The 121896-nt window shown below is 36.2% G+C and overlaps 7 protein-coding genes across 8 annotated transcripts; all 7 read left to right on the forward strand.

Annotated features, from left to right (window-relative positions):
• Positions 1 to 5070: 5070 nt before the first annotated feature.
• Positions 5071 to 22685, forward strand: LOC136817893 (inter-alpha-trypsin inhibitor heavy chain H3-like). Of its 2 annotated transcripts, none has more exons than XM_067074225.1 (10): positions 5071 to 5268; positions 9103 to 9423; positions 9678 to 9920; positions 10440 to 10642; positions 12208 to 12378; positions 12835 to 12977; positions 13511 to 13687; positions 15000 to 15110; positions 20990 to 21179; positions 22485 to 22685. In XM_067074225.1, the coding sequence occupies exons 1-8, from the start codon at positions 5265 to 5267 to the stop codon at positions 15046 to 15048; spliced, it is 1311 nt and encodes a 436-aa protein (XP_066930326.1). In that variant the 5' UTR covers positions 5071 to 5264; the 3' UTR covers positions 15049 to 15110; positions 20990 to 21179; positions 22485 to 22685. The 2 variants fall into 2 exon arrangements, with proteins under 2 accessions (XP_066930326.1, XP_066930327.1); XM_067074226.1 differs by lacking the exon at positions 5071 to 5268 and adding an exon at positions 8119 to 8138 and having other exon boundaries at positions 22485 to 22595.
• Positions 22686 to 25936: 3251 nt separating this feature from the next.
• On the forward strand, positions 25937 to 30487 carry LOC136817895 (uncharacterized). Its single transcript, XM_067074227.1, has 2 exons — positions 25937 to 27116; positions 30345 to 30487. The coding sequence occupies exons 1-2, from the start codon at positions 25976 to 25978 to the stop codon at positions 30401 to 30403; spliced, it is 1200 nt and encodes a 399-aa protein (XP_066930328.1). The 5' UTR covers positions 25937 to 25975; the 3' UTR covers positions 30404 to 30487.
• A 16892-nt stretch (positions 30488 to 47379) lies between these two features.
• On the forward strand, positions 47380 to 51224 carry LOC136817818 (kelch domain-containing protein 10-like). The gene is made up of 2 exons (XM_067074139.1): positions 47380 to 48389; positions 50625 to 51224. Exons 1-2 carry the CDS (start codon positions 47427 to 47429, stop codon positions 50895 to 50897), a joined length of 1236 nt encoding a protein of 411 aa, XP_066930240.1. The 5' UTR covers positions 47380 to 47426; the 3' UTR covers positions 50898 to 51224.
• Positions 51225 to 57591: 6367 nt separating this feature from the next.
• Positions 57592 to 61257, forward strand: LOC136817875 (uncharacterized). The gene is made up of 6 exons (XM_067074208.1): positions 57592 to 57950; positions 58090 to 58195; positions 59260 to 59348; positions 59747 to 59916; positions 60508 to 60628; positions 61035 to 61257. Exons 1-6 carry the CDS (start codon positions 57685 to 57687, stop codon positions 61255 to 61257), a joined length of 975 nt encoding a protein of 324 aa, XP_066930309.1. The 5' UTR covers positions 57592 to 57684.
• Positions 61258 to 62938: 1681 nt separating this feature from the next.
• LOC136817951 (stimulated by retinoic acid gene 6 protein-like) lies at positions 62939 to 76128 on the forward strand. Its single transcript, XM_067074300.1, has 9 exons — positions 62939 to 62995; positions 63634 to 63781; positions 64130 to 64293; positions 64432 to 64480; positions 64807 to 64924; positions 65076 to 65174; positions 68103 to 68266; positions 74778 to 74909; positions 75175 to 76128. Exons 2-9 carry the CDS (start codon positions 63637 to 63639, stop codon positions 75564 to 75566), a joined length of 1263 nt encoding a protein of 420 aa, XP_066930401.1. The 5' UTR covers positions 62939 to 62995; positions 63634 to 63636; the 3' UTR covers positions 75567 to 76128.
• Positions 76129 to 79995: 3867 nt separating this feature from the next.
• Positions 79996 to 95212, forward strand: LOC136817952 (stimulated by retinoic acid gene 6 protein-like). The gene is made up of 17 exons (XM_067074301.1): positions 79996 to 80423; positions 81473 to 81569; positions 83269 to 83357; positions 84812 to 84981; positions 85689 to 85809; positions 86729 to 86930; positions 87105 to 87220; positions 88200 to 88273; positions 88976 to 89037; positions 90558 to 90705; positions 91021 to 91184; positions 91408 to 91456; positions 91643 to 91760; positions 92281 to 92379; positions 92792 to 92955; positions 93626 to 93757; positions 94392 to 95212. Exons 1-17 carry the CDS (start codon positions 80149 to 80151, stop codon positions 94736 to 94738), a joined length of 2427 nt encoding a protein of 808 aa, XP_066930402.1. The 5' UTR covers positions 79996 to 80148; the 3' UTR covers positions 94739 to 95212.
• A 3045-nt stretch (positions 95213 to 98257) lies between these two features.
• LOC136817876 (stimulated by retinoic acid gene 6 protein-like) lies at positions 98258 to 119418 on the forward strand. The gene is made up of 17 exons (XM_067074209.1): positions 98258 to 98674; positions 99546 to 99648; positions 100065 to 100153; positions 100639 to 100808; positions 101267 to 101387; positions 101899 to 102118; positions 103032 to 103147; positions 103677 to 103759; positions 104296 to 104357; positions 104952 to 105099; positions 105584 to 105747; positions 106022 to 106070; positions 106515 to 106632; positions 112802 to 112900; positions 117513 to 117676; positions 118477 to 118605; positions 119015 to 119418. Exons 1-17 carry the CDS (start codon positions 98409 to 98411, stop codon positions 119416 to 119418), a joined length of 2505 nt encoding a protein of 834 aa, XP_066930310.1. The 5' UTR covers positions 98258 to 98408.
• Positions 119419 to 121896: the final 2478 nt, after the last annotated feature.

A 121896-nucleotide genomic window follows, 5' to 3' on the forward strand; every position in this document is an offset into this window, starting at 1 on the left:
ATAAAACACTCAATTTATGTGCCATAATAGGGTATTTACTTTTTCTGAAGTTAAGAAAAACTACCAGAGAGTTTGTTTTGCGATAGTTGTTTCAATTTGACTTCATCTATTAAGACAATGTGAAGCGTGACGCTGCAGATCAAATCTGTGTTTTAACTGAACTCGCCAACCTTTAAAAGGTGCAGTCTGTTTATCGCAACAACTAATGCTAAATTCAAAATCCAATGAGTGTGTTCCATCTTGCTTCATAATAAAATTGTTTCTTTGAACTTTTGCTGTTCATTTTTGAAAATGAAAATAGGCACAGTTCACTCGCCATCCTTGAAAGATAATCTGAAGATATTTTTTATGAAAGGAGGAGTATAAAACTATAAAAAAGTTTCCTCGTTTGTAGTTTAAAAGAGCCTGGTATCTCGGGGTCTTTTGTCTTCATCATAAAGTATGAAAATGTTATCAGAAGGTACTGAAAAATTTCCCTCGCAAATCTGACCCGTACGCGAGTTAGGTACAGTTGCAAGGAAAATCTATTTGAGTTAGCAAGCTATCGCAAAGTTCCCTACTGAAATAATCGTTCCGCCTTTCATTTCTCACGATTTTTCTGAACATGAACTTCATGTTCTGAAAAACCAAATCAGACATGATCTGCAACCTCCTCTAAGCCAAACGAAGCCAAACGGTGAAATATATCTACTTTGCGAGCGTATTTTACAAGATCTTGTATTTAAAAAAAAACTTCGCCTTCACAGCTCGAATTTGTTCGCGCTGTGATACTCACGGTATCCCCCCCCCGCCGGGTGTAAGTGCTTCTGGTTACGAGATTGTTGATTCTTTCGGGTAAAAGTTCATGGGACTAGGTTTACCTGATGGCGGGTATGGGCCGCCCAACTTTTGGTGGTCGGGAAAAAATGGGTGCAAAAACAGAGCCTTAGTGGGACTTAAATGGAGCTTAAATGGAAAAAAACCCGAAATTTTTGTGAGTTTATGAATTTTGTGATCCTGCCTTATTGGGACTACTTTTTTTTGAGGGTCACGATATGGAATGTCGTTTTTACAACTCCTAGGGGAGCTGGAGTTAGATTATGTGAATTTTACGACGCTTACTTGGGACGAGGGGTAAATCACTCGAAAGATTATCGTACACCTCTACAAAAAAGTCAAAAAAAAGTAAAAAAAAAAATCCAAAAGTCAAAGAAAAAGTCAAATAAAAGTAAAACAAGAAGCCTGTTGGCTTGAAGGCCCAGCGAAAAGTAACGTGTTGATAAAGAGCGTGCAAAACAGCAAATGACCCTGTTAACATGGATCAAAGTGAAGACAGGGAAAATTTTTCCAAAATCACCGCTGTACTTCTCATTAGTTAGACGCTTGAAATTTTATTGAATGGTCTCCTACCAACCGGCGCAGGTTCACCCGGTTGAATACTCTCAGGTATCGTGAGATTGGGTAACTTGCATCAGTGGAGGCTAAAATAACATGCATAACATGCATAGCCCTCAAATGAAAGACCTGGCTGGTCACTAAAATACAACTATGCAGCTCCGCTCGCAGCTCTACTCTACCATTTTTGTTTTGATTTAATTTTGTATTTTATAATGACCAGCCAGGTCTTTCATTTGAGGGCTATGCATGTTAGCCTCCACTGATGCAAGTTACCCAATCTCAGGGGGGTGGAATAAACCTTTTTTCAAAGAGGCCACCCTGTTGAATAATTATGTAGTCCAGCAGAAAAACAATGATAAAACCATTTATAATTATTACAATATGCACGATACAGTAATTATGCATGGCTCTATCATTGTTTTTATGGCTGGACTACATAATTATTCAACAGGACGTCCTCTTTGAAAAAAGGTCTATAAAAATGTCCTAGGTGGAAAATTTCCATAACTTATGTGCGCCCATAGAAAAATATTTTAAAAAACCCGCAAATATATAGTGAGTGGGCGCTTTTTAACCAATTAGGTGCACTCACATATTCAGGCAGTTACATCAATATGCCTTCTTACCTGTCTTTAAAAATATAAATAAAAGTAATCACGGAAAAGGACGCGAAAAAAAAAGACATAAGTGTGAGAACAGAGTAATCAAACTCGTTAGAAAAAGTACCATTAGAAGTCATAAAAAATCAACCTGAATAAATGCAATCGAAATTCCAGAGAACTTCATAATTCCCCAAACAACATTACATTACTATGTCAAACTCCCATCACATAAATTTTACAATTACGTCAGAGTAGACTACGCTCGCCACCGAAGAGGTTTATTTGGAAAGGGTAATTATATTTTATTGTTCGCTTCTTTTTTAAAGATTTGCCAAGTTGGAAAAGTATGAATTTCTTTGTACATATTTTACCTACCCCAAATATTTGGGACGCTGAGTTTTAAACGAATGGTCAAGTTGAAACGAACGATAAATGTATCAAGGTCTGTTTTATTTACCCCCTGGTGACTTAACAAAAGAGACTTAACTCGATGTTACAATCCAATTATTGAAAGTTTGTCTCGGCCTTTTTATAATGAGCGAGACATACGTTCTCTGATTACGCAATTTTCATATCAACATTTTCGAGGCATTTTGATGTAACTGTCAGGGAGATATATCCCTGCAGGCATGTTAGTTGGACCAGACAGTAAACCAGAAAAATAATCTTTAAAAAACTAGACGATAAAATAGTTTACGGTCTGTATATCAAGGCTAATAAAATTCATGAGATTTAATGTGAGTTAACAGTTAATGTGAGTGATAGATCCAGAAATGACCATTTTCACTGTTCATGCATTGTAACCATGAAAAATGTTTCAATCTAGTTCAAATTTACCCATGAGCTGCATTTTAGCGTCAATTAACAGATTCCAGAATCAGTGTATACTTTAAATAATTATGTGAGTCGAGTTTGAAAAATCAAGCCACCGATCGTTTAATGCGACAGATCCAGAAATGACCATTTTATTTAATATATGTGTAGAATCATGAAAAAAGTCCCAATCTTGTTCAAATTTACACATGAGCTGCATTTTAGTCTCCATTAACATGATTCCATAATCAGCTTATTTGAAATAATTCTGTGTCGAGTTTGACAAATCAAGCCACCAATCGTCAAACGAGACAGATCCAGAAATAACCATTTTCATGCGTAGCATCATGGAAAAAGTTCCAATATTGTTCCAATTTACACATGGGCTCCATTTTAGTGTACCAAATTCCAGAATCAGTTTACTTGAAATAATTATGTGTTGAGTTTGAAAATCATACGACGTCCCACCACTGCTGACCACCGTTGTTTCTCTTGTTGTTATAAACAGCCTGAACAGCGACATATCCAGAAGTGACTGTTTTCTTATGTAGCATCAAGAAAAAAGTTCCAATCTTATTCAGTTTTACACATCAGCTGCATTTCAGTTTATTTATTTCTATATCAGAAGCCATTATTTCCTAAAAATTTATATCTATAAAGTCTTTTTGAAAACAAGAAACTAAAAATGAAAGTGATTTATGGTAGAATTTTCACTCATAAAACTTTATGAAAACTTGAGCAAAGACTATAAGGTATGGCAGAATGTTGAAAAAAGGTTTATAAAGAAAAATAATTACAAAATTTCTTTGGTTTGAAAGTCTCTTGACCACTAAAGCAAAGAAAATGTTCAAGAAAGTATGAATCAACCTCCTCGCTTCGACTGCCATCTTGTTTTGTTTTGAAAATTGTTTTGAAGGAGCGCGGAATCAGAAAATATATCTTTTATAGCCAGTATCCGACTTTAGCAAGCTTTTCCCTCTCCAGACGGCAAAATTAAAAAGTGTATTACTGGTTTTAAGCGCCGTTTCTACCAAAACGGACAGACAGATACACGGACGGAAAAGTGCTAATGAAAGGCCCTATTGCTAGCGCTGGGCCAAAAAAAGTATTGAAAAAGTCAAATAAAAGTAAAAAAAAAAGTCTTGAAAAAGTCAAAAAGTTTCTTGAATGGGCGGATGGGTGAAGCAAAATTTAAATGGGCGGTTGGCGTTTGTTTGAGGACAGATTTGGGCGGAAATGTTGGGTGCCCGAAGGCGGTTAGCGTTTTTGTCGGAAAAAAGTCAAGATGAAAGTTTGAAAAAAGTCAAAAAAAAGTCAAAAAGTCAAATGAAAATTCAAAATCAAAAATCAAAAACTCAAAAAGTATCGTAACCTTTTTCAAGTGATTTACTACCCCTCGACTTGGGATATTGAAGATCCAAAGAAGGGACCCCTTAAAGGCGGCACAAACCCCTAGGGCCCTTGGCCCTATTCACCATATCTCTATGCTATACACGTTTGTTTTTATTAGAACACCTAAAATTTGGCTGAGCAGCCAGGATGGGCTTATTTTCTTAGCAATTTTCAGCCTAAAATGTTCTTAAATGCGTTTTTTCAGACTCCTCTAAATCGACAATATCATGCAAAATACAAAAAATAAAGAGCACTTAATAAAATTGGTAAAATTTGGACATTATTTGACTCTTGATTTTAGAAAATCCATCCCTAAGTTCAGTTAGAACTGCTCGAAAAGAGGAAAAACTGTAGTTTCTTGTCATTTTTTTCCAAACTGAGGCTGGGCATGTTCTTACGATGTTCTTAATTTTTCGACGAATTTCAGCCTCAATGTTCTTATAAACTAGGTTCTAATAAAAAAAATCGTGTGTGTGTATGTATGTGTGTGGTGGTGGTATGCGCAGAATGGATGATCGATCTGTTACAAGATTAATCTGAACATATCAGATTTATGGTCGTGTTAAACATAAATATTAAATCACCATGGAGCGAGAAACAAAAAAATTACGTCACTCAAAATGGGAAATTCCCTTCCTTTTTTTTTGCTGAGCTCAGGGAAATTCCATGCATATTTCTCCGAATAGAAATAATGATTTATATGATAGCCTTTGAGAAGACCACTTCTCTCTACTACGGAGTCTGCAAATCTCACAGAAAATGTCCGTTCTGTAAAGCTTTCTCAAGCAGTCTTTTTTTTAAATCTCTGAGTTTCAAATTACAGACTTTAAACTTCGGATTTGATGAAAAAAGTAAGATCTATAGTCTATGGTAATATGGGAGATGTGTAAACAAAAAAAATTTGAGTGGGAAGTGAGATTTTGCTTACTTTTCAGTATTTTTAAGTTGAGTTTTTGCAAGTTTACCAAGTTAAATCATAAAAAGCTTTCCAGAGAAAGGCGTGATCATACCTCACATAACTTCTAACAGAAAGATAGCACAACAAACTTCAAAGGCAAATCAACCAAGAACTTCCAAAAAATGGGTAAGTTTCCCAGCAGACAGCCAGAGAGTTTGCAGTTTTACAGAATTTCAATATTTGATTGACAAATTATTTTTTCTCTTTTACTTTACTGTAGCCCAAGAAAGTTTTCCAACTGGTGATTTGCCACAAGAGTTTTAATAACTTCTTTCGATCAAGGCCAAGCCCAATTTGATTGTTTGGTTTATTAGAAGCTTTTAAAAATGGGTTGGTCGGTCGGTGCGGTCAGTTTGGTCAGTAGCTACAACTGGAACCTTTTTTCATTTTCCCACCAAAAACCTCAATTCTTGAAATTCCTTGATCAATACACCGTTTAACAGTGTCGACTGCGCACGCGCACGCGTACAATGAACAATTTTCCATTGTTTTGATTTTGGCAACCACGAGAAGAAACTTCACTCTCCCCCCGTAAAAAATGGTAGGTAAACATCCAGTTCTCATAAGAAAACCCCAGCAGATAAATGGTAGGTAAAGAACTCCTTTTAATTGTAACTTCTTTTCCTCTAAATGAATTTTTGTGAAATTTTCAGGAGAGATATACTGTACATAAAATTGTCATTAACCCTTTAAGTGCCGATGTCGTATATATACGACATGGGCTATATAGGAGGGCGAAGCCCTCCTGTAATGCCCAGTTTGAGTTAGAAATCGTTATTTTTGGTCGAACTCGTAGGAATTAGATTGTCCTTTATGGTCAAGCAAAAAAAAATTCAAAAGTGAGTCTTTCCAGCGAAATTTTAAGCAAAAAAGTCAAAAAAATGCAAAAAATTGACAAAAATTCACTTTTTTGAGATTCTGACCGTTTTTTGACTATTTTTGGTCAACCAGTGATCCAAGAACCTCCAAATTTGGCCCTGTTTTACTTTATTCTGTCTTCTAGTGAATTGATTTGAAATTTTACCACTGGGCACCTTTTCATCAGTTCAGTCAGGTCCGCGCAGCGGGCCTGACTGCTTTAATTCCCTAACCTACCCCCCCTTGGCCGCCGCCCACCACGCCCTTCCTAAATCGGGCGGCGCCGAAGGCGCCCAAAAGAAAGAAGAGACTCTAAGCTATCCAACGAGCTATATACGAGCTTCTAATTCCTTCTAGATCAGGAGATATAAGCCCTTAAAGTTTGAACTAGCGATTTTTTTAAAAAAAACTTAGAAAAAAGGACCCTGGCACTCAAAGGGTTAATATCATGTTCAAACATCTTAAAAATTCTCTTTAAATGAAAGAAAAAAAATGGCAATGTTTACATTTCTCCAACCTTTCACAGTTCTAAAGTGAACATTTTTACCTACCGCCTCTACGGTGGAGATGGCGAGACTGTTAAAAAGTGTATTGCGCAATCCTGGAATCCAACCGCAAACGTTAAGAAATAGCCTAAAGCCCAGACCCACAAAGGTATGCTTGGAGAGATTAAAGCGTTTGTGATGTCCGATGTGTGCTTAGGGAATGAAGCCATGACTCTCTGCTTTTTTTAGGTGCTTAATATATTTGTTTTTAGTACTGTATGGACTACACCGGAACATTTTCTGTGTGCAAAGTGGATGTTGTTTATAGAAGAAAAGGATAGGTAAAGAAAATTGATTTTTCTGACTCAAAATGAAACACATCTCGAATTACAGTCGGTCGGAGGATACGAACCAAACTATCCATTGGGCCTGGCCTGCTAATGATTAATTGAGTCTCATAATCGATATGTAATCAAGACTATTTTAAAATCTTGAGTATCGATTGATCATTGGTTGGATTCGACTTTGCACCGAGTAGGCTTTTTGATTGAAACATGAAAAAAATCCGTAGTGGAACACATGCAAGTGTCTAGTACGAAGAAGAACAAATTAGTTGCAAAAGGATGGAGCGTTTGTCGTCACTTGCGCGGCAAGTTACACACTCGTTATTTGTTAATATCATCGGACGATAGGCAGTTAGATGGCGGGCCTTCTCTAATTCTCCAATCGACATCCGGTCATTTTGAATGAAAAAAAAAGGTAAAAAGGGTGCGTATTAGTGAAAGTTATCGTGACATGTTATGACAGAAAGTATGATTGATAAACTTGGTGGAGCTATCAAAATAAATTTGTTGTCAAAGAGATTTAGCAGTACTGTAAGTGAAAATACAGGCCAGATATCAACAATCCCATGTTTTGACCATAATCGTCCCAAGTCAGAGCAGTTGATGGTATATAGCCAGTAAAACAAGATAAATTATCAAAATTCTATAGTTGTTTTGGCAAACGCGACAGTCTTTTGAATAACTATTTACTCCACAGCAGTTACCTAGAGACAAGATAATTCATCATGTTTTTATTGGCTGAGGGAAAGTAATGTATGTGGAGTAATTAGTTATTCAAAAGACTATCACATTCTCCCAAACTACTATAGGTAAAAGTTATCAATCGTATTGAGTGGGAGAGTTTGGTTATTTAACAGGACAGCTTTTGCCTATAGTGCAGTTTAAATGTGCCAAAAGTCATTAAAATTGTGCACAAAGGCGTACAAGCACGAGACTTTGCACAAATTTGTAGTTCAGGGGTTAAAATGGATTTAAATATGAGACCCAAAAAATTGGCACCTGTTTGTGTATTTTACAGACCAGAACAGGTTCCCAGGCTAAAATGAATTTTTTTTCTCCAAAGTATGTCATGTTACATACCGTTGGAAAGCATTTTTCATTCTCGTTTAGAAAAACATATACAACCTATATTTGAAAATGAACCCAATAAAAGTTATTGTGGAAGGCTTTTTGAAAAATGACGTAACTGCTGACGTCAGCAAAAATTCAAGGACCACCCAAAAAAGTTTATTTCTATTAAATTAAATTTTTACACAATTAGACTGTACTACTAAGATTCAAATAATTTATCCCATTTTTGCTGGCTGAGGTAAGTAATGCATGTTGTAGTAATTTGTTAATCAAAGGACTGTCATATTCTTCTAGACCTATAGGCTTATTTAAAAATTTAACGTGCATGTAACAATAAACCGACTAGACTCTCCTACTCAATAATATATGATCAATAATTCTTCAATAGACCTTTTTTTGAGGCAGCCATGTTGAATAATTATGTACTCCAGCATAAAAACAATGATACAGCCATGCATAATTACTGTATCGTGCATATTTTAAAAATGAATGAACGTCACCCTTATGGAAAGATATAAAGGTGAGGGAAGATGAATTTCCTCAAATTCTGCAAAATTTATGCAAAATTAGCATATTTTCTACCATAAAAAAATTGGCCACGAGACAAAAAAGAAAATGTCAGTTTTTTATGGATTCGTGACATTGACATATTTGTGACTTCTAATCTATTGGTTGGTATCAAATCACAACTCATTTTAAATTATTCTTAGTTTTGAGGCTTTTACTTATAAAAGTGGTTCTGTTTTTTTTTTGGGGACCGCTTCATTTTTTATCTGATCAATTTTTGCGAGATTGTTTTTCACAAACTTTCAAAAAGTTTACGGCCTGGATATAATATTGGGGGTTTGTAGGGGTTTGAAATACCCTTTCCTGTAAAAGTACACTCCCCCTCCCTCCAAATATAGGCTTAGTGTTATTGCTGAATCAAGAAAATATTATATCCTTGAAGAATTTGTAGTTTTTCAAAATCATAATTTTGATGCAGACAACTCATTTCAAAATGTTTAAAAACACTTTTTTGCTAAAATTGTCATCTTCAAGGCTTCTTTAGCTAGTTTCAAATAAATCTATCAAGCATATTCACGCATCTGTATTTCAAAAAAAGTTTATTTGAATATAATGGGTTAACATTCAGATTTAAAACCTAACCCTCTCATTCTTGCAAAGGAAAATAATATCATTCTCAACTTTTCATTAACCAGATCCATCGAATGCACATAGCGCTGTGGTGATGTCAGAAAACAATGCTCATGCTCCACCACACGATCAATCCAATGCTGCGGCTGCACCAGTTGTCCAAGAATTAACCTTATCTTGTGAATCTGAATATAAGGATTATAAATACAACGAGAAAGTTGATATCTGGTCACTGATCTCTTTGAAAGCTCCAGCTGAACCAGAAGATGAAAATGAAGAGAAAAGACCACCTGTTGATTTAGTTGCTGTTATTGATAAATCTGGATCTATGACTGGACAAAAATTAAATCCTGTCAAAAAGACTTTGGAATTTGTCTTGACACAATGTAAGTAATCATTGCTTTTAAACAGAATACAAAAAATGTTCTAGTTATAGGAAAACACTATGATAAAAAACTTTTCATATTAATCCTTTTTACTCTTTTTGCATCATGCTTTCACATCAATTTGGTATGTTATGAAAAAAGACCTTTTACTTTACTTAACATATTTATTCTGGTTGAAATGCCCGTCTGTAACTAAACACAACCAGGTCATGTTATGTTTTATGTTTTAAGCCTCATTCATCATATCATTTTAGTAAAAGATAAAGATCGATTATCAGTTGTAACGTATGATACCCAAGTTTATTTGGATTTTCCATTACGTAAAATGGACAAAGATGGAAAGGAATTTGCTGCAAAAAAAGTTGAAGCTATACGTGATGGGTCAACAACGAATCTTTCTGGGGGTTTGTTAAAAGGTTTATGTCAAATGATCGAGCGTAAAGAGAAAAATGAAGTAGCATCTGTACTTTTGTTTACCGATGGGTTGGCAAATGCAGGTAGGAATAACAGCTCCTTTGTTTTTATCTATTTTAGAGTATTTACAATGATTGTGCTTCAGGAGCTCAATTCAAGGTTGTGGGTTTTAATCCCATCAATATTTTATATCTTAATCTGGAAACGGAAAAGGGATATCGATGAAATAGGACCAGCAATTTTTTTTAATTTTAACAATAGTTCGAATAATTTAATACTCATCTTCAGTTCTAAATACAATTAAAAGCATTCAAAAAGAACAATATTAATAGGGATAAGGGATATGTTCGATCAATCCCATTTCTTTTGAAAGCAATACTTTCAGCCAATAGCTTTGAAATATAATAATCCACATTTTTGGCTGATTTTTTCAGATTCTCCAAGAAAATTAGCATGAACTATATTCCAGCTCCAAGGCGAATCCGAAAATTTTTTTCTTGATTATCCAACAAAATCAGTTTAAACTTGCTTTGAACTCTGAGGCAAGATTTTCTGACCTTTTTGTATTTAAAATATGTTATCTTCTTATGTTGTTATCATAGGTATCACAAATGCTGAAGGGATCGTAGCTGCAATGAAAGATCCTACACGATTCAGTGGTGTTGCTCCACAACCTCAATTACAATTTCAACAAAATATTCTACCACAACAACCAGCACCACATCAAGGCTGGTTAAGGAATGTTTTTGGTGGAAGAGGCAACCAGAATGCGGCGCCACAACCGCAAATGCAAGTGCAACAAATGGTTAGTTTTTCTACCAATATCAGTCTCGAGACCGTCAAATTAGCCATTTTTTGTACTACCTCGTAAAGTGTCTAAAATAAAAGCTTTTTTATAATTTATATGATCTGCCCGTGGCAAACGGTAGTCCTTGACCCAATAAGCCTAAAAATGGTATATTATCAGGGGCACTGACCTTTATATAACCCTGGACCAAGCAATATCTGCCATCTTTGATCGGAGTTTTTTTAGAATTGGTACCCAAGGAGAAGCCATTGCAATGCTAAAAATTAACGTCTAACGCCGCTACATCATCAAAAGAATTTGAGGAAAAGTAGACCTAGCGCTCTCGATGCATTTACACCGCTATCGAGTAGTGCCGACATTAGGGTACCAATTTCAAAAAACTCCGATCAAAGATTTTGCTTGGCTGGGATTGAGAAGCTTTGTCCAGGGTATATAAAGGTCAGTGATCAGGGGTAGTCAAAGCAAATTTTTCAGAAAATGAGTAAGAATACAAATCAAACCTTGCCCTGACGCGAAAGTTCGAAGTGCTAATAAACAAATGTGTTTAGGACCATTCGGCTATAGTGTATAAAGGTGTACAAAGGCATTGGCCAGCCTGATTAGAAATCTAATTGATTGCTCATTGCTTGATTCTAAGCAACTAACGAGAGGAGTCAAGAGTTTAGTGGATTGAATCAGGAGACTGATTTGTGCCCTCCTTTACTTTATGTGGCATCCGATATGAAGGTCATAATATTTGAGAAAAAAGGGAAATTCCCACGAAATCTTACAAACGATTTGGAAGCGCTCTAATTTAGGTTGGAAGGGTAGAGTTTTAACTTAAGATCTGAGGATACAGAAGATCAAAAATGGTCCAAAAGGGCTCAGAATATAGCCTAGAAGTCTATAAACCCCTCCCGATTTTAATTTGCTAAGAACGTAGTCTAGTACGCTAGACGACTAATTCAGACATAGTAAAAATAAAGCGAAAAGTAATGGAAGAGAACAAATTTAGTCGTCTAGAAAACTTTTTGTAAGCTACAAAAGTTGCATATTAATATTGGTTTGTTAATGGAGAAAAAATCTAGAAGGCTTGTTCAGAAAAAATGGTTTGTTATGATTTTGTAAATCGATTTGATTGGTTTAGAAAAACAATCAAGACGCACATCATTGGTTGAAAGTTTTATTCCGTATTGCTTTTTTCACATATATGGGTATATACGTAAAAAATACTTAACATTTAACATTTCACGTGCATCATGGTGGGGTTTACGCGAGTAGCTTTGGCAAAACCTGAAAATCCTCTGTCGTTATATCCAGACGATCCTATAATCTAAAGTGAATGCGTACAAAAGAAAGGGAAAGAAGCCGCACGGGAAATAAAAAGTCGGGCGGGAGTTTTCTCCGTGCGGGTGGGTTGAAATTTTGAGGGGGCTCAACGTCTTAATTATAATGCAGCACTTCTGCGACATTCATGTAATACTTTGTCACAACCTCCGCACTGTATTTTTTTCCGTGCGCTAATCTTGACGGGCGATAACATCGTCTAGTTTTATCAAACATTCCACTTTCTTTTTGAGCAGGAAGTAGATCCACCAGCATCACTTCCACCAGTCGAATCCTCCCCCGAGAAGAAGAGTACAGATGCCACCGTTTATACTTTCGGTTTCGGAGATGACCACGACCCAAACATGTTGACCAAAATCTCGGACGCTGGAAACGGAATGTACTATTATATCGAAAATGAGGATAAGGTATGTAATTTAAAGTTATTCCTTTCGTAATATAGAAGGAGTCTAAAGGAAGCAGGCGTCCTATGCTGACAATGCAAAATGAACAATAGAATTTTTACAAATTTTGTACTCGCACGGCGCGTATATACACCCCCTTCTCACAGACCCAGTGGGGGTAAAAATATGGGACCAAAACTTGATGGGGATTGATATTCCCATGTTTTTTATGGCTGGGGATTTGAATTCCATTGTTTTCGAGCTGGAAAATTCAGTGGCGATGAAAAAATAACACGATAATTTGCAGTGAAGATTTTCTTATCTGACTATTTTCAGTGGAGATGAAAATTAGAGTATAATTTTATACTGGGGACGATATTTTGGCCAATTTTTCCAGTGGGGCTGTGAGAAGGGGTGTGCATAATGATGGTTTCCTTTTCTGAAGATTTAATTTTCATTTATTTTTTCTTTCTTTCCCAGATTGCCGAATCTTTTGCGCATTGTCTTGGTGGTTTGATGAGTACAGTTGGTCAAGGAATTCAACTTCACGTCAATTTGGAGCAAGGTGTCACCATCAAGAATGTCCATACGGTCAAACCATTCCAAAAGATTAGTGACCAGAGGTAAAAAATGTTTTTCTATAAGAACATCCATATATTTTGATGTCTTTGGATGTCCTTCAGTGTTGCAACTTTCCCGTCTGTAGACGGAATCCGTGCAGTTGAGATACATGAAGTTCTTCGACTTGCCAGTGACATTGATTTGTGTCAAATGACCATCTAATTTTAACGCTAGTTGCAACTGTAAAAGTTTTTGAGTTTTAAGTCTAAAAATTTTGCTAGTTTCTTAATTTTGTGAATATTTTTGTGCAATATTTTAAAAAGATTGGGTGTTTGAGACAGTTTTAGAGTACTTTAATCTTTATATGAGACGTTTTGTTATATAATTACTCTTTTGTACTTAACTGTAGGCGTGTCATTTTTCTTTTCTTTTTTTTTTGGGAAAGAATTATCCTCAAAGAACGAACAGTCGCAATCAAAAGGCTGATGCTGAAGCAACAAAATTTTAAATTCGGTAAAAAATCCCTTAAGGTTACTCTTTATAACAATTTCTTGACTTTTACAACCATAAATTCATTATGTTTTATTTTTTCTAGTGTGAAAATTGACATCGGAAGAAAGACGAGATATCGTTCTCGAACTAACATTAGATGCAGTCCCTCAGCCTTACAGTTCAACTCCACAACTCATTTTGAAAGCACAAGTGGATTATTTCAACGTGTTGACCAACCAACTTGGATCGAAACAATCCGATCTTTCAGTACTCAGGCCAGGTAAGGAGATAACTTTCAAAGTTTTTAACAATCGGGCTTTTCCAGAAAAAATTGAATATGGGGGTGGAGGATACAACGATTTTCAGTGATTTACGGGTTTTACTCCCGGACAAGCATTAGTTGACCCCCCAGACAACCCAAATTACCCCCAGAGAGAGCAAGTTTACCCCCCGGACGAGGCAAATTTTGGTGATTTTACGCTACCCCCGGACAATATATCCTCCACGCCCCCATGAACGGACATTCTCTGGAAGAGCCCATTAAAGGTATTATTTTTACATAAGTTTTCCCGTTTCATGTCAGACACATATTTAATATCAGGACATTGTTTACCTATTGTTATATTGTGCTGATATAAACAAAAAGTGTTTTTCTTTTCCTCTTTCTGACCAATCTTGCTCTACATCCGTGTCAATTCGATATCAAAAAGCCTTTTAATTAAAGTTGATGAGTAAGCAAACGATATCACTTATTTAAAAACAAAACCTTTAACCTTCTCTTTATAACCAACAAAACTTTTTTTGAACTCTAAAACTTCAAAGTCACATAAAAGTCTCTCTTTTTTAGAGTACCGTTTGAAAAGTCTTCCTGAAAACCTTTACAAATTAAGTGGTCAGGGGTTATGACCTTAAGCATCCATAATGATGAAATAAGCTTTTCAGAACAAGTATACAGGTTCAGTCACTTTTCGGTCGGGGTTGTGGATGGCCAAAAGTGGACTTTTTTTATTCTAATAATGCTTAATAACTAACATGCACTATTTGGCAGTAAAAGGCATAAAATCGTGAAAATATTGTCTTCTAATAATGTCATTCGCGAAATTAAAGGTTTTGTTTTTAAGTAAGAGTGATATCGTTTGCTTACTCATCAATTTTAATTGCTTTGATTGATTTTAAGCTTTTTCGCATTGGATTGACACGGATGTGGAGCAAAATCGGTCAGAAAGAGGAAAATAAAAATATTTTTGCTTATATCAGCATAATATAACAATAGCAAGACACTGTCCTACGGGAACACTTATGAGAAATAAAACCTTTAAATCCCTGCGAAATCTATTCCCTGGGAAAATTTATCTCATAAAAGTGCACAACCACACCCAAACCCAACCTTACTAGGTTGCCTACAGCTCCAAATCCATTTATCCACTTGCCTGATCGAAAAATATATTTGTGTCTTTGGATACTGTGAGAATACTTCTATGCTGCGAGAAATGCACCGCCACTACACACGTTTAAAACCACATAGAATAGTTTATACGTAAAACATTGAAAACCTACCATATATACATTCTATTTTTTATGATATTCTTTAGAAACGACAGAAGAACACGACGAGGCGCATGCGCACAAAGAAGTTGGTAAACAAAAATATCGACACAAAATGACCAAAGCTATGGAAGAAGCTACTAGAGAAGCTGACTCGGGTAACTAAGAAATCTAGTATCTGTGAAATCATTTAAAGCGTCAATATTCATAAGGACAAGCATATCCGTATAAAAATAACCCAGTCTGGCAGATGAGATGGAGTTTTTATAAGATACTTTAATAATTTGTCATTTGAAGTAATAACAAGAAGCCTGTTGGCTTGAAGGCCCAGCGAAAAGTAACGTGTTGATAAAGAGCGTGCAAAACAGCAAATGTATGACCCTGTTGACATGGATCAAAGTGAAGACAGGGAAAATTTTTCCAAAATCACCGCTGTACTTCTCATTGGTTAGACGCTTGAAATTTTATTGAATGGTCTCCTACCAACCGGCGCAGGTTCACCCGGTTGAATACTCTCAGGTACCGTGAGATTGGGTAACTTGGAGGCTAACATAACATGCATAACATGCATAGCCCTCAAATGAAAGACCTGGCTGGTCACTAAAATACAACTATGCAGCTCCGCTCGTAGCTCTACTCTACCATTTTTGTTTTGATTTAATTTTGTATTTTAATGACCAGCCAGGTCTTTCATTTGAGGGCTATGCATGTTAGCCTCCACTGATGCAAGTTACCCAATCTCAGGGGGGGGTGGAATAGACCTTTTTTCAAAGAGGCCACGGGCCACCCTGTTGAATAATTATGTAGTCCAGCAGAAAAACAATGATAAAACCATTCATAATTATTACAATATGCATGATACAGTAATTATGCATGGCTCTATCATTGTTTTTATGGCTGGACTACATAATTATTCAACAGGACGTCCTCTTTGAAAAAAGGTCTATAAAAATGTCCTAGGTGGAAAATTTCCATAAATTATGTGCGCCCATAGAAAAATATTTTAAAAAACCCGCGAATATATAGTGAGTGGGCGCTTTTTAAACAATTAGTTGCACTCACATATTCAGGGAGATATATCCCTGCAGGCATGTTAGTTGGACCAGACAGTAAACCAGAAAAATAATCTTTAAAAAACTAGACGATAAAATAGTTTACGGTCTGCATATCAAGGCTAATAAAATTCATGAGATTTAATGTGAGTTAACAGTTAATGTGAGTGATGGATCCAGAAATGACCATTTTCACTGTTCATTCATTGTAACCATGAAAAATGTTTCAATCTAGTTCAAATTTACCCATGAGCTGCATTTTAGTGTCAATTAACAGATTCCAGAATCAGTTTATACTTTAAATAATTATGTGAGTCGAGTTTGAAAAATCAAGCCACCGATCGTTTAATGCGACAGATCCAGAAATGACCATTTTATTTAATATATGTGTAGAATCATGAAAAAAGTCCCAATCTTGTTCAAATTTACACATGAGCTGCATTTTAGTCTCCATTAACATGATTCCATAATCAGCTTATTTGAAATAATTCTGTGTCGTGTTTGACAAATCAAGCCACCAATCGTCAAACGAGAGACAGATCCAGAAATAACCATTTTCACGCGTAGCATCATGGAAAAAGTTCCAATATTGTTCCAATTTACACATGGGCTCCATTTTAGTGTCCATTACCAAATTCCAGAATCAGTTTACTTGAAATAATTATGTGTTGAGTTTGAAAATCATACCACGTCCCACCACTGCTGACTACCGTTGTTTCTTGTTAACAGCCTGAACAGCGACAGATCCAGAAGTGACTGTTTTCTTATGTAGCATCAAGAAAAAAGTTCCAATCTTATTCAATTTTACACATCAGCTGCATTTCAGTTTATTTATTTCTATATCAGAAGCCATTATTTCCTAAAAATTTATAAAGTCCTTTTGAAAACAAGAAACTAAAAATGAAAGTGATTTTAGGTAGAACTTTCACTCATAAAACTTTATGAAAACTTGAGCAAAGACTATAAGGTATGGCAGAATGTTGAAAAAAGGTTTATAAAGAAAAATAATTACAAAATTTCTTTGGTTTGAAAGTCTCTTGACCACTAAAGCAAAGAAAATGTTCAAGAAAGTATGAATCAACCTCCTCGCTTCGACTGCCATCTTGTTTTGTTTTGAAAATTGTTTTGAAGGAGCGCGGAATCAGAAAATATATCTTTTATAGCCAGTATCCGACTTTAGCAAGCTTTTCCCTCTCCAGACGGCAAAATTAAAAAGTGTGTTACTGGTTTTAGGCGCCGTTTCTACCAAAACGGACAGACAGATACACGGACGGAAAAGTGCTAATGAAAGGCCCTATTGCTAGCGCTGGGCCAAAAATGACGCTTTCTTAGAAATTAAGTAACAAAATTGCTTTATTGCACGTTAACGACCAGCCAAATCAAATAAGAGCGTGTAAAAACCCCATCTCGTCCCCGGTCTGGAAGCTTTTTTGTGTCTTTCTATCAATAAGATCTCGAACTTATGATAACTGACTTTCAGATCAGAGCTTTTATACGGACTATTCATAGATTTATAAAAAAAGTGCTTTTGCTGAAAAGTGTGCCGAGGTTAGGTAGGAAATCTTACCTGAGTCACGCGACATTAAAATAGAATTTCAGCGCTTGACCAATCAGCAGCTTCGCGGGTTTTCGAAAACAATAGCAGCAATAGTTTTTGCGATATTCACTTTTTGGACCTACCCCGGTGGAGGTCCTATAAATTAACCCGTGTTCGTTAGTTAGTTCGTTCGTTAGTACGTTAGTTACCAACTTTTCTCGAGATTGGCTCATTCAATTTTTCTGATTTTTTGCACAAAGGTGCATTACTATAAACCCTCGAATGTGACGGAGCCCGATTTTCGAAAAAAAAATATTTCCGGCCGGTAGAACCGGAAATGTCCCGAAAAAAGCGGTTTTTTGAGATTTTCTCGAGATTTTATCATTAATTTTTTGCGATTTTTTGCACATGGATGCACATTAGTACTGCCGAAAAGGTGTCGAAAACCGTTTGCCGAAAAAATTTTTTTTCCGGTCTGTAGAACCGGAAATGTGCCGGAAATCGTCGTTTTTTCACATTTCCGTCACATTTTTTCAACTTATTTAATTGTTTCTTTACAGAAAAATGTTCTTTATGATGATGCTCAAAACTTAGCATCGTTTGATTTCCAAAAAAATCATCCTTTGAATCCGGAACTCCTTAAAAATCGCCGGAACAGCCGAAAACCGGCGTAAAACGGTTTTCCTTCATTTTTTCAACTTATACTCGACAGATTTTCATGATTTTTTGCACAATGATGTAAAATGGCAATGCCCAAAATGTGACAGAGCCCAATTTTCGAAAAAGAAATTTTTCCGGCCGCTAGAACCGGAAATGTCCCGTAAAAAGCGGTTTTTTGAGATTTTCTCGAGATTTTCTCGTTAGTTTTTTGCGATTTTTTGCACATAGATGCACATTAGTACTGCCGAAAAGGTGTCGAAAACCGTTTGTCGAAAAAATTTTTTTTCCGGTCTGTAGAACCGGAAATGTGCCGGAAATCGTCGTTTTTTCACATTTCCGTCACATTTTTTCAACTTATTTAATTGTTTCTTTACAGAAAAATGTTCTTTATGATGATGCTCAAAACTTAGCATCGTTTGATTTCCAAAAAAATCATCCTTTGAATCCGGAACTCCTTAAAAATCGCCGGAACAGCCGAAAACCGGCGTAAAACGGTTTTCCTTCATTTTTACAACTTAGATTTTCATGATTTTTTGCACAATGATGTAAAATGGCAATGCCCAAAATGTGACTCCTCAATCTGTGATGAAATAATGAAAACTGAAAACTAAATGTTTTTTTTACTTCAGTTTTAATTTTCTCTGAATGATTGATTAAAGTGTCGATATTATTTTTCTTTCACCGTTAAACATCGATGCGTTTCTTAATTGCTTTCTCCGTTCCAATAGATATATAAATCGAAATTTAAAATTATACATTACTTCCATTAAATTCTAATTATTCGTTTTATAAATAGGTAGGTCCATTAAAGTATTACTTGTTTTTGCTTGGAAGAGCTTAAAGCACGCTTTCTAGCCCTGCGGGCTTTATAAATCTACTAGCCGGCACCCGGCGTCGCACGCCGGTTTAGCTGTTTGCTGAGCGCATTTAAATTCCTTTGAATGTTGGGAAGGTGGCTTAAACACGATGAAATCAAAATTAAAGAGAAGAATTCTCTTCAAAGTTTGACTCTATCCCTCCCGGGTGACGTATCTTTTAACCATATTTTGAAAAAGATTTTTGTGGCAAAAATGATCAGAAAGCAGAAATAGTGCGTCATTCCCAAATTACACCATACCGGCGACCAGCGACGTCCGAGACTGCTCTGCAATTAGATTTTTTTCTCGCTTCGCTCGCGTTATATTTGCCGTAGTTCTTGATGTTTAGGAAAACTTTTATGTCAAGATAAGCGAAGAGTGATATAATAGACATGACACGAGATTCGTCGAAAAAAGGCAGCGGGGGGGGGGGGGGGGGGTACTTAGGTAAGAGAAGGGTATGGGTATTTGCCGGCCTTAAGGTTGCCTTTTTTGAAACATGACAGTTTGAAAAATCGGAAAATCAAACTTTAGTCCCACTAAGAATCGGAAAAATAGGAAAATTTCAACTTTTTGCCCCCAGAACGATAGAAATTTGGTCAAATTAGTTCCAAAAAGTGAATTAAAATTCATACAATTTCCCTTGTTTCTTCTCCTCTTTATTCTGCTAAGGGTCCGAGGGACAGGGCCGAAAGTCAGCTCGCAACCATAGTCCCCCCCCGGAAGGCAGCTAGGACACGCAGACAAAAAAGCGTGATAGCGCAATTTTATGTTGCTTTTTATGAAATAACTTCATCATAACTTCGATGACTTTTCAAATTCAACAATGACTTAGATTTACAGCAAAATAATTGTCGACATAGATGTTTAAAGGTCGAACAAAGAACGAAGAAAGAAGTTTTTACTTTGAATTTATTTTTAATGTTGCTGTTGTTCTAACAAACTTGTCTTGTGATTCTTATGTTTTATTTTATATTTGTTCTTTTCTTTAACAGATACTATTTAAAAGATTTTCTTTTGTTTTGAAAAGAATTCGAATGTCTCAAATAAAATAAGGTCGTTAATTACATTCGAAAACATAAAACAAAAGAAAAAAAAGAAAAAAAAAGAAAAGAAGTCTAATCTATCAATCAAAACAAAGTCTTTATAAAACGGCGCGAATCTGATTCAACACATTTGTGGAGCAAGCAAAAGTCATCTTTTAAAAGAACAAAACATTGCTTGCGAAAACGAAAGTGACACACAAAAAACAAACCAACAAACACACATACAGGCTATTAATATATAGATGGGACTATTTGTCTATTTCATAGAATTCGTGTTTTGCGTACATGATTTTTTTCTATGTCACTGTAGAAATCAACTTTTTTATTGTTAAACACTCTTTTGCGAATTGAGATTGTAAGTTTTACAAAGGCAACAACAATGGAAAACGTTTCTTGAATTCCCATATCAATTGAATGATGACAAACAATCAATTTTGTCAACTTCAATATATTCATGATATGCACCGCTACAATGTCTTCAATCTGACACTACATCAAGGCCCCAACAGCTGATTGGTTGCAAGTGACCTATGTCAGAAGACATTGCAATGGTGCTGTCAGAAGACATTTTCATTGGGGCATACACTGACCTTTATATATCCCTGGACCAAGTTACTCAATGTCGGCCAAGCAAAATATTATGATCGGAGTTTTTTTGAAATTTGTACCCGCGGAGAGAGCGCTAGATCTAGTTTCGATTGTACACTAATGATGTAGCGCCGTTTGTCGTTAGGCAAAGTTTCAAACAATACAATAGCTTCTTTGCGGGTCTACCAACTTTCAAGAAAACTTGGATCAAAGATGGCGGATATAGCTTGGTCCAGGGATATCATGGGCAGTCTAAGTAGCACTTTATTATTTCACATATATCATCGATTCATACAGGTAATTTCCAAGGAGCAAAGATGCGATTGCAATCAGAGATGGCTTCTTTGAAAGCCAAATCCTCCAATTCATCAGTGGCAGCTGACGTGGATTACTATGCCAATATGTCCAACGATTTGGAAATGATGAGTGACCAGATGTCTAGTGCTTCTGCTTATAGATCTAAAGGAAGCAAGCTACAAAGCAACATGTACGTTGGTAATTTATGAAAAAAAATCTAAGCCCATTTTTTTAGACCAGTAAACAACAGTCCTGGTAAAAGAACCTTAAGGGCTTGAAAAATGGTGGGAATTCAATCTGGCGGATGAAGGTTATTTTTTTACCAAAAAACGCAGTTGAATAGGAAAAACCTGTTTTAAGGCCTGGAATAATTCACATTTTGTGGAATGAATACGATAATTAAAATTTGGCGGGAATTCAATTTGGCGGATGACGGGAAAAACTAAATTTGGCGGGAACTTAATTTCTTCTTTTATGGTCGATGGAATTTTACCCATTCTACTGTTTTTTAGGTTTGCCCTCTTCTTTCCTTTCCCTACAGTTATGCTAAATCAGTTTGAAGTCTCCCATGCTGGAATTCGACATTGAATAGGGGGGATTATGGCGATTGCCATGGAAAATTAGATCGATTCCATTACTTTTGGCCACTATTGTACTAATCTGGCACCCAGATGGTGAAATTTTCATCCGACACGCTAAAGCTCTGAAGGTCGGGAAAATTTTCAACATCTGGAAGGTTTACATTACGGAATTTTGCGAAACCGCGTCAAGAATTTTGCAGCGGGAGGTCTGGTAACCCAGCCCTCGTTTTCGGGGATTGTCGGGTCCAACCAAAATATTTATGACTTTACGTGCAAGGGCTTTTGAACCCGACTGAGGATGCGGCACATCAAAGGCCGACTATCATTCCTCTCCGATGGGAAATTGGCCCGCTCCCTTTAGAGCTTTAGCGTGGGCGGCCGCCAATCCGCCATCGGAATATCAGATAACTATTGTACTCTTAATCGTATCACGGAGAGGGTGAGAATCAAAGGCACTCTGCCATTTGCTAAAATAGGTGTTTTGTAGGCGTGTAGGCGTGCAAATCTACCCATTTTTCAATTAATACATTTTACTCCAGGATTCAATCCATCCCATATTGTATCCTCACCCGGGCTCACCATGAGGTAGTATGGCTGTTAGAGTAGATCCCATACCTCGCTATCTATATGTTCAACATACAGCTGACTAGAAATTAGAGAGAGCTCTAATTTGATCCTTAAGAGTCCAAAAGATTTATACGAATTAGAGAAGGATTCAAATTGAAGATCGAGTAACTTTTTCCAGCTGAGGGGACTAAAACTTTAGTTTGAATTAAAGAAAGATTCGTGTAAACCGTATTTCTCTATTACCTAACATTATACTTATTTAGAATAAATATTTTAGAAGTCGTTTGCGGTGAGTTGAGTTTTTACTAAATTCATTTTCTAACAATGTTTATTTTCCTATACTGTAGGATGCAGCAATATCAAGCTCAGAGAAGTTCCAACCTCGACTCAAATGCATTCGCCAAGAAAGGCCACGCGAAGAAACGAGCAGCAGCTAAAAGCTTCATGAAAAAGTAAAATATATAAGTAGACACTATTCATTACACTTATTATATTATAACCGATGGTATACTAGAAAAGATACAGTGTTTCCCGAAAAAAAAAAGAAATTCTTATATAAGTAAAATCTTCATGACTTGTATACTTAATATTTCAATCTCTAAAACTTATTCAATCATCTTGGGAATTGAATATCTATTGATTGAACAGAGAATTGTAATCTTATTTTATTAATTATTCTATGCTCACTGTGGATACTGAGTTTTGTTTGAGGATTTTACTTTATATAAAATTTGTCGGCTTTTTCTGGGACACACTGTAGTGATATCATTCCCAACATGGGGAAATAGACAATCCCTGGCCGAAATCCTTGTCAAGTTCTTGTAAGATCTGATAAGATCCTGCAAGTAAAGATCTTGTGATATATCAGATCTTGCAAGCTCTTACAAAAAGATTTTCTAAGATTATAAAAGAAAAAAAGATTTTACCAAGACAAGATGTTAGAAAGTGTAAGTGAAAGTTCTTCCAAGATCTTATCAAGAATTTTGACCAGGGATGTCATACTGAAAAATGATTTCATTGACCCTAATATAGATCCTGGAATATTTATAGTTATTTTATAGTTAATTTATAAAAATTTGTAAAATTGAATATTTCTGAATTTTGTATTTCTGCATGTCTTTTTTAGTTGGGTGGGCTTAATTTTATAACTAATACTAATGCACTTAGATATTTTTTTTCTACTGATCTTGAAATAAGTACTCATAAACGAAACAATGAGCAGTTAAAAATATGTTAAAATTGTAACGACCACCTTTATTGCGTTCAACAATGTCTGTAAAGGAGTCCTGATCTAAAACCCAACAGGTTAATCCCTCCTTGATAAGCGGAGTCTATTTTTTATAAGCTTTGTTCAGAGGATTGTGCGAGGGTCTATAAATCTTCATTTGTCCTTTTTTGTTTAACTTGACAAATAATGCTTCTTTAATATAACGTTTATTTATATCAGGCAGGATCTTCCAAACAAAAAACGACCAAAAAAATTGGTATCCCCTCTCTGTTTGTCCTTTTTTGATGAAGGATTATAAACTGTAACGTCTCAATCCATCGTTTGTAGGAAATGAACCCAGAGTGAAATAGCTGTGAGTCGAATAATTCCACGAAAGCTACTAGTGGGGAGGGGGAGGTTCAATAAGAGCCAGACTTCCTGCACTGATTTGAATTAATATTTTTATTCCGCATCCCCAGAGCCCCCTGGAGGATTGAGGGTGGCGGCATGCGTTGGTAGACTTTTTTAACTCTCCTCCACTATGACTCATTCCGATGGGGGGGCACTCGATTCAAATACAACTGTACATATGCGGCCAAAAATTAGGTTTTTGAAATTTTGCAAGTGTGAGTGACCCTTACCTTACGGTGCACTTTCTTGAAATTTCTTTACCATTTTTAAGGCAAAATATGGTCAAAACTTCCAAATTTACACCCTTTAAAGTGCACTTTTGTCATATTTGCTCATTTCGACCCTTACAAGGACTGGAAACCTTAGTAGTTTTAAAATCATGCTGAGGGTCAAATACCTATAAAAAACCATTGTATCATCAAATTTAAATATATTTTCAGTCTTGCTGAGGGTTGCATCAAAAATCCAGATTTTTTGTCTCTTAAATAGGCTACATTTCGAATATAAATGCCGAAAAATCCTAAAATATCTCAAATTTTAATCTTTCGATATTTTCGACCTCGACGTCGCAATATTTTCAATTTTCAAAAAATCGGGTGGTACCTAACCTATATCTATTGCAACAAGCAATTTTTTGATCACACGGTGTCGAGGAAAAAGTCGTGGTCGTCTGGTACAGGCAAGGTGGTACCACGACCCATAACGTTAATGTTCCGGTAAACAAACCTAGTAAAAATCTCCCCGCGGGAGTGCGTGCGTAAGGCAGAGCAGAAATTTTCCTAGCCTATACTAGACGTCACCCGTGTTTTTTCTACACAATTAACGTCATTCCACTTTGCGACATTTTCGAATATTTGAAGCCCAGGTTTTCTAGTCTGTACACAAACCCGATATCTAATTTCAAAACTCTTGCCGTAGTTACGCTACGATAATTGTGAGATACACTCTGGTAGTGGTACACAGAGTAAGGTTTTCGGGCTCAAAACATTCGATTTTTTGACGTCACTTCAAAGCTCCTGCAGTAGTGAAAAAATCGAATTTGCGTCAATACACTTGAAAGTCTTCTCTATTTTTTGAAAATCATCAAAGTGGAACTGTAAAGAAAAACGGAATGAAAAATCCCGGTTTTTGCTTTGGTGAGATGCTCGCTAAAGTTTTCACTCTATTATTTCGGGAAACTTTATGTAATCTATATAGTACAACCGATCATTGGTTCTTCTTTAGCAGATCTGAAAGCATTTTTTCGAAATTCTTCATAATCTTTCAACTCGTATTTTCGGAGTAAAGTAGGCTAATTTTAGAGTAATACTAGCCGTCACCCGGCGTCGCACCCGCCGAGTAGAGTGTTGTTGAACACATCAAAAGCCCTTTGGATGGTGGCGGAGGGTAAAAAGATCTGATTTGTATATTGTAAGCCCAAAGAACGAAATATTACCACTTTTCACTGATCAAAACTCGGAAAACCGCATATTTCATGTTTGGTGACGTCATTTTATACCGTGAGTATCACAGCGCGAATAAATTCTCTTTGAAAACTTGACCTCTGATACTCAGGGTAGTCATTTTAGCCCTAAGTGACGTCATCGAAAGGGTAATCAACTTTTTACTTCACTGAAATCAATTTGTCATTCATCCAAAACATTCTCAATTAAATTCCCGATCCAATGAGGGGTCAATCATTACTGAAATCCTTCTCAAACTCGAGATATTGTATTTTTAAGGTTTTGATGACGTCATGAACTGAAAACGCCTAAAAATTCAGCCAAATTTTAAAGTCAGACTCAAGCCATATAAACTCTCCCATCTTATTCTCCATAAAATTCTCGATCCAATGAGGGGTCACCGACCTCCCAACTCTTTTTCAAACTCGAGATATCGCATTTTGAAGTTTTTCCCAAATTTGTGACGTCATTGGGTCCCTTTACCCCTAATGTTGTCAACGGTCAATTCACGAATTTTGGAATTTTTGCGGTCAACGGGTAGCTTATGCCCCAAGGGTCCCAAAAAACTAAAAAACGTCAATTATTTCCACGGGAAAGTGGGTTTTTAAATTTGCGAAAGATTTGCACTGCAACGACTTCTTTAAAAAAAACGCTAATTTTATATCGCTTAAAATCAGACGAATTCATTATGCCGAGCGGACGCAGTCTAGAGTGAGTCTTCACAAAAGGCTGCGGAACGCCGGCTAAGCCCTCTTCTCACTTTCGTTTTCGGATCAAGATGGCGTCGCCAACGACCGAAAAAACTAAAGTGAGATATGATGTGACTAAATCTAATAAATCTAATGAGAACAACACAATCAGTGAGGAAAATCAATTAAATGATGCAGATTTAACAAAAACAAACGTTGAAGGAACTGATAGGAATGGTAGTTTAAAGGAAAGAGGAAGAGACAAGAAGAAAAAGAGGAAAAGAACACCCTCTCCCTCATCCTCCTCCAGCAGAAGTTCCAGTTCATCATCAAGCAGCTCAAGTAGCTCCGATTCCTCTGAGGAGAGACGGAAAAAGGAGAAAAAGAAGAAGAAGCAAAAGAAGAAAAAGCAAGTCAAAAAGAAACGAAAATCCAGAAAAAGAAGCAGAAGTTCCTCTACCTCATCATCTAATTCGAGTGACGACAAACCAGAATTATTCCAGATGGACGTCAATGAACATGACTGGAAACTTGATCCCAGACTTGTGAAGTATCTGGAGAAGCACATCAGGAATTACATACCTGATAAAGAGCTTGAGAAGGACATACTGGAAGAAACACCAGTCCCAAGCAACGTCTCACCTGAGTTAAAAATGGATTCATTATTCGATTGCTTACTCAGAGAAAAAGGGTCAATGGGAACTAAAACCCTGGCCGTGGACAAATCGATATCCCGGATATCGAATAAAGTCAGAGATATCTTGGCTCCGCTTGCCAAAATCTGGCAGAGCGTTGAGAGAGCAAGATCAGGAGACGAGAATGAAAAACTCGATCTCGAAGAGGTGGCCACTCATTTCCAACAGTCGATACTGCTGTTAGGACAGGCCCTCAATGCCAGCAATTTCTTCCGAAGGAAAAATGCTTTGATGGGACTTGGCATTCGTGAAAGCCATATCAGTGTGTGGCTCAGAGAGACCCTATTAGAGGAGTTACAAGAAAGTGATGGAAAACTTTTTGGAGAGGAGACAATAAAATCCCTCACAAAACAGGCAAAAGTGAACAACCAGTCACTCAAACAATTCCTCTTTTCAAGAAGAGTACAAACAGCTAATCGCACTCCCTTTTCATGGAGCTCCTCCCGATCAACAAGCCACGGAGAGGGGCACGAACAATACACCGATGAACAACAGGCTGGCTTGCACCACAGAATTCAAAACCGAAGAGGCAAAGGTAAGAAAAATTCTGTCAAACTTCACAGAACCTCTCTCCAGTCAAGCAAAACCTCTGCTGACAAACGGGGAGTCACAAAAATTTGGGAAAATACACCCAAGTATAAAAAACCTCATAGAGGATTTATCAAATCCCCAGTTGACACAGACTGGAAGGACAGGATTTTTTCAAAACAATTGGTCAAAACTGACTCAGGACAAATTCATCTTGGAAACAGTTTCAGGCTTAGTGATCCCAATAATAGGGAAGCCGATTCAAAAAACAAGACCACAACAAATAAATTCAAATTCCAAAATGAAAGCCTTGATAAGAGCAGAGATAAGAACCTTACTGGAGAAAGGGGCTGTGAAGAGAGTTCTAAACACAGAAGGTCAATTTTTGTCCACTCTATTTTTAAAAGAGAAAAAGGAACCAGGAAAATACAGGCCAGTTATAAATCTAAAGGAACTGAACTCATACATTCCATATCAAAAATTCAAAATGGAAACTTTGAAGGATGTGAAAAACATCCTCCAGAAGGGGGACTTCATGGTCAAAATCGACCTGAAGGACGCTTATTTTGCAATACCGTTGCATCCCCAATCAAAGAAGTATGTGAGATTCAGCTGGGAAGGAAGCCTATACGAATTCCAATGCCTGATGTTCGGATTGGGACCAGCTCCCAGGTTCTTCACAAAACTACTCAAAGTACCCATTTCACTGTTGAGAAGGTTACAAATAAGAGTCCTCATATACATAGACGACCTATTGATAGTAGCAGGGTCGAAAGGAGAAGCAATCTTCTCAAGGGACACAACAATCTTTCTTCTGGAGAATCTAGGGTTTACAATAAATCTACAGAAGTCTGTACTGGTACCAAACCAACAGATGGAGTATCTGGGAGTCTTAATAAACAGCTGCGATATGACCTTCAAAGTCCCACTAGAGAAAGTGCAAAAACTGAGGAAATTATGCATTCAAATGTTGAGTCTGAAAACTTTTCCCATAAGGAAACTAGCGAGCCTAATAGGGAATCTTATGGCAATCGCCCCAGCCTTCACCCTAGCACCACTCCAAATAAGGTTCCTTCAAAAATGCATGAACACGCAATTAGCGAGATGCGAACAGAGATACGAGTCTGCAATGAGCTTGGACAACAAAGCAACGGAGGAGCTAAAGTGGTGGGTAGAAAACCTTTCGACAGGAAATGGGAAAAACATAAACATCTTACCCCCAGATTTAATTATAAGCTCAGACGCGGCAAAGGGAAGAGAAGGAGGATGGGGGGCCCACTGTGGTCAGATCTCGTCAGGAGGACTATGGCAAAGTTGGGAAAAAGAGGAACATATAAATGTCCTAGAGATGAAAGCAGCTCTCATAGCTCTGAAAACCTTTGTGAAGGGAAATCATCTGAAGTCAATACATCTATTGATAGACAATCAGGTAGCTCTAGCTCACATTGTGAAAATGGGTCGACCAACAAATTTGACTCTAGTAAACATAGCCAAGGAAATATGGTCTTTCTTGACCCAGAAAGGGATCACTCTTACTGCAGAATACATCCCATCGAGCTTGAACAAGGAAGCCGACTTCGAGTCCAGGAACTCGACAGACTGGAGCGATTGGAAGCTAAAAAGGAGGGTTTTCATACAGATAGTGGAAACTTTGGGAACTCCAGAAATCGACCTATTTGCTTCCAGAACAGCCCACCAACTGGAAACCTATTTCAGTTGGAGACCAGACCCGGATTGTCAAGCAATAGATGCATTAACTCAGACCTGGGACCAAACTCTAGCATATGCATTTCCCCCATTTTCTCTGATAGGGAGGTGCCTGGAGAAAGCGCAAAGGTCTCGAGCTACAGTAATTTTGATAGCCCCAATCTGGACAACCCAACCCTGGTATCCAGTTTTACTGGGGATGTTAATCTCAAACCCAAGGAAGATAGAAATGGAAAGGGACACTCTAACCCACCCATTGGAGGAAACGCACCCTCTCATTCGAAACAAAACACTGCACTTGGCAGTGTGGGAGATATCAGGGAACATGAGTCTTCAGAGGGCATATCACAAACTGCTGCTACCCTTATCCAACAATCCAAAGCAAAGGGAACTAGGAGACATTACATGTCAGCCTGGAAAAACTTCAGTAGCTGGTGTCGTAAAAGGGAAATTGATCCCATTTCAAGTACTATAGAGACCGTAGTCAACTACTTGACAACCTTATTCGAAGAGGGTAAAGAATATAACACCATAAATGGGCATAGATCAGCCATATCCTTTTACCATAGAATTGTTGAAGGGCTACCAGTGGGGCAACATCCACTGGTCACTTCCTTACTAAAAGGAGTTTCAAGACAGAGACCCCCGATGCCTAAATATACGGAAATATGGGACATCGACACAGTGTTGAATTGTATGAGGGAATTACCAGAAAACGAACATTTACAACTAAAGGAACTTACTTTTAAAACTGTAACACTTTTGGGAATCCTGGCGCCAAATAGAGGCTCGGAACTTACGGACCTGGATATTGATCTCATGGGGAAATCAGAAACGACTTTCATTTTTCATTTAAGTACACCACCCAAGCATTTCAAACAAGGAAAGAAAAATGAACCAATAGAATTTAGGAAATTTGAGGGAAATAGGAAGCTTTGTCCATATCAAGCCCTTACCGAATACATCAAAGTTACAAAGGTGTTTAGGAAAAAACAGCAAACCTCTAAATTATTTTTGAGCTATGTCGAACCACACAAGCCCGTAGGAAAGGATACAACAGCTAGATGGGTAAAAGAGATGTTAAAAATGGCGGGCATTGACATCAACATTTTTCAGGCTCACTCCAAGAGGTCAGCCTCTTCTTCAAAGGCATACAAAAAAGGGGCAAATCTTAAAGACATTTTAAAAATGGGGAACTGGTCTAATGCATCAGTATGGCAAAAATTTTACAACAAAGAATTCAGTTCGGCAGAAAAGTACCAAAATATACTCCTACAGGACTGAAGTTGCTTTAAACGAGGACTTAGCCGGCGTTCCGCAGCCTTTTGTGAAGACTCACTCTAGACTGCGTCCGCTCGGCATAATGAATTCGTCTGATTTTAAGCGATATAAAATTTTAAATTTTCTAAGGCCGAAGGCCGAAAAGGAAATTTGAATTTTATGAGCTTAAAATCAGACGAATTCATTCCCATCCCTCCTCCCTACTTTGCTTTTAAACTGCTTACACTGTATTCTATCTTTTATGCAGAGAACCACAATCGAGGGAAAAGACGTGGTCGTGGCGGCAGACGAGGAAGGAGATCTTAAACTTTATATCTATATAGTTTATATTTTATTTAGCTATTAATATTAGCATTTCATTCAAGGAAAGATATATTAATATATACGTCACATGCGACGTCTACACAATTTCTATTTGTCACATCATATAGGACGCATCTACGATGCTTTTCTTAGCCTTCGTTCCACTCACTCTAGACTGCGTCCGCTCGGCATAATGAATTCGTCTGATTTTAAGCTCATAAAATTCAAATTTCCTTTTCGGCCTTCGGCCTTAGAAAATTTTAAAATTTTCACACTCTTCCCTTGACCACTTTCGCTTTCGTTTTCAACCACCCAACCAACCATCCAACCAAAAAATCGGTCACGTAACTCTCGAACCCCCATCTCAAAAATCCATAATGGCCCCCCCACAGCTCAATACGAATTAGACTTTTAGTATATAGACTAGCCGTCACCCGGCGTCGCACCCGCCGAGTAGAGTGTTGTTGAACACATCAAAAGCCCTTTGGATGGTGGGCGGGGGAGTATAAAAAGATCTGATATGTATATTGCAAGCCGAAAAAACGAAATATTACCACTTATCAATAATCGAAGCTTGAAAAATCGCATATTTTATGTTTGGTGACGTCATTTTGGCCCTAAGTGACGTCATCGAAAGGGTAATCAACTTTTTACTTCACTGAAATCAATTTGTCATTTAACCAAAATATTCTCTTGATGATTTCCGATCTAATGTGGGGTCAATCATTACTGAAATCCTTCTCAAACTCGTGATATTGTATTTTTAAGGTTTTGATGACGTCATCGGACCAAAAAAGCCTCAATTTAAATATATTTATTTTTGAAAGTTTCTATATACCAACTATTACCCCTCCCAACTTATTATCCATTAAATTTCCGATCGAATGAGGGGTCAACGACTTCCCAGCTCCTATCCAATCTCGAGATATCGCATTTTTCCTGTTTTGATGACGTCATCAACTGAAACGCCAAAAATTCAGCCAAATTTTAAAGTCACATTCAAGCCATATAAACCCTCCCATCTTATTCTCCATAAAATTCTCGATCCAATGAGGGGTCACCGACCTCCCAACTCCTTTTCAAACTCGAGATATTGCATTTTGAAGTTTTTCCCAAATCTGTGACGTCATTGGGTCTCTTTACCCCTAATGTTATCAACGGTCAATTCGCGAATTTTGAAACTTTTGCGGTCAACGGGTAGCTTATGCCCCAAGGGTCCCAAAAAACCAAAAAACGTCAATTATTTCCACGGGAAAGTGGGTTTTTAAATTTGCGAAAGATTTGCACTGCAACGACTTCTTCACAAAAACGCTAATTTCCACACTCTTCCCCTGACCACTTTCGCTTTCGTTTTCAACCACCCATCCAACCAAACAACCAACCAAAATCGGTCACGTAACTCTCGAACCCCCATCTCAAAAATCCATAATGGCTCCCCCACGGCTCATAGAAAATTAGACTTTTAGTATATAGACTAGCCGTCACCCGGCGTCGCACCAGCCGAGGAGTAGGTAAGCTGAACGCATCATAAGCCCTTTGGATGGTGGGGAGGGTAAAAAGATCTGATTTGTAAGCCCAAAGAACAAAAGATTTCCACTTAAGACCGATCAAAACTCGAAATATTGCAAATTTTCTTGTTTTTGACGTCATTTGGGCCCTTCATGACGTCATCGAAAGGGTAATAATTTTTTTACTTCACTGAGATCAATTTATCATTTACCCAAAAGATTCTCTTGATGATTTCCGATCCAGTGAGGGGTCGATCATTGCTTAGATCCTTCTCAAACTCAAGATATCAGATTTTCAGGTTTTGATGACGTCATCGGACCCAAAATGCCTCAGTTTGAATATATTTATTTTCGAAAGTCTCAATATACCCACTCTTACCCCTCCCAAATTATTCTTTATTAAATTTTCGATCCAATGAGGGGTCAACCATCTCATAACTCCTTTCCAATCTCGAGATATCGCATTTTTTCTGTTTTGATGACGTCATGAAATGAAAACGCCTAAAAATTCAGCCAAATTTTAAAGTCACACCCAAGCCTCATAACCCCTACCATCTTATTCTCCATAAAATTCTCGATCCAATGAGGGGTCACCGACCCTCCCAACTCCTTTTCAAACTCGAGATATCGCATTTTCCAAGTTTTCCCCAAATCTGTGACGTCATTGGGTCCCTTTACCCCTAATGTTGTCAACGGTCAATTCGCGAATTTTGAAATTTTTTGCGGTCAACGGTAGCTTATGCCCCAAGGGTCCCAAAAAACTAAAAAACGTCAATTATTTCCACGGGAAAGTGGGTTTTTAAATTTGCGAAAGATTTGCACTGCAACGACTTCTTACAAAAACGCTAATTTTCACACTCTTCCCCTGACCACTTTCGCTTTCGTTTTCAACCAACCACCCAAACCATCCAACCCAAAAATCGGTCACGTAACTCTCGAACCCCCATCTCAAAAATCCATAATGGCTCCCCCACGGCTCATAGAGAATTAGACTTTTAGTATATAGACTAGCCGTCACCCGGCGTCGCACCCGCCGAGTAGAGTGTTGTTGAACACATCAAAAGTCCTTTGGATGGTGGGGGAGTATAAAAAGATCTGATTTGTATATTGCAAGCCGAAAAAATGAAATATTACCACTTATCAATAATCGAAGCTTGAAAAATCGCATATTTTATGTTTGGTGATGTCATTTTGGCCCTAAGTGACGTCATCGAAAGGGTAATCAACTTTTTAATTCACTGAAATCAATTTGTCATTTAACCAAAATATTCTCTTGATGATTTCCGATCTAATGTGGGGTCAATCATTACTGAAATCCTTCTCAAACTCGAGATATTGTATTTTTAAGGTTTTGATGACGTCATCGGACCAAAAAAGCCTCAATTTGAATATATTTATTTTTGAAAGTTTCTATATGCCAACTATTACCCCTCCCAACTTATTATCCATTAAATTTCCGATCAAATGAGGGGTCAACGACTTCCCAGCAGCTCCTATCCAATCCAATCTCGAGATATCGCATTTTTCCTGTTTTGATGACGTCATCAACTGAAAACGCCTAAAAATTCAGCCAAATTTTAAAGTCACACTCATGCCATATAAACCTTCCCATCTTATTCTCCATAAAATTCTCGATTCAATGAGGGGTCACCGACCTCCCAACTCCTTTTCAAACTCGAGATATTGCATTTTGAAGTTTTTCCCAAATCTGTGACGTCATTGGGTCTCTTTACCCCTAATGTTATCAACGGTCAATTCGCGAATTTTGAAATTTTTGCGGTCAACGGGTAGCTTATGCCCCAAGGGTCCCAAAAAACCAAAAAACGTCAATTATTTCCACGGGAAAGTGGGTTTTTAAATTTGCGAAAGATTTGCACTGCAACGACTTCTTCACAAAAACGCTAATTTCCACACTCTTCCCCTGACCACTTTCGCTTTCGTTTTCAACCACCCATCCAACCAAACAACCAACCAAAATCGGTCACGTAACTCTCGAACCCCCATCTCAAAAATCCATAATGGCTTCCCCACGGCTCATAGAAAATTAGACTTTTAGTATATAGATCATTGAGTTTCAAGCCGAAGGCTAGAGGTCAATCTCTAACCTTTCTCAGGCAAGAAAAATTGAAGCCTTAAAAAATGCGCCGTATTTTTGATGACGGATTGAATCTAGCAATTCCTTTGTTTTCGAGTGATATATTTTTCGAAATTAGGCGGTAAATTTTAGTTTCAATCTGTCATTTGTGTAAAAACCAGGCGGGTCGCTCAAGGCCGCGCAACTTTGGTAGGATTTGTTGACTTCAAATCCTACCAAGGAGATTGACCTCTAGCCTTCGGCTTGAAACTCAATGATATAGATACCCTCTAGTAGGGTCGCTGTTATAAAAAGGGCCGTCGTAAAAAAGGGCCGGTAGCTGTGGCCATATATTACTATATTAGGAATTTCAATATGACTGAAAAATGATTTTCCTAATGTGACCACGGAAAAAGGAGCCAAATCAGCTACTTTCGATTTCATTTTGTGGTGAAAGAGTCATAAGTGAAATACAAAGAGGATTGTAGATATATTCATCAACCAGTTAACAGCAGCAATCTGAGAATTGGCAAAAGGCATGGAGGTAGGGTAAAGTTAGAAAAGATATACAGGGAAACTTTTGAAAAGATTTTTACAAGATCATTTTCAAACATCCATTCTTCATTTTGCATTTTTATTTATGGGATGACATATCAGTTAGTCCAGGCGTAGTTAATCGATATACATAATCGATAATCTTGAGTAATCGATAAATAATCGATAAGTAATCGATGGATTAGATATCGATTAACCGATAGAATCGATAGGTAATCAGACCTTCAAAAAATCTTGAGTATCGATCAGCGATCGATTATTTCCAAACTATCGATTACTTATCGATCGATCACATATCGGCTACATACAACCTATCGATTACTTATCAATCATGTATTGATTGTTAACAATCGACGATTACTTATCGTTCGTGCATTGATTACTTATCAATTATTTACTTATCTTCGCTCACGTATCGTTATCGATTATATATCGATCGTGACCCCGACAGCTGTGATCAATAGACCTTTTTTCAAAGAGGACGTCCCTGTTGAATAATTATGTAGTCCAGCCATAAAAACAATGATAGAGCCATGCATAATTACTGTATCATGCATATTGTAATAATTATGCAAGGTTTTATCATTGTTTTTCTGCTGGACTACATAATTATTCAACAGGGTGGCCTCTTTGAAAAAAGGTCTATAGTCGATCAATTTTTAATCGATACTTAATTTAATCGAAGTATAATCGATCTATAATCGATAAACAATCGATGACAAAATTGATCGTTAAATAATCGAGCTTTGAAAAAATCTTTAGTATCGATTACCTAACGATTCTATCGGTTAATCGATATCTAATCCATCGATTACTTATCGATTATTTATCGATTACTCAAGATTATCGATTATATCGATTAACTACGTCTGGGTTAGTGGCAGTGGAAGTACTTTGATAGACCTTTTTTCAAAGAGGACGTCCTGTTGGAAAAATTATGTAGTCCAGCCATAAAAACAATGATAGAGCCATGCATAATTACTGTATCATGCATATTGTAACAATTATGCATGGTTTTATCATTGTTTTTCTGCTGGACTACATAAATTATTCAACAGGCAGTTACATCAATATGCCTTCTTACCTGTCTTTAAAAATATAAATAAAAGTAATCACGGAAAAGGACGCAAAAAAAAGACATAAGTGTGAGAACAGAGTAATCAAACTCGTTAGAAAAAGTGTCATTAGAAGTCATAAAAAATCAACCTGAATAAATGCAATCGAAATTCCAGAGAACTTCATAATCCCCCAGACAACATTACATTACTATGTCAAACTCCCATCACATAAATTTTACAATTACGTCAGAGTAGACTACGCTCGCCACCGAAGAGGTTTATTTGGAAAGGGCAATTATATTTTATTATTCGCTTCTTTTTTAAAGATTCGCCGGGTTGGAAAAGTATGAATTTCTTTGTACATATTTTACCTTCCCCAAATATTTAGGAGGCTGAGTTTTAAACGAATTGTCAAGTTGAAACGAACGATAAATGTATCAAGGTCTGTTTTATTTACCCCCTGGTGACTTAACAAAAGGGACTTAACTCGATGTTACAATCCTATTATTGAAAGTTTGTCTCGGCCTTTTTATAATGAGCGAGACATACGTTCTCTGATTACGCAATTTTCATATTGACGTTTTCGAGGCATTTTGATGTAACTGACAGGGGGGCCTCTTTGAAAAAAGGTCTATTTGTAAAGCGTCTTTACGTCATAGAACAAAAGAAAATAGCAAAAGATAAAGGAATTACCCATAGCCACCATTTGGCAACCATGGTGATTGCGATTTTACGGAAACGGGAATCCTCATATCGAATAAAGCATCTTCTGAAAATTTCATTACGTATTTTATTCTTTCCCATCAGGTCCTCGGGCCCCATCATAAATGCGAAAATGAAAAATGAAGAAGCTTTCACTTTCTGATCGTCTTTTTAATCTGCCATGTTATAAAATTCCTTATAGAAAGACAAACTCTCCTACAAAGAGGCTTAAAAAAATGACGTAGAAAAAAGTAGCTATGCCATTTTATCTTAACAATTTTGTAAACTACCTCTCACAACTCCGGAGCACTGACTTAGTTATATGACTGTTCTCGCTCGTTTGGTTTCCGTAATAAACAGAAAGTTGTTATTGTGAAATTTTAACATGCTTAAAATTGAGGTACCGTGAGTGGTCCTAAATCCGACAGCCCTGCCTAAATCCGACCCCGCAAATAACTGATATGAAAAAAAATTCTATGTTTACAAACATTCCCTCTCCAAGTTAAGCAATAAACTATATTGCAAGAATTCTCGAAACAAAACATCTAACAAGATGACTAAAATGTCAAGACTTCCAAGATGTCAATTAATGTGATAAAAAAGTGTGAGTTGTAAAAATAATTACCTCTATTATTCTGAATTTGTTGCTTGTGTTTAAAACGTTAACAATTTAGTAATAAAAAAAATGTTTTGTATAAGAAGCAATTAATGTTTTGGTTCAATTGGTTCAGTGCATCAAATCTCTCAGTTTAGTTGAAACTTTGGTATCTTCATTGCGTCACAACGAAAGGTTTGTTTTTATTTTAGTTTGTATCTTTGAAAGACCCCATCGGATTTAGGCAGGGCTGTCGGATTTAGGACCACTCACGGTACTTCCACTAACTGCATATGCAGACATGATAGAGTTATTTGTGACAATCTCGTTCCCGTGTATCCTAAGCTTTACTTACGTCACTGATTGACGCCAGAGAATACCCTGGATACCCTGGTATTGGTATTATTGTTCTCCATTCAAACAATTCAATTAGACCATTAAATGTAAATATTGGCATGTGAAAGTTTCCCAGACAGACACACATAATTACAATAAGTTGCTCTCATGTCAACATCCCTATTCTAAAGTATGTCTCATATAATTTGCAGTGGGGACAAAAAAGGCTATAACTTTTGATCAAAATGTAAATTAGATGCCAGATTTGTGCTTGTTTAAAAGATAATCCGGAGTGGAATGTTATGTCAAAAAAGAAAATTAAATTTAAAATTCGAAAAACGAAGATGAAACTGAACAAGAAGAAACTCAACTTCTCGTAGAACAATGCTATTCATTCATTCATTTTTATATCAGAAATTTTTTAATCTTATAATGTTATAAATGCGAAAAGAAAATTCATGAAATTTTCATTCAGTCAAAAAATACAGCTTTTTAAAGGGATTCCTGCACAAAAAATGAAACTTTTTCAGGGCATAGCTATCCTGAAAAGGATTTGAAAAATTCAAGTCAAAGTTATTAATCAGTGATTCTATCCCAAGATATTGACATCCAAAGATCCAAATTCAAGACATCTGCATTCTGCACTCTCTAAAGAAGGGTGACAAAATTAGAAGAGGGATGTTGACATTAGACCAACTTACGATAATTATATGTATGTGTGTCTGTTATTTGTAACATATATTGCTTGAAACTCTGGATAAATTTCTCTAAAAGCAAGATTTTTCTGAGTGCTGCAAATGACATTTATATATAATGTCCTTTAAAATGGAATTTAAATATTACATGGGTAATTTACGGCCTGTTCATTATAATTTGATAACACAGTTGATAATAATGTGTTCGATACATCAAAATATTCTGTCTACTGGACATAGCATTTTGTTTTGTTCTTAAATTTTTATAAAAAGATTAGAAAAATGTTCAGATTCGGACCTAGCTGTCTTATTATATTTAACCAATTTGTCTGGTTTTGCTGTTTGCAGACTGTGTTTTTTTTGTTTTTTTTGGGGGGGGGGGGGGTAAATGACCTACAATACGTCCTTAAGGGTATATTTTTCAAGCTTCCCAAAGTGCACTATAAGGGTCGAAATCAGCAAAGATGAGAAAAATTGCACTCTAAGGGTGAATATAAAAAAAATATAAAAAATTTCACAAATAATTGATATCGCCGTGAGATATTCTCCATTCCTTCCTTCAGCCCATTTTATCAAATAAATTTCTTTGAAATTGAATTTGTAGTTTAATTACTGTAATTAATTCCATTTTTATTTTAGAACAAAAGTTAAAAACAATCGACTACTTGTATACAACTTCGTAAAAGATACAATGATGACTGAACCTACATATGTTCCTTCTACAGACATATTGGAGCTAGCAAAGAATCATCAAATTCAATTTATAAATGCATGTTGGGATGACGAAGGTATATATTTTTATCAAGCTTTTAATAACAAAATTGCAGATTATGCAATAGAAAATCAGAAAGTTGGTGGACCAAATTGGGGTGCAACGCGAATGACATGGATAAAACCAAGTTTTGGATGGATGTTATATCGATGTGGTTATGGTAAAAAACATGGTCAAAATCGAGTTTTAAAAATTAAGTTATCACACGAAACGTTTTCTAAACTCCTTGCTCAATGTTCCTTAACAGTACATTCTAAAGATCCAGGAGCAAAATCAAAAACGAAGGAGAAGCATAATAAATCGAAAGATGATGATAGAGATTCAAGTATACCTCAGGTTGCTTGTAAAGGTAGAGTTCAATGGGATCCCGAAAGAGATTTATTTTCAAGTGAAGGGAAATGTCCTCGAAAAATGTTAAACACACGTGCTATACAAATTGGTTTATTTGGTGGACTTTCACAGTATTATTGTGAAAATATTATCTCAATTGAAGATGTTTCTGAATTAGCTGCAGATGTTGGTATAGCGCATTCACAAAAGTCAGACCAAAAAGTAACAGAGAAAATGGACCAGTTGAAAGAACGACTTTCGATTGAGAGGCCATATTGGCCTGCCTTGAATACAGAAACTGTCTTGAAAAGTTTAGGACTCATACCAGGAGAGCATGCTGAACTTTTATCTCGAATTGGAAAAGGAGCAGTTAAAATTATTCCTAATAAACACTAGTATAAATAAATTAAAAATTAGTCTAGAATTTGAAGATATTTATAAAACGATAGATTGAATGATTAATTCTATGTAAAATTGAAACCTCATTGAAAGGAAGAGTTTTTACTTGCGTCGAAAGTTACAGTCTCTTCTAGAAGGTAGCTTGTTAGAGCCCAAAAAAATGTCATTAAATACCTTTTTCATCTTTAAGATGTTTTTTTTTTCAAACAATTTGTTCATTCTTACACTACACCTACTCTCAGGTGCCTAATAACCAGCGGCCCCGCTTGTTAATTTTTCTGTTGTTTTTTTTAGATATTTTCAGCTGCCAAAAAAAGAGTCCCTCATTTTGCTCTAAATTACCAGGTTTTAGTCTATAATTGCCTTATTTTGGATGTATTGTAAAGGTACAATTCCAGCCCCCTCCCACACAACTTTTTAGACCCCTGCTTAATAAAATTGAGACATTTCTCCCACTGTCTATTGTGACCGCTCATTTATTAGGCACTTAAGAGTAATAATACACTACACATAATATTATATGGTGATAGGTGTCGATTACTAACTTGCATGGCTGATTGACTTTTTCATAAATTACGTCACGAACATCACTTGCCTCTTATTCAAACAATTACCATGGTGATTATATCTCCTTGAGACATTAAATGATTTTTTTATAAATAGAAAGTAGTTTTAATAAAATCCGCTGGGAGTTAATCACCTTGGCAATAATTTCAAAACGAGGCAAGTGATGTTCGTGACGTAATTTATGAAAAGGTCTATTTGTTCTGATCAAAAGAAAAACTCGATTCTTTTCAATTCATTTACAATACACTAAATTTTGCTTATTAACACACTTCACGTTCTTATATTGAGTAGATCTAAAATTTTGAAACCTTCAAGTTTTCTTAACTTTCTTAAGCCTGAAAATCTTGTGTGTATGTATATTTGCACAATTTCCTCAGAAATCAGGTGCTGTAAAGTCTGCAAAGGCTTGATGAAATTTAACTGGTTCTTATTAGTTTCGCTATCAAAACCAGGGGTACTTATTATAGTCTCCCATAGGGGGGGGGTACTAGGTTTGCGAGATGACGGGTATGTCCGAGCAAAAGTTCGAAAATCGACCCTTACATACAGAGATTGACGTCTTTTGACGTTTTTGCCACCCTTGGAGAGACTATTTCTCCAAATTCCCAGCCAAAATGTTCAAATTTTAGTCCAAATTTCAAAATATTATGACCCTATGAGAGAGTTGTTTTTTTGTTTTTCGTAATTATGGAACCCTTACAGAGTCTTTTATTAGCATTCGTACCCCTCTGGGAGACTTTAGAGGGTGTGAAAAAGGGACACTTTTGGTTTGCATCACATACCCGGCACCCATTTTGCCAAAGTACCCCCCTTGGGGTATACTTTCATTAATTAAGACCTTTGCGGTTTTTGATATTTAGCTAATTGAGATTATATTCCTTTAATTATAGAAACACATATATAGGTAATTGAAATTGAAATTGTTATTTATTATCGAGGAATGGTATAGCTCAGTCATTAAACCTCAAAGTTTTGTAGCTTGTTTTTGATATCACTCTTATTTCAGCTTTTTTATGTAGATGCATGTACACCGTAAATTATTTGATTATAAAATTATTAGTTTTTTAATAGTTTTTGGAAACTTCTTAACGTTATGAAATAATTTTGAAGTGCTTTAAAAATTATCGATCTAATTTCAGTAAGTGTGTCTCGTTTTTATTTTCAATATTTTTGGAACCTACATTATTCTTAAAAAAATTGGTCCAAAAAAGGCCGATAAGGTACTTAATATTTCAATCTCAAAAACCTATTCAATCATCAGAGAATTGTAATATGTAATCGTATTTCAATTATTTTAAGCCTAGTTTAGATGGTGAATTTAACAGATTGTAATTTACATTAAAATGTGTTTTGGGGAGTTTTTTTGGGACACACTGTAGATTCCCTTTTAAGATCTATGGAAAGTCTTATTTTTTAATTTTGTTGAAACCTTTCGTCCTTCCGAAGATATCAAGCCTTAAAGATTACTCAAATCTAAGTTTTTTTTGCAAGGCCATTGAAGACGGGAGTCTCGGTACGAGTGACGTAGATTTGAGGATTAAAATTTTCTACAAAACATATCTAAGCTAAAAGTGTATGAAATTGCTATACACTTTTTTTTGTAAGCATAACGTTTATAAGCATACTTGGGGCTCAAACTCTGCAAAAATTAAGCATAATGCTAAGCATACATCCAAGCTGAAATGAAAAAAAAAACGTGTGCAGCTTTTCTAAAACGCGGACATTTCTGTTTGAGCTTTCTTAGACCAAAGGTTTTCGCCTGCGGTGCTAAATTACAAAAAGACTGTAATTTCTTGAGCCGAATCAATGAATCCCGGACAATTCCCCGACCGACAATTCCCCGACGGATCATTCCCCGATCGGATAATTCCCCGACAGACAACTCCCCGACCGGACAACTCCCCGAACGGACAATTCCCCGAACGGACGATTCCCCGAACGGACAATTCCCCGACCGGACAATTCCCCGACAGACTATTCCCCGAACGGACGATTCCCCGAACGGACAATTCCCCGATTAATGAAGAACTGACAGGAGAAATCTCACGTTTTTTAATTGAAAAGGCCAAAGAAATTAATGTGAATTGTTGGGGTTTCATTGCAGCGTTAAAATATATACTTCTGTTTGTTAAATAGCCCAACCTTAAACAATAAAGATAATCTTTTTCTTCCTCCCCACTCAAGGTTTATTTTCTTTTTTTACACAATGGACCTTTTCAAAAAATTGTGGCTTTTTACTTTGAATAATTGATCCCTTGACTTCTGGTTCTTTTTATTGACTTTCCAACCATTGTGGAAACGATGAGCAGGTTATCCTGGATTCCCGGGGGGGGGGGGGCAGCTGGGCAAAAGGACCGACGGGTATGTGCGGGTCCTAAGGGTACCTTCTCCAATATGTTTAAAATGCACTGTAAGGGTCGGAAAAACTAGAGATGCACTGTAAGGGTAGAAATTTCAGAAAATTCTTGAAAAATCTAGATATTTTGACCAAAAATGCTAGAATTTTGACCATTTTTTGCACGAAAGGGATCGAAAATTTGGGGGGAAATGCACTCTAAGGGTATGATTTTCACTGATTTTTGCTGCACTGTAAGGGTGCAATTTTAAAAGCCAATTTTTGGCCCGCAAACCCAGTGCCCCCCCCCCCCGGGCCTGGATTACTTTGGATCGAATTATATAGGAGAACAACGCCGTGGGAGACGACTTCGACCTAGGTTCGCCCATGCTATGTGGAACGTTCATGGCCGTGTGGAAAACAACCTTCCGCGAACGAATAACCATCTGGAGGTCCTGGAGGGTTGGCATAATCGATGCAACGCATTTCTTTCAATACGTCATGCTGATATTTGGAAATTTATTCAAGCACTCAAGCAAGATTCAGCTCTTCACGACCACACACGAGCTCAAGTGTTGATTGGCGCAAATCCACCCTGCCAACGCTTGGCATACAGACGTATAAATGAACGGTTACAAACTCTTGCTGAGAATTACAACAACAACGATAAGTTGAACTTTCTCCGTGGTATTGCTTATAACCTTGCTTTTTAAAGACGTGTATGTTTGTTTTATTCTTTTGTTTTTTAGTGATAACCGATAACTTTCACACTGATGTAAATAGTCTTTTGTTACATATTTTACGGGAGACAAAAAGTTTGTTAATTATTCATCTGCGTATTATTAAAAAAGAAAAGGAAAAAATTAACGGTAAACTAAACAAAAAAGAAACACGTAAACATGTTTTTTTTTTTTCATCAAATAAATATTTCCCTGCCGTTTTTGAATTAAAATTCTCTTTCCAGTATATTCGTGAAGCGACGCTCGCAAGTTCGTTATGGTGGCAATTTACACAAAAAAACTAATTACATTTTGAAAAAACATGAGATTTCTCCTGTCAGTTCTTCATTAATCGGGGAATCACCCGTTCGGGGAATCGTCCGTTCGGGGAATAGTCTGTCGGGGAATCGTCCGTTCGGGGAAATGTCCGGTCGGGGAATTGTCCGTTCGGGGAGTTGTCCGTTCGGGGAATTGTCCGTTCGGGGAGTTGTCCGTTCGGGGAATTGTCCGGTCGGGGAGTTGTCTGTCGGGGAATTGTCCGGTCGGGGAATGATCCGTCGGGGAATTGTCGGTCGGGGAATTGTCCGGATACCGAATCAATGTTCCAAATTTAAAATTTCCACGAACCCAAAGAAAATCAACAAAACGAAGTCGAAGCATATAAATAAGCAAATATTAAGGTTGAAAATGAGATTTTGCTAAGCAAACTGAGCCTCGCCCCGATTTTCCCGTATGCTTATAAAAAAAAGAGTGTATATATGAGGTTGAATCAAAATTTAAAAGGCGGATAAAGTAACCAAGTTGCTAAGGCTGGAATTAGCCAAATTTTTTCGTTTATATCTCGTAAAGTAGAAGGTTTTTATATCACCTAAGCATGGCCAACGATAGTCTTTGACATAAATATGACACCCCTGTCTCACAGCCCCGGTGGAACTTTTTTTCCTTAGAGGGGTTAAAAACTCTTATTGAAATCCCAATAGGGATAGAAATTCTATTGTTCCAAGGTTATAAAACCCAGTGGGGATGGTTTTAGAGTGCAATTTTTAAACTTTGAATTTCTAATGGGGATGAAATCAAAATCAATATCCTAGTGGGCCTGAAATTTCAGGCCAAATTTCGGCCAAATTTCCCATTAGGGCTGAGGTCACAGCGGGTCTGTGACACAGGGGTGTAATATGGTATAAAATATCATGGGTGGTTAAAGTAAAATTTTCAGAAAATGAGCTAGAATAGAGGAATAGAATGCTAAGCAACCCCAGCCCTAAACTGGAAACTGGAGTTGCTTATGAAAAAAAAAATGTAGGAGTATTTCGGACAAAAGTTCAACCTTTTTGTTTAGACACGCAATGTTACATCAGAACCTTTATTTATTTATTTTCATTTTTTTGGTATTGTGATCAAAGTTCATTCGGAACGTCCGAATTCAGAAGAAAAGAGGTAAGTCAAGTCAAAGTTAAGCCCACACCGCCGATGAGGTCGCCATTTAAAAAGAAATTCAAAATAACAAAAAAAAACATTTGAAGTTAAAAAATACAGTATAATTAAGAATGGGAAACAATTTGCAATCATTTTCCTTCAAATAAAAACTTTGGCCCATTCTATTCCTTCCAAAAACAGCTAAAATCTGTTTGACCGTTTTACAGTCCGCCTAAGGAGCCCCGGGAGGGCGCACACGTTCTGATAATGACCCGAATGACCATAAGTTCGACCCAAAGATTGACTTTCAAAATACAATATGCAGAAATAGGCTTCGAAATTTGACACCCTTACAGTGCAGAAACCGACATAAAGTACACCCTTTACAGTGCATCTTTCTCCTTATCAGACCTTTTTCAATGGAACACCTCCCCTTTCAAAAAGGTAATTTTTGAGACATACAGATGGGAGATATACACATATGCAAATGCTCAAACTTGAGAAACACCATATACTACCGGGCCACTTAATCGCGCTATCCAGTCTACAGTATCAAAAAGTCTCAAGCCTCCCCCGAACTAGGACACGCTCAGTTTTAACATCATATATTTTCAGTTCAGATAAGATTTAGACATTGACACGAATGTGGAGCAAAGCTGTTCAGAAACAAGGAATGAGAAAGCATTTTTTGTTTATATCAGCACAATATAACAATAGGCAAACACTATCCTGATAAGAAATATGTGAAGGAGGAAAGAAATAAAGGCCGGCGTAAAAGGGGCCAGCGTTAGATTAGGGCCGGCGTAAAAAGGGCCGATAAGGTAATTTAGGTTATTTGTCACAATAAAAAAGAATTTAAATTACTGTTTCCTTGTTAAATTACCAGATAATATGTTATTCTAAATTTTCTAGGAGACTTTGTGAATTCTAAGGTCGTTCTTTTAATGTTAGATCCTTTAATCAAGGTAAAATTTTTCTAAAAAATTTTCTAATTTTTCTGAATCATATATTATTGATTATCCATTTTTGTATGCTTTTCAAAAATATAACCCCTTCTCCCAGACCCACTGAGGCCCCTTCCCATTAGAAAAATTGGCAAAAATATCGTCCCCATTGGAAAGTTATCCTCCAACTTTTGTCCCCAATGATAATAATCAATTAAAGACATTAAAAAACCAATCCTCGCTGCAAAATAATATGCTTTATTTTCCATCCCCACTGAATTTGCCTGACATAAAATAAATGGAATTTAAATCCCCAGTCATAAAAGATATAAGAATATAAAATCCCCATCGAGTTTCAGTCCGTTATTTTTACTCCCACTGGCTGAAAAAATCTGTGAGAAGGGGCGTGTGAATATGTATTATGACCCTGTATCAAACAGAGCACAAGCAGTACAAACTTAGTCTGGTTTTCCAGACCGCATAAAAGAAACTTTTTCGTTGGCGGATGATCTGAAGCCTACCACAAATTTCGTGATAAAATACATGGCTATCAGACTAGTATCCTCATTCACATGCTCTCTAACACGTTGACTAACATACCCTACCTAGGATTGACGAGGAATTTCAAAACATCAGGTTAAGGACGGTAAATGGTCGAAAAATAAAAAAAACATGTAAACTAACACGTAAAATCATAATTTTAAAGAAAAGAAAAGAGAATGTGACGTCATATTGACATTTCTAAAATGGACATGTTGGTTATAAGAATATCAATTTATAGACCATTGCCTAGGCGGAAAAACGAAATTAACATATACGGAAGCTGATAACTTAGTTAGCGAAGGCATCTCATAATTTGAAAAGTTTAGCCTGTGGGTATCTGAGGGCTATAAGGCATGGTTCATAATTTTATGATAAAAAGTAATTTCAAAACGTCAAAAGGATTTTTAAAATGAAAACGTGAAAATGAAAAGGTTTTTTCATAAGTGCCTCGTTTCATATCAGACAAATGTCTCATATCAGAAAAGTGTCTCCCTATTGTTATATTGTGCTGAATAAACAAAAAATTGTTTTCCTTTCTTCTTTCTGACCAATCTTGCTCCAAAATCCGTGTCAATTCAATGCGAAAAAGCTTTTAAATTAAAATTGCTGAGTATAAGCAAACAATATCACTCTTATTTAAAAACAAAAGCTTTAACTTCATTGGCTACAGAGACAAGAAATGCTTATAAAAGAAAAATAAAAGAATATAAAAGGGGGTTGATTATAAGGAAATTTCGTCAGTTTTGAAGTGGTGACCAAATGTGGAGTTTCTTTCCGACCATACATTAAAGGTCTTCTCTTGTAAGACTTTTAATCGCTCTCTCTCTTAGCATAGTTTATATAGGAAACCGCATGGGTCCGTTTGTAAATTACGCTCCTAAAGAAGAAAAATTAAATCTGAGCTGAATCCGAAAAACTTGGTTTTTGAATGATCTGGTATGTAACACTCTCTATTGCGGTTAAAGGAATTTAAAGTTAAAGATTGTATTGAGTTTTTGTTTTTAAGAATGTTTTAAAAATGTTTTTTTTAAACATTTAACTGCAGCGTCGTTGTGTTGTCCAGCGTTATTAAAGCTAGGTCAACAGAAATATACAGACAGAAAGCCCACCCCGCGCAAGTTGATAGTCCGAGGCTAGATATTTGATAATTCTAACACACGGCAAGTATTAGGACGATTTTTTATTGTGTTGTATTTGTATATCTCTTAAAACTCCAGTCGCTCGATGATGTGTAAGTTTGTTGTTTGTCAATGTTCCCAGCTGGCACACAACGTTCTTTCAACGTTCATTTAACGTTATATGGACGTTGTGAACGTTAGATAAACGTCGAAAAAACGTTGTGTGCCAGCTGGGTTGTTTGTCAATGTTGTGAGTTGATGATGTTTTGCTTCCCTGGATAAACCATTGGACAGGGTAAGCGTTTTTACAGCAGGGACTACCATCTCGTAGGATCTATTTTAGAAAGATAATAAAGCACAATGGAAAGGACAACTGAGACTTTCTACAAACTGATCAAGTCTGAAGAGGAACAACCAGCCCCTTGTCCTCGAAGTGGACATTGTATGGCGAAAAACAAAAACCATGTTTACATATTTGGTGGATTTGATGAGCCTGGTAAAACTTTTCGTGATTTGTGGCGATACAATACAGCAACAAAAACATGGTGCAAAATGCCAGATCTGCTGGACGAAGCTCCACAAACCAGCGTTTCAAGCTCGATGGTATTGGTTAACAACAACTTATTCGTTTTTGGTGGAACATCTTTTCCTTTTTCCAAACAAAACTCAAATGAACTGTTTTTATATGACTTGACTAAACAACGTTGGTTAAATTTTAGTCAAGCTTTAACCACGAATAGTCGGCATCTCCAAAGTCAGAATCACAATATAGTCTTAAAGGCATGTGGATGTAAGGAAATTTTTGATTCAAAACCAATACCTAAATACGGTCAATCAATGGCAGTAACACCAGACCATCGTATTTTTATTTACTCAGGAACTCTTGGAACACAATACACAGACGAATTACATATTTTCGATTTGGAGACTTTTCGTTGGGTCGAATATAAATTTTGTTTGATTCATGGTCTTGATAGCCAAGGTCGATATAAATCTGAAGCTATCGTAAATGAAGACCGAATATATCTTTTTGGTGGATCTAATTCAGAACATTATTTAAGTTTCGATACAATAGATACGTTTAATTTAGTAACACATTCATGGGAGAATGTAACCACTATATCAACAGAACTCGATAAAGACAAACAGTATGTTTACCCAGAACCGAGGAAAGCTCACAGTTGTGTAAAGCATGGTGACAATATTTATCTAATGGGTGGAATGTGCTCAATAATGATCAATGGTGGTAAAACAACCAACAGACTCTTCAATGATGTTTGGATTTTGAGTTTGAAAATTAAAGCATGGTCAAAAATATCAGAGGTCAGTTAAAATCGTTTTTTAAGGGGGGTGTGTCAAACGTTTTATAATCCCAGCTGGCACACAACGTTGTTTCAACGTTCATCTAAAGTTATATGGACGTTGTGAGCGTTAGATAAACGTCGAAAAAACATTATGTGCCAGCTGGGATCATAAAGCTTTACTCTAGACTGGCGGCAGAGGTAGTGGATTTTGTAACTTCTTACACCCCTGTCGAAAATCTCTATTGGGATAGAAATTCTGTAGTTCCCAGCTTAAAAAATCCAACGGATTGGTTTTGGAGTGTAATTTATTACATTGGATCTCGAATGGGGATGAAAACAAAGTCATTTTCCCAGTGGGGCCGAAATTGTAGGGTATTTTTTCAGCGGTGACGAAAATTTGGCTAAATTCTACACCCTTTTTGGAACAAAATAATAACAATTTGGCCAGATCTAAGGGGTTCCCTACGAAAACCTGTATTAAGACCTTTTCTGAATTTCGGACGTTATTCGAAGTGGAATTTGACAAGCACTGAACATCATCGAATACTTCGAACAATAAATGTTTAAATGGTAATACACGGTTTTTTATAAAGAACATCCAAAAATTTTTGAACCCTTGGGATATGTTCTTAACCTTTTGTGTTCAAGCATAGGCGTAGCGAGATACACTGCAAAATTTATGGATGAGAGCGGTTTTTAAGACAACTGTAATTATTGTTATTGTTTTATCAAAAGATCATGAACTTGTTCCTAGCATTTTGGTCATCGAAACCTTATGTTTTATATAGTTTGTTCTTATAAAAAAGCGTTTAATACTACTGAAAGAGTCATTTTCTGACATCTTTTCACTTATGTAAGTTTTCTTTTAAGACCTTCCGCCTCTCAAAGTGTAAAAGCACAAATACGGAAGGAATAAGGTTCAAAGGTCATAGGAAATCTGTTTGTCAAAAAAAGTGTCAGGACTACAACTGAACAACTTTCTTTAGAAAAACAAATACAGTTGACGCTCTCTAATTCGACGTTCTACTATTTGATAGGCTCCCGTTTTCAATTTAATTTAAAGTCCCCATCAACAAGAAACTCTCATAAACGAAGCTCCCTTATTTGATTAGCTCCCTTATTCGATGAAAATCCAATTCCCCTTGATGACCGAATTAGAGAGCGTCAACTGTAGATAAAACCTAACGGAAATAATTTCATAGACTCCTGAGTCAGTAGCGTAGTGGGTCGATCATAGTTGGGGCAAACTGGGGAGGCAATTCTCAAAAGATTCTGGCGCCCTCTTTTAAAAATAAAATATCTTCGTAAAAATTACGCGAGCGAATCAAGCACGAAAACCTTTGGGAACTTTCTCCTTTTTTTGGCTGAAACTGTTAATTCTAAGATGTAATAAAGCAAAAGGGGCGCCGAAATCAGTAATCAGAGGTGTCTTTTTGCGTCTCTGTCTTTCAGTTCCCCCAAAACGTAAATCGGAAAATGAGGGGACTGTTGCCCCCGCAAATTTTTTTTCTGTACATGGACGGGAGTATTATCGACGGTCGGGAGTATCTCATCTTGACGGTCGGGAGTATCATCGACGGTCGGGAGTATCTCATATTGACGGTCGGGAGTATCATCGACGGGCGGGAGTATCTTAAACTTATCTTAAACCTTGAAATATCGACCCGACCCGACCGGGGTTCGAACCCACCAAATGAAAGAGTTTCTGATCAGAAACCTGATCAGAGCCACACTCGCACAGCAGAACACAAAATTTGGAAATACTTATAGAATGACAAAAAAGACGGGGGTAATGTTATTATAATATGGGTAAAATTGCCCCTTTTTTAACCTGACTGAAATTCGAGCCGTTACTAGCAACCCTGCGGGTCCCAAGGCGCCGAGTATGCACCCGGCACAGTGACAAGCCGTTACTAGCAACCCTGACCTAAGCAATTCCAAACAAGAAAACTAAACAACAAAGATGAGATACTCCCGACCGTCGATAATACGTCCATGTACGGAAAAAAATTTGCGTTGCCCCCACTGAGCCCCCTGCCTCTTACTGCCACTACTTACTGCTTCTGACCCCTTTGAGCTTAAGAAATATGTAATTTTGTATTTATTGACTTTTTCACTATGAAAAGACTCGTCCTCCCAAGACTAATCAATAGTTTCGAGACATCGGCTTAAGCAGGATAGGCTAGTTGTACAAAAGTTGAATGACGTCAACGAAATTTATCTTTTAACATTTTTCTATATTTTTTTGACACAGAACGCGTTTGGAAATGGACGATATTTCCATACTTCCGCGATAACAGCAGAAGGAAAAATTCTAACGTTTGGGGGAGTAAGCTATAACAGATATCAAAGACCCATGCGGCTACAAGATCAGTGTACTCGACATATTGTAGTACCATCACTGCGTCATATTACTTGGTCAACTGTAGTTGGAAGACTTCAACGAAATGGCAAATTCAACCAACAGACATTCAAAGACTTGAGATTTCCTAAAGACTTTTTGCCATTATGGACTGGGTTAAACTAACCGTCATTCTAACTTTCATGGGAACGAATAAAAACAATATGGTCATATTAGAAGCCGTTTTACCGAATTTAGATGTGGCAAGAACGTTTTTGACATCATAATTTAAGCTTGTAATCCAAAATTCTCAATAATTCTTCGCTATAATTTGAGAATTCAAAATATTTGTGCAATGTGCAAAATTATATACCCTTTATGTACAAAATTTAATATTAAAATCATAATTATAACGTTTATTAATTTATAATCTATTTATTAATTTATCAATGATTTTATTGAATGTTTTAACCGGGTAAATTTGGCGAAACAAATCTCACGAAATTTTTAAAATTTTGCGCAAAAGTATTTTTTTATTTGGGTCAAATTGGCTTTTTCAGAAATATTTCAAATAAATCAATATCAATTGTAACCGGGTAGCGGCTACGGTTGCGGGGCTGCCCATACGGGTCGTCACCAAAGGCGACATGTCGTTGTCTAGTTTGCTCTGTACGGGAAAAACACCAAAACACCGTCTAAGCAAAGTCGACATAATACCGTACGTCAAATATCAAACTTGCTTTCACCCGCCATTACTTGCCTTAATCGCCATTTCCCTCGCCACTTTAGCCGTAGCCGTAGAGAATTCCAGATACATAATCTCGCTAGTATCCACCGGAGTGACTGAGTATGAAAATAGTAAAATTTCACCGGGTTTGGTGGTTTGACTTTGAAATCACAAAATTTCACTTGGTTTAGAACCACAATTTATACTGTGGTAGAGGTAAAACTTTCACTAAAAATCATTCAGTAAAAAAATATTCGTCTGGTTTGATATTCTCCTTGAATCGCAAATGTTCTCAGATTTTTCTATTTTTCCCCCAAAATCTCCAAAAAAGGTACCCTACGCGGGACTAATTTCTCTATTATGATGATTTCGCGAACCTGTGTGGGACTGGTGGAGGTGAAAAAAGGTACCGTCACCAGCGGCACATCCCCATACCCCTTTTTCCACGCTGGGACCCCAGCCCCACTGGAAAATTTGGGAAAGATTTCGGCCCCGGTGGGAAAATACCCTAGAATTTCAGCCCCACTGGGAAATTGACCTTGACTTTATCCCCATTTGAAACTCAAAGCTTAAAAATTGCACTCCAAAGCCATTCCCACTGGATTATTTAACCTTGTAACGATAGAATTTCTATTCCCAATAGGAATTTTCATCCCCGATGAAGAAAGTTCCACCGGGGTTGTGAGACAGGAGTGTTTACCCCTTCCCATCCGACATACTTCAAAAAGAGTATAGCGTAATCTAGGATGATCTGTTTTTGAACGGACACAACTATAGTTTTTGTCGATGGAAAAATGTCTCCTTGTTAAATCGTTATACTTTTTGAATTTATTATACTGGAACTTCTTATCCGAAACAAAGTGTCAAACAACAAAGAATAGTCTATTTTCTATCTGTTGCCGGCCTCAAAAGGCCAGGATTTACTTAGACTTGTTTGGAGCCAAATTGGGGCTGATATTTACCTTATTACACAAATATTACTTGGCAAGTATTTAACGGCCTTGAAATTTGCACTATCTGAAATTACCACGAATTTTTCTACTTTTTCAGGGAAACAGCAGCTGGTTTTAATTAAGGGGATTTTTATTAAAACAAAATTTTTCAATTCGTGTTAATAAAATGACTACAATCATGGACAAAATATTTGAGACAAAGGGGAGTTCCCGGCGAAATTTTAAACAACACAAACGATTTTTAAGCGCTTTAAACTACAGTTGGAAAGTAGAGTTTTAACTCTGAGTTTTAACACGAGACTTAAAACTTAGGACCTTAGGATCTGAGGATTTAAAAGCTCAAATTTGCTCGAATAAGGCTTGGAATATAGCCTAGAAGCCAACAAACCCCTCTAAAATCGAAATATTCAATGAAAGAAAGTGGAAGTACTAAAATAGCAATTCTCGCCCGAACTATAAATTCTGAAAAACGTTAAAATACACTAAAGTCTCAATATATTTCGACCATGATTGTAGTAATATTCGTGTAATAAGGTAATTATTCTTTATTGTTCATATTGTACATTTCGAGGTACATTTCATGTTTCAACGACAGTTTCCAGCTCACCATCCCGATAAACTTTTTCGAAATTCTCAGAAATCTCTTCGTCGAGTTCATTCGAGTATTCTTCCTCTAAAACCGGAGTCATTGTTCGAAAAGAACCATAACTCCGCAATGGAGGCTGATATATATTGTCTTTTTGAAGAACACCATTCTCTTCACACTCCACCAGAGTGTCAAAATTAATCGAAATACCAAAACATCCAGATAAGATACAGTCCAATAATTCATTTTGTGAAAAAACCAACATGAGAGGAGTCACAATGGCTTTTAACAGTGAGATTCTGGAACAATATTTCACAGCCAAAACATTGTCAACGTCAATAACGTCAATGACTTCACGAGGAGCTGTAACAATTGCCAATAAAATGTATAACCATAGAACAGTTCTAAATTTCAATCCACCTTCAGGGTAAAAATGACCATCATCCATTCGGTATTCGTATAAAATCATAACCAAACTTATCAATGAGGGTACAAAGAATATGAAGAGCGCTATTCCTATCGAATCACTCTTGACAAAGAATCCAAAGGCAAATGATACGGTAACAAGAGTGGCCAATGTGGTGGCAATACGTTCAAGGCTACCACAACTTGTTACCAGGTATTTATAAGAAACTCTTGATGCGATCAACAGCAACAAACTAAAACCAGTGAGTGGTTAGGGGGTGTTCTAAGGCCTGGCTAGGCTTCAGAAGGCCCGGAAAGGAAGTTTGAGTCACTGCATTTGGCTTGGCAGGGTAAACGCGGTGAAAGCATAGCAAAAATGAGTGGTTAGGGGGTGTTCTAAGGCCTGGCTAGGCTTCAGAAGGCCCGGAAAGGAAGTTTGAGTCACCGTGTTTGGCTTGGCAGGGTAAACGCGGTGAAAGCATAGCAAAAATGAGTGGTTAGGGGGTGTTCTAAGGCCTGGCTAGGCTTCAGAAGGCCCGGAAAGGAAGTTTGAGTCACCGCGTTTGGCTTGGCAGGGTAAACGCGGTGAAAGCATAGCAAAAATGAGTGGTTAGGGGGTGTTCTAAGGCCTGGCTAGGCTTCAGAAGACCCGGAAAGGAAGTTTGAGTCACCGCGTTTGGCTTGGCAGGGTAAACGCGGTGAAAGCATAGCAAAAATGAGTGGTTAGGGGGTGTTCTAAGGCCTGGCTAGGCTTCAGAAGGCCCGGAAAGTAAGTTTGAGTCACCGCGTTTGGCTTGGCAGGGTAAACGCGGTGAAAGCATAGCAAAAATGAGTGGTTAAGGGGTGTTCTAAGGCCTGGCTAGGCTTCAGAAGGCCTGGAAAGGAAGTTTGAGTCAAGTTTTCAAATGTAGCGTCCAACGGTGCTGAATGAACCAAGACAACTTTGTCAAATTTTTCATTGAAACCAAAGACACAGAAACGGTGCTTTTGTGGTGCTTTGTGAAATCCTTTGAAAGTCTCGATGCAGTCGTTAGTGATTTTAATGCCTGAATCTACCATTTTTGATGATTTAGATTTTTCAGTGTTAAATTTTACTTTCTTCTTCAGTTTACCAAGTTGAAGATTGAATGTTTGCTTGATATAAATCAAATGCAAAACCCTTTTTATACTTTACTTGATCTTCAGACTAAGCTCTTTTTATTTTACCATACATGGTTAATAATAATTAGTTTTTAAAGGTAAAAAAAATCAATAATCATTATTGCTGACTTTAAAACTTAAAATAAGTGCCAATTTGCCTATCTAAGCAAAAATTTTGAATGGTGACATGTACTATAATGACATAAATTATGCAAAATGGACATGTTTATGCATAAATTACTTTTTACCCAAATAAGGATAGGTACGGTAATGTTCGAGCCAAAGATCAAAAATGGACCCTTTGAAAGAATTTCTAAATCTTGGATAATTGTTCTATAAAATTGTGTCGAATTTTTCGTCGAATTTTTCAATTTTAGTGAGTTTGGGATCCTTTGAGTACGACCCTGTAAATTTATGACTTTTGAGACATGAAAAGGACACCCTAATGACTTGCATATACCTGCCACCTGTTTTGCGTAAATACTCTTTCGTCGGGTGATTCATACAACTATGGTCGAAATATATTGAGATTTTAGTGTATTTCAACATTTGTCAGAATTTAGAGTTCGGTTCAGAATTGCTATTTCAGTATTTTCATTTTCATTATATATCGATTTCGATTTTGAGGGGCTGGGAGGCTTCTAGCTTATATTCCGAGTCTTAGAACCATTATTGGAACCATTTTGAGCTTTTGAATCCCGAGATCCTAATTTCCTAAGTTTTAAGTCTCGTGTCAAAACTCTATTTTCCTACTGTAGTTTAATGCACTTTAAAATCATTTGTGGTGTTTAAAATTTTGCAGGAAAATCACCTTTGTCTCGAATATTTTCCCAAGATTGTATGTCTAAACTGAACTCTGAGCAATTCAGTTGTATTTACATGCAATTCTCTTTTACTCATAATGTTATTTTTATGTCAGTTTGGCCATGGCAATAGCAAATATTTTTCCGCATCTTTTCAGCTCTTGTTTGCTATTTGTTCATTGTTTTGCAATTTGTTTTGTTTGTCTATAAAGCTGCCCTATAAGACCTATAACCGTTGCACAATGTTCTTACAAATGTCTAATACTTCTAAGACAACAAGTTACTAAGACAACCTAAACTTGTTTTCATGTAATATTTATATTTATCATAATGGAAACCTGATAATACATCGATTCAAGCTCTAAATTCAACACATACATATGTATACATAATGTAAAAAGCCTTAGGATTATGATAATAGATGAATTCATTTGATAGTCCTACTGAGATATATATTTTCTGAAAATTGATAGATCATCAGAGAAAGAGGGGAAGCTCAGTGTTCGATTGACGAAATATTAAATCAAAGATTTACTATACATTTATCTATCCCAGAGAAAAAGGAAAAAAAATCTTGATTGAAAACTTGATTTTGGTTTTTGAATATTGTGAGATGGTTTAACTTGCTCTTTTGCGGTTGCAGTTGAGTGTAGAACAGTAATTTTTTGTGCAAAGATTACAATCGGGGGAATTTCTGCTTGTTTTTGTTAAGCTTGGAAGCTTAGAAGCAGCCGACAGATTTACATTTTTTAGGAATATGTATTCTTATCTTCTACGAAACCAAGACCACATGTTATGACGTTTCTTATACAAATGGTGTGTCCTGATTTCTAGGAAACCTTTCTATCGCACTATTTACCTGACAGGGAGCTAGCGTTGATTTCTCCAATTTGCTTCATTTATATGACGGCACATTAACTCTTCAATGTTACGCAATATGCTTAGAAATAACATTCCTTATAAACCGCGATATGGAATTTCGCATATCTAAACAAATATTTGACTTAACAAAAATATATTATTTTTGAAAATATATCTAAAACCTATGTATTCAAGGCGAAAAGTCCTACATTCAAATTCAAAAATTTAAAACATGATATTTGTTTTAGTAAACTATGCTTATGGTATGTTTTTTTTCTCAAAAGATTACCTCATTGCTTCAAAAATGAACAATGAATAAGAACCTCCTAGAAGGGGGATGGTAGGGATGGAATTAACTGGGTTGATTTGAAAGAAGTGAGATTTTTTTTTTGGGGAACATGTATTAAACTCATCTGAATTAGGACTATTTGGAGTCCGGAGTTAGCGGAGTGAGCGCAAGCAAGCGGACTACATTCTGATCTGAGAATCCAAATCGCTCTATGGAGACCAAGCTGTAAACCAGAACATAAAATATTAAAAACTAGACTGTGAAATAGTTTACAGCTTGGATATCTAGGCTATACAATCAATTTCATTTAAGGGGTGTGTCTTCAATGAAGGTCATAATAGATTGAGAATTTTGGTTATTTTAACGTTTTTCAAGATTTAAAGTTCTGGCGAGAAAGTCGAATTTGGGCTATCTCTTTAATTTAATCAAATATTTCAATTTGGGAGGGGTCGGCAGACTTCCAGACTATATTCTGAGTCTTATTGGACTATTTTTGAGCTGATGGATCCTCAGATGCTAAGATTCTGTTTTAAGTCTCATGTTAAAACTCAGGGTTAAAACTCTACCTTCCAACCTACTTTAGAGCACTTACAAATCGATTGTGGTTCGAACACTTCCCAGTGAATTTCCCTTTTTTCTCAAATATTATGACCTTGATTGTTGATGTTGATCGAGAGACAAGAATATTTATAATATGACGATCGTAAGTAACTTGATAACTTTGTCACTGCAGGTCACCGTTAGGTCTTCTTGAGAACACGTCATTTATTAAAAATACTTTAATTACCTGATCATCTGCTAAAATAATGGTTTAAATGACAAACTAAATTTGTAAGTTTCCCCTTGTTAGAAATCGTTTTTAAAAGATCGAATAACAAAATAGTCTTTCCACACTGTATGTGGCTATAAATGTGTTAGCTGTCAGAATATTTTTGAAGCTACCGAGGGGTAGCTTTCACCAAACATAGCAGACTTTCTTGACCTTCAGATCTGTAACTAAACATTCATTTCTTTGAACATCGATTTCTTTTGAATTTAAATACTAACTGCCATTCTAGTTGGGATGGAATGTTGTCCTAGACAACTTCTTTTTTTTTAGGACGTCTCTTTGACATAACATTGTTTTTATTTTTCAGCTTTCTAGTTCTGGCAATGTTTGATATTATTTAAATTCTTGAAAGAGTAACAAGAGTTTCTATCCTAATCATTATGGTGGACAATGGACTCTCGCCGACGGAGATTCTTTCGTTGGCATCAAAGATGGTCGGTGATTATACAATGACTGAATCACCGCAAGAATTTCTCAATACATTGAGTTATTTAACATCTGAAGAACTGGCAAAGATCTACAATGTAGCCAATGAGACTATGGAGAGATTTGTTAACCACACTGTGCCATGTATCGAAGAAACCATTCAGGAGAATTTAAATATCATGAATGGAACTGCATTATGGGAACCTATTTGGAAGGATTGGTAAGAAAAACTTTATTACAAATGAAATGTAATATCAAATATATTATCATTGGATTTATAGACGAAAGATGCAGGGACAAGCTTCAAATAAAAGAAGCTCGAATTAGAGAGTTAACTCTGTTTTCTTTTCTTTTTGTAGCTTCTTTTGGGCACCAACACCATCGCCTGGTCCAGCTCCAGGAGAAGTTAATTGCGAATCGATGGGAATCACACCACTTATTCGTTTGACATTATTCGGATTATCGGTATATTTTTTTTCTTTGCACGGTAACAATAGTGAGGTTAAGTATACCAGGATAATCACGACGACGGACGAAAAATGTAATGGGCTAGTGGAAATACGAAATTTGATTGGTTGAAACTCACTAGCCTGTTAAATTTTCGTTCGTCGTCGTGATTTTACCGATTTACTTAACCTCACTAATATCAAAACTATAGAGGTTTTTCATGTTTTGTAAAGTTACGTAACTTCCGCCATTATGGAAGCAAATATTCGAATCTGTAGAGTTGATCCCTAACAGAAATCGAACGTTTGCTTTCATGATGGCGGAAGTTACGTTACTTAACAAAACGAAAACCCTCTTTAACCCTCAAATCCCGAAACACACGTATTTACTTTCAAAATAACACCCCCTTCTCAAGACTCAGTAGGACTTTTTCAGCCAATGGAGGTCAAAACAACGGACCCAAAATCGATGGGATTTATATTCTTATTTCATATTGGCTGGGGATTTGAATTCCATTTTTTTCATGTCAGAAATTTCAGTGGGGATAGAAAAAATAACATAATATTTTGTACTGAGGATTTGCTTATCTGTTTATTTTCAGCGGGACAATATTTTGGCCAATCTTTCCAGTGGGAAGGGGTCCCAGTGGGTCTGTGAGAAGGGGGTATAAAATAGGCCAGAATATGAAGTCCAAAACCTTTGGCCATAGCTTATGACCACTTGATTTTAAGGGGCTTAAACTGAATGCTTTTAGAAAGAATATAGAAAATAAACTTCTAATTCTTATATAGTTTTGAAAAAATTGGAATTACAAAGAAATAACAAAATAAATATCTACTTTTTTCAAAAAGTGACTGCGCAAACAAACAAAAGCTTATGAAATTATTCATTCTACTGTCCAGCAGTTATACAAATAATACACCTTTATTTTAACGCTCATGAGAAGATTCTGAGGAAATCATTACCTCTACCTTTCATAGCTTCAGGGCTCTAGGCTACTCATGCAGAACTAAGATTTGGTTTTCTAAAGATGAATTTTCTTTTATGGGTCAAATTGGGTCCATATGTTAATTTCTTATTAGATCTTACTTCTAACATTCATGACATTCTTTGTACAAAAACGACGAAGAGCGTGCCGCGATTGCTGTTGGGGATTCCCTGGTCCTGTTGTGTAAGTGGCATTACCGAGTTTATGTATGTGTGTCTTTCTGTGACGGAGTTGGCCAGATTCTGATTTGTCTTCATCCTGACTGACTGAGAACGACGGCAAATCACCGTCCTCAAGCAGTGCCTATAGACCAAGAGTGAAGCCTGGAGCTGTTTATTGTGTAGACTAGAGTAGATTTAACAATAATTTTCACCATTGTCTTAGCATCATACTGCAATTTTCTAAGAAATTAGGTGTCTGTAAAGCCATGGTAAAACCTTATAAAGATCTTAACTTGTTCTTAATATTTTAGTCATCGAAGCCTTATGTTCTTATATAGTTTGTTCTTATAAAAAATATCTCTGTAAGGATAACACGAAATATTCAGTAGATAAGCTAAAATAATTGTTCCATTGTTTTAGGCCATTGAATATGTTGGATTCGTTTGAAAATCGGAAAGGATATATGATGGCCTTTGGTTTGGCAGCTAATAGCATCGTCAGTGTTATTTTCGGTGAAAATGGCGAAATGATTGGACACGATCTCAGTAAGCAGATTGATGGACAACTCAAAAACTTCCCGTTCCTATCGAGTAAGTTATCTGAAGTTCAATCTACAGAGTAAACATTTTACTGATTACAGTGTATTTACCAAAGCTTCAAATGTTACCTTTTGTACCTTTCTGGTTCTTTACGTCGGCTTATATTGTCGTTTTTTGGACATGCGGTGGATAAAAGGCCGGTCTCCACTTGCACGCACTTTGATCGCACTTTTTCGAGCATAGCTCTCACGCTATTGGTCAAAAGAAAAATGAAGCAACTCTATTGGCGCGATCTGACGTAACTGTTAAAAAAAGTTGAAATGTGTTAATTTTTTTTTTCGAGCGCGCGCTCAATTTCTATGACATAATCTTTTTTCCAATCAAAAAGGATTTAAGCCAAAAAGCGTGTACAAGTGGAGAACGGCCTTAAAGCACATCGCAAAATGGGCTGAAGTAAAATCGGCCATAAAATATGGAGATATTGGGCAAGCCATCGATAGACAAGCGTAGATTTAAGCCTGGCGTAAAAAGGTCCAATAATGTATTTTTGTCAGTTAGTAACTCTGAGACCCGGTACTAGATTGCGCTCAATGAAAAATCCAATTCGTCGTTAGAATCTCTTCCATCGCTTTCTTTTTACAGTTTTTATGAAGATTTTTCTGTCAGTTTATGTGGCAATGATGGCCTATCCATTTTTCGTGGCTCAAAATATTCGAAACAAAATGATTGGATCCACGTTTGGAATTTTTATCTCCACGTATTGGTAAGAATCCCGTATTCCTGAATAAATTTCCGAAATTTTATGAAAGGAAGGAGGAGTTAAGAAAATCTATCATGCCAGAATCTTTAAGTAACAATTTAACATGTATTTTTTGCAGATACTAGTATAACTTCTAAGAGGATCCAAAAATTAAAAATGTAAAAAAAATCAATAATTAGCGCAATGCACCGGCTTTTAAGAAGCGGTAATATGTACATTTCAATACAAGATGCAGACTTTGGCAGTAAATATTAACCAAACTTAAAGTCTTATCTACCGATTTTTGAGTCTCCTGCAAAAGTTTCTGTGAATCTTCGAAAAGTCCGTTTAAAAATTCAACCATGATGCAAAAATATATCCCATTTAAAGTTTCTTAGTGTCAAGTTATCATCATAAACATATTTTACAGGCTTGCATTTGAGTTGTACAAATTTATTGCTTATGGTGGTTCGTGCTTTAAACAAATCAACGAACAAGAAGGCTATGGACGAAGTATTTTATATGTTTTATTTGATTTACCAAAACTGATCTGTCTTGCTGGTTTGGTGCTCAAATTCGCATATAATATCTTCGTCACTTTGGAGAAACGCTCAGAAAAGAAACGTCAAGGAAAGGTAGAGTTGGCATATTAAAAACTACACCACTGCCTCGCAGCTCCGGTGAAACTATCCCCATAGTGGGGAAGAAAATTTCTATAAAAAAATATTCCACCTTTAAAATCCAGTGAGGATAGCTTTGGATTGCATTTCTCAACTGATTTTTTATTGGGATGAAAACAAAGTTATTTCCCAGTGAACCAGAAACTGTAGAGTAATTCTTCCACCGGGGACAAAAAAGTGGGGCTGGGGTTTTTTATGTTTATGTTTATGTTTCTTTTCTTTACAATTGATGTTTATAATAGTACAATGTGTGCTCGAGGCTTACTCTCGGGTACCTAATAGCCGGGGGGATTGAAATAAGCGGGGGGGGGGGGTTGGAAACAACCTCAAAACTTAATAAGCGGGGGGGGGTTGGAATAAAAATGTCCTGGGTGGAAATTTTTTGAAAAGGAGGCTAATACAGCTGAATTAGGACAAAAGAGGGAACTTTCAAAAACATTTTCCCAAAAATTAATAAGCGGGGGGTTAGAATAAGAATGTCCTGGGTGGAAAATTTTCAAAAAATTAATTAGCAGGGGGGGGGACGGCAATTAGGTACCCCTCTTGGGTATTAATATTAACTAAAATCCCACCGGGTTCCACCAGGTCTGTGAAAAATTTGAAATGATAAGAAAATATTTTCTACTTTTTCAGCATGTAAATTGGGTTTTTGAGAACGATACAAATTGGAAAGAGGAATATATGTATATCCACATTAAAGAAGTTTTCAAAAAACATCGCACCGTCAAAGAAGCAAAGCGATTGAAAAGGTATGTAGTGTAGATACTAATGACAAACAAGATGCTGTTAGATTAGAGGACATCCGGCCGACAGGACGTGCAACCAGAGTTTAAAATTGGACATTTTAATGTCAAAAATAAATGTCTATACAAAGATTTGGACCCTGCAACAAAATTGGATCTAACAGACAGAAAATACTTATTTTCTCATAAAAATGGCACAAAATTACAAAATCTGACCCTGTTGGATGGATGGAATGATTTTTTTCTATCCTCTCAGATGTATTCAGAAGATTAAAAAAGAGACTAAGTTACTCAGGAACAGGAATAGGATTGTCCCCCACCCAAAATAAATGGAAAAAACTTTCTGTTATCTCGACATTCTCAGATCTGTTCGGATGTTGAAAAGGGGACCACCAAGTTGTTTGTGCTCGAGAACGAGTAACAGTAAAAATTTATCAATTTTCCTTTTTGTTGTTACAGACTAAGCAAAGTAGAAGAAGAGCCGCCATTCTTACAACGAATGAAAACAAAGATAAGAGGGATGCTGTATGAAGTCAAACCAGGTAACACTCAAAAGATGTTTATTAATGGAATTGTGTTGAAACTGTGTGAGAACAGCCGAGACTAATCCAAAACTCACTGGCTTACATCTCAAAGCTTTCTGGCCAACCCTCATATAATACCCTAATTAAATGGAGTAATTTTATAGTGGATTTGTTTATGAGTAGAATTGAGAATCTTCAATTTTTGCATGAATTAAAGGTCGCGAATCAGCCTCTTTTTCTGCTAAATTCTTTCACATTCCTAAGTGTGTATTTAGGTTTCGGCTTTAAGATTTTAAATTCATCGTGAGGACTAGATTTCTTGAGAAGGGCCAGAAAAGGCCATCGAAAGTACTCAAAACTCGTCATCTCAATTTTCCTCTTGGTTTTCAGTACAGCACACGATTTTGTGTGTCACTTTTCATCGCCGTCTTAGCCGTCTACGGGGTAAGTAATTTTCCATACCTATCTACCTTATCGGCACTAAACCACCCTTTATTGGCTTTTTTGGCATGTAACAGTTTAAATGTCAGCGTTAAGATGGACCAAAACTCTCCATCTTTAACTTCAAAGCAATGTAATGTTATATAAGAAAAACTTTGTCAGAGGACAAGCAGAATCTTAGCCAGTTACGTACTGATATGTTGATATGATTTGCTTACGACTAGAAAGATACTCTCCTGAAAACTGTTGCCTCGAATCAAACGGATATAATAGCTTCTTACTTCATTCACTCTGAAATCTTTCTCGAAAACGGGAATACATCCCCTTCTCACAGACTCGGTAGGATTAATTCAGCTATTTAAGGTAAAAATAATGGACTGGACTTCGATAGGATTTGGTTAGTTTTTTATGGCTAGGGATTTGAAATCCACTGTTTCAAGTTAGAAAATTCTGTGGAGATAAAAATATTTTACAGCGAGGATGTTTAATTATTTGATAGATTTCAGCGTCGACAAAAAACAGGATTACAATAATTTTCCACTAAGCACGATATTGGCTGACTTTTCTAGTGGGAGTGGTCTCATCGGGTCTTTGCAAGTGGTGTTGGGAAAGGCTCATTAACTTTGTTTGTCCATTCTTAGATTATGTGTTACTCAATCGGGCTCGGCATAGTCATCTTTGTAAAATTACTGGATCAACTTATCGATAACGTGGATGTGGTACAATGGTTATCTGATAACATCAAAGTTGCCAAACAAGACATCATTGATTATGGGAATGCTTTGGGAAGTGAGTGGGGTTTTTTATCTGAAATAGCCAAACCACGTAACCAAAATGCAAGCTTGTTGACTTTAAAGAGTGTGTTCAGTGAATACTCGTTTGAAACCATAATGTGTGATCATAAAATTGGGAGAAATACTTGTATAAAACAATGTTACAGGGAAAGTTAAAATTGAGTGAAAAGTAAGAGGGGTCAGCACAGGTTTATGCATACTCTCGGGTACCTAATAGCCGGGGGCTTTGAAATAAGCTGGGGGGGTTGCCTCCCCCTTGGCTATTAGGTACCCGAGAGTAGTTGGACAATCCAACCACATAACCAAACGCACATAATAAATGAAGTCAACTTTTTTTCCTTAGCCTCATACTGGTTGGCAATGACCACCTCTGTTATATTTTTTGCTCTCGTCATGATGAATCAAATGACTTGGTACAGACGTCACGTGATCAAATTGCGTTCCGGTGATAGATCTTTTTTACCAAGTGGTATTCGAAAGAAGACTTTGGCTCCAGCAGGACTTATGGTAAATTCACATTTTTATTATAACAAGGATAAAATCTAGTGTTATAGATAAAACTACCACACAACCCTCGGAACCCGAATGCCAAGGCTTTTACAGCATAATGAAATGTATTTTCTTGTATTTCGTTTGTTCTTTTAGACAGCAAGCTTCAAATATGCTGGTTTTCAAGTTGGTTATTGTATATGGGGTGAGTTTACTAATTTTCGACAGGCAGCATAATTATAACCACATAACAATAGACAAACTGAATATATTTTAGATCTCTAAAGCCAGTGTATAGATTTAAAAAACTTTTTGATGTTACTGATGGACGTGAGTGTTTTTTTCAGAGTCATAAAGAAGCAACCCAGACGGCACACAACGTCAAAACAACGTTCATTTGACATTCATAACGTCCAAATAACGTTAGTTGAACGTTAAAACAACGTTGTGGGCCAGCTGGGAAACTAAGGGACTGGTTTCGAGAAAAAGGGAAATCAAATCCCTCTATTCGTATATTTATTTTATCTGTAGGTTTTCTCTTATCCTTTTTTGTCTTCTACATCGGATGGATGGTGATCGTCACACAGTTCATTCTACCCATGAAACGCCATGAACTCTCCTTACTCTTAACATTACTCATCAAACAGTGGTAAGAATCAATTCTTTTATACCAAATAAAAACAGACAGACAGAATCTATGGGAATAATGACACAGCATCGATAACAATACTTTCTATTGGAAAACCTTTAATGATAAATAACATGAAATGCTTAAACTAAATAAAAAATTCGTTGTTTAGGCCCAATATCCTGATAGCAATCACCATGATCGTTGTACAGATCTTAATCGCAAGATGTTGTTTCGTCGCTTCATCTGATTCGCTGGCTATCGATAACAGGTAATGTAACATTTTACCTACTAGCTAGAAACCTCCCTCGAGGTACCCACAGATATCTGTAAAGCCCGAAGGGCTAGATTTGCGGCTTTTATCGAAAAGTGAAGCCTAGGTTTGGAAGGATTTCCTACCAAAGTCACGTGACTAAAATATGCAATTTCATCGGTTTGAGAGATGTGAAATAGCGTTTGCCGCCTACGTTTTTTTATCTCGCGCTCCGAAAACAATTAAAATGCTAGATCCTATCCATCGGCACGAAATTTAAAAAGTCAAATTTTTGCTTCACTTTTTTTTGCTGGAGAAAGCTTAAAGTTGCCTATCTAGCCCTTCGGGCTTAGATATCTGTGAGGTACCCTGAGTATCAGAGGTTAACTTTTCAAAGAATACATTAACCTCTGAAGACCAATAATAGAAATTTTATCGCGCATGTGTCAATCTAATTACTGTAGAAAGAATCAAAGATGAAGAGCAAATAATTACCATATTAATGTCTATCAGACTGTATCAGTATGTAGTTTACTATTTACGAATTCCCCAGAAACCTCCAAGTGTAATCGAAGTGAGTTTATTTCGAAAGAAATCTTTTACATGATCCCCAAATGTATAACAGTAATTACTAAACTATTAATTATGGAAATGTAACTTTGGTTGTGTTCACACTGCAGACCTTCCTTAATTAAATCCATTACCAACAAACAAAGAGATTTATGATAAATGAATACACTGGTTTATCACAGTTCTTTGTAGCTTCAAAAAATCTTTTGGTAACAGATAATTGATTTTGCTTAAGCCTTCTGATTGGTCGTTTTTAATTGATAATCTCATGTAAGTACTCCATTTTCTTGGAAGTTTTGAGATTAATCGTCCTCACGCATCAACAACACTGAGTCATGTGATTCAATTTTTACATTTGTTCTCTCTTTTTTTATCTTTTCTGTTTTGCTGAAATATACTTTACTAGCCGGTACCCGGCGTCGCACGCCGGTTAAGCTGTAGCTGAACGCACTAAAAGTCCTTTGGATGTTGAAGCTGGCTTAAAAAAACGATCAAATAAAATTGGATCGTGCACTGTCCCCCCGTGATACAATTTTTTCTTTAAGTCAAAAGTTATCAGAAAGAGCATCGTTTTACTGTACCAGTGTCGTTGAAACGACTCTGCAGGTAGCTTTTTTATAGACTGTTATTGATGTTTGTTTCTCATTCTTAATTATATTTTTCAACTTCGAGTAACTTTTTTGTTATTCAGATTTTAATTTTTTTCCCAAAATGGCGACCTCGTCAAGTGCTCCTAGTCTACTTCACTGGACTCAGCACCCGGGGGGGGGGGTACTTAGGCAAATGGAGGGTACGGTATGTGCCGCCCTTAAGGGTACCTTTTTTGGACTTCCAAAGTCCCGCTAAGGGTCGGAAAAATCAGAAAATCTAATTTCAGTCCCACTAAGGGTCGGAAAAATAGGAAAATTTCAACTTTTCCCCCCCTGAAAGATCGAAATTTGGTCAAAATTGGTCAAATTAGTCCCGCTAAGGGTCGTAAAATTCACAAAATCTTCCTTGGTTTTCTCTTTTTTAGTCCCGGTTAGGGTCCAAAGTTCGAAAGTCGGGCGGCACCCCCCGTCAGCTTGCAACCCTAGTACCCCCCCCCCCGGGGACTCAGCATCATTAAAAATTATCAAAAAGCTAAGTTCAGCCAGAAGTATACTGTAGTCTAAAATCTTTTGTTTTAAGGGAAGCCTCTAGCCTACCTTTAAGACAATAGAGCTTACGACTTTTAATTAAGGAAGATCGATTAAAAGTTACAATACTACGCGTTCGACTCTTTGTTAAATGCACGTTCTGTATTGTAGTCAACAAAGGATTCTCCTAACTACATTTTAATTAAGGAAGGTCTGCGGTGTGAACACGACCTTTTAGTTGAATCGAAATAATGGACAGACTTTATGTTATGATTCTCTATCACTGACTCTTTTTAAAAAGCATTGATGATATTTTTTTACTTGTGTTTTCAACGACGGGAATAAAAATATCAACTTTGAACTTCATCCAAGATCTTGGATGGTCGTCATGGTTACTTTTGTCTTCGTTGATAGCCTGATGAATAGAATCTCGATTCGTCGGCACAGCGTCAATATATGATTTTGACCTGTGCTTTTCACGGTACCCTCGAGGCACAAGTTCATATTTTTGGGCACATTTAACTGAAGATCTGAATGCAACCTGGACCGACAGTATTACTTTTCCCCATACAGACACTTAGATTGACGAGCGTGCTCTAATAGGACATTGATTTTGCAAGAGCATTTCAACAATCTTCCGATCAGAACAATCAGAAGATTGACGCCTTTAATGCTGACAAACATCGTTATATGAACGTTTAGAACAAGAGCCTTTAGGGACCAGGGGCTATTGCTCAGCACTTATTTTAACTAAAAAGTTATTTTTAAGATATCACGATTCATACTTTCAATGGCATCATTTCTGAACTAGGACCATTTCAAAGCATATTAGGGGTCAAAATATAACTTTTCTCCCGCATCCTCTTATAGTCTTAACCAATATTTTTCTAGCCTCTCCACATTCCAGATTTTGTCGCGGGCCTTGTATGGAATCGGTCCTATACGTTTTTTTTTTCTTTATAAAAACAAACAATATAAGAACATAAGCCTTCGATGGCCAAAACGTTAAGAACAAGTGTTAAGAACATTTTGAGGTTTTAGGGACTCTAAAACACCCGATTTCTTAGAAAAACGCACAAAAATACCCACAAAATGGCGAAAATAAGAACATGCTAAGAACGTCTTTAGGCTTAAATTTGAAAAAGTTAAAAACATCCGTAGGCTTCACAAGTTTTGGATGTTCTTGTAAAAAAACGTGTACCATGAAATTAGAATATTCTGGATAGTTATATAGTACTCTTTCATCTATTTTTTTCAGGCGGGCGTATCACATCTTCTCATATTTCATGCTCTTCTTCAATATCTTTCTTGGTTTGGTGTCTTGCTTACTTCGTATCATAATTGGATTGGTGTTGGGTGTGGTCTTCATGCAGAGGTTGAGTAAAAGTACTCTACCAAGATCTTACGAAAGAAGAGACCCAGGTGAGAGTGCATTTTGTTCTAGTTCTCGCAATTTCTAGCAAGTTTTCCTTTTAATAAATACTCATAAAGAGACTAAATTACTTTCACATAAACACCTGTGTATAGTCATTTGTTCTTCTGATCCTGCAAGTGTAAACTTTGCCAAAGTTTTTCCGGATTTGCCATAATGATGGATGTTTTGGTTTACTCTTTTTACGCGCGCAGCGCGTCTCCTTTGGTATAATGTGCGCGCGGTCGACTAAGTTCCTATATATCACTCAACCATTTTCAAAATTCAAGGTTCGTGTATGACTACATGACATCAATTTTCGTATCAATTTTTAAATCCTCAGATCACTCCGATCGCAAGTGAAGGATCCTCAGTGCTTTATATTTTAAATAATGAGATTGCTCCAAAACGAAACCCCATCGTTTATTGATTTGTAAAAATATTTTCGGCTGACAGAGGGAAGGAAGGCTCCTTATTTTGCTCTATAAAGCCTGATTTTAGCTTATTTTTGGCTTTTAAGAATTAAAATTAGCCAATTAGCCCTCCTGCTACTAAGAGTAAGATACAGTTTGTTTGTTGGTTCTTGGTTTTAACCATAGACATTACTGTGGTTTAATTGTGAAGACAAAGTTTCAAGGTAAAGAGTTTCATATTCAAGTTAAAATCTTCATACAGTATTACTCAACAACAACAGACAGGCCTGTCTGAGAAAAATCAAATCTAAAACAGTCGAAAAGATGACTTTCGGAGTAGGGAGTGTCAAAGGGAAAGGGAAAGGGGGAAAACGCAACAAAAATATTTTCAGTTGAACTTTTAATTTGGAGTTCTTCCATAAAATACACTAAAATCAAATCTGATGAACTAATAAATTTATAAAACTACTACTTGACATGATCCAAATATTTTCAGCTTTTGGTATTGTCCGTGTGAAGCCAAACAGTTTTTCATCACTGCATACAAAAAATTGAGATTCTTGAATGTTTGCCAATATGCGAGATTTCTGATATCATAACAAGCCGTATATGTATAAAAGTTGCGAAGCGATCCAGAGCCACTTCGATTCGCAAGTTGCAAGCAAAACATTTAGTTCCAAATAATAGGAAAATTTCATATTTTCAAAAAAACGGAATAACTAAAAATGTTTAAAAGGAAATAAACTTTCAAAAGAAGCAATTTCATATTTCATATCAACAGATTGCAAGGATGGAAAAATGTCTTGTATATTTGGAAAAAAGTTTTAATCTGACAGAATGCCCAAGGGAAAAAACTCCACTCTCAGAAGCCATTTTCCATTTCAAAAGCATTCTGAAAAGTTATAAAAACATTTTATAAGGCCACAATCACAAATAACTAGTGTTCGCACTGTCCAACTGACTGATAATATTTTTCTTAATTTTCCGAACACTGCAATGTAGTGTTTGTAGTTATTTATTCAAAATTTTCGTTGGATTTGATTTCTGCCCAACACATAGTTTGAAAATCCAGTTTTTCTGACGTTTTATCTGCCGACCAAACGATCATTTAATTTTTTAACCTAAAAACGACGCAAACCAGCGCAAAAACCAGTTATTAGTGATGGGTGGCCTATTTTCAGAAAAGATATCAAAAAGGAAAACAAAATTCATACTGTACCAGGAATTATTTCCTTATTTTCAATTAGTACGTAAAAAATCTCAATTGTAATCAACAAAAGTTTTTCACATTTTAAACCTGGAAGACAATATTATATATTATAGTTGACGACAAAGGTTTTCCATATTTTAGATGCATGTCAAAAAAAAAATTATAAGCTCAGGCGAAAATAAAAAAGTGTAGTGTTACCGGAAACCGGTCCAATGACAAAACTTTTTTTCTGACCCGGTCGCAAAAATATATACTTAAAAATGCACTTTTGTGGAGATTAAATTTTGCAGATATGACGGATTTGGGTGTTATCCCCAAAAATCTGCAAAATTAAATCCCATTGAAAATTTGAGTAGGCCTTATCAGCAAAATATTTCTAAACAAAACTCAAAAAATGTTAAATAAATACTTTTTAAATCAGTTAGGGAAACCATCCAGGATCCTGCCATTCTATAAGCCAGCAAAAACTAAATGACACTTGTAAACTTAAGTTTCTTACCATTTCCCATCGAAAACAACCAAAAACATTGCTACTTCCCAAAGCCGGAGACCAAAACAAATCATCTTCCAAGATTATGGCGCCCTTTTGGATCTATTGTTAAGACCATCTAAAATGGTGGAAAGAGTTGCGGAAAGACAGAGGCGCCCGCTGCTTCAAGGGTGGTAGCGTCAAAACGCCCAATATTGTCTTCCAACAGAAGGCGAGTTAGTTGCCGCGCGAGTTACGTCACGCACTCCACCTCAGCACACAACGAACGGTGTTTCAGTAATTATCAATAATTATAAGAATGTCTTATGTGCTTAACTTCAGTAAACTTCAAGTGCTTCAATGAAGATGAATAAGGTAAGAAGATAAAAAGTGCGCTGGATAATTTTCATTATAATAGTTTGGTCAATCATTCCTGAAAGTTTGAAAAAGTTTTTCCGACGCGAAAAAAAATTTCAGCCAATTAAAAGCACAGTGTGCTTATACTTACTTTGTTTGCTACATCGTCTAGGCTAAAAAAAAGTGAGAAAAGACACGAACGCCTTATTTTAATGAGTGTTGTTATGATTTTTTTGATTGCGGCCGCGTACAGGAACTCGCCAAATGTTCCTAACTGTAAATGTTTACTGGCATCAAAGAAGTGCTAATAATACGCATTTCAACGACCAATGTGATTTGACAGTACAGGCAAAAAATTGTAAGAATATTGTCACACAATAGTGCCATCCGCGAAATTAAGTCCCCGCGAAATGTTTCAATTTTGGGGATTGGCCCAACCGCAAAATTTAATTCCCGCAAAAGATTATCGCATTAATGTACTATAACTATGAACCATCATAAAGAAAAGCAAGTTGACCGTTCAAGCTGTCAAACGTCGTTTTCTTACAGTAGATATTCTCACCCAGTTGTTATTAAAAGTTTGTGCATTAGTATACTTGATACTACATATAGATTACTTCATACTGTTTGTGTACATAAAAGTTATCTTTAAAGTTCTATTTCAATAATCTTAAGTTATCAAAAATATCAAAAAAAAAATTTTCCAGCAAGCTGCATGTTCTCATGACAAAAGTTTTTCAAATTTTGAACGCATGCAAATTAAAAGTTCATGGTTCGCTACAAAAGTTTTCCATTATTTTAAACCCATTCCAAAGATAATTTCATATTTCACGACACGTTTTCCACATTTTAATCAAAACAGAAGATAATTTCAAAGTTTACGATGAAAACTTTTAATTTAAAAAGTTATGTAAGGTGATTTCCAATTGTTTACATCCATATTCAATGTATTTACGATTATTACGATTATTCAATTGTCTTTACGACTTTTTCAGAGGTTGACATAACATTTATTCATCAGGTCGCCTGGCTGTGGTTGTCAGCTTCAAAAGTTGGAAATAAGCTGCTACCGTATATAATTTCCCCCTCAAAGAGGTTTCAATTACCAGTTGAGTGTCATTGTTGTAGAAAAGAAGCACCAAGTAAAATTCAATCTATAATTAATTTTGCTCCAGGTTCAAATTTTTCCAAACAACAAAATGAATCAATCAAGGCAAGGAACTTCAGACTTTTTTAAAGCTGCAAGTGTTTCATTTCCAGGCACAACATGGTCAGATTTCTCCCAAAATATTCAGTCACTCGCCCTGTTACAATTCATTTACATGTACAGGCAAAATTCAAGTTAGTTTGTTGTCAAAATTGGCAAACTTGTCCTGTTTTTTCAAGAAAATGCATCTCTCATTCCAAACCAACAGAATTGAAACAAAACATCAAATCCAAGGAGGTATAATAAGAAAACTTTATCATCCACCAGTTCTTGTACCAATTAGACAAAAAACATGATCCAATTCGACTCTTGAAGCATGAAAATCGAAGAAAAATAACCGAGGAGCAGCATTTGTTGTCCATTTGTTGCCGCCATCTTTAATGTTTTGACGGCTAGAAACCAGTATGGTCTAATCATCAATACCCTTCCGAACCGGGCGACGTTCCACGATCTGCAAGGAGAATAGAGCACCGGAGGGATGTTTTCCGGCGACGTGTCTTCAAAAATAACGTTCTCCGTCTCAAAAAAAGCCACTCTACTGTTCTCTCGCTCGGAGCTCGATTAAATACGAGCCATGTAGACATACACGGAGTTTCAAATTCGAATACGTCAAATTTGATGTAATGGAGATAATTTTCTCTATCATTTCCTGGAATATCCTTCATGTTTTATCTCCTTAATATTCATTGTCGCGCGACTCGGAGATACTAAACGTTTTTCCCATCTCCTGCCTTATAGATGGTTGAAAGAATGGAAAGTTAAAGGTACGCACACACGATAGCAAAACTGCTTCGCTCATGTACATTCGCTTCGCAATAAGGGAAATGTAACTGAATGTAATGTCTTGTATTTAAAAACCATATGACGAGCGGTATTTATAGAAGTTCTCTCCCGATTCTCTCGTTTGCGACAAAGGTACGTGATTGACTTTTTAAGAATCTCAACAATCATTACGGCTTGACGATAATCAAGAAATTATTCACATTGTTTTACTGTTTCAAAAATGTTGTATTTTTTAACCATTATTACAACCAACGCATACGTTTCAATCATGGAACTCCTTTCCTCTGCTTTTCTTTTCCATGGATATCGAAACAAAAACATAGAAAAAGACTCAGTGCTTTCAATCTGATTAATCCAATGATGAAGGGTGGTTTCTTCTCTATCGAAATAATACTGTACACCATCTGCATTTTCAATTATCAGTCTAGAAACTTTCAAATACATCTCTGAAAAATCTGCAACACCCCTCACTGCGAAACAAAGCTTCTGGGATCGAAAAATGCTTCTCTATTTTGTCAAAAGATGCAAACACTAAAATCGAATATTTTCGTTCGAATCTATAACGTTCGAATTAGATTTTCGAATAAAAACATTCGAAACTACAAGGCGGAAGTAAAAGGGCGCTATCAGTAAAGCATAAAAAGCTGATAATACGCAGCGAGAGGTTCGAACTAGCCGTATTGTATAAGGGTTGCGAAGCGATCCAGACTCCACCTCAATTCGCAAGTTGCTAGCAAAATAAAAGACACTCTAAAAATCCCTCTAATTAATACAGCCGCTATAGAGACAGGGTCGTAAGAGCCTTAATATATATGAATCTCTTTTATCACCAGTAGAATGGTATATAAACAAAAATATGTACAGGTTAAAAAGAAGAAAATAAAAAAAACAAGACTACGTTAAATAGAATATATGAACAGTCAACATGCGAGAACAGGGATTTGAACAGGATAAAAGAAAGAAAGAAAGAGACGGAGGTCAGATCCCTGTTCTCGCTCTGATGACGTGTTCTTCTAACATTGCTTTGAAAGCAACCCGATTATCATAAACATGCCAGTTTTGAATATAATCATTGTACTTATCAAAGATATCTGAGGGCAGTTGATCAAAACATTGAATAATACGGTGTCTTTTGCCGAATAGTGTTTCTGTGAAGGATATGTCGTTAAGATCGATTATTCTTTGACATTTGTCGAGAAAGCTGAATTCTACGTTCGTATGAGTAGACAATAAAAAGCAGATATAACTCTTGGTAGATTCATTAAGCACTAACTGCCTGAGTAAGTTCAGACGACGTTCATCGATAATGCTGCATACATTGGGAATACTGTACAGTCGATGAGTGTCGTTTTTGCTTCTCTTCGATACATTGAATAGAGATTTTAAACAAGCCCTTGCCTGCGAATCAAGGTACTCCATCTCTGATTTTGTAAGTTCATTCAGATATTTTAGGGCTGTTTAAAAATTTCGGCTGGGGATAAAAAAACAGGTAAATAAAAGTTTTTTCAACTACGAAAAATGTCGTCGCCTTAATTCTTATAATTTTCTTCACTTTCCCCCGACATATTTACCCAGAAAAGGCACTCTAGTTTTGTCTAACAGATTTCCCGGAAAAAGAATATCCAATTAAAAAGCTGTTGTTTTCACCTTTCACTAGTGCTTCTCAAGACTCTACACACTAAATATTTGTGAGGTTAACTAGCAAATCGGCATCATCACAAAAACGGCCGAAAATGTAACAGGCTAGTGAGTTTCAACCAATAAAATAGCGTATTTCCACTAGCCTTAAATTTTTCGCCGATCGTCGTGATTATTCTGGATTACCTCAATATTAGTGAGGTTAAGTATACTGGGATTATCACGACGACGGACGAAAAATGTAATGGGCTAGTGGAAATACGAAATTTGATTGGTTGAAACTCACTAGCCTGTTAAATTTTCGTACGTCGTCGTGATTTTACCGATTTACTTAACCTCACTATTATTTGCAACGCAAACAGAGTGGAGGAACGTACTTAAGCGTTCTGGAGCGCGCGTAACCCCTTTTTCTAAACATTGATCTTTTACATTTCAATTTTTATAGGCTATTTGTCTTACGTTTCCTTCTTGCTGCTTGAACATCAACACTCGAACCCAGCTCTCCAATGTTTCGTGAGATTGTTACTCGAAGACATGAAAAAAGATCTCAAGGATGACTTCTTCAAAAACGAGCAAGGTAATTTGGATTACAGGAAAACAGGAGGGACTTCGCTCAAAAGTCTTCTTCTTCGTTAAAACTGTTTTTACGTTTTCATCAAACATTCATTGTAAGCTTGAGCGCATTTACTATCAATTACGTAGCGACCATTTTCAAGCTTTTGCTAAAATTATACTTCCCAAAGTCTGTAATCTCTACAATTGAACTTTATATTTCAAATGAAAAAAACGAAAACTAAGTAACTGCATGGCAAATATCACTCAAATCTTTCTTCTTTTTCTAGTTAACAATTCGCAAAACTTATCCATGCAACTCATCAAAATTGATAACACCGTCACAACAAAAGCTAAAGAAGCTCGTAACAAACATATAAGAGCTCGTAATCGCTGGCATTTATTCGTTACAATGACAATGAACCCTAGCATTATCAAATACCGAATCCGATTTTTAGATGTTAATATAGAGAGTTCAATTCTTTCTGACAAAATGAAAAATCTACTCTATGAAGACCCTGATGTAAAAGTCAAAGATGATAACGATGATACGAGTAGACCAAATAGCAGTTTAAGTTTACGGCAACGACAAGGAAAAGTTTCTCATGCATACAGTACTGAAGAAATTGGTGAAAATTATTACGTTTTTAAAGGTGAAGTCGAGAAACCCGTAATAGCTTGAAATTATAACGTAGGTTTGTTTATTGGAGGAGTTCAATTACAACTAAAATAGCAAGAAAATTGTCGTGTTATGGAAGTCACTATGGCATATTGCGAGGTTTTCAGTAGTGTTGAATGCACACTTTTGAAATTTAGTAAAAGCATATGAAAGTTGATGGTTAAAAATACTCAACCTCGAACCTGTCGAACCCATTCTTACACTAAAAATCGCAAAATTTTCCTAATTTTTCTCCTTTTTAGTCGGGCGGCACATACCTGTCAGCTCGCAACCTTGGTACCTCCCCCCTCCCCGGATTGAAGATCAGGGTTTCAATGCAATTATATTTACTTATTGAGAGATTTTCTCATACTGATTGAATGTTGGTCCAACTGGCAAACGACAATGGACGTTGTAATATTACATTCGATTTTGTGTTTATTTTGTATTAATGCTGGGTATTTTATATACTCCCAATCAAGCTATCATTACTCTGATTTAGAAGTATTAAATTATTATAGAAAATATCAACCTATCATATATTTTTATTTACCGTAAAAACCTATTCCAAAAGATAATAAATAAAGCTTTTTAATGTTGCTGATTTACTGTCGATCGAGTCTTCAGGATTTAGGAAAACGAAAAACGTTTCATCTCAGAAGAAGTAGATAACGCTTTTAGCGAAACTCGAAACTGCAAGACTGAAGCACTAGCAATAGAATTTATAGTGCTCCGAATTATCTTTTCAACGGTTTATAATATGTTAGAATTATATAATAGAGCTGGTTTGGATTTAAAATGAGCAAGCAAAACAAAGATTGGTGCAATCTTAAAGCGAATGAATTTCAGGGAGCCTGATAAATTGCGTGGGTGCGTGGGTTGATATTTTTGCGTGGTCATATTTTTTGCGTGGGTCATTATTTTTTGCGTGGGTCATTATTTTTTGCGTGGGTCAAAATTTTTGCAAAAAAAAAAAAAATAGAGTAATTTGGCTAAGAACATTGATGTATGCTTATTAATAGTGATTCTTATAGATAAAGATGCGTTTTTTGAGCTGAAAAATTCCTTTCTTACAAAAATCTGCTTGAGCCATCTTTTACCTACTTTCATGCAAAAAAATTGGAAAAAATTAATGGTATAATATTTCACAAAGTCCAAAGAGCCCTTTTTTTGGCTGTTTTTTAGCTGAAATTTACCCAAAAAATGTTTTCCCAAAAATCGAGCTCCGTCACATTCGAGGAACTATAAACTTATGCATCTTTGTGCAAAAAATCATAAAAAATGAAAGAGCCAATCTTGAGAAAAGCTAATACCTAAGTAATCGATAATGTGCTCATAAAAAGATATCGAATTTGACCAGTTTTTCTATAAAAACAAGCCAAGCAACCAAAATTTCATATCTAAACACACATATTCTTCAAAAGTAAGCCCTCGTGAGTAAAAAAAACAACATCTATCTCATAAAAAATTGAGTAATTTGACTAAGAACATTGATGTATGCTTATTAATAGTGATTCTTATTCTTGATATGCGTAAGTCAAGATGACGTCATATTTTTTAACGGAAGCATCCAAAAAAGCCGGTTTTTGACCTCCGTGTTTCTATTTTTAGTAACAGAGAGAGGTCAAATCCCGGCTTTTTTAGGGTGTTTCCGCTAGAAAAATGACTTACGCATATCAAGAATAGATAAACATGCTTTTTTTGAGCCAACAAAATTTGTTGGCAAAAATCTGCTTGAACCACCTTTTACCTACGATAGTACCCTGTTTTCATGCAAAGAAATCAGAAAAAATTAATAATCCAATTTCTCAAATTTGTCCAAAAAACCCGTTTTTAGCCGTTTTTTTGGCCCAAATTTGCAATGATTTTTTTTTTTTCGAAAATCGGTCTCCGTCACATTCGAGGGTTTATAGTTACACATCTTTGTGCAAAAAATCAAAAAAAAACTAATGAGCCAATATCGATAAAAGATATCTTGGCCAATTTTTTCCGCGGGAGGGAGTTACGCCGGTCTGTGAATGTACTAAAATTTTGAGAACGTTTTTTGCATATAATGTCATATACAAGACCTGTTCCGCTTTTTTCCGGACACACTGGTACTGCTAATCTTCAACTATGTTTTACTGAAGCTAATGGAGGGCAATTAAGGTAATTAATTAAAAGTAATCATACTCATGTGCTTAACAAACTTCCAGTCGCAGGGGAAATCTGAATTAATATACGGTATGCTATTACGATAGATTTTTTTCTAAAAGATAAATGCAATTTTATAAAAATGTCAGAAAAAGATGACATATTTAATTCAAATGAATTACACGTTTTTTATAAGAACAAACATATAAGAACAAAGGCTTCAAAGGCCGAAATGTTAGGAGCAAGTTAAGTACACTTTAAGGCTTTGGGGACTCTAGAACATCCGATTTCTTACGAAAACGGACAAAAGGACAAGGCATAAGGCTAAGACCATTACCAAAAGTGCTCAAAATTTTTGGATATTCTTACAAAAAATGTGTAAATTTTTTCATAATGACATACAGAGAGAAAGAGCAATTGATGCAGCTGCCTATTGTGGTAAATATAATTCCTGAGCTCATCTATGACTTGTTTTTAAGAAAAGACTGCGCGTTAATGTACATCATGGGGTTACTATGATTTTGCTTGTGTAAGCGTTTTTAGTGTTTAATTATCATTTAGATAGTTTTTAGTATTTTTAAAAAATGACGAGGCTAACTAGTGAACGAGTGGCTTGTTTTGTTAGAAATAATTTGGAAGTTTTTGTTGAATAAAATTGATATGAGTTAAATTGGATTAATACATATCCAATGCAATGGTAGTCAGAGATAACGAAATCGGTTATGTTATAACATCTAAAATGAGAATGAAATTGTACAGTTAGGTATAGTTGTGTAAGTTTGTAACCTAGTTGAGATTTATACCGTTATTTTGGATACCTAAGTATTTATAAAATTTTCTGATATGTGGAAACACAACGTACGGAAAATAACTTGGATTGAGTTAAAAGAGAGATAATTTAACGTTCTTTGTTTGCTAGCGTAAAAACTAGTTCGGCTATTTTTCCGTAGAAGGATGGCAGTGAAATCTAAGTACGGAAATCGATTGAAATGATTGGCTGAAGAACTTTACGTACACCTTATTTTTCGGACCATTTTCAGCCTCATGTTCCTAATAAACGTGTTCCCTATAAAAAAACGTTTACTCGAAAAAGTTCACGTAATTTTATTCCCATGTTACGTGCTTTTCAACTTACAGCTGATACCATTTATTACTGTCAATAAATTCGAACCAATCAGAAATAAATGTTATTTAACAAGCACATAAAGATTTCGAGTAAAAGTGTGATTTGTTTTCAAAGACTTTAATTTTGCTACCTGTGTATTAAACGTTCTTTGCTTGCTAGCTATTTTTCCGTCGAAGGATTGCAGTCGAATCAAAGAAAGGAAAGGCAGATATAATTCTCAGATATATATTCACCAAGTGGAAGTCATTTTTTTGATTTTTTTCTTGTGTTTTATTATTTTGATATGATATCATTGGCTAAAGAACTTTACTTACAATGTATTCTCGAAAAAGCCTTTAGGGGAGATGAGAATAATTGAATAGATGTTCACTGAGAATATGATTATTACAAAAATGAATTGAAGATGTTACAGTAGGTATAGTTGCGTAAGTTTTTGGTGTTTGTAATCTAGTTATGATTTATACCGTCATTTTGGATAAGTATTCATAAAATTTCCCGATATGTGGATAGTACTGAAACCTTAAATAAGTTGGGAATATCTTGGATTGAGTTAAAAGAGAGATGATTTAACGTTCTTTGTTTGCTAGCCTAAAAATTAGTTCGGCTATTTTTCCGTCGAAGGATGGCAGTGAAATGATTAGCTAAAGAACATTACGTACAATATATATTCTCAAAATAGCTTTTAGGGGGAGATGAGAATATTAATAAATTGATGATTTAGATATTCACTGAGAAAAATGAATACAAAAATGAAGTGAAGTGAGAGTGAGAAGTCTTCGATTTTCCTGAAATATCATATTATCTGTACACGTTTTTTATGAGAACATCCCAAATTTTTGAAACCTTGGGATGTTCTTAAATTTTTCATTTCTAAGCCTAAAAATGTTCTTAATATGTTCATATTTTCGCCATTTATCGAGTATTTTTGCCCATTTTCCTAAGAATTTTGGTATTTTAGAGTCCGCAGAGCCTTAAAAAGTTCTTAACTTGCTCTTAACATTTTCGCTATCGAAGCCTTGTGTTCCCGTATAATTTTTTCTTATAAAAAACACGTACATATAATATAATAAAATGGGAAGAAATGAATGATTAGGCGCAAAGAAGGAGAAGATTTAGATGAAGATGAAGATGATAATTGATGATTGTAGGATTTTTCGAATATTTTCAGAATTCTAAAGGAATGTATTGTACAAACCTCTTCGTTGGATTCCCTGACGTGAAAAAAGCAATTTTTTTTACCTTTTTCCCACTACACAGACGGACACAGCATACTGTACTGTATGAAATTCATAGATTAAATTTACAGCATTGAAATCATAAGTAATAGAAAAACTGTAACACAAAAACATGGCTGAGCCAAATGACACCAATGACATGTCTCCATCAGACATCTTAACCATAGCTGCTAAGGTTTTCACCTCTCAAGTGATGGAAGGCCAGACACCAAGAGCATTTCTGGACGAGACATTCTATAAATATGGAGTAGAACAACTGGCGCCTTTCTACAATATAAGTGTGGATGTTTTGGAGAAATTTGTCAACTATTCTGTACCGTGTATGGAGGAACAAATTAAAGAAAATATCAATAAAACGGATATGTGGACACCAATATGGACTGATTGGTAAGGAAGCAATTTTAAGTGAAAATTCGTTTTTAAAGTCTATCAAACCCGGTGGAACAACCGTAAAATTGGGGATGCTGAAGACTCAAAATGAGATAAAATTCGCTAGAAATTTGAGAAAAAATTTCATTTGCTCGAAAGTGGAGCGGCTGAATTCTCCCCAGTCTCCCCAGATTCCGCCGGGCCTGGTCTCTTCTCTTTAAAGTGTGCACTCTTTTTCCTACCATGTAGGAACCACCCTCAAGGATATTAATTTAATCACATTGACTTGATTTCTACATTGTAGCTAAATAGAGTACACACACTTTTTAACATCAATAAGCTCCGTCTTTGTAGATACTAAAATGAGTGGTAATGAAGCAATTTTTAAATTAAATTGGTCTAGATTCAATAATAAAAATGATAGTGCAGTCAACACTCTTTAATTCGAACCTCTTAGCTTCTGTAATTCCAAATATAATTTTTTTTCAATTAGTAATAAGTGAAAAAAAAACACTCTCCAGTAAGATTTTAAATCGGAGCGAGTCTGTATGTGTACCGTATGTCTGTTTCCAACGATTGTGCAATACATCATCATTATTATAATATCTTATGTACCGTTTATATATGTTGTAATGAGTGATTAATGGGGGGGGTTGTACTTTTATGGTGTGACGGGATTGGCCCTTTTTTAGTACGGTATTACGGGATTTGACGAAAAAAGAGACGGGAAAACGGTATTTTAAAATCAGATGGTGACGGTATTTAGGCACATTTTTGCCCTGTGCAAGCCGGTGTGACGGTGTTATTATTTTTTCAATTTTCGGGATTCCGGGATTCAGCAAAAATTTTGACGGGAAAACGGTATTTCGAACACCTACAACCCCCCCCCCCATTAATAGATTTACGCTGGTATACGTGGGACTGTTATGTACAGGTCCATCTTTTAGGAATAACCGCCTTCGAGGTAAACAATATGCACATTGCCTTCGCTCATTTGTGACCCCTAAAAGAAGTTTTTTCATTTACCATAATCACTTTCCACATTGATTCGTTTTCATCTTTTATAGTTTCTTTTGGGTCCAACCAACAACTACACCAGCACCGGAAACTACATGTTCTGTCGAATTAACAGCATTTATTCGGTTGACTCTGTTCGCCATCTCGGTATGTTCAAAACGTAGTTTCTTCCTCAACGGGAAAGGATCCTAATTATTTCCGATACATGTCTGTTTTTCTATAAGAACAAGTAAAATTTGGCTGCTTGGCTTGATAATTCTTATATTGAACGAGAATAAGGATCCCTGTTTTCGATAGCTGAAAGACCTTTTTCCGATACAATGTCTTGTTTCTTTTATAAGAACAAGTAGAATTTGACTGCGTGGTCAAGCTGTTCTTATTTTTTGATTTTCAGGCCTGTGTGTTCTGAATATGCTCACACAATCTATTGACAAATAACTTCACTTGAAGGGGCTCATAATATCAAACTCCGCCTAAGCCTATAATCAGAGACTTTAACTGAAATACAGCCTACCATCATCACTTTTTTCCTATTTCCGATTTTTCTCTAGTTTAACACAGTAAGGTCGAATTTAATAAAAAATACTGTCGAAATTCTGCTTTAGGATCTACAAAATTGCAAAGAAAAATATTCTTGAAACAAAATACTCACCAATGAAACTTCCAGCAAAGATTTATTATACACTGGATAAACGACTTATAAAACGATGGAGAGCGATTATTGTATTTTCTTTGTTTCAGAAAAAATCTATGTTCTAGCTATGTCCGCAAAGGACAACTGTCATGGCGGCTCAAATGTATTAGATTTTGAAAAATGTTTATTAATCTCATTTTAAAAAAGTTCTCTCGCGTTTTCTTTTCGTACCTTCGCTGGGAAAAAACTTTCAAAGTAAGGCTAGAATACCAAGCCGGATACATTTGTGAAATCTAATGTGAGAAAAACATCATTATGTAGACAAGAAAAATCAAACAAAATGCTTATAGTAACACGAGATATTCAATTGAGAATATTTTTCCAAAACTGTTACCACAAGAGCTAAAAGTAACAAACATTAGACTTGAGCTTGAGGTGTCACTGTGGTATGAAAAGTAACAACTCTTGTGCTCCCTTAAAACCCTTAAACCATAGTATAAGAAAGCCGCGGCTGGAATATGTACCGTATTGTCTTTTCAGTTAATTGCTGTTCTATCTCTGTATCCGAACTTTATAAGAACTTCAAGTGTCAGTTTATTATTGGTAGATAATTTTTAAAATATTTTTCTTATTTATCTTCCCAAAAAGTTTTTTTATTGCTAGATATCTTTGAGCCTGTACCCAATAGAACACTTGAACTGATCTTGAACATATTTTAGAGGTATTTTGTGGAAACGATAGTTTTCGCCAAAATTAAAATTATAAGAACTATATTCAAGATGACAACTTTCCTGTCTGTTTGAATGATAAATTTTGAAGGTGCTGGCTTGAAATTTTCATAGAATTATCTTGATGTATTATTTCATTGATTTCTATAAAGATTTAACTGAAATATTGTGAAGGCATTTCGAGGTGCTTTATTAGTTTTTGAGTTCTTTAAGCCCAGCCATTTTGTGCTTGTTTAAATTTCTTATTGTTGATCTTTCCTGCACCATGTGTATTATCATATCATTAGTGTCTAAAACGCACTGAGAAGTAAGTATTAACGACAAACCAATAAAATTTACCATTAAAGATGCTACATTACTGATTTCTTGATCAACAAATAGTCATCAAATACGACAGAGATAGAACAACAGAAATTCAGATGTTATAATTCCAGCCGCGGCTTTCTTATACTATGCTTAAACCTACTACGTATTATCTTTCTAGATCTTGCTTTTGTTGATCATGGCATTCTGTGTACAAAAACGACGAAGAGCGTGTCGTGATTGCTGTTGGGGATTCCCTGGTCCTGTTGTGTAAGTGTTAGGACATTATTCGATTTGCATATTTCTACCTGAAAGAGAAAATTTTTGCTACAATGATAGAGAGATGTAATATTAGGTCACAGTGTGGGTATAAACCACACTGAAACGACCACTTTCCATCACGCATCACGCTCGCGAAAGAGCGCGCGCACATTATTAACGCCTACTTGTCATCTCCAGTACATTTTAGATTATTCATTGAAAACAGATTACAATATAGCCATTTTTCATGTCTCGATTATTCAATTCCGAATAAAAGATATTCAGGGAATTCGGTGTTTTACCCACAGATATCTAAGCCCGAAGGGCTAGATAGGCAACTTTAAGCTTTCTCCAGCAAAAAAAAGGGAAGCAAAAATTTGACTTTTTAAATTTCGTGCCGATGGATAGGATCTAGCATTTTAACTGTTTTCGGAGCGCGAGATCAAAAAAAGTAGGCGGCAAACGCTATTTCACATCTCTCAAACCGGTGAAATTGCATATTTTAGTCACGTGACTCTGGTAGGAAATCCTTCCAAAGATGAGCTTCACTTTTTGATAAAAGCCGCAAATCTAGCCCTTCGGGCTTTACAGATATCTGTGGTTTTACCGAATGTAAATGGTAGACAAAGTAATGAGCAAAGGCAAAACGAGATTAGCGTACCACTATGAAAGAAACCGCTTCCGGCGGTCGATAACACATAGGTTGTTCTATTTATCCAAGTTCGGAAATCTAGAGACTAGGTCACAGTGTGGATCTAAACCACACTGAAACGACCGCCTTCCATCATGCATCACGCTCGCGAAAGAGCGCGCGCACATTATTAACGCCTACATGTCATCTCCAGTACATTTTAGATTATTCATTGAAAACAGATTACAATATAGTCATTTTTCATGTCTCGATTATTCAATTCCGAATAAAACACATTCAGGAAAAAAAAAGAGAAACACCTGGGTAATCTAGTTAAAAAAACCGAAAGTAAATGGTAGACAAAGTAATGAGCCAAGGCAAAACGAGATTAGCGTACCACTATGAAAGAAACCGCCTCCGGCGGTCGATAAAAACAGTTTTTGAATCATATCATGGTTGAAGATTGATTAGCCAAAAATGTTTTCCCGCACGCTATCAAATCAAGTGAAACGTGAGTCACAGCCTGATTACACCCCTGTGTCACAGACAAATTGGAAAATTTGGAAGATTTCATACCCGGTAGGGAAAATACCCTATAATTTCAGCCCCACTGGAAAATTGACTTTGCTTTCATCCCCTTTGAAATTCAATGCAAAAATCGCACTCTAAAATCAATCAGATTGGATTTTTGAGCTTGGAAACAATAGAATTTCTATCCCAATCGGGATTTCGATAGAAATTTCCACCAGAGCTGTGAAACAGGGGTGTCCTGATTCTGGTCATATTTCGTCGTAAGCTTTAAAAATTTGACTCTACCAATTTCCATTTCCAGACCATTGAACATGCTGGACTCATACGAGAATCGGAAAGGATACATGTTAGCTTTCGGGCTTGCAGCTAATAGTATTATAAGTGTGGTAATGGGTGCAAATGATGAACTGCTTGGGACAAAACTGAATGTGCAAGTTGATAGAGAGATATCTAAATTACCTTTCCTAGGAGGTAAGAAATTTTACATCATCATCATTATCATATAGCAATTGCAGTCGAAAGCGGGGGGCTTCCGAGGGTACCAAATACCGGAATACCGGTAATTTTTCGGTCAAATACCGCAAAACCGGTCAAAAATTTCTCAAATACCGGTACCAGCAGGCATCTTAAATACTGGAATACCGGTAATTTTTCTGCCCAATATCAGAATACCGGAAGAAAAAAGGCCCAATACCGGAATACCGGTAAATACCGGATTCTCGGAACTCCCCCCCCCCTCGAAACCGTATGGCATTAACAATTCTTCTTCAAACATCCATTCCCCTCAGAAGTGCTCAAAAATCTCGCATTGTCACCACCGTATTTTTGGAGAGGACATCAGGAAATTTAGGAGCATCCAAAGATTTTATTGCATACACTTTAACCAACTCCATAACCCGAGCCTTCACAACCCTTAAGCTACATCCTCTTATAACCTGTGCTTAAAATCCCATCGAACACTCAATAGTTAGTTAGGACAAAGACAGTAAAAGAGTACAACAGTTTTGGATGATCTTCCGTGAAAAATAAATGTATTTTTCAACAAAAAATGCGCCCTTCGGTTATCAACTTCTCGTAAAAACTACTGTCATACTGGAGTGAAGGCTATCAATAAGGATTTTAACCCACGTTGTATTTGTCTATGAAAGTAAGTATAAATCAATTGTCTTCTTTTGCAGTTTTTATGAAGATTTTTATGTCAATATACGTGGCAATGGTAGCATATCCATTTTTCGTGGCTCAAAATATTCGAAACAAAATCATTGGATCCACTTTTGGGATCATAATATCTCTTTACTGGTAAGATTTTTTTCAGGGATCTAACCCATAAGTTGAATTTTGATCAAACTTGTAGATGAATAGAAAAGATCGATATTTTACTTAGATAACCCAGTAATCTAGGACTTTTAGACAGTCTTTCACGAATAATCTCATGGGAAACGAACCCCTATTTTTGGGTATTTATGACTAAGACTATTGGCCATCGCTCTACTTAATTTATTTCCTAAACATTCAAATTATTTTGACGGTCAGAACAGCTAAAACTATGATAATTTCTCATATAAAGGGCCTATGAGTTGTTTGCTTGATAGCAAGATTTTTTCTTGTTTGATAACAAAATGCGTATTATGGCGAAAATTAGAGGCCGTGCAAATGATTCGGAATATTTTTGCCACTTTGGGGTAATGAGTAGCGAGCACCTCACCAAAACCCGGGAATTTTCATTCCGTTTCTTAATTGCCTAGAAAAAAACGTGGATGACGTCTATTATAGGCTAGGTAATGAGTAAACTTGGATAGTTTCTGTTATCATGAAGAGAGAATAAACATTAGAGTGATGGGTTCCGGGGGGGGGCACGACCTACCATACCATCTTTTCCATGCCTCCCAAAGTGCAGTGTAAGAATCAAAATGAGAAAAGCAAGGAAAAGTGCACTTTAACGGTGAAAATTTGGAAAATCTGACCATAATAGTATAGTCTAATCTGACCCTAGAATAGTTTTAAAAAAATCAAGAAAATGCACCCTAAGGTTTATTTCTTGCCCAAAATTACTAAAACTTTGCTAAATTTCCTCTGCACTGTAAGCTTTCGATTTGAAAGTCCTAACTTTGGGCCGCACGTGCGGTCATTTTTTAATCGAGTGCCCTCTACCCCGGATTGGTGCCGCTAGGAACATAAATTATTTAACCCATGAAAATGTAAACTTCATACTTTCTAGGCTTGGATTTGAGTTGTTCAAATTTTATGTTTACGGTGCAACATGTTTCAAAAATTTACACGAACAAGGACACTACACTAGCGTTTTGTATGTTCTATTTGATCTGCCAAAGATATTATGTTTGGTTGGATTGGTATTGAAATTTGCGTATAATATTTACATCACTTTGGTCAAAAGAGCTGAAAAGAAGAGAAAAGGAGAGGTAGGTATTCCACACCATTGTTTCGAAGTGAATATTATGAGCATTTTGAACCGGTTGGTTAATTAGGCTGTGATTTGCAAAGTCGAAGATTCAATCCCCCCTAGGTCATACTAAAGACTTCCACAGGAGCCACTGAGAGATTGGAGTTCATAAATTTTTTTACACAATTTTCAGCACGTAAATTGGGTACATGAGAACGATACAAATTGGAAAGAGGAATATATGTATATCCACATTAAAGAAGTTTTCAAGAAACATCGCTTCGCTAAACAAGCAAAACAATTAAAAAAGTAGGTCAAACGTACCAATCTTTTTCGAATTTACAGATGACGTCTCTTTTGAAAAAGCTTTATTTATCCAAGCAAAAAGAGAGTTTTGTGAACGTAAAAGCATGTTTCTAGCAAGTTTCTGGCAAACTTAAACCCAGTCTCTTAGTTCGCATTGGGCTTTTCCAGAAATAGTCCGTACCCCCCCCCCCCCCCCCCCCTGTTGAGGATATCGCATATCCAGACGGTTAACGATTTTTGTTCAAAAGTGGATATCCAGGGGGTTAAATATCTACAAGGGAGCGGATATCCAGGGGGTAAAGTGTCTTTTCAAATAAAAATACGACATCAGGGGGTAAAGTGTCTTTTCAAATAAAAATACGACATTCATGGGGTAAGCATCTTTATAAGAGAGGATATCCAGGGGTTGAGCATATTTTTAATAGTGGATATCCAGGGGGTCTTTACTAATAAAGTAGGATATCCAGGGGGTTAGATACTTCGAAAAATCAATATCCTCAACAGTGGGGGTAAAATTTTTTTCTGGAAAAGCCCATTTCCATATTTCTTATAGACAAGACAAGGAAAGAAATACTCCTTCAAATAAGCCCTAACCTAAGGCAGAGACCACTGCACTTATGGTAGCACTTACAAAATTTTTGTATCGTGGCCGTCAGTAGAATCAAAAAGTGGTGTAGTAGCATTGGGTCTGATTACCAGATTGAGTTTTGTACTAGAAGGTGTTATCGTCCGTTACAGTGATAGTTAAGGCGGGGAAAAAATGGCGGTATGCCGTTATGGCGGTATACTGGAAAAATCGGTGGGAGAGTTTCGAAGACTGGCAACTCTACCGACTGTAAACTCTTTTCGGCAAAAAAACCCGTTTGCGAATTTTCTTCGTCTTTAGGCTTTTTTCTTAGATAGTGATTCCTCTTAGACTATAACATAGTCTACTTTTGGGACAGCTCAATTATACTTTTTAAATAAACTTTCATAATTTTAGAATAGATGAGGAGAAGCCATTTAAACAAAGAATGTATGAAAAAATCCGCGGAATTTTATATGAGATCAAACCAGGTAATGTCTTAATGAGGTCCCAAAATGGATGCATGATTGGTGTGATTGGCGTAATGGCGTGATTTATAGTTTAAAAACCGCGTTTGATTGATAAAAAAATTTTTGGGGAGTCATGGCGTGGTGCGTGAAAGCGAATTAGGGGTGACCAGGGATTTCGTAACCTGAGATCAGTTTGTGATTGTTGTCTGCACACCGAATATGCAACCTCAAAATCGTAAGAGCCGCGTTCGTCTAAAAGGACTAGGAATGACAACAAAGTTGCGTGATTGTGTTTATGAATAGGCGCCGTATCAGTTTTTGACTTTCTGGCGCACAACAAGATTCTTGTTGTAGAATTTTCCGTAGGAGGACATTTTTCCTCAGATATATAATTTTCAAGCGCCCTCAGAGGTTTACCGTGCGCGTAAGAAAATTATGAACAGCTTCTATCAGGCTAGGATTTCGCGAAAGGCTGGGGGAAGGTCTTCCTAATCATTTATTGATACAAAATACGTCCAAGTACATTAAAGAATCAGGTCACTGAGCCAGGGCAACTATGACAGAGATCGACTGATATTTGTCTAGGGTTCAAATATGATTTTGTCATGCATGAAAGTGTTTTACCGGGTTCATTTAGCTAAGTTCCATTCAAGTAATTGGAAAAAATGCCTGCATGCTGATAAATCCTTACATAACTTATTTCCTTTCATTCTTTAATTGCAGGATTTAAATACAGCACAAGATTTAGTGTAGCACTTCTAATCGCAACCATGGCAATTTATGGGGTAAGGTTTTTGTTCAAATTCTGGTCACAAAGTAACTATTTGAAGAAGTTATTCTGGTACAGCCAACTGAAAGCTGAAACAAACCTAGTTATCGAACCTTAGATATTAACCATTGCAAACCATAGAAATGTAGATAGAAATTACAAGAAAATCAGGTCTCAAACTCAAATTTCCTCTTTAAGATTGCCAATCATGTCTACCCTCCCACGTATCGAGATCTCCGACGAAAGATGAATTTCTTTTTAAAGTGTTATTAGTGTGGTCGTGTTACAAAAATACAGGCTGTTTGTAGGAAAAAAATAAGATCTAGCTGAAACTTTCTCCGGACCTTCTCTATAGGATGCTTATACCTCAGGAAAAATTCCCCTAAAATCCCACTGGTGGAACATCCCTTTTTTGGGACATTTCTATTTTCCCCAGGGAAAATCCTAAGGGCGAAATGTTTTGAAAATTTCAAACTTATTTCCAGACAATATCATGTATACCATTCGAAAGCTCTCGAAAAACTATATAGAAGACTTTTAAACGGTTATAGCTGATTTCCTTACCTAACTCGAGATATTTCATGCGCAAGTTCCACTTTTCGCCACACTTTGGTCAAAATTGACCATAAATTGCATCTTCTGCGTGAATTATCTTGAGTTAGGTAATAAAATCGGCTATACCCGTTTAAAAGTCTTCTATATAGTTTTTCGAGAGCTTTCGAATGGTATACTTGATAATGTCTGAAAATGAGTTTGAAATTTTCAAAAAATTTCGCCCTTAGGGTTTTGCCTGGGAAAAAAAGAAATGTCCCAAAAAAGGGATGTTCCACCAGTGGGATTTTAGGGGAATTTTTCCTGAGGCATAACCATCCTATAGAGAAGGTCTGGAGAAAGTTTCAGCTAGATCATATTGTTTTCCCGTAAATTATGCTAAACGACCCCACTATATACCAGCATGGATAGATGATCCGATCATATCCGTTAAAGGGATAGTAAAAGCGGGAAAATGTGCGCAGAGTTTGCAGCCATAATGGGCGGTAGACGCGGAAAGAAATTGCAGCTGTAGACTTTGAAACAAACTGTAAATAGCTCCCGCCACTGTATACTCCGCCCTGGGCTAACCTCCATTTTCAAATTTATCCCACCTCCTACTAAATCATTCCCTTTTAGTGACCTTGGTCTTTTCCAGAAAAATTTGAAGTCTTTGAAAATGGGGGGTGGTGGAGGATATAACCTTTTTATTGGAGATTTACCCAAGACATAGTGAATTATGACTCCGGACAAAGTGAATTATGACCCCGGACAACAAATCTTACCCCGGACAAGCATCCGTTGACCCTCCCCCTCCGGACATTCGAAGTTGCCCCTAAACAGAGCAAATTTTGCAGATTTTTCACTACACCCGGACAATGTCCAATATATTCTCCACCCCTTATGTACAAAAATTTTCTGGAAGAGCCCCGTGTAGACGATTAATAGATCGTTTACAACATGAATCAACAGCATACGATTGTAACGTTATACATGTATTTTTAGGCTGTTATGATATTAATTGGGATTGGTTATACCCTTTTCGTCGTTCTTTTGAATTTACTGATTGACAACATGGAGTTGGTTGATTGGCTTGCTGCCAACATCAAGGTTGACAAACAAGATATTATAGATTATGGAAATGCCATTGGAAGTAAGAGTAAACCCTAGTCTACCGAAAAGATTTTAACGCTAACTACAACATTCAATTTATGCCCTCTTATGACCCGCTTAAATTATTACATATTTTTACCGTCCCTCCAAACCCTCACTTTTTTATTTGAATTTACAATTTGTTTCAACACCACCCTACTATTGTTCGTAAGTCTTGTCCGGAGAAGAGGTTAGTATAGCTAACAATCTATGATACCGGACTGCTAAGGATGTTTATGTTTAAGCTCCCATATTCAATATTCTCTTACAATTTCGTGTTTTTTCTCTAACCTAGCCTTTAATTTCTTTTGTGTAGCCTCTTATTGGTTGGGTCTAGTGACTGCAGTCATATTTTTCGTTCTGGTCATGATGAACCAAATGACTTGGTACAGACGTCACGTGATCAAATTGCGTTCCGGTGATAGGTCATTTTTACCAAGTGGAATCCAAAAGAAGACACTTGCTCCAGCAGGACTCATGGTAAGATATAACCTTTTGTTATTAATTACATTTTTAAGCATATAATTTTAACGTAGGAACCGTGTGAGAAGCAATTCCAGAGATTTCAAATTGTGGCATATCTCGATCTTGCAAAAAAGGACCAAAAGATTTGGAGATTTTGCTTGCTTGGAAGGAATAAAGATCGATATCAAACCATCTGATTATCCCTTTAAGAACTTTACATTTCATTTACATTTTATAGACGGCAAGCTTTAAATATGCTGGATTTCAAGTTGGATATTGTATATGGGGTAAGATTAATAGCATATTTTGAAGTTTATTTGACTTATTTTATATTTAAAATTGTTTAATTTCTTTTAGTTTTGAGTAACCAGGGAGTAATCAGAACAGAAATTCAATGCTATAATTAAATTTTTGGATGGAAAATTGGCGTTTTCAAAACATTTTGTTAAATACTATCCATGTTTCCACGCTAGGATTCTTCTTGTCAGCAATTGTCTTTTACATCGTATGGATGGTGCTCATTACTCAAATCTTCCTGCCCATGCATCGCCATCAACTCTCCTTACTTCTCATCCTACTGATTAAACAATGGTAAGAATATGGTTTACTGCTGTCCGTCTGTCTGTCTATCTTTCTTTCGCTTAGGTTTCTATTCATGAATGCCCTGGACTAATTGACTTAATTTTTGCAAGAGTTAAATTCTCGTGCTACAAATAGCCGAAAGTGGCCCTGACGACCCAAAAGCAGCTAATTTACATATTGTATTTTTCACTGGAAATCTTATTTGAAAATTTTGCGTGGATTTAATTTTTCATACGTTTTCGCGAGAATGATTTTCGCAAAAAATCATCAATCATCAAAAATCAAATTTTAAGGATTGATAGTATAAGCGTCTTCAATCTTTGAGTCGTACCTATGTCTTTCTGGCATACCTACCAACATTTGAATACCCTGGAATTTATTTCAATGTGTCATGTCCCCTGCATCACAAGAACTCGTTACCTAATAGGAAGATATGGTTAAGCTTTTCGTTTACAATTATTTAACCATCGTCAGGGCAAACATCCTGAAAACGAAATACGAATGCTTTAAACTAAATTCGTTGTTTTAGGCCCAACATCCTGATAGCAATTACCATGATCGTTGTACAGATCTTAATCGCAAGATGTTGTTTCGTCGCTTCACCTGATTCGCTGGCTATCGATAACAGGTAAGTACTATGGAAAACTAAGAATGGTGATGAATGTGTATAGTTTACATTGACCTGAAAAAAAGCCCTCTGCCTCCCTGTTTCCGTAAACAGACCCAATGATTTGTGATTTAGGTCTAGATCTCCACTCCAGTTTTCAAAAATATGGCCCCCCCCCTACTTTTTGGTCATACGTTTTAAAGAGTTACTATTTTAAGCTGGTTTGAGACCAAATCAAACCACAAAAACTATTATTCTCTCCAATTAGATATCGTTTTAAGGTGTTTTGAGGGTGTAAAAAGTGAAAAATTTTCTTTGTCGCCCAACCATGGTGGGCGACATTTTTTTCCAAAATGTTGGCCCCCTCACTCAAAATGGCTCGCCGTGGCCCATGAACGTCCATCTCTTACATACTATATCTTCTCCATTTCAGACGAGCATATCATATCTTCTCATACTTTATGTTATTCTTCAATATCTTTCTTGGTTTGGTTTCATGTCTTGTACGAATTATCATCGGTTTGGTGTTGGGTGTGGTCTTCATGCAGAGGTTGAGTAAAAGTACTTTGCCGAGAGCTTATGAAAGAAGGGACCCAGGTGAGATTCGTAATTTTCAGTTTACGTCTTAAAGGGAAACTAGGTTAGAGAAATATGTATTATTGAGTTTAAGGCCCGATAAGCTAGAGTAAAATCTCTAACTTTTCTCAGGCAAGAAAAAGCCACTTATTTCCCATCCAGAACGCACCTAAAACACGCTGCGATCACGACGACGGATTGTATATAGCGGCTCCTTTGTCTTTGAGGACTGCATTTTTTGGAATCTAGTAATATATTTTATTTTCAATTCGGCATTTGGGGAAATAAGTGGCTTCATTTCCTATGCAGGAGTCTCGAGTCTAGCTTCGGGCTCGGCAGTCAATGATATGTATATGCCAGGCTTACCTTTAAGCCTGAATACCTCGTTGAAGAAAAAGTGATAATAATCAATCATCTTTCTCTATCACACACTCGTGTGTCAAATAAGTCTCCTATAGGCAATTATATTGTTTAATTGTTTAACTGGGAGATAGCAAATTTTGAGCCTTCGCCGGCTGCCGGTATTTAAAGACCTCTTAAAGAACTTTTTGAGAAATGTATCAGAGAATAGCAAAAAAGTTTTGGCAAAATCCGCAACAATCAAGAATTATTTTTGAACTGTTCACTTTCAACTGAGACATGCTCTTCTTGCTTATTGCATATACTATTTCAAATTATGTTTCTTTTATAGGCTATTTGTCATACGTTTCCTTCTTGCTTCTTGAACATCAACACTCGAACCCAGCTCTACAATGTTTCGTGAGATTGTTACTCGAAGACATGAAAAAAGATCTCAAAGATGACTTCTTCAAAAACGAGCAAGGTAATTTGGAAAATCAGCTGAGTCAGTCAAAGCAAGCAAAAGCACACCCTAAAGACCCAGGGAAGGGGGACCTCCTTCTGTAAATGCAAATGCCCTTAATAGTACACTAATAACTCTTCCCTATTAGTAAGGTGAAGTAACGATATCTCATTCTCAATTTTCCATCACAATTGATAATAAGCTCAGTCATTTTAAGTAAAAAAACCATTCCCAGCAGATAACTCTAATTAGCATATTTCCATGGTCCTGAAGCGATTCAGAGGGGTTAGAACCGCTGGGAACAGTAGTTTTGCCAGAAAAAAGGGTTTTAGGCCTCCAGAGCATCCTGGGCTTACGCTGTAAGCTTACTGCGCTTTACTGGAGCCTTAGTTAAGCTTATTCTGAGCTCAATACAAAACTGAGCTAAAAAGTGCAAAAGAAATTCCGAACAGTGAATTCATCATCATATTCTTAATCAGAAAAATTGACGACGAATTAGTGTTTGATAACTTTCCAATTTGTCGTCAATTTTTTCTGATCAAGACTATGATGATGAATTCAATGTTCGGAATTTCTTTAGTACTCTTTCATTTTAATTAAATCATGCATCTTACAACCATTATAATTTAATAATTGACCAATACTAACCTTTCAGCAAATAATGCAGAGAAATTCTCGATGCAGTTGATCAAAGTTGATGAAACTGTTACATCTAAAGTCAAAGAAGCTCGTAACAAACGTATAAGAGCTCGTAACCGTTGGCATTTATACGTAATGATGACAATGAACCCTAGCATCATCAGATATCGAATCAGATTCTTGGATATCAATAACGAAAACTCATTTTTGACTGGTAAATTGACAAACTTGATGAATATGGACGAGAAGCATGCTGTTGGGGATACAAGTCCACTCAGTTTGAGACAAAGACAATCGAAGGTTTCTGATGACCCACAAAAAATCAATTGCGAAGTTAATGAGAATCATTATGTCATGGCGTGATATTGCAATGTCATTCAATTGCAATGTTAACAGATAAATAACACCAGATAGCATTAGAACTCTACATGTAGTGCAAGATCTGTTACTACTTGACATTATTAGCAAGTTAACATATTTGAGGACGGCAGAGTGAACGAAGGGATTTGGAATAACATGCAGTTTTGACACGCAAAATCGAGGATGGTAAGTGTTAATTTACCGTCGTCTCAGTCAGTTAGGATGAATACAAACTAGAAGATTACCGAGAGCCAACCCTGTCCGGCAATTGGCGGCTACGGTCGAAAAGGTAGTACAAATTATACTAAGAAGCTATTGGTAACATTGAAACAGACTTTTTCCTATAAGTTATCACGCTGTTTAAAATGAATGTTTTTTGTATAAATTTTGTTTAATGTATATAGATATTTTTGTAGCATTTATGAATATTATTTTTCCTATCCATTGAATGTCTAATAGCAATTTTACGGACTTGGATCATACAATGATTTTACATCCCTTGTGTTGAGTTTACCAAGTGGTATATATAAAAAATCCCCGTCTCAGTCAAGCAAACGTCAAATCTAACTACGCGGTAAACCTGAAAACACCTCTGTCTCACAGCCCCGGTGGAGCTTTTTTCTTCAGTGGAATTATGAATTCCTATTGAAATTCCAATACGAAATCCTATTGCCCCTATGCCCCATAGTTAAAAAATCCAGTGAGGATGGTTTTGTAGTACAACTTTTAAACATTGAATTTTGAATTGGTATGAAATGAAAGTCAATTTCCAAGTGGGGCTGAAATTCGAGGGTATTTTCCCACCGGGGACGAAATTTTCTAATGGGGCTGGGGTCCAAGTGTAACCTTTTATCTAGGAAAGATAAGAAAAGTCTGAACACAGATTTGAAATCAGCAAGGTTTAAAAATTTCTGAATAGCATGATGTCCTCATTTTTAAAACAGCAGACGAAATCTTTCATTCTTTCATCTTCCTTTTTCTTCTTCATTTTTCAAGTTTTTAAAAATCTTTTATCCTTTAGATTGTTCTCCTTGAAAAGATCTTTCCAACAGTATATAACTTTCTAACATAGCATAAATGAGTGCTGAAAAAATGTCAAATAATTAAAGTGTACACATACCTTTGAGATAGCATTTAAGAACATTTTAATTTTTAGGCTTAAAACTCTAAAAGTAGAACATTTGAAGGCTTCAAAAATATTGGGTGTTCATATTAGAAAAAGTGTAGGGTGGAAAGCTGACTCAGAGCACAACACATATTCATTAAGAGAACAACAACAACACAAAATAACAAAACAATGACTGTGACGAAGACACCCAGGGGGTTCTGAATGTCAGGTAGTGAAATTAGTGTATATTTAGATAATGCGTTGGAACAATTATACAGCTACCTATAAAGATATCTACCATTTTAAATAAGGAAAGAAAGAATTAAAAAATACTGCAGTTTTATAACCGTGAGTTTCTTCTAAAAAGATCTAGAGATTAAGTTGAAACTACTCTAATGAATCAAGCGAAATTTCAGAGTCTTTGTACGTTGGTATCTTGGTACATTGGAGAGTGTTATTTGGGTAAGATATTTCTCTATTGAATTCTTATCAAATCAAGCTATTTTTATTTACTGATTTAGGGTATCTTGGCAGTCGATTTTCAAAAATTTTCTAGTCGGCCCCAACCATGGTGAGGCCTGTTTTCCCTTTTCCATTTAACAAAGATTTATCTACTCTTATCCACTAAATATTTCCTTCCTCATTATACCTAGGCAAATGAATTAGTAAAAGTTTAGAAACTGGTGGGTGGGGGCGCCATTTAAAAAAAAATTGACTTTGGCCAAACAAAAAAAAATATCCCACAACGATACTGAATATTTTGAATATTTATCCATGGCCTCGCATTACAGATTTAAAGTGGAAAGGAGGACAATAATAAAAGGAGCTGGAAAATCTATATGGAAATGGACATAGTCGATGTATTATCGTCAAGACTACTTTTGAACATTAAAATAATGTAGTCTTAAACATTTAAAAAATTAAGCTCTGGCTTCAGGTTAAGTAACTAAGGCTAATTCGAAAATTTCAATCAATAAAAAAGTATTTTGGTCTGCATTAAATTCAAATGAATTGAAATTATAATGAATATGCCATAAATTCCATATTTCATAAATTTCTTCCTCCCTTGAATCAAATATTGAAAAGAGGAAGGAAACCTCAAATTTTAATGTACAAAATATACCGGGTGCGCCACAAAAAAGTTTCTCTCTTTAAAACTAATTTTCCCGAAATCTAAAATTTTTAAAAGAACCATTTCTATTCCATTGAAAAGAAGATATATAAACTTAAATTGTGTTGGGTCATTTATTGAATTCGGTTCATTAGATCGAAAGTTATGCTCTAAAGAATAAAAAAGTTACTTTCTGAAAGTGCTCAAAAACGTTAAAAATCGACCTATCAAATTAAACAGAAGCATAATTACATGATGCATCAGTATTCTCGTTTCAGTAATTCAAAATGATAATTAGCTGTCTAAATGACCTTTTGTTATGTAAAAGAAGATTGAATTTCAATAAAAGGCAGAAATTACGTCGAAAAAAGCCCAAAAAATCTGGTAAAATTCATAAAAATACATCAAATATGGGTTTCGAGGTACATCCAGCCTTACATAGGCTTTATCCAGTCTAGAACCAAAAATCTGGAGGAAAATTTCGTTAAAAGATTAAATTGAAATGATTTTGATGAACATTTTAAACCCTTTCGTTCCATCAGTTTCAAAATTGATGTGTTTAATTACTGAAAAATGGTCGTAATTATGTAAAGCCTCTTGCGATTGCCAATTTTAAAATAAAAAATTGATAGGTCGATTTTTAACGTTTTCGGGCACTTTCTGAAAGTAACTTTTTTATTCGATTGAGCATAATTTTTTATCTAATGAATCGAATTTCATAAATGAACCATCGAAATCTAAGTTCTTCCTTCTTCTGTCCGATGGAATAGGAATGGTTGTTTCTTTATTCTTAGATTTCGAGAAAATCAGTTTCAAAGAGAGAAACTTTTTTGTGGCGCACCCGGTAGATTAATTCTAACGGTCGATTTAATCAATAGAATTACCTTCATGAAGGAGAAAAAAGTTCAAGCCAGCAAGTTGAACTGGTAGCTTCGAATTCTAGTGGATTTTTGAGTAAAAATTGATTTTAGGGTGGTTGTAAGTTTCTCAAAATGTTTATGGAGAGCATAACTATTCCTATGAAAAGAATACTAACAAAAAAGTACTCTCCATCGTTAGTTTTGAGTATCTTTTGTAACCGCCGTTAGTTTTGAGTATCTTTTGTAACCGCCGTTAGTTTTGAGTATCTTTTGTAACCGCCGTTAGTTTTGAGTATATTTTGTAACCGCCGTTAGTTTTGAGTATCTTTTGTAACCGCCGTTAAATATACAGCTGACTTTGATTCCAACTCAGAAAGTTGAAATTTTAGATGTTCGAGAATGGAGAAATTGGGTAAATTTGTATTGTAAAAGTATTTAAAGTCATTAATTAAAGTATTTTTAAATTACGAGGATAGTAAGTAAACTTAACTGTGAAAATTAATCTAAATTGTAGAAGGAATCTAATTAGAGAGAATCTCATGTACCAGAAATTGCCAAAAATTTAAAAGCAGAAAGTTCTCAAACTAAAGCAAGATGGCAGACACAAATGGGTTATCTGAAGAACAAATCCTTGGGATTGCTACTAAAATATTCACCCCTCAAGTGACAAGATCTCAAACTCCAAGGACTTTCTTGGATGATGTTTTCTATCAACATCCTACCACAAGCTTGGCTCAATTTTATAATGTTAGCCTTGGGGCTATGGAGCAATTTGTCAACTATTCTGCACCTTGCATGGAAGAAGTTATCACAGAAAGAGTTAATAAAACGAATGTGTGGGGCCCTGTATGGACTGACTGGTAAGGAGAAAACTTAGTCACACTATAAATAATAGACCCCAACAGTCCAATACTTGTTTTATGCCTAATAAAATTCGGATTTCTTTAACTATTGAGTCTCAATGCAACATCGCTACGTGCTATCTCCTCCAAGACAAAACTTTTTTGGTACAAGAGCTTCTACACTAACATTGTCCCAAAGCATTATTTTTTATCATGCTGGAACAGTATTAAGAAAAAAGCCTTTGTCATCTTGGTACAGGAAAGAGTACCATCCACTTTCAAAATTGCGATTTTCTTGTCTTCAAAGAGTGCAGAGCTTTTGGGATAGTAAAGGCCCCGGGGAGGGTGATCACGCTCATATGGTCCTATTCACGGCATCTGCTGCCCTTAAGGGTAGGTTTTTCGAGACCCTCGAAATGCACTGCAAGGTGGTACATTTGATAGAGTGCACTACAAGGATCTCCTTTTAGCTGGATACTATGTTAGAGTGTGTTTGAGGACTTCTGAATCGCAAGTCTGACAGTAAAAATCTAATATAACTTTGACTCGCACCTATTTTGATTTGTTTTGCACATTTTGTCGACAGATCTCAGTCTCATTTTTGGGTGGCTTTAGCAAAGTGAGATATGCAATCAAACTACTTACACTGTAAGGGTGAGAAACATTCCGTAAAATGCTTTCTCATCACTGCTCAATAGCAGGGTCCGATTTTGAAAGCCAAATTTCTGGCGGCAGATACCGTCGTTTAGAATCGAGTGCCCAACCCCCGGGTAAAGGCTGACCGACAACAAAAACAAATTATTATTTTAACCCTGAAAAGTAGCAGACAGCCAACATAATTCATTTATAATTTGACTTTGAAATATTTCTTTTCCGATTTCTTTTTCAGTTTCTTCAGGGAGCCTTCAGAACGTACCACTCAACAAGCAGCAGCCACGAAATGTTCCTCTGAAATCACTGCACTCATCCGACTAACGCTTTTTGGGATCTCGGTATAGCCTTGCTTTTGTACTTGGGTATCTTAGAAATTGGAGGGCGGGGGGACGCTAAAGATTTACGGCGTTCTCTTAGACGGTGTCCTCTTATGGTTTAGAAATATTGTTTCGTCGCTTCTTGGCGGGAAGACGACTTTGCTATCTTACTAAACGTAGGCCCTTTGCCTCTGAGGAGCCCGCTTCCTTCTTCTAAAATAACTCACTTTAATGTGTTATACCAGCTCCTCCATAAAATGAATTTTCGCAAGAAAGACAAAGGAATTTTTTTTTAATTGAAGTCTGAAAGGTTTATTAAAATTCAACATTCAAAGCGTTAAGTTTTAAACCCTACATAGTAAATACTAATATTACGGGGATAGCTAACGAAGGAAGAAAATTCTCTGTAGGCAATCACAAATGCTTTTGCTTCATAGATCCTACTTCTGACTTTTATGGCGTTTTGTGTTGAGAAAAGAAAGAGAGCATTTCGGAATTGCTGTTGGGGATTCCCTGGCCCTGTCGTGTAAGTTTCCAACGAATTTTAAATTATTCTTTAAATGAATCATAGCCTTTTTTAGATGTCGATATAGACATTTGAGGTTGCTCTAGATTATTCACGAAGAAGATTATTTGCATTTTTAGGTGCAAATAAATTTAGAAACGACCGATCAAGGTTTTGCATTTAGAAATAAAATCGCGAGTCTAGTCTTCAAAGCTGGCACACAACGTTCTTTCAACGTTTTGTAATGTTCACAACGTCCATCCATTGACGTTAAATGAACGTTGAAACAATGTTGTGAGTCAAAGTCTCACCCAGGTCAATCTAGTGAACCACTGTGAAAGTGCGGGCAAAGATGGTGATACGATTAGCACCATATAACGTCAGAAATCTGTAGCTAGGTCGCTTGGGCTTCTCATTGCTGAGTAATATTATAGATAGATGATATGCGACACTTAAATAAAAATACAAATTCAAGCCCTAAATAAAAATCATTGATATGTTTTTAGGCCATTGAATATGTTGGATTCGTTTGAAAATCGGAAAGGTTATATGATGGCCTTTGGTTTAGCAGCTAATAGCATCGTTAGTGTTATTTTTGGAGCAAATGAAGAACTGGTAGGAGAAGATTTGAATAACATGATTGAAAGAGAAATCGAAAAAATGCCTTTTTTAAGTGGTAAGTATGATTATCTTTTTAAAAGTATTCCGTAGATCGTTGTATTTTATATTTGATGACGGTAACTTTACCATTAGCGAGTTTATCTATTTGCACTTTTGAGGACGGTAAAGTGACTGAAGAGATTCGGAATAACCCGCAGCTCTGCCCCGCAAAATCGAGGACGGTGAGAGTGCTGATTTACATCGTTCTCAGTCAGTCACGATCTAGAAAAATTAGAACCTGACCGTCTCCGTCGCAGAAAAACACACATACATAAACTCGGTATTATCTGATAGAACCCAAATTCAACATGGATGATATACAGATTCCAACTCCAGAAAGCATTTTATACTAACTTCCAGCTGAGGGGACCAATATTCGAATAGTAGAGGTTCAAAATAGAGAGAGCGTAATCTGTAATCTGATTTATGTTAGCATTTTCCTCTCTTCAAACGCTAGTTTGTCCTTTTTTTCAGTGTTTCTGAAGATTTTTCTGTCAATCTACGTGGCAATGGTAGCATATCCATTTTTCGTGGCTCAAAATATTCGAAACAAAATCATTGGATCCATAATTGGAATTCTACTTTCACTTTACTGGTAACTTTATGAGTTTTGTCTGTGTTTCTAGCTGTTTCTGACAATTATATAATACAAAAAACATGGCCTACCAGTTGTATATCCATTGAATTGATTTTACTGGCGTGAATCTCCAACAAAACCTTGAGAAATACTTCTAGTTACACCCACCACTCTATTCATCAAAGAAAAAACATGCAATTAGAATTCTACACCCCTTCTCACAGACCCGGTGGAACTTTTTCAGCTAGTTGGGATAAAAATAACGGATTGAAACTCAATGGGGATTGATACTCCCATGTTTTCTATAGCTTGGGGATTTCTATTCTTTTGTTTGCAAGTTAGAAAATTCAGTGGAGACGGGAAAAAAGCATAGTATTTCGCAGTTAGGATTGGTTTGTTTGATTATTTTCAGTGAGGACAAATATTGGAGGGTAATTTTCCACCGGGGACGATATTTGGGCCAATTTTCCAGCAGAGGGAAGGGGTAAGTGAGAAGGGGGTGTAATTCTCATTCACTCAATTATTTTAGGCTTGGTTTTGAGCTGTACAAATTCTGGGTATACGCCTTCACATGTTTCAGTGAACTACAAGAGAAAAATGAAGAAGAGGAACAAGAAGATTACACAAGTGTTTTATATGTTTTATTTGATCTTCCAAAAGTACTTTGTCTCATTGGACTGGTAGCAAAATTCTCCTACAGAATTTACATCACTATAGTGAAAAGAGCTGCGAAGAAAAGACATGGAGACGTTAGTTCATTTCATACGTTAGTTATAAGTATACCCGTATTCACAAGGCGACGGTAGTGCAGTGGTAGAGCATCCGGCTACAAGTTCGCAAGGTTGTGGGTTCAACCCCCAGCCGTGTGATACCAAAGATTCCCAAAATGGTACTTGTTGCCTTTCTGCTTGATGCTCAGCAACTAAGAGAAGGATCAAGGTAGACCAATAAACTAGTCGTTGAAGTGGAGCAATTCAGGGAGAAAGAGTGGCGTCCTCCCCTACCTTTGGGTAGATAGCTATCGAAAGAGGAGCCTTCGGGTCGCCTCCGACTGCGGTCGCAGACTTACTTACAAGGGCTTATGACAACATAGCGTTTTTATGCGCTTTAAAGATTTTTTATATTTATGGATTTTAAGTTTGCCTTGAATACTGTTCAGTCACAACTTACCATCATATTTATCTTGGCGACTGGATTAAACTAGCTTCGATTTCTAGGTTGCCAAATTTTGTTGAATGTAATTTTTCAAATATGGACGTATTGATAGTCAAATAGTTTGCATGTTTTTTTTTTAGGATAGAGATAGGACTACGATTGAGATCACGAGGCTAGTGATTTTTTTAAAGTACATTAAAGTACGGTTAGAAAGCAGAGTTTTAACATTAGACTTAAAACTTAGGACCTTAGGATCTCAGGATCTAAAAGCTTAAAAATGTTCCGATATGGCTGAGAATATATCCTGGAAGCCACTTAACCAAAACAAATTCGAAAAATCCAATGAAAAAAAGTAGAAAAGTACTGAAATTGCAATTCTCACCCAAGCTTTAAATTATTCTGAATAACGTTAAAATGCCCAAAAATTGCCACTATATTTCGGCACTGATTGTAGTAAAAGCAGTTTGAATTCTACCATTGACTGTAACATCTTTTCATCACTCTCAGCACGTAAATTGGGTACATGAGAACGATACAAATTGGAAAGAGGAATACATGTATATCCACATCAAAGAAGTTTTCAAAAAACATCGTAACGTCAAACAAGGAAAACAACTGAAAACGTAAGGCTTCTTTATTCGACACATCCAATATCCCACTGTGCACAAAAAACTAAATTTATCGTGCAATTTGACACTCAAAGCTAGCAAAAAAACTTTAAAAACATCAATCTGACGTTAACGGAGAGGGAGAAGTTCAGGGGGTACCGGATTCCACAATTCCACAATTTTTTTCCCGTCAAACCGTCCCCAAAATAAACCAAAATCCTGCCACCTTTCAAAGTTTTTGTCAAAACTTCTGATAGTTTCGAATATTTTTTCACAATTCCAAAATTCCGCCAAACTTTTTATAAAATTTCGTTTTTCGAACTAAAATTTTTCGTCTCCGACAGATAGTACCCAATTTCCGAAATTCCGTCAAAATTTTCGTCGAATTCTGCCAATCCATTTGACCGTGAAACCCTCACTTCCTCAATAGACGTTAAAACGACATTATGTGTCAGATGGGTAAAATATGAAATAAGACTTGTACCTGTTTTTTCTGAATCTTGAATCTGAAACTTGAATCTGAAACTTGAATCTTTATTTTCAGTACGGATGACGATGACGAACAACCTCCACTCAAACAACGAATCTGGAAACAAATAAGAGGAATGCTTTATGAAGTAAAGTCAGGTATATATTATAACGGAGTTGCAAAAGATTTTTGACAACAAAGTTTTTTAAGTTATTCCAAGTTATTAAGGCTGCTGAAACTCTCTTGGGAATTTGTTCTTCCTATTGAAGATAATTTAGTCTGAATCACGGAACTCACAATCATGGTCGTAATATTTGAGAAAAAAGGGAAATCCACCGGGAAGTTTTGAAACCACAATCGATTTGTAAGTGCTCTAAAGTAGGTTTGAAGGGTAGAGTTTTAACTCTAAGTTTTAACACTAGACTTAAGACTTAAAAGACCTTAGGATCTGAGGATCCAAAAGTTCAAAAATAGTCCAATAAGGCTCAGAATATAGCCTGGAAGTCTGCCAACCCCTCCCAAATTGAAATATTCGATTAAGTTAAAGAGATAGCCCAAAATCGACTTTCTCGCCAGAACTTTAAATCTTGAAAACATTAAAATAACCGGAATTCTCATTCTATTTCGACCATGATTGCAGATATTGATATATTTGAAAAAATTGATATAAATGTTGCATTATTTTACTGTTCAGGATTTAAATACGGTACAAGATTTTGTGTATCACTCTTGATTGCCTGTATGGCAGTTTATGGGGTAAAAATTCTATATTTTGTATCCCTATCTAAGAGAACATGACGAGTGCTAAAATTTTACACCCATATTTTAAATAAACCTGCAAAACATCCGAGGGCAGTACAGTTCAACTTTAATTCAATTCCCATGAAGGAATGGGATTTTAGCCTTTAAATCTAGCGAAGGTATATAATTATTTTAAGATATTGCTACTGTTTTTCTCAAAAGCCTGCAGTCTTCCATTACTAGCATGACTTATCATTAAGCAATTACCCCTTTTTGAAAAGTAACTCCAACTTTACTCTGCATCAGTTTATTAAACTCTGGTCTAGGAGTTTCTTAAAATCAGTGTTTTTCATTTGTAATTGTGCGTAAATCCGATTAATCGCGATAGTCGGGTTCGACTTCTCGATCTTTCCGGTTTGATTTGCCGATTAGGTTTGCGTTTGCACTCGCACTTACGAGAATAATATACTCTTTTAAATTTTATGTTGGATATATTAAGAAAGGCTAACTACGATAAAGATGTTTGCGTAATGGTTTGCTATTCAAAAATGACAATTACCGGAGTTTACAGCCGTCATTACCGCTGTTTTATTGTCTTTTAATCAATAGGCTCTTATTATTTTGGTTGGTGTTGGATTTGTTATTTTTGTGGTGTTATTCAAAGCTTTGCTGGCGAACATTGAATATATGGAATGGATTGTCAAAAACACAGCAATCACAAAACAGAATGTTATTGATTATGGCAACGCCATCGCCAGTAAGTGTTCCAATACCATTGACTCTAAGCCACTTAACTTACCATCCAGAACGCCCGCGCGTGGCTTTTACACAAACACCAGATTGAAAGTTAAAGTCTATTGCTAGATTTCAAAAAACGCAGTCCTCAAAAATGAAGGAATCACTAGATATATTCCGTCGTCATGACTGCGGTGCGTTCTAGGCGCGTTCTGGATGGAAAATAAGTGGCTTCACTTTTTTTTGCCTGAGGAGGTTAGAGATTCTACTCTAGCCCTTCGGGCTTTAAACTCAATTGTTTCAATACCATGTACTCTTAGGTGGCAAATAAAAGGCCCCGGCTTTGTTAGTTTTTCGATTCTTTTCCAACCCACCGGATCTTATTAGGACTATTATGAATAACCGGGAGATACTTGCTCATGACTCGTTCGCATTTTCTCGTTGGTTTTAAAGTATTGTTACTGATTCTTAATCTTCACTTCTAAAATGCATTTTAATTTCCATAGCCTCCTATTGGTTGGGTCTGGCAACTGCAGTCGTATTTTTCGTTCTGGTCATGATGAATCAAATGACTTGGTATAGACGTCACGTGATCAAATTGCGTTCCGGTGATAGATCTTTTTTACCAAGTGGAATCCAAAAGAAAACCCTGGTTCCTGAAGGCATCATGGTAAGGATTTGTCAAGCACAATCAGAATTAGGGCAAAAGAAGGAACTTTCAAAAACATTTTCCTAAAAATTAATAAGCGGGGGGGGGATGATATGAGAATGCCTTCAAACATTAATCGGCGGGGGCACTTATTAGGTACCCGAAAGAAAACTCAAATTTTCCAGTGTTTAACCTGTTGTTTCTTCAGTTCAAAATAGTTCCTTAAGTTTTGTTACAGTTTAAATTATTTTGTATTACCTATCAGAACCTGACCCATGATCTCTTTCTATTTTAGACTGCAAGTTTCAAGTTTGCCGGTTTCCAAGTTGGGTATTGTGTGTGGGGTAAGAATAACTTTTGAATTAAGACGATTTGATCATGACAATTTGGGACTATATATTTAATCAATTTTGAAAAAATATTCGGGATTATTTTCTTTTTGTCCTGTCGGCACGGACTGGATCCGTAACGTTTGAACGTGGCTTAAGATATACGTAATAAACCTTAAACAAGTGTATGGGTGGAAAATCAATCTTGTCCCAATTGAAAAGAAGTTCTAATTATCTTCCTTCTTGGCGGGACTGCAAACATCCGAGTTATGAAAAAATTCTAATAATAGAAGCTCGATTTAGCAAAAGTACACTTTGTAATTTTTCATCATTCCAATTCTCTATATAATTCGAGCAAATTTTTTCCAAGTTCCCAAAAGCGTGTTAGAGTTAAGAAAGCACAATTTTTGATAGGATTCGTTCTAGGAGTTTAGTATTCACAATTTTATTTTTTGTTAGGTTTCTTCTTAAGTTCTTGCGTTTTCTACCTGGTATGGGTGATCATCATCACGCAAATCATCTTACCAATACAACGTGAAGAATTATCACTGCTCTTAACACTGGTCATCAAGCAATGGTAAGACACAAACATTTAATAAGCAGAGGGGGGCTGAAATGAGAATGCCTTCGAAAATTAATCAGTACTTTACAATAAAGTTCTTTTAAGTTTCTAAACAACTTTGGTCCATTAGGGGGGGGGGGGGTACTAGGGTTGGCGGAAGAGGGGCATGTGAAAACCGACCCTTAGAGAGAGACATTTTTGAAAAATTTTCTTTCATTTTAGAAAAAAAATCCTACCCTTTATTAAAAAAATTTCCTAAAAATCGTGAATTTTCCGACCCTTAGAGAGACTAATTCAAATTTGTATTTTTAATTTTGAGTTTTGCGACCCTTAGAGAGACTTTGAAGGGTGAAAAAAACAACCCTTACCGTCCGCACATACTCAGCACTCATTTTTACCTAAGTATCCTCCCAGGCTCATTGGACATTAGTAGCGTTTACCTCTTTTTGTTACATGGAGTATTATTAGGTCAATAAGGCCTTCTTTTGTTAGAACTCTAGTTTAGCACGAATAGAATCCTTTTTTCTACTAATTATTAGTTCGGTTCTTCCATCCATATTGCACAATCTTTGGGCAATTACTTTATCGATTTTGCCTCAGCAGTAGAGGCGTGCCTCTTTTCTCATCTTTAGCTTAATTATAGTCGTTGATATGTTAAATAAGTTTACTTTTACGATTTTTCTTTGTCTTATCGGCGACTCAAAAATATCTGCAATTTGATTGGTCAATATATCTTGTATTTTACATGTACAAAATATAAATTGATGAAAAGATGTTGTTGCATTGTAGCAGTAGCAGCAATCTAACGTCACTTTGCTACAAAAGTGACCTGCGCTTTTTAAATATTTCCTATCTATATAGGAAATATTTGTTAAGACGGTACTCTTAGGTGCCAAATAAACGGGGGGGTTCGAATAAATGGGGGCGTTGGAAAAATTTTTGAAATTAAATAAACGGGGGGGACCTAATTACCGGGGGGGTTGGAAAATGGACCTTTAAAAACCCTAAAAAGGGTCCAAATAGACTAAATTTAGGCTTTTTAGAGTAAAACAATGAATTTTCCTTTTTGAAGCTAGGAATTTTTTCAATAATTAATAAACGGGGGGGTCCTAATAAGGTCCGGGGGGTTGGAAAAAAATCGAAAAATTAACAAGCGGGGGGGACCGTTTATTTGGCACCTAAGAGTAATTTTTCTTCTTCTCCTTCTTCTTCTCCAAGTCTAACGCTCGGTTTTGGTCTATTTCGTGAGTTTGTACACGAGTCTCTTTTTAAATCAAGCTCCGGTGGTAAAAAAAGTAGAATGTTCTTTTTCGAGGCCGAAGACGTCATTTCTTCGAGAAACGTCTGTGGTAAATATCCGTACGGCGCTCTATTCTCCTTGTCGACCGGGCAACGTCGACCGTTTCAGAAGCGTATTGTTGATCGGACCATACTGCTTTGTTTCTAACTGTCAAAACAAAGATGGCAGAAAATAGACAACAACTTTTGCTCTTTCGCTACTTTTCTTTGCTTTGATGAGTTGAATTGGATCATGATTTTTGTGCGATTGTCACAAGGAATGGTCGATAGTGAACTTTTCTTAATATTCCTTTCTGGATTTAATGTTTCGTTTACATTCTGTTGGTTCGGCTGGAATGAGCTGGAATGAGAGATGATACAATCTCTTGGTCTTGGAAAAACAGGACATTTTATCAACTTTCACAACAAACTAACTTCAATTTTGTTTGTATATTTACATAAATCGTACGAAGGCAAGTGACTGTGAATAAATCTGACCATGTTATACCTGAAAAATTACATACTTGCAATATGAAAAAAGTTTGCACCCTCAACAAATTCAATGGCAATGCCGACAATGCAACAATGGGAATGGTTGATGAACTGATTTTAGCTAAAAATTTAAACATGGAGCAAAATTGACTGGTTAATTATTGAATTTTCCTTGTTTTTTATCTACAACAATGAATTAACTGATGGGGTTAGTGATAGTTAGTGAAAACTCGTTGCGGTTATAAATTTCAAATTTTAAAGCTTATAACCGGATCCGGAACACCACGGCCCCAATATGAAGAATGTTATGTTATACTTCTTTAAAGGTTTATTGCATTGAATATGGATGTAAATAATTTCAAATCACCTCACATGTACAATTAAAATCTTTCTTGAACTTGGAGATTTTCTTCCCCGCATGCATTTTAAAACGTGGAAAACTTTAGTTGTGAATTTAGAGATCTTTTGCAACTTGTGTTTTAAACATGGAAACTTTTGTCGTGAATTTGGAGATTTTCTTACCGTCAACTGCTCCAACTTGGGACTATCTGACAAAACATGGGGCGGCAATTTGGCCACCATTTCACCGAACCTCCAAAGTCATTTGATTTGAGTTAATGGGGCGTATTAAAAAATGGCAAAACGATGGAGCGTTTGATGTCACTCGCACGGCAAGTTACACACGCGTTATTTGTTAATCCCATCAGGCGATAGGCGGTTAGGCAGCGGGCGTTCTAGACCTTTTTTCAAAGGACGTCCTCTGTTGAATAATAGCGCACCGCGCTGAATCTAAAAATAGATTTTATTTTTGACATAATCAATACTCTCGATGTGTTTGTACGAGTTCCAATCCCATCAACCTTTGCGTTAATCTCTTTTGCACGTTAATTGCATCGTTTGACAAAAGATATATAACAGCTTGCACGTATTTTTAATTGAGCCCCGTTGAATTGTGGGATTGCAACTCGTACAAATGTCAAAAAAAGTGAAAAGTAATAATTATGACGTAAGCGTTGCGGAGCGCTATTGTGTAATCCAGCCATAAAAACAATGATAGAGCCATGCATAATTACTGTGTCATGCATATTGTAATAATTATGCATGGTTTTATCATTGTTTTTCTGCTGGACTACACAATTATTCAACATGGTGGCCTCTTTGAAAAAAGGTCTAATAAACTTGGTGGAGTTATCAAAACAAATTTGTTGTCAAAGAGATTTAACAAGTTAGTGAAAATACAGACCAGATATCAAACAGTCCCATGTTTCGACCAATCGTCCCAAGTTAAAGCAGTTGACGGTATGTACATTTAAAACGTGGAAACTTTTATGACAAATTTGGAGATTTTCTTACACGTGCATTCAAAACGTGGAAAACTTTTGTCGTGAACTTAACATTTTCTTCCACATGCATTTAAAAAATGAAGAAAACTCAAGTGATTTCCTGGCATGACAGTCTATTCTATTTTCTGACATTTTTTTGGAAATTTTGATTGTTTCCAAGTATGTGACATTTTTTGCTCTTGCAGCATGCTTTTGGAAATCATAAAATGGCTTCTGTTAGGGGAATTTTTTCCTATCGACATTCTTTCAGATTATGAAATGTTTCCAAATTATATAAAAATGAGATTTTTTTTTTTGCATTCTGTCTGAAAATATGAAATTGTTTCCCTGTTTTGAAAGATTTTTACTTTTTAGCACGTACATTATTTCAAATAACTCCAAAAGTTACTTTTAATTTTTACATTTTTTACAATATTTTATATATGAAAGTATAATGCAAAATATTTCATCTCATTTTGAAAATATATAAAATTTTCTTTGGTTTTCTTACTGTGAAATATTCTCCTTTTTGTCATTCTTTCATTTTAAATATTTGCCCTTTTTGGCTATATAATATTTCTGGAAATCAGCACTCAAAATAATAATTATATAATCAGGTCTTTTGATGTGTTCAACAACACTCTACTTGGCGGTGCGACGCCAGTTGACCGCTAGTATAATACTAAAATCCATTTAAAGTCCACCTAAAGAAAATTAAAGTTCAAGCCAATTTCATTACTGCATTGTTGTTCTCAGTCGCGTTCAGCTTGGATATATTCCGTGATCCGTAGCTTTGAACCTACAGTCATCTTATGAATAATCCTGTAAATACTGGCAATAACATAAATGGAAGTTTGAAATTCTTAGGGACTTGTGTTGCTTGATGTTATCTGAGATTTAAAGCACTTTGAAATCTTTTGAGGACATCAATTATTATTTTAACATTTGTAGAGGAAATATTTATCCGCATCTTTGCGGCTCTTGTTTCAAATACAATAAACCAGCCGAGGCTGGAAGGTCAGCCAATAGAGCTTAGCTAGATAGCTTTAATAAGTGGGTTAACAGATGTAAGAGATGCACTGAAACAGAGTAGACTAAATATGTTGAATAATGTACAAAATGTGAAACATTTGATAACTTGATTTAAAATTATGTAAAACAAGCCTGAGAGCTCCTCCAACCCCCCCCCCCACGAGAAGCTCAAAGTATACTTCTCTTTAGCATTGTCCATATAGTACGTATGCAAAGATTTTCCAAATATTTGACACCCCCTCCCCCCTCGTACGCAGAGAACAATAGAAATGACTTTGTTTAAACAATAGATGTACGCTTTTGCTGAACCCCCTCTCCCCCTTCACTGTGTACGTACTATATGGATGGCCCCTCCAGTCTGGGTAAAGAAATTTTGTAGTTTAGTAACCGTCAAGTTACACAACATGCACACAACCATCTTGAAGACTTTGCTGGACGCAAATGATAATCGAAAGCAAAACTTAAAATTCATAACTATGCGGGGAAGCTCATTTTTCCCCCGTTTTGCTTTAAACTCGCTTTTGATTGGTCTATGAATTTGGGCGATTGATTTACCGCCTTGGCGGAATAAACACACAACCATAATAACAAATTCAACAGGGCAGCGGTGTAGCAATTAATTTCAACTGCGAGTCCTCTCTTCTGTGCCAAGCACTGGCAGTGTTTTTTAAACTTTAAAACAATGTTAAATGAAGACCAGACCTGTTTGTTATGGCTGTGCAAGTTGTGACGAGAGTGTGCATGTTGTGTAACTTGACGGCAGCCCGCTTTCGGCAAGTCTGATAAGAGATATCTATAAACTGTTATCGCCATTCATTCCATTCCATCATTCAGTCAAAATGTGCGCCAAGGTTAGAAAAGGTTAAGAAAAACACAATCTGCGTCCGGAACTGCGTGAAAAATAGTTTGATCAATTTCAACAAGAACTGTATATATTAATATTAATATAAATGATCAAATTCCAAAGACCATTTGTCATAATTTTGCAAGTCCAATTAATAATAGGAGATGTGATGTCATCATTTGGTTCCCGTCATCTGATTTACGGTCAGCAGGTAGAGCTGGAGAGTCGGAAAGCTTTTCCGCTGCTTTGCTGGATTTCCACTGTCGACCTCTTCACGCTCTGTGTTTAAAAGTTTTCAAATCGAAATAGAAAGCCGCATGCTAATGGAGAGTAAACCGAAAACACAGTTTATCCACGGTTTCTCAATTTTAAAATTTGGATCAGCCCACACGAATTCCCTTTCAACAAGATGTATAGCTGCTTCTTAACAGAAAAATATTTTCGACTTCCCGGCCGAACGACTCCCACTTTTTAATGTAGAAATGGCAGGAACCAAACAGTTTTTTGCGATTCGCCTTTATCACAAACACGTCCAAGTCCAAAAAAGCACGATTGCATCCAGTCTTTATATCAAATTTATACAGTAGCTGTACTTTTGTAAGCTTTATCAAATCCCAATAACATTATAACACCATCAATTCCCCTAGAGGCAAACAAGAAAAATATGTTTTTATTGCAAAAAATATTAAAAAGCAGCAATAAAAAGTATATATCAGAAAATTCAACATAAACAAAAACTTGAGCAAACGGCTTTAAACCTTCAAAGGATATAGAAAAAGAATCCCCTTGATGAAAATCATGTGTTTGATTTGCCGAGTTAAGAAAATAAATGACAGAAATTGAAGCTTGCAACAGATTTACACTGGAAATACTTTGGTACAACACTGACTTTATATCACATCTGACTATCACTTGAGCCGCCATCTTGAAACTACATTATGATCTGTAAAAACAACGCACGCTAAAAGTACCCAAAAAGTGAACCCGATCGGAAGAAAGTTTAGAAATCAAAGTGAGATCGGAAAATCGGATTTTTTTTTTGCCGTCTTATGGAAAATTTTACCTATTTCAATGCTCAGCTTAGGCTGACCAAAAAGTGTTTTTTTGGGTCACCGATAACTATTACATATTCGTTTTTAAAAACCATCTATCCTATCCTTGATGGATACAATAGGCAACGTAAATTATGTTTTATTTTTGTATTTTTTATTGACAGGCCAAATATCCTGATAGCTATCATCATGATTGTTGTCCAAATGCTCATTTCGAAATGTTGTTTTATTGCATCGCCTGATTCGCTAGCTATTGACAACAGGTAAAAGTGTACTTTGGTATCCAAACTAGCACATGACTAGTCTGAATCGCAGACTTCTATAGATAGGGAGCGGTCATAAAGTATCTACTAGGGGGGGTTCGAAATTTTTTTCGAGGGTTTAGGGGGGGGTCCAAAATTTTTTTTGAGGGTTTAGGGGGGGGGGGGTTCCAATTTTTTTTGGGAAACTCAAGAGAAAATGTAGGAAGTCTAATTTCATAGTTTTACATTTGAAGATTTCAAAACATTTTTCGGCCTTACAGCCGACAACTCGATTTATCTTATTGGATATATGTACATTTCATATTGGCATTATTTGGGCATCATCGCCTTGCCCTTTTGGTTTGTAACATTGAGCTAGGTGAAGGAAGTAGATTAGTGGCTCTCACAGCTCATCAGAGTGGTTTGAAAAAGTACTTCTTAAAAGAAATTTGTCAAAACAAAGTGTCTTTTAGCTAAAATGGTGGTGAAAAATATTGAAATTTTCACCCGTCGGCGCAAACCAGTGAATTGATAATATGCGAGTTGCGAGTTGGTCCTGCGAGTTGCGAGTTGCTATCAAATATGCGAGTTGCGAGTTGCAAGTTGCGAGTTACGAGTTACGAGTTGCTATTTTAAGTAAATAAAAGTGCGAGTTGCGAGTTGAAAATTTCACGTTAAGACATCAAAATCGCGAGTTGCAGATTAAAATCGCGAGTTGCAAATTAAAATCGCGAGTTGAAAAATCAAAAGTGCGAGTTGCAAATTAAAATCGCGAGTTGAAAAATCAAAAGTGCGAGTTGCAAATTAAAATCGCGAGTTGAAAAATCAAAAGTGCGAGTTGCAAATTAAAATCGCGAGTTGAAAAATCAAAAGTGCGAGTTGCAAATTAAAATCGCGAGTTGAAAAATCAAAAGTGCGAGTTGCAAATTAAAATCGCGAGTTGCAAATTTTAAAGTGCGAGTTGCACGCTTGTTCAACCAGTGTGGAGCATTTTGTCGTTAGGGTGACATGTCTAGGTTCAAAATTGGAGAAAAGTTTGTATTGAAAGATTAAAAGCTGATATATGAAAAGTATTTCTACTGTGAAACTCGTGTAATTCGAATCTTAAAATTTCCTTATTAGGTGGTATAATAAATATTTACGATAGAATTGCTGTTTTCGCTCGGGAAAACAACAAGAAAATCCTAGATTGGAAATAATAGTTGTACTCGTTCTTTTGTGAGCATTGGCTCGATAGCTCTCATTCGTGTTCTGTCATGTCCTTGCCCGGGGGGGGGGGTACTTAGGCAAAATGGGTGCCGGGTATGTGCGAGCCATAAGGGTACCTTTTCTCATTCCTCAAAAGTCTCTCAAAGGGGTACAAATTCATAAGTAAGTCTCTGAAAGGGTCCCAAAATCACGAAAATCAAAAATTTCTCTCTCAAAGGGTCACGATTTCCAAAAATTTGGTGACAATCAAACCAAAATTTGGAAAAAATGGACCAAAATATAGGAAAAAGTGTCCCAAAATCACGAACATTTTGTCTCTCAAAGGGTCGATTTTCGATTTTCGGCTCGGACATACCCGTCACCTCGCAAACCTAGTACGGGGTCCTACTTTGAGAATCCCGACACTTTTATCGCAACAGTGGAACTGCACACTGAGAACTGCTGACCTCAATCCCGTCTCACCGATCCAGTGGGCCCTTGCGATGCAAGTTCAATTCGAACGAATGAGGATGCCCTTTCAAGGCGCCAACTACACTTAAATAATAAATTTAACACCATGTTATCCGGACACTTTTGATTGAAAAATCGCTTATGGTTTTTCGAATAGACCCAGATGTGGAGCAATCCATAGTAAATTTACTAGCAAGAGAAAATAGAGAATTACTACCTACCTAGAATTTCTACCCTTTAACTGTTTAATGGGAAGATCTACTTTTAGGAGCATTTAAAATAGAGGCTCAGAAAACCTTTTCTCGAGTTAAAAACAGAGTTACGAAAAAACCAAGTTATGACGTCATTTTGTACCTTTTATGACATCATTCTAAATTTCGTAACTCGGTTTTTTCCGTGACTTTAAAATTTAGAGTTATTTCTGTTTTTTTAACTCAAGTATTTTTCCTTCCTTTAAATTTTCGAGTTATTTCTCGATTTTTTTTCAGTCTTTTAAATTTTCGAGTTATTTTTTTTCCTGTAGATTATCGAGTTATTTTGCGTTCCTTTAAATTTTCGAGTTATTTCGTGTTTTAAATCGATTTTTTTTCCTTCTTTAACATTCTCGAGTTATTTTTCGCTTGATTCGTTATTTCGAAACTCAAAAAAAAATCAATAGAAATAGATCACCAATTCAATGCATGAATACATGTAGGGTATTTTATTAAGCTATAAATATCTATAACCGTCACTTTTCACTTATATAAAATAATCTTGCTTGTGAAAATTGACGTTACGCACAAAAAAGCTTGCAGAGAATTTGATAGTGTCGATGCAATGCAGTGTCGATGGAAGAAAGAAAATTCGAAAAAGAAATCTATTTATTTACGAATCACCGCCGACGGGATATGTTTTCTACTCATTTTCTTTCGGGCATTCTTCATCTCCAAATTAAATAAAAACTTACTAGTTATCCTTGGGAGGTTTTGCTGTCGAAAAATGAATCACCATTGATGAAAATAAAGTTTTTATAAATAAAGACTCCCTTCGAAAACTGAATTTCGAAGGCAGGAAAAGTCTACTGTGTGTGAAAACTGAAGCAAACAAAGCATTTCATTCCCCTACATAGATAGATACTTCTTTCAATCAAATCTAAATTTATAAAATTTTATAATTTTACTTCATTCTTAAAGTTTTTTTAATAATAAAATCACAATAATTCAAATATGTGTTCTTTCCGAAGCAAAAATCCCAAATGTATGTTATAATAACAATGCAATGACTTCTTTTTCGAAATGACAAAAAAACACCCATTCAGCAGACGCTTGATGATGGTCTAAAAAAAATATTTCTTTACCATCAAAATATACCGTATTTCTGCAAAATAAAGACAATAATCAAACTGCAAAAATGCGAAATTCATGTAACTAAGAAAGTACGAAAACAAAATTTCATTTCAACTCTCGATTTTAATTTTCAACTCGCACTTTTGATTTTTCAACTCGCAATTTTAATTTGCAACTCGCGATTTTAATTTGCAACTTGCATTTTTAATTTTTCAACTCGCGATTTTAATTTGCAACTCGCACGTTTGATTTTTCAACTCGCGATTTTAATTTGCAACTCGCGATTTTAATTTGCAACTCGCATTTTTAATTTTTCAACTCGCAATTTTAATTTGCAACTCGCACTTTTGATTTTTCAACTCACAATTTTAATTTGCAACTCGCACTTTTAATTTTTCAACTCGCGATTTTAATTTGCAACTCGCACTTTTGATTTTTCAACTCGCGATTTTAATTTGCAACTCGCACTTTTGATTTTTCAACTCGCGATTTAAATTTGCAACTCGCGATTTTAATCTGCAACTCGCGATTTTGATGTCTCAACGTGAAGTTTTCAACTCGCAACTCGCACTTTTATTTGGTTAAAATAGCAACTCGTAACTCGCAACTCACATATTTGATAGCAACTCGCAACTCGTAGGACCAACTCGCAACTCGTATGTTAAAAATCCACCGCAAACCATGGTTGCGCCTCCTTAGCATCTGCTAATGTCAAAAACACCTTAACATTTCAAATTACAAAAAACAAATTCCAAGTTTCTTGACTCAAAGATTCCGGGTGTTACTTTCAACCATACTGCTCTTACAGTTTAATATTTTCACTTAATAATGGAGGGCGCAAGTAAGGACAAAAAATACCAGGGGCGCCAATTTAATAGTTTGCACCCCCAGAAAATTAAGCCAGGTCGCTACTGTGGAAAATAAGCCGTATTTTTTTCCAAATTTTACAGAAGCTCAGAGAAAACCACTTGATGATTCTTGTCTTAACCCTGTTATACTTTAACTTAACAGGGCTAAACTATCTCCCTTACCTTATTTTGACACAAAAAACTGTCATCCAAACAAATAATACTCTTTGTACCGCATCTGGATGAATTCTTTTTCGCGTAAACATTTTCTTAGTAGGGGGGGGGGTGCGAAAAAATATTGGGCCTTATGAGGGGGGGTTCGAAAAATTTTTCCAGGTTAGGGGAGGGGGTGCGAAATTTTTTTTGGATTTTTCAAAATATCCTCCACTCCCTCTAGTAGATACTTTATGACCGCTCCCATAGTATACTTCCTATAAGAAACTTTTTTCGGTAGAGGATAAGCAGGAGCATAGCACATGACACCAAAAGAACGCCCATAACGTCAACACGTTCATAACGTCTCCATAACGTTAGATGAACGTTGAAAAAATGTAGTGTACTAGTTGGGACCAAGTTGAGTGTTATAAAAAGCACAAAGATTATGCCCCAAAATGCAAAGAGTGCTTCTAAAACCTAAATTTTAGAATCATAAATTGAAACGCTTTTCGAAAGTTTCTGCTAATCATACTTATCAATATCCAAGCTTTCCTTTCTCAAATAGAATTTCATTAATATCTTTCCAACGATTATAAAGTTTGGCTCTCAAAATGAAACAACTAATTATATTTATTTCAATTTCAGGCGAGCGTATCACATCTTCTCGTACTTTATGTTATTCTTCAATATCTTCCTTGGCTTGGTTTCATGTCTTGTACGAATTATCGTCGGTCTGGTGTTGGGTGTGGTTTTCATGCAGAGGTTGAGTAAAAGTACTCTACCAAGGTCTTATGAAAGAAGAGACCCAGGTTGGTATATCTTTTTCATTCCCGTACCAAGAAGCGATTGTGCATTTTCCCTGTAAATCGAATAGAGAAAAACATGTAGCAGATGCGCGAATCATATAAAATAGGCCTTTTTAGCGTGTTTATATGTAGAATTTGTGCTATTAGGCCAATTTGGGTTCAACCTTAACGACTGTTTGTCTTACACCCAATAATGGTCAAATATCTCAACACAATACCATCCCAACGTGTCACCAGAAATCCCATGTCGTAGATTTAGAAGAAGAAAAATATCAGGACTCGAACTGAAGAGCCACAAACCTCACAAACTTATATTAATGTCGTGAAACTGTCACAAAATATATTTGAAAATACTATCATCACTTAGGGAGACTGCATCTACCCCCGGGGGGGGGGGCACTCGATCTGAAAACGACCATACGTTCGGCCCAAAATTTGGCTTCTAAAATCGGACCCTTACAGTGCAGTGAATTTCCATGAAAAATCATACCCTTACAGTGCACTTTTTCAAAATTTCTCGCCCGTAAGGGCGAAAATTTTTGCAATTTTCCATGAAAATGTGTAATTTTTCCTCCAAAATTGACAAATTTTGTGCCAATTTTACCAAAAAATTGGCCTTTTATCACAATTTCCTACCTTTACAGTGCAGTTCAGTGCAGTTTTGTAATTTCCTACCCTTACAGTGCACTAGCTGAACTATGAAAAACCTACCCTTAAGGGCCGAACGTCTGGTAGGTCATTTACCTTGAGTGCCCCCCCCCCGGGCATCTACCCTTTATCAACTTTTTCCTCTTTCTTTTTAGGCTACTTATCTTACATCTCTTTTTTATTGCTTGAACATCAACACTCGAATCCAGCTCTCCAATGTTTCGTGAGATTGTTACTCGAAGACATGAACAAAGATCTCAAAGATGACTTCACAAATGAGCAAGGTAAAAGTTTCAAATTAGGCAAACAAATATTCATCAGTGACTTTTGACTTGCACGGAGCTCGACTCTATATTTTATCAGTTGAAATAAAATCTCCGGGGAGGGCACCTTCGCAAAATCGATACTGATTTTCTCAAAAATCACAAAATATTTACCCTTTAAGTCCAAATATTACGAAAATTAGCTTTTAATAGTCACGGCTCTAGAGGATTTGGTCTTGAAGTCTGACCTGAAGAACCTAAAAGACATGTAAGTTTTTCTCTCTAGGGGTGGATTTTCGATCATAGACCCGTCATGTCAATTTTTAAAAGACTCGCTTTCTTAAGTTGAAGAACTTTTTGTGTCTTTGTCTTTGTCTTTGTCTGAAATTTGCGTGAACCTCAAATCTCTTTTCTCTTCTTTTTTCACAAGAAAACAAATCTCACAACTTATCATCAATGAAATTAGTTAAAATTGATGAAACTGTTTCATCTAAAACACAAGAAGTTCGTAACAAACATGTAAGAGCTCGTAATCGTTGGCACTTATTCGCAACAATGACCATGAATCCTAGCATCATCAGATATCGAACCAGATATTTGGATGTCGATAGCTCTTTGCTACCAGATTATACACATGTGGACGAAAAACTAAACAAAAAAGACAATAATCATCTAAGCCCAATAAATAACAATTTTACTCCCGGGAAGATTAAAGACTCTAGTGCGAATAACGGTAATGGCGACTTACAGCCGGAAAGACTACGACAGAGACAGGCCAAAAGTGTTATCGGACAATTAAATCAAGGTTGTGATGAGAATATGGTGTTTTTCTAGATGGATAAAGCTGATTTTTAGCATTGATATCACAGTAATCAATTGTTTTCACGGGGTCCACGGTTAGTCTAGCAAGCTAGACGACTAATTCAAACATAGTAGAAATAAAGCAAAAAGTAATAGAGGGAACAATATAAGTTTATACAAACTAAATCCCGTAACAATAATCGTATTATCATATAACGCCTATACTACTGTAATACACGCATTATAAACGACTCTAGTCTAGTCCACGGCAGGCTAACTTGGCTATCGAAGAGCTGCACGAAACATTGGAAGGACTGGGTTCGAGCCAAGGAACCCTGGCGATCAAGGCTGGGTGAACAAAGGCGAGTGTTGCATTGATAAAGATGTTTCACGGTGGACTGCGATTTTTGTGTAACTGCGTATGTAAGAAATATTTTACTGAGCACGATAAAGTGCTAATTGATATAATTTTTATGAAATTTTATTTTATATTATTGTTGAACCTCAATTGGCACGTTGTAAGTCCCGCTGGGGCTTCAGCTCCTCTTGAAAAATTGCGTGTGAAAAAATACCCTAGAATTTTCAGTCCCCCTAAATTGATTTTGATTTCGTATTCGTCCCCCATTTGAAATTCAGTGTTTAAAAAATGCACTCCAAATCCATCCCTCTTGGTGTTTTAACCTTGGAACAATAGAAATTTTTATCCTTCTTGTTGGAAAAAGTTTCACCGGTGGTGGATTGCAACGATAAAATTATGATTAAAATACGCAATCACCCACAACCAGCCACAACCAGCCGGAAAAAAGGTACAATCAACCAGAAAAAGGTACAACCAGCCAGAAAAAAAGGTAGAACCACCAACTACCACCCAGAAAAAGGTACAACCATCCAAACGGAACCAACAAAGGCTGTAAAGATATTCTTTGGTATATCTTCAAACTGAATGAATAATATTTTTTTCAATCTCTTGTTAGTTACTTTTTTTTTTCTGCTGCAAATTATATTGAAACAGACTTTAGGTTGCAATTCCCAACATTATAGCTTTTTCTTTCCCTTTTTTGGGAGCGGCAAACGGATTTGACGGTGTGATGGTAATCGAGCACTTTTTGCGTTAGTATCTTGGTATTTGTTGTCCAAAATAGCAAGTTGTACCTCCTCCCAGCACTGCAGTGTCTTTTATTTTTATAAGAATTTAGATGCTTTAGCTTTTTCTATGGTTTAAACTAAAATCATTTAATTTAGAACGCGCTAAATTAGAAAAATGAGAGTACTTACTTTCTTGGTATATCTTAAAAAATCCTTCAGTATTTCGGTACGTACGTAACTCTTTTACGCCCCCTCTTTTATAAACTGACAGTTGTGTTGAAAGAGAGATTTCACCTTGAATTTCTTTATTGTTTTGTTATTAAGACACCAAGCACATGACTGGCTTCTTTTAAATAATTTCTGGATAACCCTTTGCCCCAAAGGTTGGTGCATGTTAGTAGACTTGGGTGTTGATTGTGAGAACTTGTTGGTTTTGTTTGACTTTATTTCTGGTCAACTCCAAATCAGAAAGCCCGTCCAGGAGACTTCCACTGCTGGACTTGACGTTCTGTCTTCCCTAATTAATAGTGGATGTAAGTCTCTCTCTCTTTAGGTTTTGTTGTCCGGCATGTTTTGTTATTACAACCCCCTATTCCCCCTAATTTTCATTATTTTATCATTTTATCAATTTAGTCATTTTCAAAAAAAATATATATATTTTTTATCCTTTTACTTTCTTCTGTTAGCCTATTGTTTTTTTGTTAAAAGTGAACATGAAAAAATAGAAGATTTTTCTTACTTGATCAAAAACTTTACCTTCTGAAACTTTGAACTTCGCTGATATCAAATATATTTTCAGATTGTTTATACCTTTCCGGGATCAGAAGCCATTTTTGAAGAATCCAGAAGCCATTTTTGCTCAATGAAAGATATGAAAAACCTGAAAACACTTTTGAATGAGCACAGTTCATCTCAACGAGGTATTATACTTGTAGTTGTATTTTTCCCTTCAAGAAAAACGTATTGAAATGTGCAAATTGGCAATTTTTCGGAACAGACTTTAGTTCAAATATTAAGGGAAGTAATTTTCGTGGAAATCATTTTTGCGTTGCGAGGATATGAAATGTACTGATTGTACCTTTTTTTGTATGTAATAGTTTAATTCATGTTGATGAAAAGGTAGCAACAAAGGCTAATAAAAATCAACGAGTGGTTGTGGGTGATGTTACCTTTTCTGGCTGGTTGTGGCTGGTTGTTGCTGATTGCGTATTTTAGTATTATCCAATATTTATGACAAGCGAGTATATTAGTCTGGTAACAGCTTACCTTAAGCGATATTATTTAGTTATTTTTATTTATATTTCAATTCACCTTGTCAAAACAGAAAAATACAAACTGACAGAACTTACTAATTGTAACTTTATATACTAGAAAAAGAATTCGTCTACTTTTCTTTGGGATTTCCTGGCAATAATCACTATGGTA

This window comes from Clytia hemisphaerica, unplaced genomic scaffold (genome assembly GCF_902728285.1).
Source record: "Clytia hemisphaerica strain Z4C2 unplaced genomic scaffold, Clytia hemisphaerica genome assembly, whole genome shotgun sequence".
In the NCBI taxonomy this organism is placed as follows: domain Eukaryota; kingdom Metazoa; phylum Cnidaria; class Hydrozoa; order Leptothecata; family Clytiidae; genus Clytia; species Clytia hemisphaerica.

Excerpts from the sequence above, each read along its gene's own strand:
- LOC136817895 (XM_067074227.1), top strand. The coding sequence starts at position 25,976 with ATGGCGTCGCCAACGACCGAAAAAACTAAAGTGAGATATGATGTGACT. Across the intron at positions 27,117-30,344 it reads TCAAAACCGAAGAGGCAAAG|AGAACCACAATCGAGGGAAA; the intron begins GTAAGAAAAATT and ends TCTTTTATGCAG.
- LOC136817951 (XM_067074300.1), top strand. The coding sequence starts at position 63,637 with ATGTGTTACTCAATCGGGCTCGGCATAGTCATCTTTGTAAAATTACTG. Across the intron at positions 63,782-64,129 it reads TTATGGGAATGCTTTGGGAA|CCTCATACTGGTTGGCAATG; the intron begins GTGAGTGGGGTT and ends TTTTTTCCTTAG. Across the intron at positions 65,175-68,102 it reads TCGCTGGCTATCGATAACAG|GCGGGCGTATCACATCTTCT; the intron begins GTAATGTAACAT and ends TATTTTTTTCAG.
- LOC136817876 (XM_067074209.1), top strand. The coding sequence starts at position 98,409 with ATGGCAGACACAAATGGGTTATCTGAAGAACAAATCCTTGGGATTGCT. Across the intron at positions 100,809-101,266 it reads AAAAATGCCTTTTTTAAGTG|TGTTTCTGAAGATTTTTCTG; the intron begins GTAAGTATGATT and ends CCTTTTTTTCAG. Across the intron at positions 104,358-104,951 it reads CCTGTATGGCAGTTTATGGG|GCTCTTATTATTTTGGTTGG; the intron begins GTAAAAATTCTA and ends TTTAATCAATAG.
- LOC136817952 (XM_067074301.1), top strand. The coding sequence starts at position 80,149 with ATGGCTGAGCCAAATGACACCAATGACATGTCTCCATCAGACATCTTA. Across the intron at positions 87,221-88,199 it reads CAAGCAAAACAATTAAAAAA|AATAGATGAGGAGAAGCCAT; the intron begins GTAGGTCAAACG and ends TCATAATTTTAG. Across the intron at positions 91,761-92,280 it reads ATCCTACTGATTAAACAATG|GCCCAACATCCTGATAGCAA; the intron begins GTAAGAATATGG and ends TCGTTGTTTTAG.
- LOC136817818 (XM_067074139.1), top strand. The coding sequence starts at position 47,427 with ATGGAAAGGACAACTGAGACTTTCTACAAACTGATCAAGTCTGAAGAG. Across the intron at positions 48,390-50,624 it reads CATGGTCAAAAATATCAGAG|AACGCGTTTGGAAATGGACG; the intron begins GTCAGTTAAAAT and ends TTTTTGACACAG.
- LOC136817893 (XM_067074225.1), top strand. Across the intron at positions 9,424-9,677 it reads GGAATTTGTCTTGACACAAT|TAAAAGATAAAGATCGATTA; the intron begins GTAAGTAATCAT and ends ATATCATTTTAG. Across the intron at positions 12,379-12,834 it reads ATATCGAAAATGAGGATAAG|ATTGCCGAATCTTTTGCGCA; the intron begins GTATGTAATTTA and ends TTTCTTTCCCAG.
- LOC136817875 (XM_067074208.1), top strand. The coding sequence starts at position 57,685 with ATGGTGGACAATGGACTCTCGCCGACGGAGATTCTTTCGTTGGCATCA. Across the intron at positions 59,349-59,746 it reads GGATTCCCTGGTCCTGTTGT|GCCATTGAATATGTTGGATT; the intron begins GTAAGTGGCATT and ends CCATTGTTTTAG. Across the intron at positions 59,917-60,507 it reads AAACTTCCCGTTCCTATCGA|TTTTTATGAAGATTTTTCTG; the intron begins GTAAGTTATCTG and ends TTCTTTTTACAG.